This window comes from Megascapheus bottae, unplaced genomic scaffold (assembly GCF_031878675.1).
Source record: "Megascapheus bottae isolate mThoBot1 unplaced genomic scaffold, mThoBot2.hap1 HAP1_SCAFFOLD_37, whole genome shotgun sequence".
Lineage (NCBI taxonomy): Eukaryota > Metazoa > Chordata > Mammalia > Rodentia > Geomyidae > Megascapheus > Megascapheus bottae.
The window spans coordinates 6,582,019-6,726,197 of record NW_028327804.1 but is presented as its reverse complement, the minus strand read 5'-3'; positions in this window follow the sequence as shown (position 1 = coordinate 6,726,197).

Here is a 144,179-nt window from a genome sequence, read left to right as displayed (position 1 = left end):
AAAGGAGGCCATAATCAAGGTTTTTCAAAGAAAGATGGATGAATTCAAAGAATCCACAAATAAAAACGTGACCAAACTCCAGCAAATGTCCAAAGAAAATAAAGCTACTGAGCTAACCACTCAAAAGGAAATCAAGGAGATAAAGAAATCCATACATGATCTAAAACAATGGATGCAAGGCATCAAAAGTGAGCAATTAGAAGCAAGGGAGATGAAAAATAAAGTAGATAGCTTTGATAGCAGGTTAGACATTGCAGAGGAGAGAATTTCCGTGGCTGAAGATAATTTAGGTATTATAAAGAACAGAAAATGAGTCAATCCAAATCTAGGAAATATGAGAGAGCGCTTCAGGAGGTCCAAGATACAATTAGGAAGCCTCATTTAAGGCTAGTTGGTATTGAGGAGGGCGTGGAGAAAGAGGTCAATGGTATTGGAAATATACTTCAGGGAATCATCTCAGAGAATTTCCCAAATATCCAGAAGGGCAGGCCCATCCAGATACGAGAAGCTTTTAGAACCCCAAACAGACCTGACCAGAAAAGAACATCCCACCGCCACATTGTGATCCGAACTGGATCAATAGAAACGAAAGGAAAGATCCTAAAGGCAGCGAGGGAAAAGGGATCAGTAACCTACAAAGGCAAACCAATCAGAATAACCCCAGATTTCTCAGCAGAGACCATGCAAGCAGGAAGTGACAGGAAGCATATATGTCATGCCCTTATATCAAATAACTACCAACCAAGAATACTGTAGCCAGCTAAGCTCTCATTCATAACTGAGGGAAAAATAAAAACATTCCATTCCAGGGGAAAGCTGCAACAATATGTCGAAACAAAACCAACACTACAGAGAATTCTCAAAGATGCTTTATACATAGAAACCAAAATAAATGCAATATAGGGAAAGAAATGGCACATAAACAGCATACCATCTAAGGACCACAAGAACTGTCAAGACACAGGCCCTACTAAAAGCTTTTAAAAATGGTAGGAACTAATAAATATCTCTCAATCCTAACTCTCAATATCAATGGACTTAACTCTCCAAATAAACGGCATAGGCTGTCTAGTTGGATCAAAAAGCAAGAGCCATCGTTCTGCTGTCTTCAAGACACACATCTTACCCAAAAACAATCATCTTTTGAAAGTGAGAGGTTGGAATAAACTCTATCAAGCTAACTGCCCCCATAAACAGGCTGGAGTTGCCATCCTCATATCAGATACAATAGACTTCAAACTAAAATTAGTAAGAAAAGACAAAGAAGGTTACTACATACTACTAAAGGGATCTTTCCTCCCGGAAGACATAACGATCCTAAATATTTACACACCCAATCCCGGAGCTCCAAACTACATCAAGCAAACTTTACTTACACTGAAACCATACATAGATCGAAATACAGTGATTGTTGGTGAGTTTAACACACCACTCTCACCTATGGACAGATCAACAAGGCAAAAACTCAACAGAGAAACCTTAGAACTGAACAACTATATAGACCAACTAGATCTAACAGACATCTGCAGAATATTCCACCCAGTAACAACACAATATACGTTTTTCTCAGCAGCACATGGAACATTTTCCAAAATAGACCACATCTTAGGCCATAAAGCAAACCTGGACAGATTCAGAAACACTGAAATTATTCCATGCACACTCTCAGAACATAAAGGCATCAAATTGGAACTGAACACACATCTCCACCAACGAAAACCCTGTAACTCATGGAGACTGAACAACACATTGTTGAATCAAAAACAATGGGTAATCGAAGAGATCAGAACAGATATCCAACTGTTTATGAAATTTAACAATAAGGAGCACACAAATATCAACTCCTTAGGGACACAACAAAGGCAATACTCAGAGGAAAATTTATAGTGCTGAGTGCCTACAACAGCAAGTTGGAAAAATGGCAAACCAACTAGTTAATGTCTCACATTAACCTCATGGAAAAAGAGGAACAAACCAACCCTAAACCCATTAGGAGAAAGCAAATTATTAAAATCAAAGCAGAATTAAATGATTTGGGATAAAAAAATATACAAAGAATCAACGAAGCAAGGAGTTGGTTCTTTGAAAGAATTAACAAAATTGACAAGCCCTTAGCAAATCTTACCAAAAAAACAAGAGAGCATATCGAAATAAACAAAATCGCAGATGAAAATGGTAATATCACGACAGAAATTACCAAGATCCAGAATATCATGAGGGAATATTTCTCAAGCCTTTATGCCAACAAATTTGAGAATCTAGAAGAAATGGATGAATTCCTAGACAATATTAACATACACACACTGAACCAACAAGAGCTAACCCAACTCAACAGGCCTATTTCAAGCTCTGAAATAGAAATGGATATTAGACAACTTCCACTTAAAAACAGCCCAGGGCCAGATGGATTCACAGCTGAATTCTATAAGGTCTTCAAAGCAGAGCTCACACCAATACTCCTCAAGCTCTTCAATGAAATTGAAAATGAAGGTTCTTTACCAAACTCATTCTGTGAAGCCAGTATATCCCTCATCCCCAAAACAGACAGAGATTCATCAAAGAAAGAGGACTATAGACCCATTTCTTTGATGAAAATCGATGCAAAACTTCTCAACAAAATACTGGCCAACCGTCTACAACAACTCATCAAACAAATTATACACTATGATGAAACTGGATTCATCACAGGGAGGCAGAGCTGGTTCAACATACACAAATCAATTAATATAATTCTACACATCAAAAAGAGCAAGGACAAAAATCACATGATTGTCTCAATAGATGTCGAAAAGGCATTTGACAAGATCCAAAACCCCTTTATGTTAAAAGATGTGGAGAAACTAGGAATCCATGGAACATTTCTCAATGTAATAAAGGCTGTGTATGAGAAAACCACTGCTAGTATTATACTTAATGGTGAAAATCTAAAGCCATTCCCTCTAAAATCAGGAACGAGACAAGGATGCCCACTCTCTCCACTCCTTTTTAACATAGTACTACAATTCCTACGCAGTGCAATAAGGCAAGAAGCAAGCATAAAGGGGATCCAAGTAGGGAAAGAGGAAATAAAACTATCCCTCTTTGCAGATGACATGATTCCGTATTTAAAGAATCGTATAGACTCTACTCCCAAGTTCCTTGAGCTGATTCAAAGCTTTGGAAGGGTAGCAGGCCATAAAATCAACCCTCACAAATCAACTGCCTTCCTTTACACCAACAGTGAGAGGAACGAGGCAATAATCAGGAAAGAAAATCCTTTCACAATAGCCTCAAAGAAAATAAAGTACCTAGCAATTAGCTTAACTAAGAATGTAAAGGACCGTATAGATGAAAACTTTAAAACCCCATAAAAGGAAATTAAAGCAGAATTAAGGAAAGGGAAAAACCTCCCATGCTCCTGGATTGGAAGAATCAACATTGTGAAAATGACAATCTTGCCAAGGGCTATCTACAAATTCAATGCAATACCCATCAACATCCCAATGTCATTCTTTAAAGAAATAGAAGAGACAATTCAAAATTTCATATGGAATAATAAAAGACCCCGTATAGCAAAAACACTTCTTAGCAGAAAGAACAGCGCTGGAGGAATTTCAATTCCAAACTTTAGACTCTATTACAGACCTATAATTCTCAAAACAGCTTGGTACTGGCACAAGAACAGGCCCGAAGTCCAATGGAATAGAACTGCGGACCCAGATATTAAACCACAGACCTATGGCCACCTAATCTTTGACCAGGGAGCCAAAAAAATAGAATGGAAGAAAGATAGCCTCTTCAACAAGTTGTGCTGGCAGAACTGGTTAAACACCTGCAGAAAACTAAAGTTGGATCCTTCTTTGTCACCTTGCACTAGAATTAACTCCAAATGGATCAAAGACCTGGAGGTAAAACTGACACACTGAAAAGTTTACAGGAAGGAATAGGAGATACACTAGGCCTCCTTGGCACAGGTCGAAACTTTCTTTATAAGGACCAAGAATCACAACAAATCAGAGAAAGGCTGGATAAGTGGGACTGCATTAAACTGCAGAGCTTTTGTATGGCAACGGGTATAGCTAGTAAACTAATCAGGAAGCCTACAGAGTGGGAGAAGATCTTCACCAACCAAACAACGGAAAAGGCCTCATATGTAAAATATATCAACAACTCAAAAAATTGAATCACTCCAAAACTAACCTCCAAAGTAACACCCATCCCATTAAAAAATGGGCCAAAGACTTAAAGAGAGTCTTCTCTGAAGAAGAAACAAAAATGTCCTATAGACACATGAACAAATGCTCAACATCTCTGGTCATAAAAGAATTGGATATCAAAAGAACTCTAAGATTCCACCTCACTCCAGTTAGAATGGCCAGGATCAGGAAAACGAATGACAACAGATGCTGGAGGGGACATGGCCAGGAGGGATCACTACTACACTGTTGGTGGGAGTGCAAACTCGTTCAACCACTATGGAAAGCAGTGTGCAGTGCCTCAAAAGGCTAAACATAGAACTCCCCTATGACCCAGCAATTCCACTACTTGGCATTTACCCAACAATCCAGAAACAAGGGGATACTAAACCCACTAGCACAACAATGTTCATTGCAGCGCTATTCACCATAGCAAAGATATGGAACCAACCCAGATGTCCCTCAGTTGATGAGTGGATCAACAAGTTGTGGTATTTGTACACAATGGAATTCTATGCTGCTGTCACAAAGAATGACAACACCCCATTTGTTAGGATATGGAAAGACTTAGAACAAATCATATTAAGTGAAGTAAGCCAGACTCAAAGGAACTTAGGCTCAGTGGTTTCCCTCATTCGTCAAAATCAGTAGAAACCTTGGGCTCTACTAGCAGAGATTTGCAATAGAGCAAAAGGCCATATATAAGGCCATATAATGTGAAGCTAATTGAAAGGACCTCCAGGATATTGAAACAAAAGCCACATAATGAATGATTGTTGTCCTTAATGTAATATGTTGTCTCTCATCTCCTTTGCTGTCCCTTGGTTATCCCATATTGGTATAGTATCTCACTTTGTTATCTGATATATTGGATTTACTTGTATTTGGATATTTGAAATTTGATAGAGAAGGGGGGAAAACCAAGACAGGTGGGGGGTGTGGGGTTGGAGGGAAGTGGGTACCAAGACATGTGAAAGGGTATCAATGTATGTAAATTAATGCCGCTTCTACCTGGCAAATATCCTGTAACCCTTTCACTAATTACAATAAAAAAATGAAAAAAAAGAAAGTTGTACTGTGTGGGAAGGATGATGGGGTCAAATACATTTCTTCTTAGAAATTTACCTCATCTGGTTGCCCTGGATTTTCCTGGAATTCTTCTTAGAGAAAGGCCTGTTATACTGGATTTGTGGCTTGGCAAAGATCTAGCATGTACATCTTCGAGTAAGACATCCACAACTTCCATGCCTGAGACTCGAGTTTCCTGACCTTTGGCAACAGCACAGCAACATCTTTCTTCCTCCTGAGCCACAGGCCAAGTGAGCTGGCTTGAGCTGGTTGTTAGTTACAGTGGCTTGGTTACCAGGGTTCCATATTCTGTTCCGTTGTGAGGGAGGCAGGGTAACCTTTCAGGGCCCAATGACCAAAGATCCTTGCTCAAAGAAGACCTCCCCAAAGACATACTGGAGGCTGAATCTCTCCTCCAATCTCACAATATACATGTGGATGTAGTAAACAGCACACCTTATTTGTCCAATCGCAATATCTTCAACTAGGCCCAACTACCAGCCTGGTCTCAGGCTCAAGGAGCCTTTCTTAGGTAAGATCCAAACTTAAGGGTCAATATTGCCTTCATCGTTTACAAAACATTTGCTTCACAGTGCCTTCTCTGCCTGCATTTTCCCCCTTGGCGAATTTTTTTCTGTTTTTGCTTGTCTCGGGACTTGACCTCAGAGTGTGAACATTAATCTTGGGCTTTCATTAGGCCTTAGCTGTCCCACCGAGCCACAGCACCACTTGCAGAGTTTTCTATGTATGTGATAATGAGGAATCAAACCTGAGTCTTTTAGCGTGGTAGCCAAGGACTCTACCACTAGGTCAAACACACAGGGCATCTTGCACATATTTTTGACGTCAATGTACTAGGACATTATTAGATTTCTGTATCCTAATCAATTTTTTCCTGATGATTAGCTTTGCTGTCATGTGTAAAAAATGCAAGAGGGAAAAACACAGAAGAATTAGTGAAATTAAAAAAAAGGATTACACACATAGATAAGTGTTCATTGTTTGTAGGAGAAAGGATATTTTGATATGATGATGATGACTTTATAATTACTATGTCAGGGTTGAGTGTTTGGCATACTGGTAGAGTGTTTGCCTAGCATCCATGAAGATCTGGGTTTGATTGCTCAGTATCACATAGATAGAAAATCTAGATGTGGCACTGTGGCTCAAGTGGCAGAGGGCTAGACTTGAGAAAACCCGAGGACAGTGCTCAGGCCCTGAATTCAAGCCCCAAGACTGGCAGAAAGATAAAAGAAAATAAAAATGCTTTTTACGAGCTAATTCACTCACAGCATTTGCTTCTGAAATCTTCGTTTCTGCATCTTGTGAAATACCCCTTTCCCTCAACGTAGACAAGAAAAACAGATCCATCCCATGGTCCACTGTGAGGCCACTGGTTGGGCTAAGAGCTAGTCGTGCAGCAACACATACGTTTTATTCTAATACTTTCCAAACTTTGTACTCAAATATGCTACCTACTTACCAACTTAGGTCAGTTATCCTTATGCTATACCTTTTCTTCATAACTACAATATTCTTACACTCCTACGTTAATCCTCTTGTACCTCCCCGGACCTCTCTCATTCTTTTTTCTATCTCTGGACCTCTGCTGGTCTTTCAACCCTTATACTGCACGGATCTACACTTGATGGCTGTTGAGCAATATTGTATATGTAGGTGGTTAATTATTCTCTAGGCTCAGATGGACTTAAAGACAATAGAAATTGGATTGAGAGGCTTATTGTTTTGGGTATAAATCGTTTATCAGTGGTTGTATTAGACTGGTCTGTAAGTGCACAAAAAGAAAGAGTGATAATACCAATCAAAACTTGTGAACATCTAGTGTCTGCCAGCTACAGAGGTCTAGGTTGGTTATATCTGAAAAACTATAATCGTATTTAGTAGTAATCTTGCTCCCATTTTCAAATGGGCAGAACAAGAAACTCAAGAAAAATGTCAAATCAAGAAACAACATCCCCCACCCAATGTAAACAGACAATGGAACAGTCACTGGCAAACCTAGAGGAGAGTCTTCCAAGTGCTACACAAATGCAATTGATAAACATCATTAATGGAAAATGTGAAAATATAAAGAAAGACATAATAGAGGAAGCCAGAGCTGAACAAGAGGAAACCATAAACAAGATGACGAGTGAAAAAGAAGAAGCCATAAAGGAGGCCATAATAAAGATTTTTCAAAGAAAGATAGATGAATTCATTGAATCCACAAGTAAAAACGTAACCAAACTCCAGCAAATGTCCAAAGAAAATAAAGCTACTGAGCTAACCACTCAAAAGGAAATCAAGGAGATAAAGAAATCCATACATGATCTAAAACAAGAGATGCAAGGCATCAAAAGTGAGCAATTAGAAGCAAGGGAGATGAAAAATAAAGTATATAGTTTTGATAGCATGTTAGACAATGCAGAGGAGAGAATTTCCGGGGTTGAAGATAATTTAGGTATTATAGAGAAATAGGAAATATTAGAGAGCGCTTCAGGAGGTCCAAGATACAATTAGGAAGCCTAATTTAAGGCCAGTTGGTATTGAGGAGGGTGTGGAGAAAGAGGTCAATGGTATTGGAAATATACTTCAGGGAATCATCTCAGAGAATTTCCCAAATATCCAGAAGGGCAGGCCCATCCAGATATGAGAAGCTTTTAGAACCCCAAACAGACCTGAACAAAAAAGAACATCCCACCGCCACATTGTGATCCGAACTGGATCAATAGAAACGAAAGAAAAGATCCTAAAGCAGCCCGGGAAAAGGGATCAGAAACCTATAAAGGCAAACCAATCAGAATAACCCCAGATTTCTTAGCAGAGACCATGCAAGCACGAAGTGACTGGAAGCATATATGTCATGCCCTTAAATCAAATAACTACCAACCAAGAATTCTGTAGCCAGCTAAGCTCTCATTCATAACTGAGGCAACAGTAAAAACATTCCATTCCAGGGAAAAGCTGCAACAATATGTCGAAACAAAACCAACACTACAGAGAATTCTCAAAGATGCTCTATACATAGAAAACCAAAATAAATGCAATATAGGGAAAGAAATGGCACCTAAACAGCATACCATCTAAGGACCACAAGAACTGTCAAGACACAGGCCCTACTAAAAGCTTTTAAAAATGGTAGGAACTAATAAATATCTCTCAATCCTAACTCTCAATATCAATGGACTTAACTCTCCAATTAAACGGCATAGGCTGTCTAGTTGGATCAAAAAGCAAGGTCCATCTTTCTGCTGTCTTCAAGAGACACATCTTACCCCAAAACAATCATCTTTTGAAAGTGAGAGGTTGGAATAATCTCTATCAAGCTAACTGCCCCCATAAACAGGCTGGAGTTGCCATCCTCATATCAGATACAATAGACTTCAAACTAAAATTAGTAAGAAAATGCAAAGAAGGTGACTACATACTACTAAAGGGTCTTTCCCCCAGGAAGACATAACAATCCTAAATATTTACACACCCTTTTGAAGATTCTCAAAAGATTGAAGATTCTGCCAGTGTAAGTTAGATTCCGGCATTGATATTAAGTAATGCAATGAGTAGGGATTTATATTTGAAATATCACTGTTGACAAAATCTAACACACATTTGCTTAGTATTTGCTTTTGATTTCCCAAGAAGTTCAGTACAAGCTAACATGTGTGGCATGTATCGACTGGGAGAAATGATTCAGAATATGTGACTCACTTGAACACGAGTCAGTGAAAAGATACTGAAGCAGGATACCCATATTGTGATAATTTGTATCTTTTGCATATTTTGTATTTGTTATTAATTCCATTTGTAGTGTACATTTTTAGGTAAAAACTTTTAAAATGTTTCCAAACAATTTGTTATTTCAACAGCAAAAAAGACATTTATATGCCTGATAAAATTCACAGAATCCAAATTTTTCCATATTATTTTTTGTTTTTTGTTTTTGTTTTTGGTGGGTCATAGATCTTGAACTCAGCCTGGGCACTATCCCTGAGCTCTTCAGCTCCAGGCTACCACCTTACCCTGGAGCCAAGCCCCACTTCCCATTTTCTAAAGGTAAATTGGAGATAAGAGTCTCACGTCTTTTTGTGCCAGGATGGCTTTAAACCTTGATCCGCAGATCTCAGCCTCCTGAGTAGCTAGGATTATAGAAGTGAGCCACCACACCATCATGCTCAGCTTTCTGGTTTTTTTTAAACAAGCCCTTTGGCTGGAACTCGGTCTGAGCACTGTCCTTCAGCTTTCCTCAAGCCTAGTGATCTTCTACTTGAGCCACAGCTCTACTTCTGGTTTTTTCTGTGTATGTGGTACTGCGGAATTGAACCTTCGTCTTCATACAAGCACTCTACAACTATGCCAAACTCCCAGGCCCTCCACTTTAGTTTTTATGATAGATCTTTCCATGCATCTAGGATGGCTAGAAATCCTTCTTGAGTTTCCCAAGATCAGGGAGTATAGGTGTGTCCCATCCTGTGTGGCTACATAACCATTGTTTAGGGTACAGTTCTCTCTTCATTCTACCCATCTAGAGCAATTTTCATCTTCCATGTATAATCATTAAACATTCAGCTCCTGTTCCTCTCTACTCCATTCTCTGGAACCATCGTGCTTTTTGGCTCTAAGGGTTTGTTGATCCTTGGAAGCTCTGGAAGGGAAAACATACCCTACCTCTTCCTTTATGACTGCTGTATTTTGAGTTTACTGTAATCAAGATTCATCTGTAAAATATAGTAAAATGTTCTTCCTTTTCAATGCATTGTTTTGCATATTTCTATCTTTTGATTATTATTAAGAGTTGTGAATGGATTCTCCACATATTTGTTCTAGTCTCTGCTTTCTCTTCCATTAGGTACAAATCTAGAAATAGAAGTGTTGGACCATATTTCTATGTAATTCTATATTTAGTACTTTTTTAGCACTCTCCACGCAATTTTTGATTGTTTTATATTCCTTGCAGAACTATTCCAAAGTTCTACTTCTTCTCACTACCTTCCCAGTAATAGTTAGACTTTGAAAGTTGTTTTTTGTATGTGCGTGTGTGTGTGTGTGTGTGTGTGTGTTTGTGTGAGTGTATGTGGATCTTTTTGTTTAAAACTATATTTATATTAACATATTTAAAGTAATGATTTCATTGTAATTTTAATTTTTCTCATGACTGTTAATATTGAACTTCTTTCTACATTTTGAACTACTATTTCTATATATTCTTTTTAGAAAATCCTCTCCAATCTCCAATTTTTTCCCTTTTTTTGTGGGGTAGTGGGGAAAGTAATGGGGCTTGGACCTTGGGCCGTGAGCTCTTTAGTTTAAGGCTATTGTCCACCCTGAGTATTGCTCCTCAGTTCTTCTGCTCACAGCTCCCTACCCCTCTTCCCATTATATACAGAACAAAGGTCATCCTCAGTCTTTTTGAAAAAGTAAGACATACAGTAAATTTGTAGTATAAAACAGCAAGAAATAAATTTCTTGCCAGGTGCAGTGACTTCTACCTGTAATCCTAGCTACTCAGATATCAGGCTGATATCTAAAGATTTGGTTCAAAGCCAGCCTGGGCATTAGAAAGTCTATGAGACTCTCATCTACAGTTAACCACTAGAATATGGGAAATGGCACTGTGGCTTCATAGATAGGGTAATAGCCTTGAGTTGAGGAGTTCAGGAACAGTGCCCAGGCCCAGAGTTCAAGCCTTACAAATCCCCCAGCCATAAAAAAGAAAAAAAAGTTTCTTCCCCAAGTGATTATTATGCCAGACATAGAACATTAACATTCTGGGTGTACTTCACAGTATTATTACTTGATACCCTAAGATTTTGCAATATTCTCACAGTACCAGCATATGTCATCATATAATGTAGTTCCTTTTCAATGGAATAATTCCATTTATAACCTAAATCTACTCCCCCGACTTATTTTTTTCGATACCACAATTGCTCTACCATGATATGCCACAAGCCATTAAACATTTTATGGTGGGTAATTGGAAAGGAGTCTCATGGAATTTTGTGCCAGGCTGGCTTTGAACCATGGTCCTCAGATCTCAGTCTCCTGAGTAGCTAGGATGACAGGCGTGAGCCACCAACACCTGGCTTGCCTTTTTATTTTTTTGTGGGTCTTGGGACTTGAACTCTGTGCCTAGGCACCATCCCTAAGCTTTTCAGGTCAATATTTCATGTAAGACTAAACATTTAAGTAAAGGAATAAAATTCCAACAAAAAAGAATAAAATTCCAGACATGGTGTGTTTATAACTCAGTGTTAATTACTTGATGAAAATGTGCCATTCCAGAAGCTGGTGTCATTTGATGATGTAGCTGTGGATTTCAGCTGGGAGGAGTGGCAGCATCTGGACAATGCTCAGAGGACCCTGTACAGAGATGTAATGCTGGAGACCTACAGCAACCTGGTGTCCTTAGGTGAGCAAAAGTCAAATTCACTTGCAAGGCCAAGTGCCTTGTTATTTTGCAGATACGTGAATGTTTATCAAACTTTCAATACTATTTAAATGAAAGATTCCAGGCCCTGAGAAGTATCATTACTTTCTAAAGAAAACCTAAGGTAATTTTGTACTCATTTTTCAGGATACCTTCAGGATACTTTGACAACAGTTCTAAATTATGTTTCCTCTAATGGAGATGACATTCCAAACTTACACAGTAATTGTAAGTGGATAAACAATCCAGAATAGAATATATATCATTATTGGAAATAGGATCTACAAATCACTAAACAGTGAGTTTATAATGGAAACCTGGCACTAGGTGCAATGTTTCATGCCTGTAATCTTAAAATATTCAGGAGGAAGAAATCTAAGAATTCTAATTTGAAACCAGCAATGGCATAAAAATTGCCATGAAACTCTATAACTCCAAGTAACCCCTCAAAAATGTCAGTGGAGTGTCAAGAGTTTGACTTTGTGGTTGAGTGCTTGCCTAGCATGCATGAAGACCTATGCATGTAAGTGGAGCTGGGACTCAAACTGGTATTTTTCTAGCCTTGAGCAAGACAGCTAAGTTTATGCCATACAAAATGAATCCAGAGGTGGGGAAAAATCAACCATGGAGCCAGTGAGAAATGAGAAAAAAGATTTAATAGATAACTTGTGAGTAGGATGTCTGTGAACTTAAAGCAATGATGACACAGCATAAGCAATAATTCTCTACCATTTCTAATTTACAGGGCCCTGTGTTCCCAAACCTGTATTAATTGACAAGCTAGAGCACTGTGCAGAACTCTGGATAGGAAATTCCTCTGACAAGAATATCACAGGTGAGTGAATGCATCTTCATATTGATGTTGGAGCCTGAGCCCCATTGGTAAGTTCATGTTGTGATGTACTGAGCAATAATATTCTTAGTTACCCTAAATCCTGTGTGGAACCTATGGAATTCTTTGTGAATGAATCAAGAATCATTTTCTTTTCCCAATTCTATGCTTGGTCTCAGGGCCTGAGCATGGTCCTTGGGTTTTCTCAAGGCTAGCTCTCTACTTCTTGAGTCATAGCACCACTTCTGGCTTTTTCTTTGTATGTAGTACCAAGGAACTGAACCAGGTCTTTCTGCATGCTAGCCCAAACCCCCGGCACCAAGAATCATAGGGTGATATAATGAATTCTATGTGGCAGTAGAGTTAAAGTTAGATTTCTCTGTAGAATTCACTGTGAAACAAAATAAAATGAGAAAGCCATGAGCCCGTGGCTCATGCCTGTAATCCTAGCTACTTAGGAGGCTGAGATCTGAGGATCAAGGTTCAAAGACTGACCTATCACAAAAACACCTTAGAATCTTCTCTCCAATGAACTAATAGAAAATGAGAAGTGGGGTTGAGGCTAAAGACATAGGGCAGTAGCCTTGAGCTGAAGAGCTCAGGAAGAACAGCCAGGTCTAGAATTCAAGTCCCATGAGTGCAAAACAAGAAAGAAAGAAAGAAAGAGAGAGAGAAAGAAAGAAAGAAAGAAAGAAAGAAAGAAAGAAAGAAAGAAAGAAAGACAGAAAGAAGAAAGAGGGGAGAAAAAGGGAAGGAAGGAAAGGAAGAAAGAAAGAAAGAAAGAAAGAAAGAAAGAAAGAAAGAAATAATATGTTTCATTTCTTTAAAACTAAGAGTACAAATGATTGAGCAAACAAGGAATAAGTCAGGGCATTATTCTCTGATAAGGATAATATCTTTTTGCTGGTAGGAAGAGACTGGTATTCAGAACCAGACCTTTTCACCAGAAATTGAGCCTAGTGGTAGAGTGCTTGCCTAGCATGCACAAAGACACAGGATTGATTCCTTATTACCACATACATAGAAAAAGCCAGAAGTAATGACTTCATTGGTAGGGTTCTAGTCTGGAGAAAACCCAAGGACAGTAGTTAGGTCCTAAGTTCAAACCCAGGAATGGAAGGAAAAAAACAACAAGAAAGTTTCAATCAACATAAGAAAATTAACTAGACAATGAGCTGGAGATTTTGTGGTCTTCCATGGTTCTGCGGGACAGGAGTGTTAGAAAAGGAATTTTTGTAAGACTTCAAATGGAAAGAAACAAATTTGAAAATTCCCACAAATACCTAAACTGAGACTTTAGTGAGAAGTTGTAACTGAAGGGATATAGGTGTAAGTCCTTACTCTCAAGAATCGTTCTTGCTTGGATCAAAGGCAAACAGACATATAAACCAAACTTGTGGCCGCTGAATCTAGAAAAATTCGTGTTCCTCACTTAATGGTTAATAAGCAAACAGCATTGAAACTGGACAAGGTAATCCTATCTGCTACTCAGGACCTGAGACTCTTATCCGTAGTTAACTCTAGAAAACAGGAAGTGGGGCTGTAGCTCAAGGATAGGCGTTATAGTCTTCTGCTGAAGTGTTCAGGGACAGGGCCGAGGCCTATGAACTACAAAAAAGGAAAAGAAAAGAAAAGAAAGTTTTAAAAAGAGGCAAAACAGCACAATATTTAGATTATTTCTCAAAAATAAAAGAAAGGCAGCTATTCCTCAATGTATAAACAAAACAGCATTTGAAAAAAACAGCTGCAGGTATATTATAGTTAGTACTCAGCTTAAAACTGTAGCAATACATAGTTGGGTAATTTCAATAAATATTTCCTGTGATATAAAAAGAGAACTAAAACACAGAAAAACATTATTGGTCATTGTAAAATATCATTTTCTTAATATGTTAGGGAGAAAAGCATATATTTCTCATAAATCAATTTCCACTTTATATTTTAAAATATCTAACACTTAGGATGGGAAAGTAAAGTCATTACCTTTACAGTAAGGAATATTTGTATCTCATGTATGTTTGTGTCTTTTTTTCTATGACTCATTTTAGATGTCCAGGTAATGGAAAATGTGTTCAAGACCTGCCAGGAAAGTCCACATGAATGTCTTTGTGAAGTAGCAGTTGCAAGTTTCATCGAAGTGGAGGAAAACGTGAGATTAGCAACAACTTTAAATTTGAGCTCTACACATAATCCAGAGCTGATTAGTAATAATGGTAACAATTTAGGGGTGAGGACTGAGGAGTTCATTAATGTCAGAACATGCTTCTGTCTCCTAAGCCTGATGAGATGCATGCTCCATACAGATCTCGTATGTCTCCTGTTCTTAAAAAATCCATCGGATATTCAGAGCATTTTATTCATGATTGTGACAGTCCAAAAGATCTGCAGTATCATAATTCTGTTCTCCCTGCCCGAGAAATTCTTCAGGAAGGGAGGAAAACTGGTAAATGTACTGTGTGATGAAAAATATTGTACTTAACACCGACCATCACTACACATCCAAAAATGTACACAGGAGAGACTCCTCATACATGTAGTGATTGTGAGAAATCATTCAGTAATGAAATACACCTTACAATACCTCAGAGCAAATATCCTGAGATATGTGATGCGTACATCAAGTGTGAAAATTAATTTCTGAGAAGTCAGACCTGACGCTCCAACCTCGATCTCCAAGAGAAGACAAACCTTATGAATATGAGGAACGTAATAAAATTTGTGCCCAGAATTCAGCTCTCAGCACACATCAGAGATCTCACACAGAAGAGAAATCTTATGAATGGGATAAATGTGGGAAGACTTTTAGACTGAAATCATACCTCACTTTGCACCAGAGAAGACACACAGAAGAGAAACCTTATGAATGTAACAAATGTGAAAAGTCTTTCACCCAGAAGATACACCTTCGAGTTCATCAAATAACACACACAGGAGAGAAATCTTATAAGTGTAATGAATGTGGAAAGTCTTTCCAAGGGAAGGGAAAACTTCGTGTTCATCAGAGAATACACACAGGAGTGAAACCTTATGAATGTAACCAATGTGTAAAGTCTTTCAGACAGAAATCTTCCCTCAAATTGCATCAAAGAACACACACAGGAGAGAAACCTTATGTGTGCAACAAATGTGGAAAGACCTTCAAGTGGAAGTCATATCTTGATGGGCATAATAGAACACACACAGGAGAGAAAACTTATGCATGTAGTGAATGCGGAAAGTCTTTCAAATGGAAGGTAAAACTCCATGTTCATCAGAGAATATACTCAGAAGAAACACCTTATGAGTGTAACATATGTGGAAAGTCCTTCACACAGAAGCCAAACCTCAACATGCATAAGACAATTCAAACTGGAGAAAAACCTTATGAATGTAACCGATGTGGAATGTCTTTCAAATGGAAGTCTTCCCTCAAATTGCATCAGAGAACACACACAGGAGAGAAACTGTACGAGTGCATCAAATGTGGTAAGACCTTCAGATGGAAGTCACATTACAGGAGGCATAACAGAATTCACACATATTAGAAACCCTAGGAATATAACCAAAGTTGAAAGTCTTTCGTGCAGTATTCACCCTTCAGGAAGCGTAAGAGAGTTCACACATATGAGAAGCCTTAGCAATGTAATAAATAGGAAAGACTTTTTAGTCTGTGGAAGAAAACTCAGCTTCTGTCACAGAACCAACACAAGATAAAACCCTTAATGAATGTAGCAAATGTTCAGTCTTTTCCCCAGAAGGCACAAGTCAAGATTTATCACTAAACACCCACAGGATAGAATCCTATGAATAAAATGAAAGGGACAATTTTTTGAAGAACTCATAGTTGAGTTTGCATGATACCACACAGACACAGGATAAAAATCGTATGAATATAAGAATATGAAAAATCCATCATGAACGCATGACTAAGTATAAAATGCACATAGGAGAGAAAAACCTTATGAATATTACAAATGTGGAAAGTGTTTGACCTGGAAGGCATACTTCTGTGTTCATCACAAACCTGATTCCCATAGAAGAAAAGAAAACTAATGAATACAACAAATGTGCAATGACTTTTAAACAGAAGTCAGTCTTCAGTACATTTCAGAACATACACAATAGAGAAATTCTGAGTAATGAAAAACATTTAGCTATATATAGAATCTCTGTATATGGGAGCATTAGGGTAAGTCTTCTAAACAAAGTCAACCTTCAGCAAGCATTAAGAGCACTCACAGAAGAAATAATAGCATGTAGGAAAACCTTTGTCAGAAACCTCTAAAAGCTGACTGTGTGGCTTAGTGGTAGAGTGCTAACCTATCAAGGATGAAGGCCTGGGTTAGATTCCTCAATACTACGTGAAAAGAGCAAGCCAGAAGCAGCACTGTAGTTCAAATGGTAGAGTGCTAACCTTGAGCAAAAGTAGCTCAGGCCCTGAGATCAAGCCTAAGGATTGGAGAGAGAGAGAGAGAGAGAGAGAGAGAGAGAGAGAGAGAGAGAGAGAGAGAAAAGAGGGAGAAAGAAAGAGAAACAGGAACTTCTAAATTTTACAGAGATAGAGAAGGAGAGAGAGAAGGAGACAGAAACTAATTTCTAAACTTTACAGTCTTTCTATTTCCTTACAAATTCGTCTATGTCATTCTTTCTGACAGAAGCACAGAATTCCATTGTGTAAAAATATCATATTTGATCTACTCATCAACTGACGGACATCTGGGTTGGTTCCATACTTTGCTGTAGGAAATAGTGCTGTGATAAATGTTATTGTTCTAGTGAATTTAGTATGTCCGATTTGGACGATTGGCAAGTAGTGAAATTCCTGGATCACAGGGGAGCTCTATGTTCAGTCTTTTTGGGATACTGCCATAGTGCTTTCCATAGTGATTGAACGAGTTTGCAATCCCACCAGCAGTGTAGTAGTGATCCCTCCTGGCCACATCCCCTCCAGCATACGTTATTAGATTTCTGGATCTTGGCCATTCTAACTGGAGTGAGGAGGAAAAGGGAAAGAGGAACTGAAACTTTCTCTCCTTACAGATGACATGATTCTGTATTTAAAGAACCCTATAGACTCTACTCCGAAGCTGCTTGAGCTGATATAAAACTTTGGTAAGTTAACAGGGTATAAAATTAACCCTCAATGTCAACTGCCTTCCTATATGCCAACAAATGAGAGGAATGAGGCAAGATTCAGAATAGCAACACATTTTCCTATCAAAGAAAATAAAATACCTAGGAATTAACTTGGAATGTAAAGCACCTTTTTGATGGAATTATAAACCCTGGAGAAGGAAATTAACCAAAAATAAAAACAGGTGGGAATGGAGTTTGGGCTCAAGTGGTAAAGGGCTAGTCTTGAGTACAAATGCTTAGTGCCCAGGCCATGAGTTCAGGCTCCAGCAATGCCAACAACCTCACTTTAGTGAGATTTTAGCTTTATCCATGTAGGCACATCGCACTGGAATCTTTGCTGGTAGAGATAGTCTTCATAATTTTGTGATTGAAGTGCCCCATTAAGGGAAGTGTTAGCACATCCAAACTTGGATACCAGGAATGCTGAAATCTCAAAGCTAAGATTTCTGTTGGCTACAGAAATGCTGGTGTGTCTGTTATTCACTAAAAGTTCAGGTGCAAAGATTCTGAAGCTTGATGCCATGTGTGTATTCCATTTAGTAAAATTATTTTAATGCACTGTATAAGTTAAAACATTTGATAAGAGTCAGGGGTAGTGAAAACATTGTTCTTGAATTCAGGTGTCTGGCAGGGTAATGGGGGGTGTTGGTGGCTGGGACTATGAAGCTGGAGCTGCTATCAAACCATGGATCATGTTCCTCTTTGTCTGGGAGAAATGACTCCAAAGATGAAATTTGAATGGTGAGGAAAAAAAGATGATGTACTCAGGAAATTTCTCCTAAACAAATGCTCATGTGGAAGTGGGATGGGGGCTGGGCATATCTGAGGCAGAGCGTAAGGGGGCTTCTCATGGCGTTGAGAACGTTCCTTGCGACTTCAGGCATGCAGCAGGGTGTTTTAGATGGCCATTGTGAGATGGATGGAATAAGACTGGAGACAAGATGAATGCTGGGATCCTGCAATGCTCTTGCATGAGTGGCTGGTGGCTCACCTGAAAGAACTAATTATCTCTAAAAAAGAAATCAGGAATTTGCTTTGATTAGATAATACCTGATAGTAACTGTTTTGTGGTCACAAGCCCTTCACCGAGAGCTTCCTCTGGGATCCTCATAAGCTACAGGGTGGCTGGTGGTGGGATGTGTGTGGGGTGGAAGTGACAGAGGGATGGACGCATGGCAAGGTGGGTGAAGAGATGAGAGGAATGATGAGAGCCCAGTTCATTGGTTTCCAAGGTTAATGGTTGGGAGGTAGAGAAGCATGATGGAGGAAAGATGGACGCAGGGGAAGGTGGTGACAGAGTGAGGCCATCTGTAGTGCCAGCCTGGCCATCATCTGAAGCCCATAGGCAGCTTCCTGATCCCTCACTTTGTCCTGCTCCTTGTGGAGGGAATGTCACGTGTACCCAGAGCTAGGGGTGGGGCAATGTTAGGAGCACCTGGAGAACCATTGGCCTCTACCTGGGTGAGGGGTGGTTATGGCTCCCATGCTGGGTGGCCTGATAGCTATGGAACAGATCTCTCCTTAGCTACCACAGTCAGTGGCTGCTCTCCATCTAGGGTTAGGGCACCTGCTCAGCCATTAGGACACCCCATGCCAGGACAGAGGCCTACAATTCAGATGGCAGCACAGGGGTGAAGATGATCTCACCGTAGCCCTAGTTACATGGCTGTCCCTGCATGCAGGACAGGATGAGCTGGGGGAAGATGTTCTCTGTGTTTTTCCACAGCCTATCCCGGCCTCTTCTTGTGTCTGATTAGACCAAGAGAGTACCAGGTTCCCTCTCATAGTCCTGGTTCTTTTTCTTTTACAGTCATGAGGCTTGAACTCAGGTCCTGGGTACTCTCCCTGAGCTCTTTTGCTCAAGGTTGATGCTCTACCATTTGAACCATAGTGACATTTCCAGCTTTTCCTTTTCATGTGGATCTCTGATATCTCCAGTACTGTGCCTGCAGGGAGGCACTCACCCCACAGACAGAGCCACCTCTGCCGTGACTGTGACTGCCTACAACCCTCACACCCACCCCTTTCACACCCCACGACTCCAGTTTTAGCTCCTCTTGGACTGGGTGTCCAGACTACCCCTTCCTACACTCACAAAGGGTCTACAATTGCCTTCCCAGGGTCCTTTCTTCTGCCAGCCAGAGTACAGACTGTGCATATCTTGACGATCACAGAGCTCAAAGCCAAAGGCTGAGATGCAGAAGGGGGTGACCCAGTAGCTGCACAGGGCCCATGGATCATCCTGTGCATCCCCCAGCCTGTGACTTCCCCCATCCCCTTGGCAGGGAAGCTCCATGCCCACATCCTGATCCCTGGTCCCCTCCAATTCCATTCTCCCTTGGATTTTGCAGACTGTCTACCATCAGGATCTAAAATTCTATTCATCACTTTATGTCCTTATCAGTGATTTGCTACTTTGGCAGGATCTCCCCGTGCCTGGAGAGTGGGCATGTCATGTACTCTCTGTGGAGAAGTTGCCCCAGGAGAAGAAATATGCACTTCATGTGAGTGTTGGACAGGGCAGGAGGGCTCCCTAGGATCAGAAGCCACAGGAAGGGTCCAGATGGGGAAATGCTAGGGGCCCCAGGGGACAGTGGGAGGTAGGGCACAGTTGGTTCCTTCTGCAGGGTTGACACCACTTCACAAACCCAACAGAATGAGGTTCACATTACAGATGTCAGAGACAGAGCAGATTGCCAATGGGCGCAGGGGTCACTGTCACCCCCAGATGCAGGCTGCATGCTGGGATGCACGCAGAGATGGTTTCAAGATCAGATAATGAGGATGTTGCAGGGTATAACCATTCTTTTCAGATGGCTCTCTACCTCTCTTGAGCTTCACCTCTATCTTTGGCTTTTTCTTGGCAGTTAACTGGAAATGAGAGTTTCATGGACTTTCCTTTCTGGACTGGCTTCAAACAGAAGCTATGCACAGTTTTCAAACCATACCCTACTGAAGAAGGGAAGCTTGATCTGGTGCTTAACTGGGTTGCACTTTGGCTCCGTTTGCTATGCCTCACGGGAGGGGGCTCATCATTTGTAGACTATGATCTCATGACCTTCAAAACCAAATGCTACCTGAAAGTTCAGGGTCCCAGCCTATGTGTTGGGCCTGGGTGAATACATTCTCTGTTATGCTGGGTCATCAACCCATGTTTTAAGCTGGAAGTAGGCTGTGCCACATTTGATAAGAACATCTGCCAGAGATTGTCACCTCATGAAAGCAGATTCTAAATTTGTATTCCATTTCCTGTGGTGGAGAAATCCCCTCCAAGTTAGACAGGCTCACATCCACCTGCAGGTCACACTCCTAATGCACCCTTGAGTGTCCTCATGGTATTGGGATCTAAGTTTGTAGGGAATGCTGGTTTAGTCCATGAATTAGCTGGACAAGTGATGACAAACGTGTTGTGGACTAATATGAGAACAATTTAAGAAGCCCTGAAGGAGCGTCAACCTGACCCTCTGTGGTGCTATAAATCTGATAGGATGTTCCAGACTGAGAAACAATCACATGGCTTTGTGTTTGGCATCCAGACAAGTGAGTGCATGTCTTAGCTGTCAGCCAATACAGAGGAGGACATGAATAAGTGGGTGGAAAGCATCTGTCAGACCCCGGTCTGGGGGCAGGTGGAGAGAACATAGGAAGGTAGATACCATGGCTGTGGTGGGGCCAAAAAAAGGGTAAAAGAGGCAAAGGAACCAGGTACTGGTAGCTCAAGACTGTCATCCTAGCTACTCAGGAGTTTGAGATCTGAGGATCACAATTCAAAGCCAGCCCAGGACAGAAACTCCATGAGACTCTTATCTGCAGTATACTACTGAATGCAAGAAGCTCAAGCTCAGTGACAGCATCCAAGCCTAGCGTTCAAACCCAGGACTGGCAGAAAAACGTATCAAAGGACAAGAAGCTGGCCAAAAGTTAGAGGGACTCTATCTTGACAAACAATACAATGGTAAGTTGCACTCAGAAGACTTGCACAAAATCTGGAAATGCCTGAGACCTATCTATGTATGTTTCCTGTTTGTCTAAATACATATGTTTATGCATTTATATATTAGTATAGAGAGACGGATCAATACATATGACTATACATATATACATAGCCAGACACTTATGGGTGGGTGGTATACTGTGTGAGAGTTTGTGTTTGTGTTTTGTGGATGGCTATCTCTGTTTAAGAAAGGTAGAAAATATGTAAATATCTTTAAAAAAACTAGATAAAATATAGAGAGACATAAGCTCTTGAGGGAATCTGAAATGACAAGATTATTCACAGGCACGTTTATCCTTATGGATTCCTCAGCAAGTTTTAATTTTTTTCATTATTTTCTTTCTTTTTTGAACCAGTGCTAAGGATTTCTCTCAGGGACCAGGTGCTGCCAATTACTAATTTTCTCATGGCTGGTACAAGAGGAACTGAGCCACAGTTCCACTTTTGCCTTATTTATTCGTGCTTAACTGAAGATAAAGATTTCTATCAGTGACTTTCTTTCAGGGGCTGGATTCTAACGAGGATCCCCAGACCTCAGCCTTCTCTATAGCTACAATTAACAATATGAGAACCCAGCACTGGGTTCCAATGCACAGGGCAAGAAATTGAGTGAATCTCTCAACTCCAATTAGCTATAATAAGCTAGAAGTGAAAGACCAATACCTTTGAGGAAAAGATGCTGAGGGTTATCACACAGGCCTTATGAGTAGCCCTATACCCTGTACACATGTGTGCATGCACACATTGGCAGATACACACACACATGCACACACACAATATCTCAGGCAATATTGCATTTTGAATTAATATCCAAAGATTGGACAACAGGATAGCAAGTAATAAAATCTGTTTTTCTTGTCTACATTGAGGGAAAGGGATAATTCACAAGATGCAGAAGCAACGAATTCAGAGGCAAATGCTGTCAGTGAATAACTTGTAAAAAGCACATTTCTTTCCTTTTCTTTTCTTTTCTGTTTTTTTCTGCCATTCCTGGGGCTTGAACTCAGGGCCTGAGCACTGCTCTTGGCTTTTCCCAAGTCTAGCCCTCTGCCACTTGAGCCACATTGCCATATGGATTTTTATATCTGTGTGATATTAAGGACTCAAACCTAGATCTTCATGGATGCTAGGCAAGCACTCTACCACTGGGCCAAACTCTAAACCCCGATAAAGTATTTATAAATAGTCATCATCATCATATCAAAATATCCTTTCTCCTACAAAGAATGAACACTTATCTATGTCTGTAAGACTTTCTTTATGTCACCAATGCTTCTGTGATTTTCCCACTTGCATTTTTACAGATGACAGCACAGATATTCATCAGGAAGAAAAATAGATTAGGATACAGAAACCTAACAACCTCCTAGTAGATTGAAGTGAAAAATATGTGCAAGATGGCCTGGGTCTTTCATCTATTTGTAGAGTGCTTGGCTACCACACAAAAAGAGTCCGGTTTGATTCTGCAGTACCATATACATAGAAATCTCTGGAAGTGGTGCTTTGGCTTGGTGGGACAGCTATAGCCCAAAGAAAGCCTAAGAACAATGGTCAGGCTCTGAGGTCAAGTCCCAGGACTAGCAAAAAAAATGTGCAAGAGGCAAAATGCAAGCTGAGAAGGCACTGTGAAGCAAAATGTCTTGTGAAGGGTAAGGGGAATAGTGACAGTTAAATTTGGATCTTACCTAAGAAATGCTCCTTGAGCCTGAGACCAGGCTAGCACTTACGCCTAGTTAATGACTTGGGATTTGAACAAAAAGGTGTGCTACATCCATATGTGAGGTGGGAAGGGAGATTCAGCCTCCAGTATGTCTTTGGGGAGGTCTTCTGTGAGCAAGGAGCTTTGGTCATTGGGCCTTCAAAGGTGACCCTACCTCCCTCACAATGGAAAAGAATATGGAACCCTGGTAACCAAGCCACTGTATGTGACAACCAGCTCAAGCCAGCTCCCTTGGCCTGTGGCTCAGGAACCAGAAAGATGTTGCTGTGCTGTTGCCAAAGGTCAGGAGGCTCGCATCTCAGGCATGAGAGATATGGATGTCTCACTTGAAAAGTAGATGCTGGATCAGTGCCAAGCCAAAATTCCAGTATATCAGGCATTTCTCTAGGAAGAAAGCCAGGAAACTCCAGGGCAACTCAGATGAGGTATATTGAGAGGAAACCTATTTGAACCCATCATCCTGCCCACACACTACAACCTTCTTGTGTGCTTTCAAGTGACTATACTGAGATTAGAGTGTGTCATTTCTAATCTACTCTATTCCAATTCCTTAGTGTGAAGTGTGGTCCCATTCCTACGTTTGAAATATCCACTGTTTTGCCAACATAGTGTGATGGTAAGTCAGCTCAGACTCTGAATGAGCCTTGTAACCTATGGATCCTGGAGGAAGGCCTGTTGGAGATGCTGCTGACAAAGCTGATCCCTGCCTACCAGAAAGGTGATCTCTTTTATGTGGGAAACTTCCTGTACAATTTCAAATAGTGGAGGACAATGTAGTAGTTGCTGGAAATTCTCTTGAAAAAGTGAGTGTTCCCCCTCCAAACCCAGGTTTGCTCACCCCTCCTGGCCAAGTCTTGGAATACTTGGCTCCTCTCTGAGCCTGTTTGGTTCACTGTAGTGTTCACAGCGGAGCTAAGCATGATACAAGTGCACAAACTACTTTATTATGACTGGGACACCATGCCATTTCATTTCCCTCACAAGCTACTGGAGTCTCAACAGTGTGCTTACTGAGAAGTTGGATTTCAGGCATGAGTAAGTGGCTCCCAACTGCAGCCCTCACCTAGGTGACATCCTAGGAAATCCCATTTCCCAGTAAGAAATGAGGTGTCAGTACTAATGGCGGAGGCCTGTGAAATACTGGAGTCAGAGGAAAAGCTGGGGGCTGAATCACTTTTGAGCCATCAGGGAGGGATTGTGATAGCTTTGCCTGTTAGAAACCTGAAAGCATTTACATTTTGGTGTGTGGTCCAGTGCTGCCACTTGAACTTGAACCCAGGTCTAAATGCCATCCCTTTGGTGTTCAAAAATTAGCACTGTACCATTTGAGTCATAGGTCAAGTTCTGGCTTTTTGCTGCCTAATTGAAGACAAGTGCCTTTAGACTTTTACTGACTAGACTGGCTTTCCACTGTGATCTTCAGAGCTCAGCCTGCTGGGTGGCTAAGATTAGAGGAATGAGCATTTAGTTCTTTATTTGGAGCATTCACTTATTGATTTATTTAGAGCATTTACTTAGTTAATTTAAGGTGCGTTTACTTTGGACAGATGCATAGAGGCCTCTCTCAGAAGCTTCTGGAAGTGGGGTGTAAAAGTCATCCTGTTCTCGAGTGTCTCTTACCCCCCCTCCCAGCACATAAGTGCACATCTCTGCAGGAGAGCCACAGCATTAGAGTCCTGCAAGAATGGGGCTTTGGTAGAAGGCTCAGGATGGAGAGAGAAGGCTCTCACTTTCCTTGTACCGAATGTGCCCACAGCATCATGTGTTTCATCTATACGATATGAATGGACTTCTACCCCAGTGATTTCTACGAGTTCAAGAACTGCCACACCCTGACACAACTCAAGCTCTATATGAGGCTCCAAATGCCGGCTTTGGACCTGCTCTTCTAAACACATACTTTTTGACCAGCTGGAGGAATGTGCGACCAGTAAGACCAAGAAAAAGTAGAAGTCCTGGTTTGGGTGCCTCAGAGCCTGTGAGTAGGAAGCCCATGTGGTCTAGATATTGGTTGGCCCTTACTTCTACAGAGCTTGGCAAAATGCCCTTTATGGGTGGTGTCAGCCAGGTAATGTCTGTCCTCTGAAAGGACTCGGGAATAAGCACCCATTAGAAAGACCCTACACCTCCTCAGAGTTCAGTCCAAACTCCAGTTCTACAGGTTCCTCCATTAGATCCTCATGGAAGTTGAGTGACACTTCAACTTGCAGAGTCCACTCTGTCCACTCTGTACCTATTTCCATTCTTAGGTTTGGGTCATCGTGGAAGAGCTTATCCTGAACTCCGGATGAAAAACCCACCAATGGAGCTGGTGACTGATGGAGACTGAGAATCATCACTGCACTCCAGAAACCATGGGCCTTCTGTAGAAATTACCAAACAGGTTTAGAGTTCTGTGGATATACCTTTTGCTCTGAACCCCATGTGTGACACAGTTGAACCTGCAGATACTATGGAGGAAGAAAAAGAGCAGCCAGATTTCCTTCCGTTTCCTTTCACACTCCACCCAGAGTCAGTCCATCTGAGTCAGAGTAACACTCCACTTATTGTGCAAGCTGAAGGGGCACACGCTGGGCTCATGGAAAATGTCCCCATGGGAAGCAGCAAGTGTACTCTCAATACTGGATTCATTGGAGGAAAATGAATCCATCCTCACAGAATATCCAGACCCATCCATCTCACTAAAAGAGACTCAATCTCCATTCGACAAACCAGAATCCATCCCCCTCTTAACCCAGGAAGGACATTCTGTTTCTCATGAGGAAGGAGACCCTTCTGAGGACTCTGAAGTAGAATTACTGTTTGAAGGCAACTTGGAGGCCAGTCTGGATTTAGAGCTTCCCTGTCCCCTTCCTAAAAAGACATCTCTTTATCTTGCTCTCATGATTCTTGTGAAGTATTCATTGTATTTACTTTCCTAAACATAAGAAATTAATAACTAAAATTCCTTTTTTATTAGTTTTATAGCATTACTACAATTTTATGAGAAAAATTACCTAGAATGTTTATTTTAGAGTTCAAGTAATCCATTTTGATAAATATATCAACCTACATCATTTATTTGAACACATTTTAAACTATTTTTTTCAGGAATGAAAATACATATATATTTGTTGTAAATGAAATTTATGACTTGGGGGGAAGGGAAAGAGGAAAGGGGGGAGGGGGTAACAGTGTTTACAAGAAATGTACTCATTACATATGTAACAGCAATCTCTTTGTATATCACCTTGACAAGAAATTTTTTGAAAAGTACAATAAATTTAAATGTCTTCTTTGGTTAGAATTTTTTTGCCAGTACTGTGCTTAGACTCAGGACCTGAGCACGATCCTTGTTTTTGTTTTTGTTTATTCTTAAGGCACAAGTTCCATCACATGTGCCACAGCACCACTTTTATCTTTTTTTATCTATGTTGTGCTGAGGAATTGAACTTGGGTCTTCATTCATGCTCAGCAAGAACTCTTCCACTAGGCTTAACTTATGGCCCCAGTGGGAAGGAAGTTTTCCATAAAATATGTAGGAAATATGTACACTAAGGAAAAGCCATCAAAAATAGAAGAAAAATTGTATACTTAGATAACGACATGCCAGTATTATGGCAGATCTCTGTAATTCTAGCTTCAAGAGTGGCCTATTTGGACCGGGAGTTGGCTGGCTGAAGTAAAGTGCTATCCTTGAGCAAGCCCTAGGACAGTGCTCTGGCCATGAGTTGAAGCCATAGGACATGCAAAAAATAATAATTTAATGCCCGTGAATGGTGGCTCACCCTGGTAACCCTAGCTACCCTGGAGGATCGAGGTTCAAAGACGGACCAGGCATAAAAATCTGTGAGAATCCTATTTCCAAATAATCCAGAAAATTCAAAATGACAATGAGCCTCAAGTGGTAGAGCTCTTGCCTTGAGCTGAAGAGCTTAAGGTAAACATCCAGGCCCAGAATTCAAGCCCCATGAGTGAAAAAAAGAAAACGAAAAAGAAAGCCCTTATCTAAGGCTGGAGTGCACACTAGTGGTAGTTTGCTTGCCTAGTATGCACAAAGCCCTGTGTTCAATTACTCTGTACCACTTACACCAAAAAAAAGCTGGAAATCATCTCATAAGGTTGGGTTCTGAGGATCACAGTTCAAAGCCAGGCCAGACACTAAAGTCCATGAAAATGTTACTTCCACTTAAGCACCAGAAAACCAGAAGTGACACTGTGGCTCAAGGTGTTTAAGGTTGTAGCCTTGAGCTGAAGAGCCCAGGGACACTGCCCAGGTGCACAATTAAAGTCTTACAACCAAAAGAGAGAGAGAGAGAGAGAGAGAGAGAGAGAGAGAGAGAGAGAGAGAGAGAGAGAGAGAGACTGAGAGACAGAGACACAGAGAGACAGAGACACAGAGAGACAGAGAGAGAGACAAGAGAGAGACAGAGAGAGAGACAGACAGACAGGCAGGCAGACAGAGACAGACAGAGACAGAGACAGACATCAAACAGTCAGGCACTGCTGGCTGAAGCGTGTAATTCTACCTACTATGGAGGCTGAGATTGGAGGATCTTGGTTCAAAGCCCAAAGCCAGCCTGGACACATATGTTTGTGAGAGTTACATCACCAATTAACTACCAGAAACCAAAAATGGAGCTGTAGAGGAAGAGCGCTAGCCTTGAGCTGAAGAGCTCAGGGACAGTGTCCAGGCCCAAAGTCCAAGCACCATGACGAATCAATAATAAAAAAAGAAGATAGCTAATAGTAATGATGAATAATTTTGGGCTGGGAGTTTGGCCTAGTGGTAGAGTGCTTGCCTAGCATGCACGAAGACCTGGGTTCAATTCCTCAATACCACATACATAGAAAAATGCTGGAAGTGGTGCTGAGACTGAAGTGGTAGAGCCCTAGCCTTGAGAAAATATAAGAACAGTGCTCAGTCCCTGAGTTCAAGCCCAGGACTGGCCAAATCAAAAGTAGTAGAGCACTGGCATTGAACTGAAGATCTGAGGAATAGTCCAGGCACAGAGTTCAAGCACCGCAAACAACAACAACAAAATCTATGAAATGGCAGTGGTGGTTTTAAGCTAAGCAAAAATAGAGTAGAAACTGGTAAAATACATATTTGTGTGTAAGCAAAATAGCCAGACTTATGCATTAGAACAGGATAGCAACTTGAAAAAAATTTTGTTTTCCATCTCACTAGGTCCTGTCTCTTAATTTATTCAAGTAAGTAAAATGCTGGGTTTTATAATCATTGCTCTGAATATTAGAAAATCATAATATCTCTCATTAACCAACAAAGACCAGGAACTGGGGCTTCGTTCAAATGGCAGAGTATCAGGCAAGAGAAGAAAAAATTGAAGTGAGAACTTGAAGCTCTTGATCCAGAATCTACATAGTAACAGAGCAGCAGCCTGGTGATGGTACCTCACACCTATAATCTTAGCTACTCAGGAGGCTAAGATCTGAGAATCAAAGTTTAAAGCCAGCCAAAGTACCCACTTAACTGCCAGAAAAACCAGAAGTGGCGCTGTGGCTCACAGATTAAAGCACTAGCCTTGAGCTGAAGAGCTCAGGGACAGTGCCCAGGCCCAGAGTTCAAGCCCCACAATTGACAAAAATCAAACAAGCAAACAAAACTCACAAAGAAGCCTGCAGACCACAGTGGTTCTGCTGAGTCTCTTCTCTATGGGGATCAGGAAACATTTCACTTTTTCTGTCTCTTCGCATCTCAACATTCATACTAAAATAAGACTGTGTGGAAAGTTTCAATTTATAAAAATGTTTTTCATGAATCACCCTGAAATATTCATCGCTTATATCTCAATTGAAGATAGTTGATTTGGGGCTGCATTGGTAGAGTGCTAGCCTTGAGCAGAAAAGGTCAGGGATAGAGCTGAAGCACTCAGTTGAAGACCCAGTGCCAACACACAAAAGAAATTATGCACTTTATACATATTTTCTAATTTCTTAATGAATTTTTCAGTCTGTATAAATATAGGGTACAATCTTAGAGTTGTTTTGATTTGCATTTCTTTTATGACCAGAGATGTTGAGCATTTCTTCATGTGTCTATAGGCCATTTTTGTTTCTTCTTCAGAGAAGACTCTCTTTAAGTCTTTGGCCCATTTTTAATGGGATGCTTGTTACTTTGGAGGTTAGTTTTGGAGTGATTCAATTTTGTGAGTTGTTGATATGTTCTAGATAGGAGGCCTTTGTCCGTTGTTTGGTTGGTGAAGACCTTCTCCCACTCTGTAGGCTTCCTGATTAGTTTACTAGCTATGTCCTTTGCCATACAAAGGCTCTGCAGTTTACTGCAGTCCCACTTATCCAGCCTTTCTCTGATTTGTTGTGATTCTTGGTCCTTATTAAGCAAGTTTCGACCTGTGCCAAGGAGGCCTAGTGTATCTCCTATTCCTTCCTGTAGAGTTTTCAATGTGTCAGCTTTACCTCCAGGTCTTTGATCCATTTGGAGTTAATTCTAGTGCAAGGTGACAAAGAAGGATCCAGCTTTAGTTTTCTGCAGGTGCTTAACCAGTTCTTCCACCACAACTTGTTGAAGAGGCTGTCTTTCTTCCATTCTATTTTTTTGGCTCCCTTGTCAATGATTAGGTGGCCGTAGGTCTGTGGTTTAATATCTGGGTCCTCAGTTCTATTCCATTGGTCTTCAGGCCTGTTCTTGTGCCAGTACCAAGCTGTTTTGAGAATTATAGCTCTGTAATAGAGTCTAAAGTTTGGAATTGAAATTCCTCCAGCGCTGTTCTTTCTGCTAAGGAGTGTTTTTGCTATACGGGGTCTTTTATTATTCCATATGAAATTTTGGATTGCCTCAGCTAGAATGGCCAGGACCAGGATGATGAATGACAACAGATGCTGGAGGGGATGTGGCCAGGAGGGATCACTACTACACTGTTGGTGGGAGTGCAAACTTGTTCAACCACTGTGGAAAGCAGTGTGGCAGTGCCTCAAAAGGCTAAACATAGAACTCCCCTATGACCCAGCAATTCCACTACTTGGCATTTGCCCAAACACCTAGAAGGACATACTAAACCCACTAGCACAACCATAGCACTATTCACCATAGCAAAGATATGGAACCAACCTAGATGTCCCTCAGTTGATGAGTGGATCAACAAGTTGTGGTATTTGTACACAATGGAATTCTATGCTGCTGTCAGAAAGAATGACATCGCCCCATTTGTTAGGAAATGGAAAGACTTAGAACAAATCATATTAAGTGAAGTAAGCCAGACTCAAAGGAACTTAGGCTCAATGGTTTCCCTCATTCGTCATAATCAGTAGAAACCTTGGGCTCTACTAGCAGAGACTTGCAATATTGCAAAATCTTGATACATAAGGACATATAATGTGAAACTAATTGAAAGGACCTCCAGGATAGTGAAACAAAAGCCATAGAATGAATGATTGTTGTCCTTAATGTACTATGTTGTCTCTCATCTCCTTTGCTGTCCCTTGGTTATCTCATATTGGTATAGTATCTCAATTTGTTATCTGATATATTGAATTTATTTGTATTTGGAAATTTGAAATTTGATAGGGAATGGGGGAAAATCAAGACAGGTGGGGGGTGTGGGGGGGAGGGAAACGGGTACCAAGGCATGTGAAAGGCTATCAATGTATGTGAATTAATGCACCTTCTATCTGGCAAATATCATGTAACCCTTTTGCTAATTACAATAAAAAATGCAAAAAAAGGAAAGCAGAGAATGGTTCTGTCACTCTAGTGGTATAGCACAAGCCTTGAGAAAACCAAAGGAGAGTGCTCAGGTTCTGAGTTCAAATCCCAGGACTGGCACACAATAAAAAGGGATGAGTAAATGGAGTAAGTCTAGTGTAAATTTGTGATGTATAATTTTCTCTTAAAATTTCTAAAAGATTTTTATTATTGTCACTGAAAAAGTACCCAGATATTTTGATTGCCTAGAGCTGTATATCTATGTATATATAATGTACATATATGCATATGTAAATATTCACAAACATGTATACCACAATTTTGTCAATGAAAAATGTATGAAAAGTAAACTAAAATGAAAGTTTTGTTTTTAGGATTGAATGATTCATCTTATATAAATACATTTTAGTGTTTAAACAAAAAAATAAATAAATAAATAAATAAATATAGGGTACATTCCTTGTTACTTAAGTAAGATTGCTCTTTTTTTTTTCTTTTTGCCAGTCCTAGGGCTTGGACTCAGGGCCTAGACATTTTCATTGGACTCGCTTGCCCAAGGTGAGTGCTCTGCCTCTTGAGACACAGCGCCACTTCTAGCTTTTTTCTGAGTATGCGGTACCGGTGAATAGAACCTAGGTCTTCATGCATTCTAGGTGAGCACTCTACCATTAGGCTACATTCCCAGGCAGTGAGATTCCATTTACAGTCATTGTATGTTCACAGAGTTTGATCTCACACACTGTAGGGCCCTGGTTGGCTTTGACCTGGGATCCTAAGCCCTGAGACTCCTAAGCAGCTGAAATTAAGTTGTGAGCCAGCATGATGGCTTCCATTCTTTTTTCTACAAAAATATATGTAGTTATCTAAAATATATCTGTAGCTGAAAAAAATGAATCTCTCCCAAACAAATCTTCAAAGAAACAACCATCCTATTAAAAGGTGGGCTAAAGACTTAAAAGAGTATTCTCTGAAGAAAAAATTAAAATGGGCTTTAGACACATGAAGAAATGCTCCATATCTCTAGCAATAAGGGAAATGAAAATCAAAACAACTTTGAGATTCCACCTGACTCCAGTCAGAATGGCCATTATCAAAAAATCTAATAAAAGATATTGGTGGGTAAGTGACCAGGGGGGATCACACCTACACTGTTGGTGTGAGTGTAAACTCGTTCAACCACTGGGTCTTCAACTGAGTGCTTCAGCTCTATCGCTGACCTTTTCTGCTCAGGGCTACCATTCTACAAATGCAGCCCCAAATCAACTATCTTCAATTGAGATATAAGCGATGAATATTTCAGGGTGCTTCATGAAAAACATTTTTATAAATTGAAACTTTCAACACAGTCTTATTTTAGTATGAATGTTGAGATGGGAAGAGACAGAAAAAGTGAAATGTTTCCTGATCCCCATAGAGAAGAGACTCAGCAGAACCACTGTGGTCTGCAGGCTTCTTTGTGAGTTTTGTTTGCTTGTTTGATTTTTGTCAATTGTGGGGCTTGAACTCTGGGCCTGGGCACTGTCCCTGAGCTCTTCAGTTCAAGGCCAGTGTTTTAATCTGTGAGCCACAGTGCCAATTCTGGTTTTTCTGGCAGTTAAGTGGGTACTTTGGCTGGCTTTAAACTTTGATTCTCAGATCTTAGCCTCCTGAGTAGCTAAGATTATAGGTGTGAGGTACCATCACAAGGCTGCTGCTCTGTTACTATGCAGGTTCTGGATCAAGAACTTCAAGTTCTTACTTCAATTTTTTCTTCTCTTGCCTGATACTCTGCCATTTGAACGAAGCCCCAGTTCCTGGTCTTTGTTGGTTAATGAGAGATATTATGATTTTCTAATATTCAGAGCAATGATTATAAAACCCAGCATTTTACTTACTTGAATAAATTAAGAGACAGGACCTAGTGAGATGGAAAACAAGATTTTTTTTCAAGTTGCTATCCTGTTCTAATGCGTAAGTCTGGCTATTTTGCTTACACACAAATATGTATTTTACCAGTTTCTACTCTATTTTTGCTTAGCTTAAAACCACCACTGCCATTTCATAGATTTTGTTGTTGTTGTTTGCGGTGCTTGAACTCTGTGCCTGGGCTGTTCCTCAGATCTTCAGTTCAATGCCAGTGCTCTACTACTTTTGATTTGGCCAGTCCTGGGCTTGAACTCAGGGACTGAGCACTGTCCTTATATTTTCTCAAGGCTAGGGCTCTACCACTTCAGCCTCAGCACCACTTCCAGCATTTTTCTATGTATGTGGTATTGAGGAATTGAACCCAGGTCTTCGTGCATGCTAGGCAAGCACACTACCAATAGGCCAAACTCCCAGCCCAAAATTATTCATCATTACTATTAGCTATCTTCTGTTTTTTATTATTGATTCGTCATGTTGCTTGGACTTTGGGCCTGGACACTGTCCCTGAGCTCTTCAGCTCAAGGCTAGCGCTCTTCCTCTACAGCTCCATTTTTGGTTTCTGGTAGTTAATTTGTGATGTAAGTCTCACAAACATATGTGTCCAGGCTGGCTTTGGGCTTTGAACCAAGATCCTCCAAGCTCAGCCTCCATAGTAGCTAGAATTACACGCTTCAGCCAGCAGTGCCTGACTGTTTGATGTCTCTGTCTCTGTCTCTCTGTCTCTGTCTGTCTCTGCCTGTCTGTCTGTCTGTCTGTCTGTCTCTCTCTCTCTCTCTCTCTCTCTCTCTCTCTCTCTCTCTCTCTCTCTCTCTCTCTCTTTCTGTCTTTTGGTTGTAACACTTTAATTGTACACCTGGGCAGTGTCCCTGGGCTCCTCAGCTCAAGGCTACAACCTTAAACATCTTGAGCCACAGTGTCACTTCTGGTTATCTGGTGCTTAACAGTTTCATGGACTTTAGTGTCTGGCCTGGCTTTGAACTGTGATCCTCAGAACCCAACCTTCTGAGATCATTTCCAGCTTTTTTTTGGTGTAAGTGGTACAGAGTAATTGAACACAGGGCTTTGTGCATACTAGGCAAGCAAACTACCACTAGTGTGCACTCCAGCCTTAGATAAGGGCTTTCTTTTTCGTTTTCTTTTTTTCACTCATGGGGCTTAAACTCTGGGCCTGGATGTTTACCTTAAGCTCTTCAGCTCAAGGCAAGAGCTCTACCACTTGTGGCACATTGTCATTTTGAATTTTCTGGATTATTTGGAAATAAGATTCTCACAGATTTTTATGCCTGGGCCGTCTTTGAACCTCGATCCTCCAGGGTAGCTAGGATTACCAGGGTGAGCCACCAGTCACGGGCATTAAATTATTATTTTTTGCATGTCCTATGGCTTCAACTCATGGCCAGAGCACTGTCCTAGGGCTTGCTCAAGGATAGCACTTTACTTCAGCCAGCCAACTCCCGGTCCAAATAGGCCACTCTTGAAGCTAGAATTACAGAGATCTGCCATAATACTGGCATGTCGTTATCTAAGTATATAATTTTTCTTCTATTTTTGATGGTTTTTCCTTAGTGTACATATTTCCTACATATTTTATGGAAAACTTCCTTCCCACTGGGGCCATAAGTTAAGCCTAGTGGAAGAGTTCTTGCCGAGCATGAATGAAGACCCAAGTTCAATTCCTCAGCACAACAGAGATAAAAAAAGATAAAAGTGGTGCTGTGGCACATGTGATAGAACTTGCACCTTAAGAATAAACAAAAACAAAAACAAGGATCGTGCTCAGGTCCTGAGTCTAAGCCCAGTACTGGCAAAAAAATTCTGCCCAAAGTAGACATTTAAACTTATTGTACTTTTCAAAAAATTTGTTGTCAAGGTGATATACAAAGAGATTGCTGTTATATATGTAATGAGTACATTTCTTGTAAACACTATTTCCCCCTCCCCCCTTTTCTCTTTCCCTTCCCCCCAAGTCATAAATTTCATTTACAACAAATATATATTTATTTTCATTCCTGAAAAAAATAGTTTAAAATGTGTTCAAATAAATGATGTAGGTTGATATATTTATCAAAATGAATTACTTGAACTCTAAAATAAACATTCTAGGTAATTTTTCTCATAAAATTGTCATAATGCTATAAAATTAATAAAAAAGAAATTTTAGTTATTAATTTCTTATGTTTTACCTTCAACATTATTACACTAAGCATACTGTTTATGGTATTAATACAGACAGCATGAAATATGATTATGTAAAAAAATTAAATGATTAAAAATAGTAAGGTTGGGGCCAGTAGTTTGGCTTGGTGGCACACACCCTGAACTGGCAAAAAAGAAGTAGGGTTAGATAAAACAGATTTATTTCCAAATGTGTGGAAAATGGTATGATTTCTTGTTTGGCTAGTCCTGGGGCTTGAACTGAGGGACCAGGAACTGTCCTTGGCCACATTTGTTCAAGGGTGGCACTCTGACACCTGAGCCACAGTGCCCCATCTGCTTTTTCTGTGTATGCAGTGCCGAGGAATTGAATCAAGGTCTTCTTGTATACGAGGCGAGCACTCTACAACTAGGCCACATTCAAAGCCAAAGTAGATTTTTTATGCTATTGTGGAGTTTTAATTTTCTTAAATATTTGTACAAAGCACAGTGGATATATAAACAGACTTGAACTCACAGAACAGAGTCCCACATAATATTACAGTTACTCTGGCACTTCTCCCGATTGACAAAACACATTTCCAGGCATCTGCTCTGTCCTTAAGCTTTGGTAGCTGACTTGTCTTTCCATGGAGACCTGGCCTGGATTCCTGGTGATTCTATGCATTTCATAGTTCCCTGTATATCCAGTAAGGTTGTCTTCTATGGGACCAGACCTGTCTGGTTTTTGGCCCACCCAGGACCTATGTGTCTGAGGTCTCACATTATAAGTGGAAAATAAAACACAGTATAATAAGGACTGAAGAACTGCACACCATAATATTAACAATGAGAGTTTAATAGTTAGCAAAGTAAATACAATGAATACTTGACAGGAATCATGAGAGCAAGATAAAGAGATGTCTTTTTAGGAAGGGGACAGGGAAGCTCTAAATCCAGACTGGCCTCCAAGTTGCCTTCAAACAGTAATTCTACTTCAGAGTCCTCAGAAGGGTCTCCTTCCTCATGAGAAACAGAATGTCCTTCCTGAGTTAAGAGGGGGATGGATTCTGGTTTGTCGAATGGAGATTCAGTGTCTTTTAGTGAGATGGATGGGTCTGGATATTCTGTGAGGATGGATTCATTTTCCTCCAATGAATCCAGTATTGAGAGTACACTTGCTATTTCCCATGGGGATATTTTCCATGAGCCCAGCGTGTGCCCCTTCAGCTTGCACAATAAGTGGAGTGTTACTCTGACTCAGATGGACTGACTCTGGGTGGAGTGTGAAAGGAAACGGAAGGAAATCTGGCTGCTCTTTTTCTTCCTCCATAGTATCTGCAGGTTCAACTGTGTCACACATGGGGTTCAGAGCAAAAGGTATATCCACAGGATTCTAAACCTGTTTGGTAATTTCTACAGAAGGCCCATGCTTTCTGGAGTGCAGTGATGATTCTCAGTCTCCATCAGTCACCAGCTCCATTGGTGGGTTTTTCATCTGGAGTTCAGGATAAGCTCTTCCACGATGACCCAAACCTAAGAATGGAAATAGGTACAGAGTGGACAGAGTGGACTCTGCAAGTTGAAGTGTCACTCAACTTCCATGAGGATCTAATGGAGGAACCTGTAGAACTGGAGTTTGGACTGAACTCTGAGGAGGTGTAGGGTCTTTCTAATGAGTGCTTATTCCCGAGTCCTTTCAGAGGACAGACATTACCTGGCTGACACCACCCATAAAGGGCATTTTGCCAAGCTCTGTAGAAGTAAGGGCCAACCAATATCTAGACCACATGGGCTTCCTACTCACAGGCTCTGAGGCACCCACACCAGGACTTCTACTTTTTCTTGGTCTTACTTGTCGCACATTCCTCCAGCTGGTCAAAAATATGTGTTTAGAAGAGCAGGTCCAAAGCCGGCATGTGGAGCCTCATATAGAGCTTGAGTTGTGTCAGGGTGTGGCAGTTCTTGAACTCGTAGAAATCACTGGGGTAGAAGTCCATTCACATCGTATAGATGGAACACATGATGCTGTGGGCACATTCGGTACAAGGAAAGTGAGAGCCTTCTCTCTCCATCCTAAGCCTTCTACCAAAGCCCCTTTCTTGCAGGACTCTAATGCTGTGGCTGTCCTGCAGAGATGTGTACTTACGTGCTGGGAGGGGGGTAAGAGACACTCGAGAACAGGATGACTTTTACACCCCACTTCCAGAAGCTTCTGAGAGAGGCCTCTATGCATCTGTCCAAAGTAAACGCATCTTAAATTAACTAAGTAAATGCTCTAAATAAATCACTAAGTGAATGCTCTAAATAAAGAACTAAATGCTCATTCCTCTAATCTGAGCTCTGAAGATCACAGTGGAAAGCCAGTCTAGTCAGTAAAAGTCTAAAGGCACTTGTCTTCAATTAGGCAGCAAAAAGCCAGAACTTGACCTATGACTCAAATGGTACAGTGCTAATTTTTGAACACCAAAGGGATGGCATTTAGACCTGGGTTCAGGTTCAAGTGGCAGCACTGGACCACACACCAAAATGTAAATGCTTTCACGTTCTAACAGGCAAAGCTATCACAATCCCTCCCTGATGGCTCAAAAGTGATTCAGCCCCCAGCTTTTACTCTGACGCCAGTATTTCACAGGCCTCCGCCATTAGTACTGACACCTCATTTCTTACTGGGAAATGGGATTTCCTAGGATGTCACCTAGGTGAGGGCTGCAGTTGGGAGCCACTTACTCATGCCTGAAATCCAACTTCTCAGTAAGCACACTGTTGAGACTCCAGTAGTTTGTGAGGGAAATGAAATGCCATGATGTCCCAGTAATAATAAAGTAGTTGGTGCACTTGTATCATGCTTAGCTCCCCTGTGAACACCCCAGTGAAACAAACAGGCTCAGAGAGGAGCCAAGTATTCCAAGACTTGGCCAGGAGGGGTGAGCAAACCTGGGTTTGGAGGGGGAACACTCACTTTTTCAAGAGAATTTCCAGCAACTACTACATTGTCCTCCACTATTTGAAATTGTGCAGGAATTTTCCCACATAAAAGAGATCACCTTTCTGGTAGGCAGGGATCAGCTTTGTCAGCAGCATCTCCAACAGGCCTTCCTCCAGGATCCATAGGTTACAAGGCTCATTCAGAGTCTGAGCTGACTTACCATCACACTATGTTGGCAAAACAGTGGATATTTCAGACGTAGGAATGGGACCACACTTCACACTGAGGAATTGGAATAGAGTAGATTGGAAATGACACACTCTAATCTCAGTATAGTCACGTGAAAGCACACAAGTAGGTTGTAGTGTGTGGGCAGGATGATGGGTTCAAATAGGTTTCCTCTCAATATACCTCATCTGAGTTGCCCTGGAGTTTCCTGGCTTTCTTCCTAGAGAAATGCCTGATATACTGGAATTTTGGCTTGGCACTGATCCAGCATCTACTTCTTCAAGTGAGACATCCATATCTCTCATGCCTGAGATGCGAGCCTCCTGACCTTTGGCAACAGCACAGCAACATCTTTCTGGTTCCTGAGCCACAGGCCAAGGGAGCTGGCTTGAGCTGGTTGTCACATACTGTGGCTTGGTTACCAGGGTTCCATATTCTGTTCCATTGTGAGGGAGGGAGGGTCACCTTTCAAGGCCCAATGACCAAAGCTCCTTGCTCACAGAAGACCTCCCCAAAGACATACTGGAGGCTGAATCTCCCTTCCCACCTCACATATGGATGTAGTAAACAGCACACCTTTTTGTTCAAATCCCAAGTCACTAACTAGGCGTAAGTGCTAGCCTGGTCTCAGGCTCAAGGAGCATTTCTTAGGTAAGATCCAAACTTAACTATCAGTATTCCCCTTACCCTTCACAAGACATTTTGCTTCATAGTGCCTTCTCAGCTTGCATTTTGCCTCTTGCACATTTTTTTTGCTAGTCCTGGGACTTGACCTCAGAGCCTGACCATTGTTCTTAGGCTTTCTTTTGGCTATAGCTGTCCCACCAAGCCACAGCACCACTTCCAGCGTTTTCTATGTATATGGTACTGCAGAATCAATCCGGAGTCTTTTTGTGTGGTAGCCAAGCACTCTACAAATAGATGAAAAACCCAGGCCATCTTGCACATATTATTCACTTCAATCTACTAGGATGTTGTTAGGTTTCTGTATCCTAATCTATTTTTCTTCCTGATGAATATCTGTGCTGTCATCTGTAAAAATGCAAGTGGGAAAATCACAGAAGCATTGGTGACATAAAAAAAGTCTTACAGACATAGATAAGTGTTCATTCTCTGTAGGAGAAAGGATATTTTGATATGATGATGATGACTATTTATAAATACTTTATCGGGGTTTAGAGTTTGGCCCAGTGGTAGAGTGCTTGCCTAGCATCCATGAAGATCTAGGTTTGAGTCCTAAGTATCACACAGATATAAAAATCCATATGGCAATGTGGCTCAAGTGGCAGAGGGCTAGACTTGGGAAAAGCCAAGAGCAGTGCTCAGGCCCTGAGTTCAAGCCCCAGGAATGGCAGAAAAAACCAAAGAAAAGAAAAGAAAAGGAAAGAAATGTGCTTTTTACAAGTTATTCACTCAGAGCATTTGCCTCTGAATTCTTCGCTTCTGCATCTTGTGACTTATCCCTTTCCCTCAATGTAGACAAGAAAAACAGATTTTATTACTTGCTATTCTCTTGTCCAATCTTTGGATATTAATTCAAAATACAATATTGCCTGAGATATTGTGTGTGTGCATGTGTGTGTGTATCTGCCAATGTGTGCATGCACACATGTGTACAGGTTTTAGGGCTTACTCATAGGGCCTGTGTGATAACCCTCAGCATCTTTTCCTCAAAGGTATTGGTCTTTCACTTCTAGCTTATTATTGCTAATTGGAGTTGAGAGATTCACTCAATTTCTTGCCCTGTGCATTGGAACCCAGTGCTGGGTTCTCATATTGTTAATTGTAGCTATAGAGAAGGCTGAGGTCTGGGGATCCTCGTTAGAATCCAGCCCCTGAGAGAAAGTCACTGATAGAAATCTTTATCTTCAGTTAAGCACGAATAAATAAGGCAAAAGTGGAACTGTGGCTCAGTTCCTCTTGTACCAGCCATGAGAAAATTAGTAATTGGCAGCACCTGGTCTGCCGGGGCCAACCGGCAGCAAACCAGGGTTCGCAGATTGGGGTTCCTGAAATAGGGGACAAGGACTAGGAAGAAAAAGAAGAGAGACAGACACACCGGGTCCGGGATGTCCGCAGTCCAGGCAAAGACTGCCGAGACTGCCGCGTTTATTTTCCACTCCCCCTTCTTCCCTCCTCCTCTCCCAGGGAACCTCCAGGTGTTACATTCATATGGTAATTCTCAGGTCATTTACATAGAATAGGGCCAGAAAGCAATAAGACAATATAGCCATCATCTGATGCAAGTCAAGGTACAGTTTGATTCCACTCTGGCTCCCAACATGTCCCCCTTTTTTTATTTTAAAAGAAACACAAGTGCAATTTTTACTCTTTTCTATACCCCTAATTTATCCTGTCACATTTTCCAAAAATGACTTTGGTCCCTTGGTCCAACGGGGATTTGATGGGCGGAGATTCAACTTCCCTGACTTCTTCAAGCTGACTCAGGGGCGCCGTCTCCACGCTTGACCAGGGACCTTAAGAAGCCCAGCCTGTTTTATCAAGGGGTTGCAAGGACTAGACACCAGGAACAACAATCTACTCCAAACTAGAAATTATACTTGACATTCAACAACTGCACAAACCATCCTTGGCCACAACAGCGCAGCCTACCTAGCACCCATTTGCAAAGGCTTTTTCTTGATTGTCTGGGGAACTAAATTTCTGCAACCTTAACAATGCTTCAGTTGTCAGATCTAAACAGATTAATAGAGACACAAGCCTCAGATCCACAAACTTTTCCTGAATTTATGGCTGGTGTCAAAAATAAAAAATAAAAATTTTACTACCCGCTATCACAGAAGATTGACAAGTTCCTGCCCAGTTATGAAAGGCACGGGCATTAGTAAGGCATGCTTACAAACTATTCTATGACCTCCCGGCTCTGATTAATTTGAATGGCCAAGCACAAGTGACTCTAAGATTTGACACCATCTCTGCCATCCAAGCAGAGGCTTTCCTGTCCCAGTAGTGTCTCTACACACAGGGATAAACATCCCATTGGCATTTCACTTTGTTGATTGCTGGATTTGAACTCAGGGTCTGGGCGCTGTCTCTCAGCTCTCCAGCTCAAGGCTAGCACCCTGCCACTGTGAGTCCCGAGCTTGGTGCTTGAGTGCTTCCCCCCAGCTTTTCAGCTCAGAGCTAGCACTCTGCCACTTCGAGCTCCAAAGTAACTCTGTCCCAGCATCCTGCTGGCAGATTAGACACCACAGTCTCACAGGTACTTTGCTTTGCCCGGGCAGGCTCAAAACTGTGGCTTTCAGATCAATGAGTCCTATAAAAGGCCACTTTACTCCAATTAGAAGTAACAAGGTGGTCAATACAGAAATAGTCTCTAAGCATGAGCTTACCTAGAACCTGGTAAAAGCCAAAGTTACATCTGAATAAGGATTGCTGTCCTTCTCCATGGGCTAGCTGGAAGTTGCTATAAGGTAACTTACAAGAGCAAGCTGAAATAGCAATTAAGCAATTACTTTGGTAATCCTAATTTTCCTTTTTTCTCTTTCTTTAAACATTTAAGACAACTTCACTTTCAAATATTGTTTAGAAACCCATTTCCAATGTTCTTAATAACTTTTACTGATACTGGCTTAAACAATTAACACCTTAGCCTTTATTTGCAATTGAAAAACCTTTAAGGGCACAAAGAACTCCTTCTGCCTTCAGGCCCCCTAAGGCTCAAGGCACTCCTCTTGCCTTTTAGAGAAAAGGGCTCTTTTGCAGTTTAGATTACTGTCTAGAACTCCAACAACAGTTTAAACTCAAATAACAGTTTTTCCCTAATTCAAGAACTATAGACATCAGTGCACCAAAAGTCTAAGTCTGGACTTAGTTTCCTCTCCTTTTTTAAAATACACCCAATAGCATGGAGATAAACCTTTAAACATTCCTTTAAAATACTAATCACATTATCCACATTTTACCATCAGATTTCTAGTGTCAGTTTGCAAGAAAGGACAGGCAAAATTTCTGACGTTAATGAACAATTTTACATTTAAATTTCTAATACATGTTTCCAAACTTTAACTTAAAGTAATAAATCCCAAATTCCCTAACACCTCTGTGCTGAACAGGATACAATGTTTACAATGTAAACAGCTGTATGTATTGCAATACCAGATTTTTTAAAATGCAGATTTCAGGATCTTTAGAAAAATACTTTTTACCAGTTTTTCTTTAAAACAATGCAATAATACTTTTAAGACATAGGAAACATTCAAGCATAATAATTTTCTTGAAGTTTAGACTTAGATTTACCCAATTGCCTTTGTTTCAAATGAGTTCAACCATTGTTTTATACAGCATGCTGACAATTTAACCTTGAACATGTTCACTCACTCATTCACACACATTCATACTCAAAGATCATAAAGTGCGCAAAATTAATATTGGCCGTTCGTTTTCTGGAAGTTTGTGTCAAGAGAGTTTTGCCAATTTTACTCTTACAGGTGAGAACCAGGTTCAAAACAAAACTTTTTGCAAGGCAACTTAGTTGGAATTTATTTTTCCAGGGCTTGTTACAACTGCAGACATGGGGGAGCGGCCATGGTAGGCCCAGAAATGTTCAAATAAATAACAAGGATGTGTGCTTGAGTATGCACAAAAAAACCATAAGGATCCATACTTAGAAATGGAACCAATTTTAAAGACAAAACTGGACAAGAAAAAATATGTAACACGAACAAGACAGAGAAACGGAGACTTTTAAATAATCAGACATTGACATATAACAAGAAAATTGGACTCAATCAGATACACTTAACACAAAAAACATGAGCTCAAATGAATGTTTACACCAAACAGTTATTTTTAGATTTAGACATGTCTTGCTGGTGGGACTCTCAGGTATGCCTTGTTATCGACAAGAAACTCAGAAGGGTAGGGGGGGTCAAGGCGTCCCTTGACCACCCAGGCCTCTGTTTTAGGCCCACAGTGCACCTTTTCAAACAAACAAACAAAAATAAAATAAAATAAAATAAAATAAAATAAAATAAAATAAAATAAAATAAAACGCAGACATACAAGGGGGTCGGCCGACTTCTGCTTACCTCTGGAGGCCTTTGCTTTTCACCTGGGCATCTTTTACAAAAAAGGTTATTAAGAAGAGGGCTGGTAAAGACAAAATAATGTCACATATTAAATTGTGTAGAGTCAATAAAAATGTTAAAAGGTCCCTACATAATAGTAAAAGGAGGAGAAACACAGCTCATATGAATGTGTGGAACAAGTGGATCAGTAGCAGTCCCGATTGACATGCACAAATAACTCAGGTCCTTCCCACGTCGCAGGATGCACCACTGGAGGGTTGGGGGTGTAGGCCCAGTGAGTCGCTGCTTGGATGGCCACTGTCACTCTCCACGATCCGAACGCAGCGTTCAGGCAGCCAGCGGGCGTCATTTTCTCCTTGTGAAAAAACACATACATGCCCTCGACCCCAGGTTAGAACGGGATCGGGTCCATGCCAAGCACCAGTTAGGGGATCCTTCCATTTTACTAAGGCAAAAGGACGCTGCTCTCTTTTTTCCCAGAATCGCTGAGCAGCAGATAAATTATTTGAATCCAAATTCAAAAAATTTAAAACAAATAAAGCATGATTAAGTATATTCACAGGGGTAGTGGGATATGACTCTCCTTTCTGTATTTTAGCAATTTGATGTTTTAATAATCCATTAGCTCTCTCCACAATGCCTTGACCTTGAGGATTGTAAGGAATGCCTGTAATATGAGTGATATTATAGGAATGGCAGAAGGATTGAAATGCTCGGCTTGCATAGCCAGGGCCATTATCTGTTTTTATTTGCGAGGGAATCCCCATCTCAGCAAAGCATCGAATGCAGTGAGAGATACAATGTTTAGTGGCTTCCCCAGCAAGGGGGGTGGCCAAGATAAAATTAGAATAAGTATCTACAGTAACATGAACATATTTTAATCGGCCAAATGATGGAACATGTGTGACATCCATCTGCCAAATGTGATTAGAAAGCAGTCCTCGTGGATTTATGCCTAAATGGGGGGCTGGTGAAAAAGGGACACAGTTGGAGCAAGTCTTAACTATTTGACGTGCCGCTTCTCTAGATAATTTGAACTGTCGGCGCAAGGCTCGACTGTTTTGATGATGGATGGCATGTGACTGCTTAGCAAGTTCAACCTGAGTTAAGTAAACTCTGGTGGCGGAGTCAGTAACTGCATTGCCCTCACTTAAAGGGCCAGGAAGATTAATGTGAGCTCGAACAAAGCCAAAAAAACAGGGGTGGTTGCGAGAACAAAGCAAAGTTTGTATTTGGCGAAATTGGGTCTGAATATTGGAGTTAGTAGTTCCAATAAAGGGAACAGTTTCTATGACTTGAAGAGCACGAATTACATATTGACTGTCTGAGTATAAGTTAAAGGGCTCGTCTTGTAACAGGACGAGTGCTTGTAAAACAGCCTCTAATTCCACCTCTTGGGCGGAGGAAAAACCCGTAACCCAAGATTGAGTTTTCCCATTAATGGTCAAAGCAGCCTTTCCATTAGAGGATCCATCTGTAAATACCAAAGCAGCAGAAGATAAAGGCGAGGCCTATACTATGGAAGGAAATAGAAACGTATGACACACAGCAAATTGGAGAAGTTTGTTAGACGGGTAGTGATGCAAAATTTTCCCCGTATAATTGGCCCAAGCAATGGCCCAAGAATCACAATGGGCGAATACCCAATCTTGTTGTTGTAGATTATATGGGACACAGATAAAATGAGGTTCCTGACCTAAATATTTACGGGAATCCACTCGGCACATATGTATCAAATTAGCTACCAATTCGTAGTAGGGGGTCAGCAATTTGCCGGGTGTTGATGGTAGATAAAGCCATAAAAGTGGGCCATCCTGCCACAATACAGCAGTTGGGGAGTGAGAAGTAGTTAAAATATAAACTCCCCATGGTTTAGAATAATCACAATAGGTCACTTGTTGCTGGGAAATTGCCTTTTCTACAATTTGGATGGCCCTCCTGGCATCAGGATTTAATTCACGCAAGGATGTAGGGTTGGTATCTCCTTTTAAGAGATCAAAAAGGGGTTTTAACTCTCCTGTGGAGAGCTTTAGATAAGGCCGAAGCCAATTTATATCTCCTAAGAATTGCTGAAAATCATGAAGAGTTCTTAAGTGTGAAGTTTTTAATTGTATTTTTTGGCTTTTAAAATAGTGTGGGCCTAATATATGGCCTAGATATGTAAAAGGGGGGTGTTCCTGAACCTTTTCAGCTGCTATTATAAGGCCAAAGAGGCTCAGATCTTGCTTTAGTTGTCCAAAGGCTTGTCGTACGACGATAGGGTCAGAACAAGCCAACAAGATGTCATCCATATAATGAACAATATAAACAGAAGAAAATTTTTCATGAGTGGAAGAAATGGCTCTAGCTACAAAACTTTGACATAAAGTTGGGCTATTTGCCATGCCCTGTGGGAGCACAAGCCAGTGGTATCGCTTCATGGGTTCTTTAAAATTAACAGAGGGGACGCTGAAGGCAAAGCGCTTACAGTCTTGAGGCGCCAGGGGTATAGTATAGAAACAATCATTCAAATCTATAATAATCTTATAAGTATCCTTTGGGATTGCCATGGGTGAAGGCAAGCCAGGCTGTAGGGCCCCCATCAGTTCCATTGTCGCGTTAACCTTTCTCAAATCCTGTAACAGCCTCCATTTACCTGACTTTTTCTTTATAACAAAAATTGGAGAATTCCATGGAGAGTTAGAAGGGGCCACATGTCCCAGGTCCAGCTGTTCCTGTACCAGCTGCTGACCTGCAATGATCTTTTCTAGAGAAAGAGGCCACTGTTCAACCCATACCGGTTGTTCAGAGAGCCAATTTACGGGATCAGCATGAGGGGGAGGGCAAACGACAGCTCCCGTCAAGGGATACCCCAATCCTTGTCTCGTAGGGTGAGACTGGGGTTGGTGTGGCTCTAGCTCCCCCTGTGCTGCTCGGCCTAGTTCCCTAAAGGGGAGGAGGCCTTGATCAAGTAACTGCGTAGTGACCGCAGCACTAGGACTAAACATATACACTCCCATTTTTTCCATGATATCACGACCCCATAAATTAATTGGCAGATGATCCAAGACAAATGGCTGAAAATGACCAGAGTGCCCTTCCTCATCTCTCCAAACAAGGATCGCACTGCTCTGCTGTGGGTCAGTTGCTTGCCCAACCCCCTGTAGGGAAGTCATAGAGGTTGTCAGGGGCCATTGGGCTGGCCAATGTTTTTTAGATATCACAGACACATCTGCTCCAGTGTCTAATATTCCTTTAAAGGGCTTTTCTTGTATAAATATAGTCATCTCAGGCCTCTCTTGTTTTATGCTTTGTACCCAATAGATATCAGAAGATCTAAATCCTCTCTGTCCACATGGGGAATTAGCAGTCTCCCCGGGAGGTAAAGGCACAAGTATTAATTGTGCTAATTTTTGACCGGCTGGGATCGATACCATGTGTTTCGGGGCAGAGGCCATAACTTTGATTTCTCCAGTAAAATCCTGGTCAATTTTGCCAGGTGTAATCTGTATCCCTTTAAGGGCTGAGCTACTTCGCCCTAACAGCAATCCAGTCACTCCCGGGGGAAGGGGGCCGAAGACCCCCGTGGGGAGAGCTTGTGTCCCCATCTCTGGGGTCAATAATGAGCAGGTGGAGGAACAGAGGTCCAATCCTGCACTTCCTGGGGTGGCACGGAGGAGGCCAGAGACTGATCTTGGGGGATTGTTAGAAGATGCACTTGTGGCCGAGAAGAGGGAGGGACTGCCCCATGGTTTTGCGGGGCCAGGGGCTGGCCCCTTCTCCAGTTTCCCAAATACGGGCGGCCATTGCGATTTGTTGCTGACTTGCAATCTTTAGCCCAGTGCTTCCCTTTACCACAGCGTGGACATGTGCCAGGTGATTTTTCTCTCTTTTGCCTGGCCTGGCGTGGGCATTGCCTCATCCAATGTCCTAATTGTCCACAAGAAAAGCAACGCCCTGGGGGTCTAGCATCCCGAGAATGCCGCTGACCTCTATATTTTAGAGACTCACTAACAGTCTTTCCTTGAGGAGCGGCGGCTAAAGTAAGGCCTTGTACATGGGAGGGTCCAATATCAGCACACAGTGAAATAAAGTCCGTGATTCCTCCCTTATTCCTATGGGGTCTGATAGCCGCCTGACAGGCGGCATTGGCATTTTCATAGGCTATGTGTCTAACTATACTCTTCCTTGCATTCTCATCTTGAACTAGGCAGTCTGCAGTCTCCATTAATCGAGACAAAAATTCTAGATAAGGTTCATTCGGTCCCCGTTTAACTTCTACTAGATTTTTTGTACGATTGGAATTGCGTAACTTTTTCCAAGCCTCTCTCGCTGCAGCATTTATTTGTAAATAGGCCTCCTTTGCATAACCCAATTGATCTTCGGTGTTTTTATAGGTTCCCTCTCCTAACAACTGATCAACAGTGTAAGGCAGGTTCTTAGACCTATTTGTTTCAATTTTAGCCCGACACTGTGCAGTGAACTCTGTCTCCCATAATAAGTACTCTCCTGCACTAAGGCATGCTCTGGCAAGCCGCTTCCAGTCATTTGTGCATGCAATACCAGCACACGCGGCCTCCAATATTACTTGAGTAAAAGGGGCAGTTGGCCCATATTGGGAGCAGGCATTTTTTAAATCCTGTAATAGTTTAACAGGAACAGGTTGATGGTATACTTGTTCATCATGATCAACTAAACTAGGGAAGCATCGAGGCCCTGAAATACCTTCCCTCTCTCTAGCAGCCTGAGTCAGGTTTAATTGCGATGCACTGTGCCTGGTTGTAGTGCCTGTTAAAAGGGACTTGTTGCTAGGGCCTTTAGGCTTGCCTAAAGGTTGAGAAAGGGATTGAGGCCGTAAGGCTGCAGCTGGAGGCGGTGGGTGTGAGGGGTAAGGTTTAGAATCAGACACCATAGTGGCCTGAAGGTCATATTTCTTTCCTACTTCTGGGGGGGCTCTCTGCTCTGTCCCCATTTTCAATAGAAGATGTAGCATTTCTTCTAACTTCTTCTCTATCGTAGCCACCCGGCCCTCCAATGACTCATCATAACTTTTCTCCTTGGTATTCAAACCTGAATTCTGATACTCAATATCTACTGGTTGTTGTTCCCTTTGCAAGATCTCACTTAGACTCTCTTGGGCTGCGGCATATGGCTCAGCCTCAGGTTCTTCAGAAGGGTCCTTTAACTCATAAAGTTCCCTTAATTCAAGATTAAGTTCAGCATCTTCATGTAGAGGATCTATGTATTTACTTACTAAATTCCATACAGTAGTAGCCTCTACTGGGGTCTTTTCGGGGCCATATACATCATAATAATCTTGAATTCTTTTTCCTATCCGCTGCCAGGCTTTTTGGAATTCCTCCTCTATAGACCTCGGGCATGCCTCCTTGAGAAACTGTAGGAAGCTCTGAAGCACCCCTTCTTCCAGCCACGTTCCGTGGGCTTCAAATAGGCCTGTTAAGATCGGTAGAAATAACCCATGACTATTAGCTTGACCCATAATTTTTACTCCTGACTATACTCTCTTAATAGTCCTACGATGTGTTACTCACCACAGGGAGGGGTCCTTCACCTTCGTCCCAGATTTTCAGGGTCCCGGTTCGGGCGCCAGATGCCGGGGCCAACCGGCAGCAAACCAGGGTTCGCAGATTGGGGTTCCTGAAATAGGGGACAAGGACTAGGAAGAAAAAGAAGAGAGACAGACACACCGGGTCTGGGATGTCCGCAGTCCAGGCAAAGACTGCCGAGACTGCCGCGTTTATTTTCCACTCCCTCTTCTTCCCTCCTCCTCTCCCAGGGAACCTCCAGGTGTTACATTCATATGGTAATTCTCAGGTCATTTACATAGAATAGGGCCAGAAAGCAATAAGACAATATAGCCATCATCTGAAGCAAGTCAAGGTACAGTTTGATTCCACTCTGGCTCCCAACACTGGTCCCTGAGAGAAATCCTTAGCACTGGTTCAAAAAAAGAAAGAAAACAATGAAAAAAATTAAAACTTGCTGAGGAATCCATAAGGATAAACGTGCCTGTGATTAATCTTGTCATTTCAGATTCCCTCAAGAGCTTATGTCTCTCTATATTTTATCAAGTTTTTTTAAAGATATTTGCATATTTTCTATCTTTCTTAAACAGAGATAGCCATCCACAAAACACAAACACAAACTCTCACACAGTATACCACCCACCCATGAGTGTCTGGTTATATATATATATATATATGTATAGTCATATATATTGATCTGTCTCTCTATACTAATATATAAATGCATAAACATATGTATTTAGACAAACAGGAAACATACATAGATAGGACTCAGGCATTTCCAGATTTTGTGCAAGTCTTCTGAGTGCAAATTACCATTGTATTTTCTGTCAAGATAGAGTCCCTCTAGCTTTTGGCCAGCTTCTTGTCCTTTGATACTATTTTCTGCCGGTTCTGGGTTTTGAACGCTAGGCCTGGATGCTGTCACTGAGCTTGAGCTTCTTGCATTCAGTAGTTTATTGCAGATAAGAGTCTCATGGAGTTTCTGTCCTGGGCTGGCTTTGAATTGTGATCCTCAGATCTCAAACTCCTGAGTAGCTAGGATGACAGTCTTGAGCTACCAGTACCTGGTTCCTTTGCCTCTTTTACCCTTTTTTTGGCCCCACCACAGCCATGGTATCTACCTTCCTATGTTCTCTTCACCTGCCCCCAGACAGGGGTCTGACAGATGCTTTCCACCCACTTATTCATGTCCTCCTCTGTATTGGCTGACAGCTAAGACATGCACTCACTTGTCTGGATGCCAAACACAAAGCCATGTGATTGTTTCTCAGTCTGGAACATCCTATCAGATTTATAGCACCACAGAGGGTCAGGTTGATGCTCCTCCAGGGCTTCTTAAATTGTTCTCATATTAATCCACAACACGTTTGTCATCACTTGTCCAGCTAATTCATGGACTAAACCAGCATTCCCTACAAACTTAGATCCCAATACCATGAGGACACTCAAGGGTGCATTAGGAGTGTGACCTGCAGGTGGATGTGAGCCTGTCTAAGTTGGAGGGGATTTCTCCACCACAGGAAATGGAATACAAATTTAGAATCTGCTTTCATGAGGTGTCAATCTCTGGCAGATGTTCTTATCAAATGTGGCACTGCCTACTTCCAGCTTAAAACATGGGTTGATGACCCAGCATAACAGAGAATGTATTCACCCCGGCCCAACACATAGGCTGGGACCCTGAACTTTCAGGTAGCATTTGGCTTTGAAGGTCATGAGATCTTAGTCTACAAATGATGAGTCCCCTCCCATGAGCCATAGCAAACGGAGCCAAAGTGCAACCCAGTTAAGCACCAGATCAAGCTTCCCTTCTTCAGTAGGGTATGGTTTGAAAACTGTGCATAGCTTCTGTTTGAAGCCAGTCCAGAAAGGAAAGTCCATGAACTCTCATTTCCAGTTAACTGCCAAGAAAAAGCCAAAGATAGAGATGAAGCTCAAGAGAGGTAGAGAGCCATCTGAAAAGAATGGTTACACCCTGCAACATCCTCATTATCTGATCTTGAAACCATCTCTGCGTGCATCCCAGCATGCAGCCAGCATCTGGGGGTGACAGTGACCCCTGCGCCCATTGGCAATCTGCACTGTCTCTGACATCTGTAATGTGAACCTCATTCTGTTGGGTTTGTGAAGCGGTGTCAACCCTGCAGAAGGAACCAACTGTACCCTAAATCCCACTGTCCCCTGGGGCCCCTACTATTCCCCCATCTGCACCCCTCCTGTGGCTTCTGATCCTAGGGAGCCCTCCTGCCCTGTCCAACACTCACATGAAGTGCATATTTCTTCTCCTGGGGCAACTTCTCCACAGAGAGTACATGACATGCCCACTCTCCAGGCACGGGGAGATCCTGCCAAAGTAGCAAATCACTGATAAGGACATAAAGTGATGAATAGAATTTTAGATCCTGATGGTAGACAGTCTGCAAAATCCAAGGGAGAATGGAATTGGAGGGGACCAGGGATCAGGATGTGGGCATGGAGCTTCCCTGCCGAGGGGGTGGGGGAAGTCACAGGCTGGAGGATGCACAGGATGATCCATGGGCCCTATGCAGCTACTGGGTCACCCCCTTCTGCATCTCAGCCTTTGGCTTTGAGCTCTGTGATCGTCAAGATGTGCACAGTCTGTACTCTGGCTGGCAGAAGAAAGGACCCTGGGAAGACAATTGTAGACCCTTTGTGAGTGTAGGAAGGGGTAGGCTGGACACCCAGTCCAAGAGGAGCTAAAACTGGAGTCGAGGGGTGTGCAAGGGGTGGTTGTGAGGGTTGTGGGCAATCACAGTCACGGCAGAGGTGGCTCTGTCTGTGGGGTGAGTGCCTCCCTGCAGGCACAGCACTGGAGATATCAGAGATCCACATGAAAAGGAAAAGCTGGAAATGGCACTATGGTTCAAATGGTAGAGCATCAACCTTGAGCAAAAGAGCTCAGGGACAGTACCCAGGACCTGAGTTCAAGCCTCATGACTGTAAAAGAAAAAGAACCAGGACTATGAGAGGGAACCTGGTACTCTCTTGGTCTAATCAGACACAAGAAGAGGCCGGGATAGGCTGTGGAAAAACACAGAGAACATTTTCCCCCAGCTCATCCTGACCTGCATGCAGGGACAGCCATGTAACTAGGGCTAAAGTGAGATCATCTTCACCCCTGTGCTGCCATCTGAATTGTAGGCTTCTGTCCTGGCATGGGGTGTCCTGATGGCTGAGCAGGTGCCCTAACCCTAGATGGAGAGCAGCCACTGACTGTGGTAGCTAAGGAGAGATCTGTTCCATAGCTATCAGGCCACCCAGCATGGGAGCCATAACCACCCCTCACCCAGGTAGAGGCCAATGGTTCTCCAGGTGCTCCTAACATTGCCCCACCCCTAGCTCTGGGTACACGTGACATTCCCTCCACAAGGAGCAGGACAAAGTGAGGGATCAGGAAGCTGCCTATGGGCTTCAGATGATGGCCAGGCTGGCACTACAGATGGCCTCACTCTGTCACCACCTTCCCCTGCCTCCATCTTTCCTCCATCATGCCTCTATACCTCCCAACCGTTATCCTTGGAAACCAATGAACTGGGCTCTCATCATTCCTCTCATCTCTTCACCCACCTTGCCATGCGTCCATCCCTCTGTTACTTCCACCCCACACACATCCCAACACCAGCCACCCTGTAGCTTATGAGGATCCCAGAAGAAGCTCTCGGTGAAGGGCTTGTGACCACAAAACTGTTACTATCACCCGCTCCGGCCTGATCCACCACAGAATAAGAACAGCCAAGCAGGCACACACTGCAGCAGAGTTGCTCTGCTGCCACCCTGATTTCTTCATGGCCAGGACTTGGCTCTCCTCACCCTCTCAGCTCAGTAACCAGAACATTGTGCTTTCACATAGCCATGGCTTCCAGTCTCCATGGACACAATGATATCAAGGTGATGCCAACTTCCCCATCTCTATATACCTCTAACTATGGGATGGGAGCTGAGGTTCTCTTCTGTGACTCCATCCGCTAAGAGGCTCATGCAGATTTCTATCCTTTGCTCATCATGGTGACTCTTTGGTTAACAAGTCACTGCTGGGCTTCCAGTTCACCACATATAGAACCCATACTCCAACACTTTTCTTAGAAGGACTGATGACTTTTAAATATTCTCTAGTTTTAAATTTCTAGTTCCTTCTCTCTTTCATTTATATATTTCCCTTCCTCACATACTTCCCTTTTTTTACCTTCCTTCTTTCATTCCTGGCCTTGAACTCAAGACCTGGAGCTTTTTCTTAGCTTTTCTTTGCTCAAGGTAGCACTCTACCTCTTGAGCCACAGCTCTACTTCAATCTTTGTTCTTGCTCTAAACTGGGAGTATGAGTCTCATGCATTTTTCCCTTTGCTGGGTTGGTTTTAAACCACAATACTAAGATCAGGATCCTGAATATGCCTCGGATTACAGGTATTATCTAATCAAAACAAATTCCTGATTTCTTTTTAGACATAATTTGTTCTTTCAGGTGAGCCACCAGCCACTCATGCAAGAGCATTGCAGGATCCCAGCATTCATCTTGTCTCCAGTCTTATTCCATCCATCTTACAATGGCCATCTAAAACACCCTGCTGCATGCCTGAAGTCGCAAGGAACGTTCTCAACGCCATGAAAAGCCCCCTTAAGCTCTGCCTCAGATATGCCCAGCCCCCATCCCACTTCCACATGAGCATTTGTTTAGGAGAAATTTCCTGAGTACATCATCATCTTTTCCTCACCATTCAAATTTCATCTTTGGAGTCATTTCTCCCAGACAAAGAGGAACATGATCCATGGTTTGATAGCAGCTCCAGCTTCAGAGTCCCAGCCACCAACACCCCCCCCATTACCTGACAGACACCTGAATTCAAGAACAATGTTTTCACTAACCCTGACTCTTATCAAATGTTTTTAACTTATACAGTGCATTAAAATAATTTTACTAAATGGAATAAACACATGGCATCAAGCTTCAGAATCTTTGCACCTGAACTTTTAGTGAATAACAGACACACCAGCATTTCTGTAGCCAACAGAAATCTTAGCTTTGAGATTTCAGCATTCCTGGTATCCAAGTTTGGATGTGCTAACACTGCCCTTAATGGGGCACTTCAATCACACAATCCCACAACAATCAATGTCATTTGACATTCACTGGTAGGTGGTGCTAGGAAAAAGACTGATGTGCCAACTCCATGCTGGCTTGACCTATGCCATCTTCAAACCTGGAGCAAGTGGGGCTCCTCTCTCCATGACACCTTTTGTGTACTACCCCAGGAGGACCTTTACCTTGAGACAAAATTATGAAGACTATCTCTACCAGCAAAGATTCCAGTGAGATGTGCCTACATGGATAAAGCTAAAATCTCACTAAAGTGAGGTTGTTGGCAGTGCTGGAGCCTGAACTCAGGGCCTGGGCACTAAGCATTTGTACTCAAGACTAGCCCTTTACCACTTGAGCCCAAACTCCATTCCCACCTGTTTTTATTTTTGGTAGTAAGAATCTATCAGACTTTCCTGTTCTAGGTGACTTGGAACTTCCATACTCAGATCTCAGCCTCCTGACCAGCCTGGATTAAAAGTGTGGATCAGCCATGCCCCACACCTGAGGACTTCTGCCAGCACATTTGTTCCCAAAAATTGGAAGAGGAAGATGAGGGAGGGTTGGGCTCATCCTGCCCTGCATATGAAGGTGAGCATCAGCGCCTGAACTTCATTCCCTGTTGTAGGCTGCTGGAGGAAAAGGAAGCAAATAGGCACAGGCTGGCAGCAGATGCCTCAGAACAACTTGTGACTAAGACTCCCAGAGCAGACCTCAGAATCGATGACAGAGTTGGATCTAACCAGTAACAGAGGCAGTGGTGACACCTGAAACTGCGCGTTTGAGCCTTTGCTGCTAGTAAACAGGGCCACCTATGTCTCAATGAGAAAGGTGAGATTTTGGTGGAGAAGATGAGATTAAACATTATGCATCATGCAAGAAGACAGACTATAAGGGGTCTTTTATTATTCCAAGTGAAATTTTGGATTTCCTCTTCTGTTTCTTTAAAGAATGACATTGGGATATTGATGAATATTGCACTGAATTTGTAGATAGTCCTTATCAAGATTGCCATTTTTACAATATTTCTTCTTCCAAACCAGGAGCATAGGTTTTTGCATTTCCTCAGTTCTGCGTTAATTTCCTTCTCCAGGGTTTATAGTTCCATCAAAAAGGTGCTTTACATTCTAAGTTAATTCCTAGGTATTTTATTTTCTTTGATAGCAAAATGAGTTGCTATCCTGATTCTTGCCTCATTCCTCTCATTTGTTGGCATATAGGAAGGCAGTTGACATTGAGGGTTAATTTTATACCCTGCTACCTTACCAAAGTTTCATATCAGTGCCGGAGCCAACCGGCAGCAAACCAGGGTTCGCAGATTGGGGTTCCTGAAATAGGGGACAAGGACTAGGAAGAAAAAGAAGAGAGACAGACACACTAGGTCCGGGATGTCCGCAGTCCAGGCAAAGACTGCCAAGCCTCCTCGTTTATTTTCCACTCCCCCTACTTCCCTCCTCCTCTCCCCGGGAACCTCCAGGTGTTACATTCATATGGTAATTCTCAGGTCATTTACATAGAATAGGGCCAGAAAGCAATAAGACAATATAGCCATCGTCTGATGCAAGTCAAGGTACAGTTTGATTCCACTCTGGCTCCCAACATGTCCCCCGTTTTTTATTTTAAAAGAAACACAAGTGCAATTCTTACTCTTTTTTATACCCCTAATTAATCCTGTCACATTTTCCAAAAATGACTTTGGTCCCTTGGTCAAACGGGGATTTGATGGGCAGAGATTCAACTTCCCTGACTTCTTCAAGCTGACTCAGGGGCGCCGTCTCCACGCTTGACCAGGGACCTTAACAAGCCCAGCCTGTTTTATCAAGGGGTTGCAAGGATTAGACACCAGGAACAACAATCTACTCCAAACTAGAAATCATACTTGACATTCAACAACTGCACAGACCATCCTTGGCCACAACAGCACAGCCTACCTAGCACCCATTTGCAAAGGCTTTTTCTTGATTGTCTGGGGAACTAAATTTCTGCAACCTTAACAATGCTTCAGTTGTCAGATCTAAACAGATTAATAGAGACACAAGCCTCAGATCCACAAACTTTTCCTGAATTTGTGGCTGGTGTCAAAAATAAAAAAATTCGCTCAATTAGGACTTTAAACTACCCACTATCACAGAAGATTAACAAGTTCCTGCCCAGTTATGAAAGGCACGGGCATTAGTAAGGCATGCTTACAAACTATTCTATGACCTCCCGGCTCAGATTAATTTGAATGGCCAAGCACAAGTGACTCTAAGATCTGACACCATCTCTGCCATCCAAGCAGAGGCTTTCCTGTCCCAGTAGTGTCTCTACACACAGGGATAAACATCCCATTGGCATTTCACTTTGTTGGTTGCTGGATTTGAACTCGGGGCCTGGGTACTGTCTCTCAGCTGTCCAGCTCAAGGCTAGCACCCTGCCACTGTGAGTCCCGAGCTTGGTGCTTGAGTGCTTCCCCCCAGCTTTTCAGCTCAGAGCTAGCACTCTGCCACTTCAAGCTCCAAAGCAACTCTGTCCCAGCATCCTGCTGGCAGATTAGACACCACAGTCTCACAGGGACTTTGCTTTGCCCGGGCAGGCTCAAAACTGTGGCTATCAGATCAATGAGTCCTACAAAAGGCCACTTTACTCCAATTAGAAGCAACAAGGTGGTCAATTCAGAAATAGTCTCTAAGCATGATCTTACCTGGAACTTGGTGAGGGCCAAACTTACATCTGAATGAGGATCTGCTGTCCTTCTCCATGGGCCTTCTGGAGATTGCTATAAAGTAACTTACAAGAGTAAGCTGAAATAGCAATTAAGCAACCATTTTGGTAGTCCTAATTTTCCTTGTTTCTTTTTTTGAAACAAAGCTTTAGGACAACATTACTTTTAAATTTTGTTCAGAAATCATTTCTAATTTTCTTAAAAACTTTTACACTTTTTAACTTAAACTCTTAACACTTTGGTCTTTATTCGCATTTGAAAAACCTTTAAGGCTAAAGGAATTCCCTTTGCCTCCAGGCCCTCTAAGGCTCAAGGCACTCCTCTTGCCTTTTAGAAAAAAGGGCTCTTTTGCAGTTTAGATTACTGTCTAGAACTCCAACAACAGTTTAAACTCAAATAACAGTTTTTCCCTAATTCAAGAACTATAGACATCAGTGCACCAAAAGTCTAAGTCTGGACTTAGTTTCCTCTCCTTTTTTAAAATACACCCAAAAGCATGGAGATAAACCTTTAAACATTCCTTTAAAATACTAATCACATTATCCACATTTTACCATCAGATTTCTAGTGTCAGTTTGCAAGAAAGGACAGGCAAAATTTCTGACGTTAATGAACAATTTTACATTTAAATTTCTAATACATGTTTCCAAACTTTAACTTAAAGTAATAAATCCCAAATTCCCTAACACCTCTGTGCTGAACAGGATACAATGTTTACAATGTAAACAGCTGTATGTATTGCAATATCAGATTTTTTAAAATGCAGATTTCAGGATCTTTAGAAAAATACTTTTTACCAGTTTTTCTTTAAAACAATGCAATAATACTTTTAAGACATAGGAAACATTCAAGCATAATAATTTTCTTGAAGTTTAGACTTAGATTCACCCAATTACCTTTGTTTCAAATGAGTTCAACCATTGTTTTATACAGCATGCTGACAATTTAACCTTGAACATGTTCACTCACTCATTCACACACATTCATACTCAAAGATCATAAAGTGCGCAAAATTAATATTGGCCGTTCGTTTTCCGGAAGTTTGTGTCAAGAGAGTTTTGCCAATTTTACTCTTACAGGTGAGAACCAGGTTCAAAACAAAACTTTTTGCAAGGCAACTTAGCTGGAATTCATTTTTCCAGGGCTTGTCACAACTGCAGACATGGGGGAGCGGCCATGCTAGGCCCAGAAATGTTCAAATAAATAACAAGGATGTGTGCTTGAGTACGCACAGAAAAACCATAAGGATCCATACTTAGAAATGGTACCAATTTTAAAGACAAAACTGGACAAGAAAAAATATGTAACACGAACAAGACAGAGAAACGGAGACTTTTAAATAATCAGACATTGACATATAACAAGAAAATTGGACTCAATCAGATACACTTAACACAAAAAACATGAGCTCAAATGAATGTTTTCACCAAACAGTTATTTTTAGATTTAGACATGTCTTGCTGGTGGGACTCTCAGGTATGCCTTGATATTGACAAGAAACTCAGAAGGGGAAGGGGGGTCAAGGCGTCCCTTGACCACCCAGGCCTCTATTTTAGGCCCACAGTGCATCCCCTTTTTTTTTTAAATAAAATGAAATAAAATAAAATAAAATAAATAAAACAAAACACAGACATACAGGTCGGCCGACTTCTACTTACCTCTGGAGGCCTTTGCTTTTCACCTGGGCATCTTTTACAAAAAAGGTTATTAAGAAGAGGGATGGTAAAGACAAAATAATGTCACATATTAAATTGTGTAGAGTCAATGAATATGTTAAAAGGTCCCTACATAATAGTAAAAGGAGGAGAAACACAGCTCATATGAATGTGTGGAACAAGTGGATCAGTAGCAGTCCCGATTGACATGCACAAATAACTCAGGTCCTTCCCACGTCGCAGGATGCACCACTGGAGGGTTGGGGGTGTAGGCCCAGTGAGTCGCTGCTTGAATGGCCACTGTCACTCTCCACGATCCGAACGCAGCGTTCAGGCAGCCAGCGGGCGTCATTTTCTCCTTGTGAAAAAACACATACATGCCCTCGACCCCAGGTTAGAACAGGATTGGGTCCATGCCAAGCACCAGTTAGGGGATCCTTCCACTTTACTAAGGCAAAAGCACGCTGCTCTCTTTTTTCCCAGAATCGCTGAGCAGCAGATAAATTATTTGAATCCAAATTCAAAAAATTTAAAACAAATAAAGCATGATTAAGTATATTCACAGGGGTAGCGGGATACGACTCTCCTTTCTGTATTTTAGCAATTTGATGTTTTAATAATCCATTAGCTCTCTCCACGATGCCTTGACCTTGAGGATTGTAAGGAATGCCTGTAATATGAGTGATATTATAGGAACGGCAGAAGGATTGAAATGCTCGGCTTGCATAGCCAGGGCCATTATCTGTTTTTATTTGCGAGGAAATCCCCATCACAGCAAAGCATCGAATGCAGTGAGAAATACAATGTTTAGTGGCTTCCCCAGCAAGGGGGGTGGCCAAGATAAAATTAGAATAAGTATCTACAGTAACATGAACATATTTTAATCGGCCAAATGATGGAACATGCGTGACATCCATCTGCCAAATGTGATTAGAAAGCAGTCCTCGTGGATTTATGCCTAAATGGGGGGCTGGTGAAAAAGGGACACAGTTGGAGCAAGTCTTAACTATTTGTCGCGAGGCTTCTCTAGATAATTTGAACTGTCGGCGCAAGGCTCGACTGTTTTGATGATGGATGGCATGTGACTGCTTAGCAAGTTCAACCTGAGTTAAGTAAACTCTGGTGGCGGAGTCAGTAACTGCATTGCCCTCACTTAAAGGGCCAGGAAGATTAGTGTGAGCTCGAACAAAGCCAAAAAAACAGGGGTGGTTGCGAGAACAAAGCAAAGTTTGTATTTGGCGAAATTGGGTCTGAATATTGGAGTTATTAGTTTCAATAAAGGGAACAGTTTCTATGACTTGAAGAGCACGAATTACATATTGACTGTCTGAGTATAAGTTAAAGGGCTCGTCTTGTAACAGGACGAGTGCTTGTAAAACAGCCTCTAATTCCACCTCTTGGGCGGAGGAAAAACCTGTAACCCAAGATTGAGTTTTCCCATTAATGGTCAAAGCAGCCGTTCCATTTGTGGATCCATCTGTAAATACCAAAGCGGCAGAAGATAAAGGCGAGGCCTGTACTATGGAAGGAAATAGAAACGTATGACACGCAGCAAATTGGAGAAGTTTGTTAGACGGGTAGTGATGCAAAATTTTTCCCGTATAATTGGCCCAAGCAATGGCCCAAGGATCGCAATGGGCGAATAGCCAATCTTGTTGTTGTAAATTATATGGGACACAGATAAAATGAGGTTCCTGACCTAAATATTTACGGGAATCCACTCGGCACATGTGTATCAGATTAGCTACCAATTCGTAGTAGGGGGTCAGCACTTTGCCGGGTGTTGATGGTAGATAAAGCCATAAAAGTGGGCCATCCTGCCACAATACAGCAGTTGGGGAGTGAGAAGTAGCTAAAATGTAAACTCCCCAGGGTTTAGAATAGTCACAATAGGTCATTTGTTGCTGGGAAATTGCCTTTTCTACAATTTGGATGGCCCTCCTGGCGTCAGGATTTAATTCGCGCAAGGATGTAGGGTTGGTACCTCCTTTTAAGAGATCAAAGAGGGGTTTTAACTCTCCTGTGGAGAGCTTTAGATAAGGCCGAAGCCAATTTATATCTCCTAAGAATTGCTGAAAATCATGAAGAGTTCTTAAGTGTGAAGTTTTTAATTGTATTTTTTGGCTTTTAAAATAGTGTGGGCCTAATATAAGGCCTAGATATGTAAAAGGGGGGTGTTCCTGAACCTTTTCAGCTGCTATTATAAGGCCAAAGAGGCTCAGATCTTGCTTTAGTTGTCCAAAGGCTTGTTGTACGAAGATAGGGTCAGAACAAGCCAACAAGATGTCATCCATATAATGAACAATATAAACAGAAGAAAATTTTTCACGAGTGGAAGAAATGGCTCTAGCTACAAAACTTTGACATAAAGTTGGGCTATTTGCCATGCCCTGCGGAAGCACAAGCCAGTGATATCGCTTCATGGGTTCTTTAAAATTAACAGAGGGGACGCTGAAGGCAAAGCGCTTACAGTCTTGAGGCGCCAGGGGTATAGTATAGAAACAATCCTTCAAATCTATAATAATCTTATAAGTATCCTTTGGGATTGCCATGGGTGAAGGCAAGCCAGGCTGTAGGGCCCCCATCAGTTCCATTGTGGCATTTATTTTTCTCAAATCCTGTAACAGCCTCCATTTACCTGACTTTTTCTTTATAACAAAAATTGGAGAATTCCATGGAGAGTTAGAAGGGGCCACATGCCAAAAAGTCCAGCTGTTCCTGTACCAGCTGCTGTACTGCAATGATCTTTTCTAGAGAAAGAGGCCACTGTTCAACCCATACCGGTTGTTCAGAGAGCCAATTTATGGGATCAGCATGAGGGGGAGGGCAAACGACAGCTCCCGTCAAGGGATACACTAATCCTTGTCTCGTAGGGTGAGACTGGGGTTGGAGTGGCTCTAGCTCCCCCTGTGCTGCTCGGCCTAGTCCCCTAAAGGGGAGGAGGCCTTGATCAAGTAACTGCTTAGTGACCGCAGCACTAGGACTAAACATATACACTCCCATTTTTTCCATGATATCACGACCCCATAAATTAATTGGCAGATGATCCAAGACAAATGGCTGAAAATGACCAGAGTGCCCTTCCTCATCTCTCCAAACAAGGATCGCACTGCTCTGCTGTGGGTCAGTTGCTTGCCCAACCCCCTGTAGGGAAGTCATAGAGGTTGTCAGGGGCCATTGGGCTGGCCAATGTTTTTTAGATATCACAGACACATCTGCTCCAGTGTCTAATATTCCCTTAAAGGGCTTTTCTTGTATAAATATAGTCATCTCAGGCCTCTCTTGTTTTATGCTTTGTACCCAATAGATATCAGAAGATCTAAATCCTCTCTGTCCACATGGGGAATTAGCAGTCTCCCCGGGAGGTAAAGGCACAAGTATTAATTGTGCTAATTTTTGACCGGCTGGGATCGATACCACGTGTTTCGGGGCAGAGGCCATAACTTTGATTTCTCCAGTAAAATCCTGGTCAATTTTGCCAGGTGTAATCTGTATCCCTTTAAGGGCTGAGCTACTTCGCCCTAACAGCAATCCAGCCACTCCCGGGGGAAGGGGGCCGAAGACCCCCGTGGGGAGAGCTTGTGTCCCCATCTCTGGGGTCAATACTGAGCAGGTGGAGGAACAGAGGTCCAATCCTGCACTTCCTGGGGTGGCACGGAGGAGGCCGGAGACTGATCTTGGGGGGTTGTTAGAAGATGCACTTGTGGCCGAGAAGAGGGAGGGACTGCCCCATGGTTTTGCGGGGCCAGGGGCTGGCCCCTTCTCCAGTTTCCCGAAAACGGGCGGCCATTGCGATCTGTTCTTGACCTGCAATCTTTAGCCCAGTGCTTCCCTTTACCACAGCGTGGACATGTGCCAGGTGATTTTTCTCTCTTTTGCCTGGCCTGGCGTGGGCATTGCGTCATCCAATGTCCTAATTGTCCACAAGAAAAGCAACGCCCTGGGGTCTAGCAGCCCAAGAATGCCGCTGACCTCTATATTTTAGAGACTCAGTAACAGTCTTTCCTTGAGGAGCGGCGGCTAAAGTAAGGCCTTGTACATGGGAGGGTCCAATATCAGCACACAGTGAAATAAAGTCCGTGATTCCTCCCTTATTCCTATGGGGTCTGATAGCTGCCTGACAGGCGGCGTTGGCATTTTCATAGGCTATGTGTCTAACTATACTCTTCCTTGCATTCTCATCTTGTACTAGGTAGTCTGCAGTCTCCATTAATCGAGACAAAAATTCTAGATAAGGTTCATTGGGTCCCTGTTTAACTTCTACTAGATTTTTTGTACGATTGGAATTGCGTAACTTTTTCCAAGCCTCTCTCGCCGCAGCATTTATTTGTAAATAGGCCTCTTTTGCATAACCCAATTGATCTTCGGTGTTTTTATAGGTTCCCTCTCCTAACAACTGATCAACAGTGTAAGGCAGGTTCTTAGACCTATTTGTTTCAATTTTAGCCCGACACTGTGCAGTGAACTCTGTCTCCCATAATAAGTACTTTCCTGCACTAAGGCATGCTCTGGCAAGCCGCTTCCAGTCATTTGGGCATGCAATACCAGCACACGCGGCCTCCAATATTACTTGAGTAAAAGGGGCAGTTGGCCCATATTGGGAGCAGGCATTTTTCAAATCCTGTAATAGTTTAACAGGAACAGGTTGATGGTATACTTGTTCATCATGATCAACTAAACTAGGGAAGCATCGAGGCCCTGAAATACCTTCCCTCTCTCTAGCAGCCTGAGTCAGGTTTAATTGCGATGCACTGTGCCTGGTTGTAGTGCCTGTTAAAAGGGACTTGTTGCTAGGGCCTTTAGGCTTGCCTAAAGGTTGAGAAAGGGATTGAGGCTGCAAGGCTGCAGCCGGAGGCGGTGGGTGTGAGGGGTAAGGTTTAGAATCAGACACCATAGTGGCCTGAAGGTCATATTTCTTTCCTACTTCTGGGGGGGCTCTCTGCTCTGTCCCCATTTTCGATAGAAAATGTAGGATTTCTTCTAACTTCTTCTCCATCGTAGCCATTCGGCCCTTCATTGACTCATCATAACTTTCCTCCTTGATATTCAAACCTGAATTCTGATACTCAATATCTACTGGTTGTTGTTCCCTTTTCAAGATCTCACTTAGACTCTCTTGGGCTGCGGCATATGGCTCAGCCTCAGGTTTTTCAGAAGGGTCCTTTAACTCATAAAGTTCCCTTAATTCAAGATTAAGTTCAGCATTTTCATGTAGAGGATCTATGTATTCACTTACTAAACTCCATACAGTAGCAGCCTCTATTGGGGTCTTCTCGGGGCCATATACATCATAATAATCTAGAATTCTTTTTCCTATCCGCTGCCAGGCTTTTTGGAATTCCTCCTCTATAGACCTCGGGCATGCCTCCTCGACAAACTGTAGGAAGCTCTGAAGCACCCCTTTTTCCACCCGCGTTCCGTGGGCTTCAAATAGGCCTGTTAAGATCGGTAGAAATAACCCATGGCTATTAGCTTGACCCATAATTTTTACTCCTGACTATACTCTCTTAATAGTCCTACGATGTGTTACTCACCACAGGGAGGGGTCCTTCACCTTCGTCCCAGATTTTCAGGGTCCCTGTTCGGGCGCCAGATGCCGGAGCCAACCGGCAGCAAACCAGGGTTCGCAGATTGGGGTTCCTGAAATAGGGGACAAGGACTAGGAAGAAAAAGAAGAGAGACAGACACACCGGGTCCGGGATGTCCGCAGTCCAGGCAAAGACTGCCAAGCCTCCTCATTTATTTTCCACTCCCCCTACTTCCCTCCTCCTCTCCCCGGGAACCTCCAGGTGTTACATTCATATGGTAATTCTCAGATCATTTACATAGAATAGGGCCAGAAAGCAATAAGACAATATAGCCATCGTCTGATGCAAGTCAAGGTACAGTTTGATTCCACTCTGGCTCCCAACATATCAGCTCAAGCAGCTTCGGAGTAGAGTCTATAGGGTTCTTTAAATACAGAATCATGTCATCTGTAAGGAGAGAAAGTTTCAGTTCCTCTTTCCCTTTTCCTCCTCACTCCAGTTAGAATGGCCAAGATCCAGAAATCTAATAACGTATGCTGGAGGGGATGTGGCCAGGAGGGATCACTACTACACTGCAGGTGGGATTGCAAACTCGTTCAACCACTAGGGAAAGCACTATGGCAGTATCCCAAAAAGACTAAACATAGAGCTCCCCTGTGATCCAGCAATTTCAATACTTGCCAATCGTCCAGATAGGACATACTAAATTCACTAGAACAATAACATTTATCACAGCACTATTTACTATGGCAAAGGTATGGAACCAACCCAGATGCCCGTCAGTTGATGAGGAGATCAAATATGGTATTTTTACACAATGGAATTCTGTGCTTCTGTCAGAAAGAATGACATAGACGAATTTGTAAGGAAATAGAAAGACTGTAAACTTTAGAAATTAGTTTCTGTCTCCTTCTCTCTCTCCTTCTCTATCTCTGTAAAATTTAGAAGTTCCTGTTTCTCTTTCTTTCTCCCTCTTTTCTCTCTCTCTCTCTCTCTCTCTCTCTCTCTCTCTCTCTCTCTCTCTCTCTCTCTCTCTCTCTCTCTCTCTCTCTCCAATCCTTAGGCTTGAACTCAGGGCCTGAGCTACTTTTGCTCAAGGTTAGCACTCTACCATTTGAACCACAGTTCTGCTTCTGGCTTGCTCTTTTCACGTAGTATTGAGGAATCTAACCAAGGCCTTTATCCTTGATAGGTTAGCACTCTACCACTAAGCCACACAGTCAGCTTTTAGAGGTTTCTGACAAAGGTTTTCCTACATGCTATTATTTCTTCTGTGAGTGCTCTTAATGCTTTCTGAAGGTCGACTTTGTTTAGAAGACTTACCCTAATGCTCCCATATACAGAGATTCTATATATAGCTAAATGTTTTTCATTACTCAGAATTTCTCTATTGTGTACGTTCTGAAATGTACTGAAGCCTGACTTCTGATTAAAAGTCATTGCACATTTGTTCTATTCATTAGTTTTCTTTTCTTCTATGGGAATCAGGTTTGTGATGAATAGTATGCCTTACAGGTCCAACACTTTCCACATTTGTAATATTCATAAGGTTTTTCTCTCCTATGTGCATTTTATACTTAGTCATGCGTTCATGATGGATTTTTCATATTCTTATATTCATACGATTTCTATCCTGTGTCTGTGTGGTATCATGCAAACTCAACTATGAGTTCTTCAAAAAAATTTCCCTTTCATTTTATTCATAGGATTCTATCCTGTGGGTGTTTAGTGATAAATCTTGGCTTGTGCCTTCTGGGGAAAAGACTGAACATTTGCTACATTCATTAAGGGTTTTATCTTGTGTTGGTTCTGTGACAGAAGCTGAGTTTTCTTCCACAGACTAAAAAGTCTTTCCTATTTATTACATTGCTAAGGCTTCTCATATGTGTGAACTCTCTTACGCTTCCTGAAGGGTGAATACTGCACGAAAGACTTTCAACTTTGGTTATATTCCTAAGGTTTCTAATATGTGTGAATTCTGTTATGCCTCCTGTAATGTGACTTCCATCTGAGGGTCTTAGCATATTTGATGCACTCATACAGTTTCTCTCCTGTGTGTGTTCTCTGATGCAATTTGAGGGAAGACTTCCATTTGAAAGACATTCCACATCGGTTACATTCATAAGGTTTTTCTCCTGTTTGAATTGTCTTATGCATGTTGAGGTTTGGCTTCTGTGTGAAGGACTTTCCACATATGTTACACTCATAAGGTGTTTCTCCTGAGTATATTTTCTGATGAACATGGAGTTTTACCTTCCATTTGAAAGACTTTCCGCATTCACTACATGCATAAGTTTTCTCTCCTGTGTGTGTTCTATTATGCCCATCAAGATATGACTTCCACTTGAAGGTCTTTCCACATTTGTTGCACACATAATGTTTCTCTCCTGTGTGTGTTCTTTGATGCAATTTGAGGGAAGATTTCTGTCTGAAAGACTTTACACATTGGTTACATTCATAAGGTTTCACTCCTGTGTGTATTCTCTGATGAACACGAAGTCTTCCCTTCCCTTGGAAAGACTTTCCACATTCATTACACTTATAAGATTTCTCTCCTGTGTGTGTTATTTGATGAACTCGAAGGTGTATCTTCTGGGTGAAAGACTTTTCACATTTGTTACATTCATAAGGTTTCTCTTCTGTGTGTCTTCTCTGGTGCAAAGTGAGGTATGATTTCAGTCTAAAAGTCTTCCCACATTTATCCCATTCATAAGATTTCTCTTCTGTGTGAGATCTCTGATGTGTGCTGAGAGCTGAATTCTGGGCACAAATTTTATTACGTTCCTCATATTCATAAGGTTTGTCTTCTCTTGGAGATCGAGGTTGGAGCGTCAGGTCTGACTTCTCAGAAAATAATTTTCACACTTGATGTACGCATCACATATCTCAGGATATTTGCTCTGAGGTATTGTAAGGCGTATTTCATTACTGAAAGATTTCTCACATTCACTACATGTATGAGGAGTCTCTCCTGTGTACATTTTCGGATGTGTAGTGATGGTCGGTGTTAAGTACAATATTTTTCATCACACAGTACATTTAGCAGTTTTCCTCCCTCCCTGAAGAATTTCTTGGGCAGGGAGAACAGAATTATGATACTGCAGATCTTTTGGACTGTCACAATCAGGAATAAAATGCTCTGAATATCCGATGGATTTTTTAAGAACAGGAGACATACGAGATCTATATGCAGCATGCATCTCATCAGGCTTAGGAGACAGAAGCATGTTCTGACACTTAATGAACTCCTCACTCCTCACCCCTAAGTTGTTACCGTTATTACTAATCAGCTCTGGATTATGTGTAGAGCTCAAATTTAAAGTTGTTGCTAATCTCACGTTTTCCTCCACTTCGATACTACTTGCAGCTGCTACTTCACAAAAACATTCATGTGGACTTTCCTGGCAGGTCTTGAACACATTTTCCATTACCTGGACATCTAAAATGAGTCATAGAAAAAAGACACCCACATACATGAGATACAAATATTCCTTACTGTAAAGGTAATGACTTTACTTTCCCATCCTAAGTGTTAGATATTTTAAAATATAAAAGTGGAAATTGATTTGTGAGAAATATATGTTTTTCTCCCTAACCTATTACGAAAATGATATTTTACAATGACCAATAATGTTTTTCTGTGTTTTAGTTCTCTTTTTATATCACAGGAAATATTTATTGAAATTACCCAACTATGTATTGCTACAGTTTTAAGCTGAGTACTACCTATAGTATACCTGCAGCTGTTTTTTTCAAATACTTTTTTGTTTATATATTGAGGAATAGCTGCCTTTCTTTTATTTTTGAGAAATAATCTAAATATTGTGCTGTTTTGCATCTTTTTTATGTGTAGTTCATAGGCCTCGGCCCTGTCCCTGAACACTTCAGCAGAAGACTATAACCCCTATCCTTGAGCTACAGCCCCACTTCCTGTTTTCTAGAGTTAACTACAGATAAGAGTCTCAGGTCCTGAGTAGCAGATAGGATTACCTTACCCAGTTTCAATGCTGTTTGCTTATTAACCATTAAGTGAGGAAGACGAATTTTTTCTAGATCCAGCGGCCACAAGTTTGGTTTATATGTCTGTTTGCCTTTGATCCAAGCAAGAACGATTCTTGAGAGTAAGGACTTACACCGATATCCCTTCAGTTACAACTTGTCACTAAAGTCTCAATTTAGTATTTTTGGGAATTTTGAAATTTGTTTCTTTCCATTTGAAGTCTTATAAAAATTCCTTTTCTAACACTCCTGTCCCTCAGAACCATGGAAGACCAGAAAATCTCCAGCTCATTGTCTAGTTAATTTTCTTATGTTGATTGAAACTTTGTTGTTTTTTTTTTTCCTTCCATGCCTGGGTTTGAACTTAGGACCTTACCACTGTCCTTGGGTTTTCTCAAGACTAGAACCCTACCAATGAAGTCATTACTTCTGGCTTTTTCTATGTATGTGGTAATAAGGAATCAAACCTGTGTCTTTGTGCATGCTAGGCAAGCACTCTACCACTAGGCTCAATTTCTGGTGGAAAGGTCTGGGTCTGAATACCAGTCTCTTCCTACCAGCAAAAAGATATTATCCTTATCAGAGAATAATGCCCTGACTTATTCCTTGTCTGCTCAATCATTTATAGTCTTAGTTTTAAAGAAATGAAATATCATTCATTCATTCTTTCCTTCTTTCTTTCTTTCTTCCTTTCCTTCCTTCCCTCTTTCTTCCCTCTTTCTTCTTTCTTTCTTTCTTTCTTTCTTTCTTTCTTTCTTTCTTTCTTATTTTGCAGTCATGGGACTTGAATTCTAGACCTGGCTGTCGATCCTGAGCTCTTCAGCTCAAGGCTACTGAACTATGTCTTTAGCCTCAACCCCACTTCTCATTTTCTATTGGTTCATTGGAGAGAAGAGTATAAGGTGTTTTTGTGATAGGTCAGTCTTTGAACCTTGATCCTCAGATCTCAGCCTCCTAAGTAGCTAGGATTACAGGCATGAGCCACGGGCTCATGGCTTTCTCATTTTATTTTGTTTCACAGTGATGTCTACAGAGAAATCTAACTTTAACTCTACTGCCACATAGAATTCATCATATCACCCTATGATTCTTGGTGCCGGGGGTTTGGGCTAGCATGCACAAAGACCTGGTTCAGTTCCTTGGTACTACATACAAAGAAAAAGCCAGAAGTTGTGCTATGACTCAAGAAGTAGAGAGCTAGCCTTGACTTTTCCCCAGCTCTGGATTCATTTTGTATGGCATAAACTTAGCTGTCTTGCTCAAGGCTAGAAAAATACCAGTTTGAGTCCCAGCTCCACTTACATGCATAGGTCTTCATGCATGCTAGGCAAGCACTCAACCACAAAGTCAAACTCTTGACACTCCACTAACATTTTTGAGGGATTACTTGGAGTTATAGAGTTTCATGGCAATTTTTATGCCATTGCTGGCTTCAAATTAGAATTCTTAGATTTCTTCCTCCTGAATATTTTAAGATTTCAGGAATGAAACATTGCACCTAGTGCCAGGTTTCCATTATAAACTCACTGTTTAGTGATTTGTAGAACCTATTTCCAATAAGGATATACATTCTATTCTGGATTGTTTATCCACTAACAATTACTGTGTAAGTTTGGAATGTCGTCTCCATTAGAGGAAACATAATTTAGAACTGTTGTCAAAGTATCCTGAAGGTATCCTGAAGAATGAGTACAAAATTACCTTAGGTTTTCTTTAGAAAGTAATGATACTTCTCAGGGCCTGGAATCTTTCATTTAAATAGTATTGAAAGTTTGATAAACATTCATGTATCTGCAAAATAACAAGGCACTTGGCCTTGCAAGTGAATTTGACTTTTGCTCACCTAAGGACACCAGGTTGCTGTAGGTCTCCAGCATTACATCTCCGTACAGGGTCCTCTGAGCATTGTCCAGATGCTGCCATTCCTACCAGCTGAAATCCACAGCTACATCATCAAATGACACCAGCTACTGGAATGGCACATTTTCATCAAGTAATTAGCACTGAGTTATAAACACACCATGTCTGGAATTTTATTCTTTTTTTTGTTGGAATTTTATTCCTTTACTTAAATGTTTAGACTTACATGAAATATTGACCTTAAAAGCTTAGGGATGGTGCCTAGGCCCAGAGTTCAAGTCCCAAGACCCACAAAAAAATAAAAAGGCAAGCCAGGTGTTGGTGGCTCACGCCTGTCATCCTAGCTACTCAGGAGACTGAGATCTGAGGACCATGGTTCAAAGCCAGCCAGGCACAAAATTCCATGAGACTCCTTTCCAATTACCCACCATACAATGTTTAATGGCTTGTGGCATATCATGGTAGAGCAATTGTGGTATCGACAAAAATAAGTCGGGGGAGTAGATTTAGGTTATAAATGGAATTATTCCATTGAAAAGGAACTACATTATATAATGACATATGCTGGTACTGTGAGAATATTGCAAAATCTTAGGGTATCAAGTAATAATACTGTGAAGTACACCCAGAATGTTAATGTTCTATGTCTGGCATAATAATCACTTGGGGAAGAAACTTTTTTTTTGGCTGGGGGATTTGTAAGGCATGAACTCTGGGCCTGGGCACTGTTCCTGAGCTCTTCAACTCAAGGCTATCACCCTACCTATGAAGCCACAGTGCCATTTCCCATATTCTAGTGGTTAACTGTAGATGAGAGTCTCATAGACTTTCTAATGCCCAGGCTGGCTTTGAACCAAATCTTTAGATATCAGCCTGATATCTGAGTAGCTAGGATTACATGTAGAAGTCACTGCACCTGGCAAGAAATTTATTTCTTGCTGTTTTATACTACAAATTTACTGTATGTTTTACTTTTTCAAAAAGACTGAGGATGACCTTTGTTCTGTATATAATGGGAAGAGGGGTAGGGAGCTGTGAGCAAGGACTGAGGGGCAATACTCAGGGTAGGACAATAGCCTTAAACTAAAGAGCTCACGGCACAAGGTCCAAGCCCCATGACTTTCCCCACTACCCCACAAAAAAAGGGAAAAAAATTGGAGATTAGAGAGGATTTTCTAAAAAGAATATATAGAAATAGTAGTTCAAAATGTAGAAAGAAGTTCAATATTAACAGTCATGAGAAAAAGTAAAATTACAGTGAAATCATTACTTTAAATATGTTATTATAAATATAGTTTTAAACAAAAAGATCCACATACACACACAAACACACACACACACACACACACACACACGCATACAAAAAAACAACTTTCAACGTCTAACTATTACTGGGAAGGTAGTGAGAAGAAGTAGAACTTTGGAACAGTTCTGCAAGGAATATAAAACAATCAAAAATTGCGTGGAGAGTGCTAAAAAAGTACTAAATATAGAATTACATAGAAATATGGTCCAACACTTTTATTTCTAGATTTGAACCTAATGGAAGAGAAAGCAGAGACTAGAACAAATATGTGGAGAATCCATTCACACCTCTTAATAATAATCAAAAGATAGAAATATGCAAAACAATGCATTGAAATGGAAGAACATTTTACTATATTTTACAGATGAATCTTGATTACAGTAAACTAAAAATACAGCAGTCATAAAGGAAGAGCTAGGGTATGTTTTCTCTTCCAGAGCTTCCAAGGATCAACAAACCCTTAGAGCCAAAAAGCACGATGGTTCCAGAGAATGGAGTAGAGAGGAACAGGAGCTGAATGTTTAATGATTATACATGGAAGATGAAAATTGCTCTAGATGGGTAGAATGAAGAGAGAACTGTACCGTAAACAATGGTTATGTAGCCACACAGGATGGGACACACCTATACTCCCTTATCTTGGGAAACTAAAGAAGGATTTCTAGCCATCCTAGATGCATGCCCAGTCTCTCCACTCCTTTCTAACATAGTACTAAATTTCCTAGGCAGTGAAATAAGGCAAGAAGCAAGCATAAAGGGGATCCAAGTAGGGAAAGAGGAAATAAAACTATCCCTCTTGGCAGATGACATGATTCTGTATTTAAAGAATCCTATAGACTCTACTCCCAAGCTCCTTGAGCTGATTCAAAGCTTTGGAAGGGTCGCAGGCCATAAAATCAACCCTCACAAATCAACTGCCTTCCTTTACGCCAACAGTGAGAGGAACGAGGCAATAATCAGGAAAGAAACTCCTTTCACAATAGCCTCAAAGAAAATAAAGTACCTAGGAATTAGCTTAACTAAGAATGTAAAGGACCGGTTAGATGAAAACTTTAAAACCCTAAAAAAGGAAATTAAAGCAGAACTAAGGAAATGGAAAAAGCTCCCATGCTCCTGGATGGGAAGAATCAACATTGTGAAAATGACAATCTTGCCAAGGGCTATCTACAAATTCAATGCAATACCCATCAACATCCCAATGTCATTCTTTAAAGAAATAGAAGAGGCAATTCAAAATTTCATATGGAATAATAAAAGACCCCGCATAGCAAAAACACTTCTTGGCAGAAAGAACAGCGCTGGAGGAATTTCAATTCCAAACTTTAGACTCTATTACAGAGCTATAATTCTCAAAACAGCTTGGTACTGGCACAAGAACAGGCCTGAAGTCCAATGGAATAGAACTGCGGACCCAGATATTAAACCACAGACCTATGGCCACCTAATCTTTGACAAGGCAGCCAAAAAAATAGAATGGAAGAAAGATAGCCTCTTCAACAAGTTGTGCTGGCAGAACTGGTTAAGCACCTGCAGAAAACCAAAGTTGGATCCTTCTTTGTCACCTTGCAATAGAATTAACTCCAAATGGATCAAAGACCTGGAGGTAAAACTGACACACTGAAAAGTTTACAGGAAGGAATAGGAGATACACTAGGCCTCCTTGGCACAGGTCGAAACTTTCTTAATAAGGGCCAAGAATCACAACAAATCAGAGAAAGGCTGGATAAGTGGGACTGCATTAAACTGCAGAGCTTTTGTATGGCAACGGATATAGCTAGTAAACTAATCAGGAAGCCTACAGAGTGGGAGAAGATCTTCACCAACCAAACAACGGACAAAGGCCTCATATCTAAAATATATCAACAACTCAAAAAATTGAATCACTCCAAAACTAACCTCCAAAGTAACACCCATCCCGTTAAAAAATGGGCCAAAGACTTAAAGAGAGTCTTCTCTGAAGAAGAAACAAAAATGGCTTTTGACACATGAAAAAATGCTCAACATCTCTGGTCATAAAAGGATTGCCTATCAAAACAACTCTAAGATTCCACCTCACTCCAGTTAGAATGGCCAGGATCAGGAAAACGAATGACGACAGATGCTGGAAGGGATGTGGCCAGGAGGGATCACTACTATACTGTTGGTGGGAGTGCAAACTCGTTCAACCACTATGGAAACCAGTGGGGCAGTGCCTCAAAAGGCTAAACATAGAACTCCCCTATGACCCAGCAATTCCACTACTTGGCATTTACCCAACAATCCAGAAACAAGGGCATACTAAACCCACTAGCACAACAATGTTCATTGCAGCGTTATTCACCATAGCAAAGATATGGAACCAACTCAGATGTCCCTCAGTTGATGAGTGGATCAACAAGTTGTGGTATTTGTACACAATGGAATTCTATGCTGCTGTCAGAAAGAATGACATCGCCCCATTTGTTAGGATATGGAAAGACTTAGAACAAATTATATTAAGTGAAGTAAGCCAGACTCAAAGGAACTTAGACTCAGTGGTTTCCCTCATTCGTCATAATCAGTAGAAACCTTGGGCTCTACTAGAAGAGATTTGCAATAGAGCAAAAGGCCATATATAAGGCCATATAATGTGAAGCTAATTGAAAGGACCTCCAGGATATTGAAACAAAAGCCATATAATGAATGATTGTTGTCCTTAATGTAGTATGGTGTCTCTCATCTCCTTTGCTGTCCCTTGGTTATCCCATATTGGTATAGTATCTCACTTAGTTATCTGATATATTGAATTTATTTGTTTTGGATATTTGAAATTTGATAGGGAAGGGGGGAAAACCAACACGGGTGGGGAGTGTGGGGTTGGAGGGAAATGGGTACCAAGACATGTGAAAGGGTATCAATGTATGTGAATTAATGCACCTTCTACCTGGCAAATATCATGTAACCCTTTTACTAATTACAATAAAAAAATGAAAAAAAAGAAAGTTGTAGTGTGTGGGAAGGATGATGGGGTCAAATACATGTCTTCTTAGAAATTTACCTCATCTGGTTGCCCTGGATTTTCCTGGCCTTCTTCTTAGAGAAAGGCCTGTTATACTGGATTTGTGGCTTGGCAAATATCTAGCATGTACATCTTTGAGTAAGACATGCACAACTTCCATGCCTGAGACTCGAGTTTCCTGACCTTTGGCAACAGCACAGCAACATCTTTCTTCCTCCTGAGCCACAGGCCAAGTGAGCTGGCTTGAGCTGGTTGTTAGTTACAGTGGCTTGGTTACCAGGGTTCCATATTCTGTTCCATTGTGAGGGAGGCAGGGTCACCTTTCAGAGCCCAATGACCAAAGATCCTTGCTCACAGAAGACCTCACCAAAGACATACTGGAGGCTGAATCTCTTCTCCAATCTCACAATATACATGTGGATGTAGTAAACAGCACACCTTATTTGTCCAATCCCAATGTCTTCCACTAGGCCCAACTACCAGTCTCGTCTCAAGCTCAAGGAGCCTTTCTTAGGTAAGATCCAAACTTAAGGGTCCATATTGCCCTCATCCTTTACAAAACATTTGCGTCACAGTGCCTTCTCTGCCTGCATTTTGCCCCTTGTCGAATTTTTTTTTGTTTTTGCTAGTCTTGGGACTTGACCTCCGAGTATGAACATTGTTCTTGGGCTTTCTGTAGGCTTTAGCTGTCCCAAAAAGCCACATCACCACTTGCAGCGTTTTCTATGTCTGTGGTAATGAGGAATCAAACCTGAGCCTTTTTGCGTGGTAGCCAAGGACTCTACCACTAGGTCAAACACACAGGGCATCTTGCACATATTCTTGACGTCAATCTACTAGGATATTATTAGGTTTCTGTATCCTAATCAATTTTTTCCTGATGATTAGCTTTGCTGTCATGTGTAAAAATGCAAGAGGGAAAAACACAGAAGAATTAGTGAAATTTAAAAAAAAGCATTACACACATAGATAAGTGTTCATTCTTTGTAGGAGAAAGGATATTTTGATATGATGATTATGACTTTATAATTACTATGTCAGGGTTGAGAGTTTGGCATAGTGGTAGAGTGCTTGCCTAGCATCCATGAAGATCTGGGTTTGATTGCTCAGTATCACATAGATAGAAAATCTAGATGTGGCACTGTGGCTCAAGTGGCAGAGGGCTAGACTTGAGAAAACCCGAGGCCAGTGCTCAGGCCCTGAATTCAAGCCCCAAGACTGGCAGAAAGATAAAAGAAAATAAAAATGCTTTTTACGAGCTAATTCACTCACAGCATTTGCTTCTGAAATCTTCGCTTCTGCATCTTGTGAAATACCCCTTTCCCTCAACGTAGACAAGAAAAACAGATCCATCCCATGGTCCACTGTGAGGCCACTGGTTGGGCTAAGAGCTAGTCGTGCAGCAACACATAAGTTTTATTCTAATACTTTCCAAACTTTGTACTCAAATATGCTACCTACTTACCAACTTAGGTCAGTTATCCTTATGCTATACCTTTTCTTCATGACTACAATATTCTTACACTCCTACGTTAATCCTCTTGTACCTCCCCTGACCTCTCTCATTCTTTCTTTCTATCTCTGGACCTCTGCTCGTCTTTCAAACCTTATACTGCACGGATCTACACTTGATGGCTCTTGAGCAATATTGTATATGTAGGTGGTCAATTATTCTCTAGGCTCAGAGGGTCTTAAAACAATAGAGATTGGATTGAGAGGCTTATTGTTTTGGGTATAAATCGCTTAGCAGTGGTTGTATTAGACTGGTCTGTAAGTGCACAAAAAGAAAGAGTGATAATACCAATCAAAACTTCTGAACATCTAGTGTCTGCCAGCTACAGAGGTCTAGGTTGGTTATATCTGAAAAACTATAATCGTATTTAGTAGTAATCTTGCTCCCATTTTCAAATGGGCAGAACAAGAAACTCAAGAAAAATGTCAAATCAAAAAACAACATCCCCCAATGTAAACAGACAATGGAACAGTCACTGGCAAACCTAGAGGAGAGTCTTCCAAGTGCTACACAAATGCAATTGATAAACATCATTAATGAAAAATGTGAAAATATAAAGAAAGAGATAATGGAGGAAGCCATAGCTGAACAAGAGGAAAGCATAAACAAGGTGATAAGTGAAAAAGAAGAAGCCATAAAGGAGGCCATAATAAAGGTTTTTCAAAGAAAGATGGATGAATTTATAGAATCCACAAATAAACACGTGACCAAACTCCAGCAAATGTCCAAAGAACATAAAGCTACTGAGCTAACCACTTAAAAGGAAATCAAGGAGATAAAGAAATCCATACATGATCTAAAACAAGAGATGCAAGGCATAAAAAGTGAGCAATTAGACGCAAGGGAGATGAAAAATAAAGTAGATAGCTTTGATAGCAGGTTAGACAATGCAGAGGAGAGAATTTCCGGGGCTAAAGATAATTTAGGTATTATAAAGAACAGAAAATGAGTCAATCCAAATCTAGGAAAATTGAGAGAGCGCTTCAGGAGGTCCAAGACACAATTAGGAAGCCTAATTTAAGGCTAGTTGGTATTGAGGAGGGCGTGGAGAAAGAGATCAATGGTATTGGAAATATACTTCAGGGAATCATCTCAGAGAATTTCCCAAATATCCAGAAGAGCAGGCCCATCCAGATACGAGAAGCTTTTAGAACCCCAAACAGACCTGACCTGAAAAGAACATCCCACCGCCACATTGTGATCCGAACTGGATCAATAGAAACGAAAGGAAAGATCCTAAAGGCAGCCAGGGAAAAGGGATCAGTAACCTATAAAGGCAAACCAATCAGAATAACCCCAGATTTCTCAGCAGAGACCATGCAAGCACGAAGTGACTGGAATCATATATGTCATGCCCTTAAATCAAATAACTACCAACCAAGAATACTGTAGCCAGTTAAGCTCTCATTCATAACTGAGGGAACAATAAAAACATTCCATTCCAGGGAAAAGCTGCAACAATATGTGGAAACAAAACCAACACTACAGAGAATTCTCAAAGATGCTCTATACATAGAAAACCAAAATAAATGCAATATAGGGAAAGAAATGGCACCTAAACAGCATACCATCTAAGGACCACAAGAACTGTCAAGACACAGGCCGTACTAAAAGCTTTTAAAAATGGTAGGAACTAATAAATATCTCTCAATCCTAACTCTCAGTATCAATGGACTTAACTCTCCAATTAAACGGCATAGGCTGTCTAGTTGGATCAAAAAGCAAGAGCCATCGTTCTGCTGTCTTCAAGAGACACATCTTACCCAAAAACACAAGACACATCTTACCAACAGTGATATTTGAAATATCACTGTTGACAAAATCTAACACACATTTGCTTAGTGTTTGCTTTTGATTTCCCAAGAAGTTCAGTACAAGCTAACATGTGTGGCATATATCGACTGGGAGAAATGATTCAGAATATGTGACTCATTTCAACAGGAGTCAGTGAAAAGATACAGAAGCAGGATACCCATATTGTGATAATTTGTATCTTTTGCATATTTTGTGTTTGTTATTAATTCCATTTGTAGTGTACATTTCTAGGTAAAAACGTTTAAAATGTTTCCAAACAATTTGTTATTTCAACAGCAAAAAAAGACATTTATATGCCTGATTAAATTCACAGAATCCAAACTTTTCCATATTATTTTTTGTTTTTTGTTTTTTTTTGGTGGGTCATAGATCTTGAACTCAGCCTGGGCACTATCCCTGAGCTTTTCAGCTCCAGGCTACCACCTTACCCTGGAGCCAAGCCCCACTTCCCATTTTCTAAAGGTAAATTGGAGATAAGAGTCTCAGGTCTTTTTGTGCCAGGATGGCTTTAAACCTTGATCCTCAGATCTCAGCCTCCTGAGTAGCTAGGATTATAGAAGTGAGCCACCACCCCATCATGCTCAGCTTTCTGGTTTTTTTTTTAAACAAGCCCTTTGGCTGGAACTCGGTCTGAGCACTGTCCTTCAGCTTTCCTCAAGCCTAGTGATCTTCTACTTGAGCCACAGCACTACTTCTGGTTTTTTCTGTGTATGCGGTACTGCGGAATTGAACCTTCGTCTTTATACAAGCACTCCACAACTATGCCAAACTCCCAGCCCCTCCACATTAGTTTTTATGATAGATCTTTCCATGCATCTAGGATGGCTAGAAATCCTTCTTGAGTTTCCCAAGATCAGGGAGTATAGGTGTGTCCCATCCTGTGTGGCTACATAACCATTGTTTAGGGTACAGTTCTCTCTTCATTCTACCCATCTAGAGCAATTTTCATCTTCCATGTATAATCATTAAACATTCAGCTCCTGTTCCTCTCTACTCCATTCTCTGGAACCATCGTGCTTTTTGGCTCTAAGGGTTTGTTGATCCTTGGAAGCTCTGGAAGGGAAAACATACCCTAGCTCTTCCTTTATGACTGCTGTATTTTTAGTTTACTGTAATCAAGATTCAACTGTAAAATATAGTAAAATGTTCTTCCTTTTCAATGCATTGTTTTGCATATTACTATCTTTTGATTATTATTAAAAGTTGTGAATGGATTCTCCACATATTTGTTCTAGTCTCTGCTTTCTCTTCCGTTAGGTACAAATCTAGAAATAGAAGTGTTGGACCATATTTCTATGTAATTCTATATTTAGTACTTTTTAGCACTCTCCACGCAATTTTTGATTGTTTTATATTCCTTGCAGAACTATTCCAAAGTTCTACTTCTTCTCACTACCTTCCCAGTAATAGTTAGACTTAGAAAGTTGTTTTTTTGTATGCGTGTATGTGTGTGTGTGTGTTTGTGTGTGTGTATGTGGATCTTTTTGTTTAAAACTATATTTATATTAACATATTTAAAGTAATTATTTCATTGTAATTTTAATTTTTCTCATGACTGTTAATATTGAACTTCTTTCTACATTTTGAACTACTATTTCTATATATTATTTTTAGAAAATCCTCTCCAATCTCCAATTTTTTTCCCTTTTCTTGTGGGGTAGTGGGGAAAGTCATGGGGCTTGGACCTTGGGCCGTGAGCTCTTTAGTTTAAGGCTATTGTCCTACCCTGAGTGTTGCCCCTCAGTTCTTCTGCTCACAGCTCCCTACCCCTCTTCCCATTATATACAGAACAAAGGTCATCCTCAGTCTTTTTGAAAAAGTAAAACATACAGTAAATTTGTAGTAAAAAACAGCAAGAAATAAATTTCTTGCCAGGTGCAGTGACGTCTACCTGTAATCCTAGCTACTCAGATATCAGGCTGATATCTAAAGATTTGGTTCAAAGCCAGCCTGGGCATTAGAAAGTCTATGAGACTCTCATCTACAGTTAACCACTAGAATATGGGAAATGGCACTGTGGTTTCATCGTAGGGTGATAGCCTTGAGTTGAAGAGCTCAGGAACAGTGCCCACGCCCAGAGTTAAAACCATACAAATCCCCCAGCCAAAAAAAAGAAAAAAAAGTTTCTTCCCCAAGTGATTATTATGCCAGACATAGAATATTAACATTCTGGGTGTACTTCACAGTATTATTACTTGATACCCTAAGATTTTGCAATATTCTCACAGTACCAGCATATGTCATCATATAATGTAGTTCCTTTTCAATGGAATAATTCCATTTATAACCTAAATCTACTCCCCCGACTTATTTTTGTCGATACCACAATTGCTCTACCATGATATGCCACAAGCCATTAAACATTTTATGGTGGGTAATTGGAAAGGAGTCTCATGGAATTTTGTGCCAGGCTGGCTTTGAACCATGGTCCTCAGATCTCAGTCTCCTGAGTAGCTAGGATGACAGGCGTGAGCCACCAACACCTGGCTTGCCTTTTTATTTTTTTGTGGGTCTTTGGACTTGAAGTCTGGGCCTAGGCACCCTCCCTAAGCTTTTCAGGTCAATATTTCATGCAAGTCTAAACATTTAAGTAAAGGAATAAAATTCCAACAAAAAAAAGAATAAAATTCCAGACATGGTGTGTTTATAACTCAGTGCTAATTACTTCATGAAAATGTGCCATTCCAGGAGCTGGTGTCATTTGATGATGTAGCTGTGGATTTCAGCTGGGAGGAGTGGCAGCATCTGGACAATGCTCAGAGGACCCTGTAGAGAGATGTAATCCTGGAGACCTACAGCAACCTGGTGTCCTTAGGTGAGCAAAAGTCAAATTCACTTGCAAGGCCAATGCCTTGTTATTTTGCAGATACGTGAATGTTTATCAAACTTTCAATACTATTTAAATGAAAGATTCCAGGCCCTGAGAAGTATCATTACTTTCTAAAGAAAACCTAAGGTAATTTTGTACTCATTCTTCAGGATACCTTCAGGATACTTTGACAACAGTTCTAAATTATGCTTCCTCTAATGGAGACGACAATCCAAACTTACACAGTAATTGTAAGTGGATAAACAATCCGGAATAGAATATATATCATTATTGGAAATAGGATCTACAAATCACTAAACAGTGAGTTTATAATGGAAACCTGGCACTAGGTGCAATGTTTCATGCCTGTAATCTTACAATATTCAGGAGGAAGAAATCTAAGAATTCTAATTTGAAGCCAGCAATGGCATAAAAATTGCCATGAAACTCTATAACTCCAAGTAACCCCTCAAAAATGTTAGCGGAGTGTCAACAGTTTGACTTTGTGGTTGAGTGCTTGCCTAGCATGCATGAAGACCTATGCATGTAAGTGGAGCTGGGACTCAAACTGGTATTTTTCTAGCCTTGAGCAAGACAGCTAAGTTTATGCCATACAAAATGAATCCAGAGCTGGGGAAAAGTCAACCATGGAGCCAGTGAGAAATGAGAAATAAGATTTAATAGATAACTTGTGAGTAGGATGTCTGCGAACTTAAAGCAATGATGACACAGCATAAGCAATAATTCTCTACTGTTTCTAATTTACAGGTCCCTGTGTTCCCAAACCTGTATTAATTGACAAGCTAGAGCACTGTGCAGAACTCTGGATAGGAAATTCCTCTGACAAGAATATCACAGGTGAGTGAATGCATCTTCATATTGATGTTGGAGCCTGAGCCCCATTGGTAAGTTCATGTTGTGATGTACTGAGCAATAATATTCTTAGTTACCCTAAATCCTGTGTGGAACCTATGGAATTCTTTGTGAATGAATCAAGAATCATTTTCTTTTCCTAATCCTATGCTTGGTCTCAGGGCCTGAGCATGGTCCTTGGGTTTTCTCAAGGCTAGCTCTCTACTTCTTGAGTCATAGCACCACTTCTGGCTTTTTCTTTGTATGTAGTACCAAGGAACTGAACCAGGTTTGTGCATGCTACCACAAACCCCCGGCACCAAGAATCATAGGGTGATATAATGAATTGTATGTGGCAGTAGAGTTAAAGTTAGATTTCTCTGTAGAAATCACTTGGAAACAAAATAAAATGAGAAAGCCATGAGCCCGTGGCTCATGCCTGTAATCCTAGCTACTTCGGAGGCTGAGATTTGAGGATCAAGGTTCAAAGACTGACCTATCACAAAACACCTTAGACTCTTCTCTCCAATGAACCAATAGAAAATGAGAAGTGGGGTTGAGGCTAAAGACATAGGGCAGTAGCCTTGAGCTGAAGAGCTCAGGAAGAACAGCCAGGTCTAGAATTCAAGTCCCATGACTGCAAAACAAGAAAGAGAGAAAGAAAGAAAGAAAGAAAGAAAGAAAGAAAGAAAGAAAGAAAGAAAGAAAGAAAGAGGGAAGGAAGGAAGAAAGAAAGAAAGAAAGAAAGAAAGAAAGAAAGAAAGAAAGAAAGAAAGATATTTCATTTTTTTAAAACTAAGACTATAAATGATTGAGCAAACAAGGAATAAGTCAGGGCATTATTCTCTGATAAGGATAATATCTTTGTGCTGTTAGGAAGAGACTGGTATTCAGAACCAGACCTTTCCACCAGAAATTGAGCCTAGTGGTAGAGTGCTTGCCTAGCATGCACAAAGACACAGGTTTGATTCCTTATTACCACATACATAGAAAAAGCCACAAGTATTGACTTCATTGGTAGGGTTCTAGTCTTGAGAAAACTCAAGGACAGTGGTTAGGTCCTAAGTTCAAAGCCAGGCATGGAAGGAAAAAAAACAACAAAGTTTCAATCAACATAAGAAAATTAACTAGACAATGAGCTGGAGATTTTCTGGTCTTCCATGGTTCTGAGGGACAGGAGTGTTAGAAAATGAATTTTTATAAGACTTCAAATGGAAAGAAACAAATTTCAAAATTCCCACAAATACCTAAATTGAGACTTTAGTGAGAAGTTGTAACTGAAAGGATTTAGGTGTAAGTCCTTACTCTCAGGAATCGTTCTTGCTTGGATCAAAGGCAAACAGACATATAAACCAAACTTGTGGCCGCTGGATCTAGAAAAAATTCGTCTTCCTCACTTAATGGTTAATAAGCAAACAGCATTGAAACTGGGTAAGGTAATCCTATCTGCTACTCAGGACCTGAGACTCTTATCTGTAGTTAACTCTAGAAAACAGGAAGTGGGGCTGTAGATCAAGGATAAGGGTTATAGTCTTCTGCTGAATTGTTCAGGGACAGGGCCGAGGCCTATGAACTACAAAAAAAAAGAAAAGAAAAGAAAAGAAAGTTTTAAAAAGATGCAAAACAGCACAATATTTAGATTATTTCTCAAAAATAAAAGAAAGGCAGCTATTCCTCAATGTATAAACAAAACAGTATTTGAAAAAAAACAGCTGCAGGTATATTATAGGTAGTACTCAGCTTAAAACTGTAGCAATACATAGTTGGGTAATTTCAATAAATATTACCTGTGATATAAAAAGAGAACTAAAACACAGAAAAACATTATTGGTCATTGTAAAATATCATTTTCTTAATATGTTAGGGAGAAAAGCATATATTTCTCATAAATCAATTTCCACTTTTATATTTTAAAATATCTAACACTTAGGATGGGAAAGTAAAGTCATTACCTTTACAGTAAGGAATATTTGTATCTCATGTATGTTTGTGTCTTTTTTTCTATGACTTATTTTAGATGTCCAGGTAATGGAAAATGTGTTCAAGACCTGCCAGGAAAGTCCACATGAATGTCTTTGTGAAGTAACAGTGGCAAGTAGTATCGAAGTGGAGGAAAACGTGAGATTAGCAACAACTTTAAATTTGAACTCTACACATAATCCAGAGCTGATTAGTAATAACGGTAACAACTTAGGGGTGAGGACTGAGGAGTTCATTAATTGTCAGAACATGCTTCTGTCTCCTAAGCCTGATGAGATGCACGCTGCATATAGATCTCGTATGTCTCCTGTTCTTAAAAAATCCATCGGATATTCAGAGCATTTTAGTCATGATTGTGACAGTCCAAAAGATCTGCAGTATCATAATTCTGTTCTCCCTGCCCAAGAAATTCTTCAGGGAGGGAGGAAAAAGCTAAATGTACTGTGTGATGAAAAATATTGTACTTAACACCGACCATCACTACACATCCGAAAATGTACACAGGAGAGACTCCTCATACATGTAGTGAATGTGAGAAATCTTTCAGTAATGAAATACGCCTTACAATACCTCAGAGCAAATATCCTGAGATATGTGATGCGTACATCAAGTGTGAAAATTAATTTCTGAGAAGTCAGACCTGACGCTCCAACCTCAATCTCCAAGAGAAGACAAACCTTATGAATATGAGGAACGTAATAAAATTTCTGCCCAGAATTCAGCTCTCAGCACACATCAGAGATCTCACACAGAAGAGAAATCTTATGAATGGGATAAATGTGGGAAGACTTTTAGACTGAAATCATACCTCACTTTGCACCAGAGAAGACACACAGAAGAGAAACCTTATGAATGTAACAAATGTGAAAAGTCTTTCACCCAGAAAATACACCTTCGAGTTCATCAAATAACACACACAGGAGAGAAAACTTATAAGTGTAATGAATGTGAAAAGTCTTTCCAAGGGAAGGGAAGACTTCGTGTTCATCAGAGAATACACACAGGAGTGAAACCTTATGAACGTAACCAATGTGTAAAGTCTTTCAGACAGAAATCTTCCCTCAAATTGCATCAAAGAACACACACAGGAGAGAAACCTTATGTGTGCAACAAATGTGGAAAGACCTTCAAGTGGAAGTCATATCTTGATGGGCATAATAGAACACACACAGGAGAGAAAACTTATGCATGTAGTGAATGCGGAAAGTCTTTCAAATGGAAGGTAAAACTCCATGTTCATCAGAAAATATACTCAGGAGAAACACCTTATGAGTGTAACATATGTGGAAAGTCCTTCACACAGAAGCCAAACCTCAACATGCATAAGACAATTCAAACAGGAGAAAAACCTTATGAATGTAACCGATGTGGAATGTCTTTCAAATGGAAGTCTTCCCTCAAATTGCATCAGAGAACACACACAGGAGAGAAACTGTATGAGTGCATCAAATGTGGTAAGACAACAGAATTCACACATATTAGAAACCTTAGGAATATAACCAAAGTTGAAAGTCTTTCGTGCAGTATTCACCCTTCAGGAAGCGTAAGAGAGTTCACACATATGAGAAGCCTTAGCAATGTAATAAATAGGAAAGACTTTTTCGTCTGTGGAAGAAAACTCAGCTTGTGTCACAGAACCAACACAAGATAAAACCCTTAATGAATGTAGCAAATGTTCAGTCTTTTCCCCAGAAGGCACAAGTCAAGATTTATCACTAAACACCCACAGGATAGAATCCTATGAATAAAATGAAAGGGAAATTTTTTTGAAGAACTCATAGTTGAGTTTGCATGGTACCACACAGACACAGGATAAAAATCGTATGAATATAAGAATATGAAAAATCCATCATGAACGCATGACTAAGTATAAAATGCACATAGGAGAGAAAAACCGTATGAATATTACAAATGTGGAAATTGTTTGACCTGGAAGGCATACTTCTGTGTTCATCACAAACCTGATTCCCATAGAAGAAAAGAAAACTAATGAATAGAACAAATGTGCAATGACTTTTAATCAGAAGTCAGTCTTCAGTACAGTAATGAAAAACATTTAGCTATATATAGAATCTCTGTATATGGGAGCATTAGGGTAAGTCTTCTAAACAAAGTCAACCTTCAGAAAGCATTAAGAGCACTCACAGAAGAAATAATAGCATGTAGGAAAACCTTTGTCAGAAACCTCTAAAAGCTGACTGTGTGGCTTAGTGGTAGAGTGCTAACCTATCAAGGATGAAGGCCTGGGTTAGATTCCTCAATACTACGTGAAAAGAGCAAGCCAGAAGCAGCACTGTGGTTCAAATGGTAGAGTGCTAACCTTGAGCAAAAGTAGCTCAGGCCCTGAGTTCAAGCCTAAGCATTGGAGAGAGAAAGAGAGAGGGAGAGAGAGAGAGAGAGAGAGAGAGAGAGAGAGAGAGAGAGAGAGAGAGAGAGAGAGAGAGAGAGAGAGAGAGAGAGAGAAAGAGAGAAAAGTGAGAGAAAGAGAGAGAAACAGGAACAGCGATAGAGAAGGAGAGAGAGAAGGAGACAGAAACTAATTTCTAAACTTTACAGTCTTTCTATTTCCTTACAAATTCGTCTATGTCATTCTTTCTGACAGAAGCACAGAATTCCATTGTGTTAAAATACCATATTTGATCTACTCATCAACTGACGGGCATCTGGGTTGGTTCCATACCTTTGCTATAGTAAATAGTGCTGTGATAAATGTTATTGTTCTAGTGAATTTAGTATGTCCTATCTGGACGATTGGCAAGTAGTAAAATTGCTGGATCACAGGGGAGCTCTATGTTTAGTCTTTTTGGGATACTGCCATAGTGCTTTCCATAGTGGTTGAACGAGTTTGCAATCCCACCAGCAGTGTAGTAGTGATCCCTCCTGGCCACATCCCCTCCAGCATACGTTATTAGATTTCTGGATCTTGGCCATTCTAACTGGAGTGAGGAGGAAAAGGGAAAGAGGAACTGAAACTTTCTCTCCTTACAGATGACATGATTCTGTATTTAAAGAACCCTATAGACTCTACTCCAAAGCTGCTTGAGCTGATATAAACCTTTGGTAATGTAGCAGGGTATAAAATTAACCCTCAATGTCAACTGCCTTCCTATATGCCAACAAATGAGAGGAATGAGGCAAGAATCAGGATAGCAACTCATTTTGCTATCAAAGAAAATAAATACCTAGGAATTAACTTAGAATGTAAAGCACCTTTTTGATGGAGCTATAAACCCTGGAGAAGGAAATTAACGCAGAACTGAGGAAATGCAAAAACCTATGCTCCTGGTTTGGAAGAAGTAATATTGTAAAAATGGCAATCTTGATAAGGACTATCTACAAATTCAGTGCAATATTCATCAATATCCCAATGTCATTCTTTAAAGAAACAGAAGAGGAAATCCAAAATTTCACTTGGAATAATAAAAGACCCCTTATAGTCTGTCTTCTTGCATGATACATAATGTTTAATCTCACCTTCTCCACCAAAATCTCACCTTTCTCATTGAGACATAGGTGGCCCTGTTTACTAGCAGCAAAGGCTCAAACGCGCAGTTTCAGGTGTCACCACTGCCTCTGTTACTGGGTAGATCCAACTCTGTCATCGATTCTGTGGTCTGCTCTGGGTCACAAGTTGTTCTGTGGCATCTGCTGCCAGCCTGTGCCTATTTGCTTCCTTTTCCTCCAGCAGCCTACAACAGGGAATGAAGTTCAGGCGCTGATGCTCTCCTTCATATGCAGGGCAGGATGAGCCCAACCCTCCCTCATCTTCCTCTTCCAATTTTTGGGAACAAATGTGCTGGCAGAAGTCCTCAGGTGTGGGGCATGGCTGATCCACACTTTTAATCCAGGCTGGTCAGGAGGCTGAGATCTGAGTATGGAAGTTCCAAGTCACCTAGAACAGGAAAGTCTGATAGATTCTTACTACCAAAAATAAAAACAGGTGGGAATGGAGTTTGGGCTCAAGTGGTAAAGGGCTAGTCTTGAGTACAAATGCTTAGTGCCCAGGCCCTGAGTTCAGGCTCCAGCACTGCCAACAACCTCACTTTAGTGAGATTTTAGCTTTATCCATGTAGGCACATCTCACTGGAATCTTTGCTGGTAGAGATAGTCTTCATAATTTTGTCTCAAGGTAAAGGTCCTCCTGGGGTAGTACACAAAAGGTGTCATGGAGAGAGGAGCTCCACTTGCTCCAGGTTTGAAGATGGCATAGGTCAAGCCAGCATGGAGTTGGCACATCAGTCTTTTTCCTAGCACCACCTACCAGTGAATGTCAAATGACATTGATTGTTGTGGGATTGTGTGTTTGAAGTGCCCCATTAAGGGCAGTGTTAGCACATCCAAACTTGGATACCAGGAATGCTGAAATCTCAAAGCTAAGATTTCTGTTGGCTACAGAAATGCTGGTGTGTCTGTTATTCACTAAAAGTTCAGGTGCAAAGATTCTGAAGCTTGATGCCATGTGTTTATTCCATTTAGTAAAATTATTTTAATGCACTGTATAAGTTAAAACATTTGATAAGAGTCAGGGGTAGTGAAAACATTGTTCTTGAATTCAGGTGTCTGGCAGGGTAATGGGGGGGTGTTGGTGGCTGGGACTATGAAGCTGGAGCTGCTATCAAACCATGGATCATGTTCCTCTTTGTCTGGGAGAAATGACTCCAAAGATGAAATTTGAATGGTGAGGAAAAGATGATGATGTATTCAGGAAATTTCTCCTAAACAAATGCTCATGTGGAAGTGGGATGGGGGCTGCGCATATCTGAGGCAGAGCTTAAGGGGGCTTCTCATGGCGTTGAGAACGTTCCTTGCGACTTCAGGCATGCAGCAGGGTGTTTTAGATGGCCATTGTGAGATGGATGGAATAAGACTGGAGACAAGATTAATGCTGGGATCCTGCAATGCTCTTGCATGAGTGGCTGGTGGCTCACCTGAAAGAACTAATTATTTCTAAAAAAGAAATCAGGAATTTGTTTTGATTAGATAATACCTGTAATCCGAGGCATATTCAGGATCCTGATCTTAGTATTGTGGTTTAAAACCAAACCAGCAAAGGGAAAAATGCATGAGACTCTTACTCCCAGTTTAGAGCAAGAACAAGGATTGAAGTAGAGCTGTGGCTCAAGAGCTAGAGTGCTACCTTGAGCAAAGAAAAGCTAAGAAAAAGCTCCAGGTCTTGAGTTCAAGGCCAGGAATGAAAGAAGGAAGGTAAAAAAAGGGAAGTATGTGAGGAAGGGAAATATATAAATGAAAGAGAGAAGGAACTAGAAATTTAAAACTAGAGAATATTTAAAAGTCATCAGTCCTTCTAAGAAAAGTGTTGGAGTATGGGGTCTATATGTGGTGAACTGGAAGCCCAGCAGTGACTTGTTAACCAAAGAGTCACCATGATGAGCAAAGGATAGAAATCTGCATGAGCCTCTTAGCGGATGGAGTCACAGAAGAGAACCTCAGCTCCCATCCCATAGTTAGAAGTATATAGAGATGGGGAAGTTGGCATCACCTTGATGTCATTGTGTCCATGGAGACTGGAAGCCATGGCTCTGTGAAAGCACAATGTTCTGGTTACTGAGCTGAGAGGCTGAGGAGAGCCAAGTCCTGGCCATGAAGAAAACAGGGTGGCAGCAGAGCAACTCTGCTGCAGTGTGTGCCTGCTTGGCTGTTCTTATTCTGTGGTGGATCAGGCTGGAGTGGGTGATAGTAACTCTTTTGTGGTCACAAGCCCTTCACCAAGAGCTTCCTCTGGGATCCTCATAAGCTACAGGGTGGCTGGTGTTGGGATGTGTGTGGGGTGGAAGTGACAGAGGGATGGACGCATGGCAAGGTGGGTGAAGAGATGAGAGGAATGATGAGAGCCCAGTTCATTGGTTTCCAAGGTTAATGGGTTGGAGGTAGAGAGGCATGAGGGAGGAAAGATGGAGGCAGGGGAAGGTGGTGACAGAGTGAGGCCATCTGTAGTGCCAGCCTGGCCATCATCTGAAGCCCATAGGCAGCTTCCTGATCCCTCACTTTGTCCTGCTCCTTGTGGAGGGAATGTCACGTGTACCCAGAGCTAGGGGTGGGGCAATGTTAGTAGCACCTGGAGAACCATTGGCCTCTACCTGGGTGAGGGGTGGTTATGGCTCCCATGCTGGGTAGCCTGATAGCTATGGAACAGATCTCTCCTTAGCTACCACAGTCAGTGGCTGCTCTCCATCTAGGGTTAGGGCACCTGCTCAGCCATTAGGACACCCCATGCCGGGACAGAGGCCTACAATTCAGATGGCAGCACAGGGGTGAAGACGATCTCACCGTAGCCCTACTTACATGGCTGTCCCTGCATGCAGGTCAGGATGAGCTGGGGGAAGATGTTCTCTGTGTTTTTCCACAGCCTATCCCGGCCTCTTCTTGTGTCTGATTAGACCAAGAGAGTACCAGGTTCCCTCTCATAGTCCTGGTTCTTTTTCTTTTACAGTCATGAGGCTTGAACTCAGGTCTCAGGTACTGTCCCTGAGCTCTTTTGCTCAAGGTTGATGCTCTACCATTTGATCCATAGTGCCATTTCCAGCTTTTCCTTTTCATGTGGATCTCTGATATCTCCAGTGCTGTGCCTGCAGGGAGGCACTCACCCCACAGACAGAGCCACCTCTGCCGTGACTGTGACTGCCCACAACCCTCACACCCACTCCTTGCACACCCCTCGACTCCAGTTTTAGCTCCTCTTGGACTGGGTGTCCAGCCTACCCCTTCCTACACTCACAAAGGGTCTACAATTGTCTTCCCAGGGTCCTTTCTTCTGCCAGCCAGAGTACAGACTGTGCACATCTTGACGATCACAGAGCTCAAAGCCAAAGGCTGAGATGCAGAAGGGGGTGACCCAGTAGCTGCACAGGGCCCATGGATCATCTTGTGCATCCCCCAGCCTGTGACTTCCCCCACCCCATTGGCAGGGAAGCTCCATGCCCACATCCTGATCCCTGGTCCCCTCCAATTCCATTCTCCCTTGGATTTTGCAGACTGTCTACCATCAGGATCTAAAATTCTATTCATCACTTTATGTCCTTATCAGTGATTTGCTACTTTGGCAGGATCTCCCCGTGCCTGGAGAGTGGGCATGTCATGTACTCTCTGTGGAGAAGTTGCCCCAGGAGACGAAATATGCACTTCATGTGAGTGTTGGACAGGGCAGGAGGGCTCCCTAGGATCAGAAGCCACAGGAGGGGTGCAGATGGGGGAATGCTAGGGGCCCCAGGGGACAGTGGGAGTTAGGGCACAGTTGGTTCCTTCTGCAGGGTTGAAACCGCTTCACAAACCCAACAGAATGAGGTTCACATTACAGATATCAGAGTCAGTGCAGATTGCCAATGGGCGCAGGGGTCACTGTCACCCCCAAATGCTGGCTGCATGCTGGGATGCACGCAGAGATGGTTTCAAGATCAGATAATGAGGATGTTGCAGGGTGTAACCATTCTTTTCAGATGGCTCTCTACCTCTCTTGAGCTTCATCTCTGTCTTTGGCTTTTTCTTGGCAGTTAACTGGAAATGAGAGTTTCATGGACTTTCCTTTCTGGACTGGCTTCATACCCTACTGAAGAAGGGAAGCTTGATCTGGTGCTTAACTGGGTTGCACTTTGGCTCCGTTTGCTATGCCTCACGGGAGGGGGCTCATCATTTGTAGACTAAGATCTCATGACCTTCAAAGCCAAATGCTACCTGAAAATTCAGGGTCCCAGCCTATGTGTTGGGCCTGGGTGAATACATTCTCTGTTATGCTTGGTCATCAACCTATGGTTTAAGCTGGAAGTAGGCAGTGCCACATTTGATAAGAACATCTGCCAGAGATTGACACCTCATGAAAGCAGATTCTAAATTTGTATTCCATTTCCTGTGGTGGAGAAATCCCCTCCAAGTTAGACAGGCTCACATCCACCTGCAGGTCACACTCCTAATGCACCCTTGAGTGTCCTCATGGTATTGGGATCTAAGTTTGTAGGGAATGCTGGTTTAGTCCATGAATTAGCTGGACAAGTGATGACAAACGTGTTGTGGATTAATATGAGAACAATTTAAGAAGCCCTGGAGGAGCATAAACCTGACCCTCTGTGGTGCTATAAATCTGATAGGATGTTCCAGACTGAGAAACAATCACATGGCTTTGTGTTTGGCATCCAGACAAGTGAGTGCATGTCTTAGCTGTCAGCCAATACAGAGGAGGACATGAATAAGTGGGTGGAAAGCATCTGTCAGACCCCTGTCTGGGGGCAGGTGGAGAGAACATAGGAAGGTAGATACCATGGCTGTGGTGGGGCCAAAAAAAAGGGTAAAAGAGGCAAAGGAACCAGGTACTGGTAGCTCAAGACTGTCATCCTAGCTACTCAGGAGTTTGAGATCTGAGGATCACAATTCAAAGCCAGCCCAGGACAGAAACTTCATGAGATTCTTATCTGCAATAAACTACTGAATGCAAGAAGCTCAAGCTCAGTGACAGCATCCAGGCCTAGCGTTCAAAACCCAGGACCGGCAGAAAAAAGTATCAAAGGACAAGAAGCTGGCCAAAAGTTGGAGGGACTCTATCTTGACAAACAATACAATGGTAAGTTGCACTCAGAAGACTTGCACAAAATCTGGAAATGCCTGAGACCTATCTATGTATGTTTCCTGTTTGTCTAAATACAGATATTTATGCATTTATATATTAGTATAGAGAGACAGATCAATACGTATGAGTATACATATATACATAGCCAGACACTTATGGGTGGGTGGTATACTGTGTGAGAGTTTGTGTTTGTGTTTTGTGGATGGCTATCTCTGTTTAGGAAAGATAGAAAATATGTAAATATTTTTTAAAAAACTTGATAAAATATAGAGAGACATAAGCTCTTGAGGGAATCTGAAATGACAAGATTATTCACAGGCACGTTTATCCTTATGGATTCCTCAGCAAGTTTTAATTTTTTTCATTATTTTCTTTCTTTTTTTGAACCAGTGCTAAGGATTTCTCTCAGGGACCAGGTGCTGCCAATTACTAATTTTCTCATGGCTGGTACAAGAGGAACTGAGCCACAGTTCCACTTTTGACTTATTTATTCGTGCTTAACTGAAGATAAAGATTTCTATCCGTGACTTTCTCTCAGGGGCTGGATTCTAACGAGGATCCCCAGACCTCAGCCTTCTCTATAGCTACAATTAACAATATGAGAACCCAGCACTGGGTTCCAATGCACAGGGCAAGAAATTTAGTGAATCTCTCAACTCCAATTAGCTGTAATAAGCTAGAAGTGAAAGACCAATACCTTTGAGGAAAAGATGCTGAGGGTTATCACACAGGCCCTATGAGTAATCCCTAAACCCTGTACACATATGTGCATGCACACATTGCAGATACACACACACACATGCACACACACAATATCTCAGGCAATATTGTATTTTGAATTAATATCCAAAGATTGGACAACAGGACAGCAAGTAATAAAATCTGTTTTTCTTGTCTACATTGAGGGAAAGGGATAAGTCACAAGCTGCAGAAGCGAAGAATTCAGAGGCAAATGCTGTGAGTGAATAACTTGTAAAAAGCACATTTCTTTTCTTTTCTTTTCTTTTGTTTTTTCTGCCCTTCTTGGGGCTTGAACTCAGGGCCTTGCTAGGCAATGCCATGTGTAAGCACAATTACCCCATAACAGTGATACTACCCATCCCTCAAATTAATTTTAAGTTGATAAAGTATGTGTTTGTGTGTGTGTGTGTGTGTGTGTGTGTGTGTGTGTGTGTGTGTGTGTTTGGAATTTTATGCATCATGATTTGGGCCCCACACACCCGTTTGATTTAAGAAAGCCTACCTTTGTTTCAAATGAGCTCATACTAAGTGCAGATCCCTGTGTGATTCTTGGGGTGGTCAGGTGTGTGGTGTGTGGCTTTATGGGAAGGACAGAGTTCAGCAGGGGTGGAATGTTAGTATTCTAGGATGTTAGGATGCTGAAACAAACCAGTCAGGTCCATCCAGAGGTCTGAGGGAGCTGTACAGGAGAGTTTAAGTCAGGCTAACAGAGGCCAGGCAGCTCCCAAGGCTACAATCCAGGAACCTGAGTGCTGTGTGACCCAAAGGAGAATAGCTCAGTCTAGGATGCATATCTTTGAATTGGAACTTCACACACACTGTGCTTATAGAAGTAGTGTATCAGAGTGAGCGATGGGTGAAATCCTCAAGGAAGCCACTAAGCACCATATACCATTATAGCTGTATTTATCAGCCAGCAATGATTCTACTAGGAAATGAATTAAACCGTTGATTTAAAACGGTTCAAAGATCTTTTGTCTTACTAAGCTAATGTTATTTTACTGTAAGTCCTTTATGTATACTGGACATAAGTTATTTGTTTTTTTAGGTGCATGGACATATATTGTAAACATCTTTTTCATACCAATACTAGGACTTGACCTCACGGATGCATACTCTCACTTTGCCTTTTCTGTCCTGTTCATTTCTTTTTCCTTTTTCTTTTTTTCATGGTTCATTATTTATATTATTTTTTTTTCTTTTTTGTTTTTTATTGTAATTAGTAAAAGGATTCATGATATTTGCCAGATAGAAGGTGCATTAATTCACATACATTGATACCCTTTCACATGTCTTGGTATCCATTTCCCTCTCCCCCCACACCCCCCACCCGTCTTGGTTTTCCCCCCTTCCCTATCAAATTTCAAATATCCAAATACAAATAAATTCAATATATCAGATAACAAATTGAGATACTATACCAATATGGGATAACCAAGGGACAGCAAAGGAGATGAGAGACAACATAGTATATTAAGGACAACAATCATTCATTATGTGGCTTTTGTTTCAATATCCTGGAGGTCCTTTCAATTAGCTTCACATTATATGGGCTTATATATGGCCTTTTGCTCTATTGACAATCTCTGCTAGTAGAGCCCAAGGTTTCTACTGATTATGACGAATGAGGGAAACCATTGAGCCTAAGTTCCTTTGAGTCTGGCTTACTTCACTTAATATGACTTTTTCTAAATCTTTCCATTTCCTAACAAATGGGGCGATGTCATTCTTTCTGACAGCAGCATAGAAATCCATTGTGTACAAACACTACAACTTGTTGATCCACTCATAAACTGACGGACATCTGGGTTGGTTCCATATCTTTGCTATGGTGAATAGTGCTGCAATGAACATTGTTGTGCTAGTGGATTTAGAATGTCCTTGTTTCTGGATGGTTGGGTAAATGCCAAGTAGTGGAATTGCTGGGTCATAGGGGAGTTCTATGTTTAGCCTTTTGAGGCACTGCCACACTGCTTTCCATAGTGGTTGAACGAGTTTGCACTCCCACCAACAGTGTAGTAGTGATCCCTCCTGGCCACATCCCCTCCAGCATCTCTTGATATTAGTTTTCCTGATCCTGGCCATTCTAACTGGAGTGAGGTGGAATCTTAGAGTTGTTTTGATTTGCATTTCTTTTATGACCAGAGATGTGGAGCATTTCTTCATGTGTCTATAGGCCATTTTTGTTTCTTCTTCAGAGAAGACTCTCTTTAAGTCTTTGGCCCATTTTTTAATGGGATGGGTGTTACTTCGGAGGTTAGTTTTGGAGTGATTCAATTTTTTGAGTTGTTGATATATTTTAGATATGAGGCCTTTGTCCGTTGTTTGGTTGGTGAAGATCTTCTCCCACTCTGTAGGCTTCCTGATTAGTTTACTAGCTATGTCCTTTGCCATACAAAAGCTCTGCAGTTTAATGCAGTCCCATTTATCCAGCCTTTCTCTGATTTGTTGTGATTCTTGGTCCTTATTAAGAAAGTTTCGACCTGTGCCAAGGAGGCCAAGTGTATCTCCTATTCCTTCCTGTAAAGTTTTCAGTGTGTCAGCTTTTACCTCCAGGTCTTTGATCCATTTGGAGTTAATTCTAGTGCAAGGTGACAATCTTTTTCCTTTTTCTTAAGTTGGGCATTCTACCAATTGAGACAAACTTGTACTTACAGCTTTTTCCTGGTTTATTGGAGATAAGATTCTTATGGACTTTTCTACCTGGACTGGCTTTAAACCACAATCCTAGATTCAGAGTCCAGAAGGAAGGAGTGTGTGATGAAGAGCCAGTACATGGAATCATTTAAAGCTAAAGACAGGAGAAGGCATAAAGTGATCTGACATTATGATAATGCCTAAATTATTGACAATTTAAAATGAAGAAACAATACCTTTTACCTCATTTACCTGTGCCAGTACTGACACTTGAACTTATGGGCTGTGTCTTACTAGCTTTTTGCTCAAGGCTGGCACTCTACCACCTGACCCACAGCTCCACTCCCAACTTTTTGGTCGTTAACTGTAGATAAAAATTGTATAATTTTTTTGATGAGTTGTTGTAGATGGTTGGCCAGTATTTTGTTGAGAAGTTTTGCATCGATGTTCATCAAAGAAATAGGTCTATAGTTCTCTTTCTTTTATGAATCTCTGTCTGGTTTGGGGATGAGGGATATACTGGCTTCATAGAATGAGTTTGGTAAAGAACCTTCATTTTCAATTTCATTGAAGAGCTTGAAGAGTATTGGTGTGAGCTCTGCTTTGAAGAACTTATAGAATTCAGCTGTGAATCCATCTGGCCCTGAGCTTTTCTAAGGTGGAAGTTCTCTAATTTCCATTTCTATTTCAGAGCTTAAAATAGGCCTGTTGTGTTGGGTTAGTTCTTCTTGGTTCAGTGTGGGTATGTTAATATTGGCTAGGAATTCATCCATTTCTCTAGATTCTCAAATTTGTTGCCATAAAGGTTTGAGAAATATTCCCTCATGATACTCTGGATCTTGGTAATTTCTGTCATGATATTACCATTTTCATCTGCAATTTTTTTATTTCGATATGCTCTCTTCTTTTTTTGGTAAGATTTGCTACGGGCTTATCAATTTTGTTTATTCTTTCAGAGAACCACCTCCTTGTTTTGTTGATTCTTTCTATAGTTTTTTTGGATTCCAAATCATTTAATTCTGCTTTGATTTTAGTAATTTGCTTTCTTCTCCTGGGATTAGGGTTGGTTTGTTGCTCTTTTTCCAGGAGCTTAAGGTGAGACATTAACTTGTTGGTTTGCAATTTTTCCAACTTGTTGTTTTAGGCACTCAGGGCTATAAATTTTCCTCTGAGTACTGCCTTTGCTGTTTCCAAAAGGAGTTGGTATTTTGTGTGCTCCTTACTGTTAAATTTCATAAACTGTTGGATTTCTGTTCTGATCTCTTCGATGACCCCTTGGTGATTCAACAATGTATATTGTGTTGTTGCTGGGTGGAATATTCTGCAAATGTCTGTTAGATCTAGTTGGTCTATATAGTTGTTCAGTTCTAAGGTTTCTCTGTTGAGTTTTTGCTTTGTTGATCTGTTCATAGGGGAGAGTGGTGTGTTAAAGTCACCGATGATCACTGTATTTCAATGTATGTATGGTTTCAGTATAAGTAAAGTTTGCTTGATTAAGTTCGGAGCTCCGGGATTGGGTGTGTAAATATTTAGGATCATTATGTCTTCCTGGAGGAAAGATCCCTTTAGTAGAATGTAGTAACCTTCTTTGTGTTTTCTTATTAATTTTAGTTTGAAGTCTATTGTATCTGATATGAGGATGGCAACTCCAGCCTCTTTATGGGGGCCGTTAGCTTGATAGAGTTTATTCCAACCTCTCACTTTCAAAAGATGATTGTTTTTTTGGGTAAGATGTGTTTCTTGAAGACAGCAGAATGATGGCTCTTGCTTTTCGATCCAACTAGACAGCCTATGCCATTTATTTGGAGAGTTAAGTCCATTGATATTGAGAGTTAGGGTTGAGAGATATTTATTAGTTCCTACCATTTTTAAATGCTTTTATTAGAGAGTCTTCTCTGAAGAAGAAACAAAAGTGGCCTATAGACACATGAAGAAATGCTCAACATCTCTGGTCATAAAAGAAATGCAAATCAAAACAACTCTAAGATTACACCTCACTCCAGTTAGAATGGCCAGGATCAGGAAAACGAATAATAACAGATGCTGGAGGGGATGTGGCTAGGAGGGATCACTACTACACTGTTGGTGGGAGTGCAAACTCGTTCAACCACTATGGAAAGAAGTGTGGCAGTGCCTCAAAAGGATAAACATAGAACTCCCCTATGACCCAGCAATTCCACTACTTGGCATTTACCCAACCATCCAGAAACAAGGGCATACTAAATCCACTAGCACAACAATGTTCTTTGCAGCACTATTCAACATAGCAACCCAGATGTCCCTCAGATGATGAGTGGATCAACAAGTTGTAGTATTTGTACACAATGGAATTCTATGCTGCTGTCAGAAAGAATGACATCGCCCCATTTGTTAGGAAATGGAAAGACTTAGAAAAAAATCATATTAAGTGAAGTAAGCGAGACTCAAAGGAACTTAGGCTCAATGGTTTCCCTCATTCGTCATAATCAGTAGAAACCTTGGGCTCTACTAGCAGAGATCTGCAATAGAGCAAAATCTTGATACATAAGGACATATAGTATGAAGCTAATTGAAAGGACTTCCAGGATATTGAAACAAAAGCCATATAACGAATGATTGTTGTCCTTAATGTACTATGTTTTCTCTCATCTCCTTTGCTGTCCCTTGGTTATCTCATATTGTTATAGTATCTCAATTTGTTATCTGATATATTGAATTTATTTGTATTTGGTTATTTGAAATTATATAGGGAAGGGCGGAAAACCAAGACCGGTGGGGGATGTGGGGGGGAGGGTAATGGGTACCAAGACATGTGAAAGGGTATCAATGTATGTGAATTAATGCACGTTCTATCTGGCAAATATCATGTAGCCCTTTTACTAATGACAATAAAAAAATTGTGTAGATTTTGCTGCCCAGGCCAGCTTTCATCCATGACGTTTAGATCTCAGCCTCCTGAGTATCTAGAAATACAGAAACACTGGTGCCTAGTTTCAAGCATTTTTCAAGCCAGAGAAACAAACTCAAAATGGGGAGACATGTTATTGTTAACAATGGATGACAGAAGAATTATTCAAATCTGAATTTATTTTTCCCTTCAAAAGGAGGTATGTACATCCTTGAAATTGGGTACAAATATGGTTAAAGACAACAGAAGGACATAGTGTCTAACTGCCTTAATATAATCAATTTAACGCTCCTAAATTCGGTATCAGAGAGCCTTGAAAGTCATTCTGCAGGGTTTGCCATCATTTACACGGCAGGAGTTTAATAAGATGATAGGAACTTAAAGACAGTTGGTTGAACTTATAGATGCAGAAGTTGACATTTATGGTTGCCTAGTGCCAGCCTGGCGTTTTGCGCTTTTCATCCCATCATGAATCCTGTAGAGAAACCAATTAAAATTACTGTGTCTCTCTCATAAAAACATGTTAGCTATGCAGTTTTATACATTATAAACTTGGGGGTTCATTCATTACCTACAAAGTTGGCATGCTATTTCCCATTGCCCTGCTCCTTTCTTATCAATTACTTGATTAAAGATCTGTTTCTAAGGGAACAGATCCACAGATGGAATTATGTTCCAGTTTACTGGGAAGTACCCTGTGGTACGTTTTTGGAAGTGAAAGAAGAGAGCTGTCGGCAGAGGTAGAAGCTAAACTGTGTAACTCAGTCGCCTGATGGGATCTTATGGGATGCTCTGGAGCTTCAGTAATCCTGTCTTGAGCTAAGGAGTTTGTTGTGTCTGAGGGCTGTTTTTGGAAGGCTCGTGGGATTGGATAGGGTGGCTCTTTTCAGCCTAGGGTAGTTCCCAGAGGATCTCAAATTTGAGCTGTGTAGCAAACCAGAATATCCAACAATCCCAGCCTGGAATGGAAATCTCAGCAACACACAAAGATTCTATAAAAATCCATGTGATTTATCAGCATCACTGAAGAATTTCGAAAATGGCAAATTAGGCCAGGAGCATGTCCTAGTGGTAGAGTGTGCCTAGCATACATGAAAATAGATAGAAGCAGTGCTGTGGCTGAGTGGTAGAGCACTAGCCTTGAGAAAGCCCAAGGACAGTGCTCAGGCCCTGAGTTCAACCCTCCTGCCCCCAAAAAAGCAAATTGTACAGAATGAATTGCTTTCATTTTGCTGTATGCAAGTCTAGAGCATTTTCTGTCACCTGTGGTGTTCCTAAGCCTGCTTTCAAATGATACAGCTATCCACTGAGCACCGCAGGAAATGGCACACACCAGCCTGAGCAGTCAGTACAGCCTGGTGGATCACTTCATCTACTTTACTGTCCCAATAACTAGTGTCTTGCTTCTAAATGATTAATATTGTACACATTCTGTCCTTTTACAAAAACTACTTACTGACTCTAGCACATACATGGAAAAATGTTTTCTTTCAGAAAAGAAATGGGTCCAAAGACAGCCTGATTGAAGAAAAACCTCATCTATCTACAAGCAATCTGACTGGAAAGCACACAGCAAAAACAGTGAAAACTGTTCAAGCTGCCTGCCTCAAGATAGAGACTTGATCCTAATGAAGAGCCAGGAGTGGGCTGGGAAGGGTGTATCACTGATACTTGTCACACTGTGAATTAGCTAACTATTCAAGTATCTTGGACCTTTGTTTCCCGAGTACAAAGAGAACATATCCTCACTTCTTGTGCTGAACAGAACTGAAGGGTAGCCTAGTAAGCTCGATGTCATGTCTTCCTTTCAGAAACTGGACACCATCCACGCATCTGCCCACACGCACAACCAGACCAGATGCTTCTTCTCCTCAGCTTCCAGGAGTCCTGGCCTGCAGCTGGCTTTTTCTGTGCAATAGAATTCCAAGTGGGCAGAAAACCATCATTCCAGCTCCAAGTAGTTTAAAACTAGTGCTCCACAGGGCAGCATCACCCTCAGAGTGTTTTTATTTACATGAAGCTACTAAATATTGTATTGTGGATTAAGTCCCACTGGTTATTTACAAACGATGTAAAATCTGTTTTTCAGTGTTACTTTTTTATGTATTTTTATTGTAATTAATAGAAGGGTTACATGATATTTGCCAGATAGAATGTGCATTAATTCACATACATTGAAACCCTTTCATATGTTCAGTGTTACTTTTTAAATGTCCTTGTTTTCTGAGATGGGGGAGGGAAGTTACATGCCAATTGTTTTCCTTCCACTGTCTGGCTACCAAGCTTACCTGGCTCTTCACATGACCAGGGAAAATGGGGCATCCTTCTTGGCTCCAGGGTTTTCTCTTGGACTACTGCCTGTGCTCTAGTGTGCAGTTACACTCTTCTTTTTAGTCATCTGGGCTACAGTAAACAATTACCTCTAATTTCATTTCACTTTTGGCCACTTTGCAACCTCAGACCTACCTAGGACCTCTACCCCAGATGAAATTTATACCTGAGGCCTTATGGTTCATTTCTCCAGTTCTGGAGCCACTTCTATCACAAGAAAATTGTTGCGCCACAGCTACATTTGCAGCCAGTAAGCTTGTGGCAAGTTAAACATCCTTGTTTAACTGGTCCAAGCCAGACTAAATCCTACCTGCCCTTGTCTGTTTGCTACATGACTTAATTACCTGCTATAACACAGCCCAACCCCTAAGTGGTCTAGCCTTTTCTACCCATCTCTTCAGCCTTACCACCCCACAGCCCCTGTTAATAGCCATCTATCTTACAAAAGGGAAAAACAGCATAAGCCATAGAAGGGGTTTATATTTCTTGCCCCCACTATCCCAAAAGGTACCTCTTCAGGCCCGCTAGCTCATGCTTCAGACTCAAATCACATGACAGAATTCATCTCACAAAGAAAAGTTGGACATACTTCTTCACCAGCTATATATCCTCCCAGAGGAGCTATGTTTTAGGTATTGTTTCTAGTTCTTAGTACAGTGCTTTTCACTGAATTCTAGCTACTCAGGAGCCTAAGATTTGAAGGTTGTGGTTCGATGCCAGCCAGGGCAAAAAAGCCTTTGAGAATCTATAATCTCCAATTACCTAAAAACAGCTGGAAATTAAGCTGTGGCATAAGTGGCTGAGCAGTAGTCTTGGGCACTAAAACCTTAGGAACAGTGTATGAACTGTGAGTTCAAACCCTTGAAATGGTGCACAGAAAAATACCAAATATACATACAGCCACCCCAGTGAATGTAGTAAAGCACAGACGGGAGTTTAATCATGAGGTAGTAGTGTAATTTTTTGCAAGAAAACTTTGCTAGGAGCGATCTCAAGGCTATCAGACATGCTGATGGGACTTCAGAAATATTTGAATTTACTGGTAGTAAAGATTGAACCTTCCCTTAGAGTTTTCAGTAACAGAAGACTGTTTTATGGTGAATAAAAAACTAAAAACACAGGTGTCAAACATTAAAACATTTATACATAAATTTTCTTAAACATGTAGTCGAGGATGCTGGATAGGCATTTATGTGTTCCGTGCAACTTTTGAAGATCCAACACCTAAAATCCTTACCATGGATGCCCTTAAAGTAAAAAGCAACAACTTTTGAACATATGTGCCACATCTTTACTAGAGAGTGCATGTTTCTTTACCAAAAAATTTTAACACTATTACTGTATTCAGCTCTGAATACCAACACACCTTTACATTTAGCCAATGAGAACGAATCTAAGCAATCTAGAAAGCCCCTATTTTGTGTTATTTCTCTCCTACACCATTTTATTTGCAAACTTTGGGGCAGATGTACTAATGATGAACCAACATATTGAAAAATCGCCCCAGTTTGCAAAGCCAGTCCTTGGGCAGGGGCGCTATCCGGCCAGCGCCCAGGTGTGGAAGGCCTGAGGGAACACACTGGTCCAGACTGGCACAGCAAAATCCCTGCCACTGAAAGGAGGAAAGGCACACTCCCTTCCCAGAATGCCTTTCTATGGCCGGAAGGACCCATCGATGCAGGGCTGGGGGGAAGGCGTGTGCCAGTGGATCTTACCATGCCGCACTCTCACCTGCTGTGGTGCAGCCGGAGGCCACAGGCGTAGGGCGAGCTGAGGGTCGGCAGGTTCTGTGGAAGCCAGAAGCCCGTTTCTGGTTTGAAAAGGTTATGGTGACAGAAAAAAGTTTTCTCGGGTTCTGAGCAGCAGGTGCAGTAGAGGCATCACACTCAAAGACTCACCGTGCCACCCACCATCTCCATTCGAGGGACAGTAACGTCATTCATGAAAATATTTATGATAATGGTTAATCATGAGGACACAGAAAACAAAAACAGGGAACAAATCCCAAGAGCTGGCACGACTCCGGGGCCGCGCCTGGGTAACCCTGGCTACTCGGAGGCTGGGACTTAAGGATCAGGGTTCGAAGCCTGCCAGGGAGACATTTCTCTCCAATTAACCAACAGAAAGAGAAAGGCGAAAGTGGCGCTGAGGTCCCCGTGGTAGTGAGCTAGCCTTGAGTGACACAGATAGAGGAGAGAGCCCAGGCCGGGAGCATGAGCGGGGGCTCACACACGAGTAGGGCCTGCAGCTCAGCGGTTGCAGGCCCTGGGTCTTAACACTAGTACCCTTATAAACAAACAAGGTGTTTCCGGCTGCACTCCAGACCGAGGAAGAGAATGAGGAGCAGTATTATAATTAACATGCAAATTAGCCACATCATAACTGTACAGAAAGGTTGTGGTGCTTTGTTTTGTAAATAATACACTTGTTTCTTCTTCTTCTTCTTCTCGTTCTTGTTCTTTTGTTCTTATTCCTCCTCCTCCTCCTCCTCCTCCTCCTGCTCCTCCTCCTCTTCTTGTTCTTCTTGTTCTTGTTCTTTTTCTTGTTCTTGTTCTTCTTCTTGTTCTTGTTCTTGTTCTTGTTCTTCTTGTTCTTCTTCTTCTTCTTGTTCTTCTTCTTCTTCTTGTTCTTGTTCTTCTTCTTCTTCTTCTTCTTCTTCTTCTTCTTCTTCTTCTTCTTCTTCTTCTTCTTCTTCTTCTTCCTGTTCTTCTTCTTCTTTTTATTCTCCTCCTCCTTCTCCTTATTGTCAGTCCTGGGGCGTGTACCCAGGGTCTGAGTATTGTCCTTGAGCTTTCTCAAGGCTAGCACTCTACTGGAGCCTCGGCACCACTTCTGGCTTTTTTTATATGTATGTGTTTCTAAGGAATCGAACCCAGGGCTTGGTGCATGCTAGGCAAGAACTCTACCACTAGGTCACACTCCCAGACATAGCTACATATTATTTCTTTTTTAAAAATGTAATCAATATAAGACTATCAGTAACATCATTTTTTTTCCTGTCAATCCTGGGGCTTGAACTCTGGGCCTAGGCACTGTCCTTGAGTTGAAGAGCTCAAGGCTACCACCCTACATTTTTAAGCCACAGAGCCAGTTCCAGTTTTCTGAAGTCTCACATACTTTCCTGCCCAGGCTGACTTTGAATCACAATCCTCAGATCTCAGGCTCCTGAATAGCTCGGATTACAGTCTTGAGCCACCAGTGCTGGGTGGGGTTTACGTTGAAATTACTGCTAACTCTTATATATTTTTGTGCAAAATATACTCTGAGCACATTTAGTTCACACAAACATGTTTCAAATGCTCAGTCAGTAGCTGACAAGGCTAGCAATGGAAAGTCTGGAGATGAACTTGGAGTAAAGATGTGTTTGGGTGGTAATGAAACTTCTGGATACAAAACCAGGTGCAGTGGCTCATCCCTTGAATCCTAGACATTTGGAAGCTGAGATTTGAGTATCACAATTCAAAACCAACCCTTGGCATAAAAATCTACAAGATTTGATCTCTAATTAGCTAGCAAAATAGCCCTCCTAGATGTATTGCTCAAGTGGTAGAGCTCATGATATCAATTTAAGAAAGTAGAGCAATGGTCTAAGGCTCTGGTAATGGAAAAAAAGGAAAAATAACGAAAGGAGAATGATCAGGGAACAGCAGGCTTTGGTGATGGTACCTGGAACACAGCGATGAATGAAGTGGAAATTTATGAGACAGACAGAAGCAAGACATGCAAGGCTCATAACAGCAGACTCTCGTAGCTCTTGTAAGTCTTATGAGAGACTCACCCAAAGACTACTTCAGCACCTTTGTTTCTTTTTTTTCTTTTCCATGCATTTTTATTGCTATTATAAAGGTGTTAAAGTTATATAAGTCAGATAAAGAGTTGTGTTTTTTTTGTTTAGTTTTTCTTTTGTGTGTCATGATGCTTGAACTGGGCCTGGGCTTGTCCCTGAGCTCTTCAGCTCAAGGCTATCACCCAACCCTTGAGCCAAGCCCCACTTCTCATTTTCTAGAGCTTAATTGGAGATAAGAGTCTCAGGTTTTTTGTACCCTGGCTGGCTTTGAACCTTGATCCTCAGATCTCAGCATCCAGAATAGTTAGGATTACAGGTGTGATCCACCACACCCAGCTTGTACATTTCTTTCTGAGCAACATCACTCCTTCTCCCAGTCTTTCCCAGTTTCTCCCTCCCATGCCCACCCACAACTTGTACTGCTAATGTTCAACATAATGTGTATTGAGTATCACTGTGGCATTTGTTCACTATTTGTCCTTCCATTTCTGTGCCTCCACTTACACTTCAAAGTCAAATAAAGGAACAAACAGACTAAAAGAAAAAATGGCAACAAGGAAAAAATACCTCTTGCTTACATTTCCTGGAGTTGTTTGTGTTCTTCTTCAAAGAATATCCTTACTGTATGACTGAATAGAATCTTAGATATTTTATCATGTCCAAATGTATTTTTTTGAAAACAACCCAGCATATTTACTTGTAGGTTTATAGGCAGGTTCTAGCTACCAGAAATGAGTGTGTCTGGCTTACTTCCATTCCAGCTAGCACAAATAAGTGTGTCTGGCTTATTTCATTTAGCATAATTTTTTTTCCTGTCCTGGCCTTGAGCTCAGTGCCTGAGCAATGTCCTTGGACTTTCTCAAAGCTAGAACTCTACGACTCGAGCCACAGCACCACTTCTGGCTTTTTTCTATGTATGTGATACCGAGGAATTGAACGCATGCCTTCATGCATGCTAGGCAAGCACTCTACCATTAGTCCAAACGGCCGGCCCCATTTAATACAATTTTTTCTTAGTCTTTCCATTTTCTTAGAACAGTACAATAGAGATCCCCTATTACCCAGGAATTCCTCACCTGGGCATTTATCCAATAGAGCACAACCAGTTTCATTGCAGCATTATTTACCATTGCAAGATATGGAATCAATCTAGATGCTCCCTCAGTAGATGAACAGATCAAGAAAATGTGGTGTATATGTATATACAATGCAACTCTACTCATCCATCAGAAAGAATGATACTGCACTGTTGTTTTTTAAAAGACATCAAAAGAAAAAGAAAAAACATGTCTCATATCAACTATAAATTAAATATTGTATAAATTAATTATTTAGAGTTAATATATATTCAGCATAATTCCAACTTGTTTGGAAAAAATTACAGGGAAAGGTAGAAAATGTAGTATAGCCTAGTGATCATTAAGATGAATATGTTCACATATAATTTCAGAAGATTTGGATTGTCTTCGTTTGGTTAACAAAAGCTACATAAAATCCCCCGTGCACCATCAGAGGCAGAAACCTGCCAGAAAGGTAGCCTTGTCCAAGACAGCCATAGGCTAGTGGACTGCTCCAGAAATACAAACTAACAGCAATCCCAACAGGCTCGATGTCAGTACATATAATTACCACCAGGTGCCGGTAGAAGACAAGCACAAAAAAATTCAGCACTGCTTTAGAATCACATCACAAACCCACTTAAATTTGAATGAATTTAAAACTAAGTAACCATATTAACTATAACCATCTCATCTTTCAGGAATTTTTTAAACCTAGTTTCCATTACACATTTTCAGAAATATGACAGATTTTCTTATTAAAATCCTGGTGTGGTTATATAAAAAGACTTGTTTAAGAAGGTTACTTTGTTTTACCCCAGAAAAGTTTTGCATGTCAGTTCAGACAGGAATGATCATCTTACACTGGCAACTGCCTGTGTACTACAGATATATATGTCCTGAACCAACTAGGAAAGTAAGGCTGCAGTGACCTGGAGTCAGCCTGCCAGGAAATACACATAGGAATGTGGGCTGAAGTATCCATAAGTACTTCTGTTATGGGTTAGGCAGCTCATTCTGAATTAAATTTTTTTTAGTCAGGTATAACTTGATTGCTATCTTAGTCACACTCTGGAAAGAAATAGCTGCTTGATTAAAATATATGTCTTTTATTTTTATGACTAGGTATAGATATAGCATGTGGCTCATGTTGACATGATTCCACGAACATTTTTAGAAAATTCCGTTTCCACATAAGTAACTTTGCTTTTCCATGTGGCAGCCTTACACCCTTCCCTCCCGCCCCTCCCCTCACCTCTCCTTGCTTCCCTTCCCTTCCCATCCCCCTCCCCTGCCTTTCCTATTCCCTCCCCTCATACCGCTCCCTTTTCTTCTCCTTCCCTTCTCCTTCTCTACTTCTTCCTTATCCTTCCCTTCTCCTTCATTCTCCTATCTTCCTTCCTTCCTTCCTTTCTTCCTTCCTTCCTTCCTTCCTTCCTTCCTTCCTTCCTTCCTTCCTTCCTTCCTCCCTTCTTTTATTACTTCAAGCTGCCCTTACTTTCCTCCCTCCCTTTCCCCACTGTTTCTCCAAGACTAGGGTTTGAACTTTGTATTAAAGGCTTCCAGGAGCTCTACCACCTGAGCCCCACTTTGAAATCCAGCAGTCTTTCTTTGGGAAGCAGGCAGACAGACGGTAGTAGAAGGTCTGGTTAGGTAAATACTTTGGTGAGGAAAGGATAAGAGAAACAGCAATGATAGAACTTGATTTTCTAATAAGTGGCATTAGTTGTCTTCAATCTGTGGCAGAGAATTCCTGGCTGTTCCACTACACTTGGAGTTTCTCAAATGGATAAGCCACTCTTCAAGAGGCAGAACGACATAGCACTGAGAAATGATGGAAGGACAAAATGATGGGAGGACAGAAATGTCCAGTATAGGATGCTTGCATCCTCGAAAAAAGAATTTTATTTCAGAAAATTCTCCTCTGTAATGGTAACTGTAGCAGAATCCCTGTCATAGGCCATGAAATAAATGCTTGGCCATTTCCTGTGTTCACTGGTTCTCCTCATGAGAAGCCACAATGGGTTCATCAGCTGCCATAGGAAACCTAAGCCTTGACACAGCCCAGGGTTTCTCTTTAGAGCTAACAAGGGCAGAGAACTTGGAAACATGCATTTGAAAAATTTCAAAGATTGCAAGTCTCTCATAAATGTATCCTGAGTAAAAGGAAAAGTAAGTTCAGGGGATGGAGGCCTCTCGATACTTTAGCAACTGATACATCATTGAAAGAATTTCACATTTCCTTTTACTTGGGAGGACTTGTCTTTATTTTCTTTAGCCATTGTTGAGCTAACATGCATCTTCATGAGAGGGCAGGTTGGAAAACTCAGTATTAATTTACCCCAATCATCCTAATATGTATCTTTTGTTGTTGTTGTTTTGGTTTCGTTAGATGACAGAGGCAATATTAAGATCTTAAATGAGACCTTGATACCTCCGTTCATTTTGTTTCTGAGATGTGGTCGAGTCCCAAATTTGGGATATACACCGTTGTGCCCAGAACATCCAGCTCCTAAAGGAACTGCCTGGGTATGTGATTTTCTATGGTGGTGCAGCCAGCTCCACCTGAATGAGCCCATCTCTGATGGGAGTGGTGGAATGAAGAGACTGTGAGCAAGAGAGTGAGTCCTTGGTGGATGGCAACGTGGCCCTTCCCCCATTAGGAAAGGCTGAGACCAGTTGATTTGTGTATATTACAGTGTGAGAGACTCGGGGAATAGTAAAAATGCACTGGACTGGACTAGCTGGAGCTGCGGCTGTCTGGCAGTGGTGCTCGTAGGAGAAAGGACTTTGGTGGGTACATGGGCATCTCACCTGTGGCAAAAGTACATGTTTGCCTACATCAGAAGTGAGAGTAAAAAGAAATTGTGATAGGATCTCCCAATGCACCTCAGGCTGGCATTGAACTTGTGATCAGCCTGCCTCAACTTTCTTAGTACTGGGATTGCAGGCATGTACCACTAGGCTTGCAAAGAATTGAGATCATTTTAAAGGAGACTTTGTGTGGAACAGGGTTGCCTACAATGGACTGGGACGGCGGGCGGGGGGAGGGACTGTGGAAGGGACAATAAACAGTAGGCCCATGTGAAGATTTAAGAGAGCCTCCTGCACATTGTTCAAATCCCAACTGTGCTAATCACCTGGTGACCATGAGAGGGATTAGAGTGAGAATGGTAGGAGAATGTGAGCTCACACTACTACTTGAATGTAGAAAGTTCCACAAAGGAAGCTGGTTAAATTGTGTGAGTGTGTGTGTGTGTGTGTGTGTGTGTGTGTGTGTGTATGTGTGTTGTTTATTGAGGCTTGAGCTCAGGGACTTCTGCTCTCATTTGGCTTTTTTTACTGAAGTCTGGTGCTCTGTCACTTGAGCCACACCTCCACTTCTGGATTAAATGAGTGGAAATAAATTGAGCTAGAACTAACTGAGCTAGATTCCACTTTGATTAACTTCTAGTGTTAAATTGAGGTAAGAGTCTCATAGACTTTTCTGCACAGACTGTCTTTGAATTGTAATTCTCCAAAGTCACATGAATCAGTATCTAGGATTACAGGTATGACCCACCACTACCTGACAGAAGTAAGAATATTCTTACAACTTTCAGAAATTGTTATTATAGGGCCAGGAGCATGGCCTACTGGTAGAGTGCTTGCCTAGCATGCACAAATCCCTGGGATCGACTACTTGGTACCACATAAACAGAAAAGGCCAGGAGTGGCATTGTGCATCAACTGGCAGAGCACTAGCCTTGAAAAAGCTCAATGACAATGCTTAGGCCCTGAATTCAAGCCCCAAGACTGGCAAAAAATGTTATTATAAAGATGATGTCCAGAGGGGAATAGTTTCAACTGGTAAAGAGTACATTTCCTTTTGGAAAATGTCACCCCTTCCTTTGTTCTCTCCCAGTGTTTCCTTCCAGCTCCCACCCACCCATTGTACAGTTCATTTCAACCTAGTCTAGTGTGTACCACTGATGCCTTTGTCCACTTTCTCTCCATCCATTTCTGTGCTAACCCACACACTTTCTATTTTTTCTTTTTTCTTTTTTAATTATTGGGATAATGTATAGAGGAGTTATAGTTACATTCGTCAGGTAGTAGTGCATTGCCTCTCACACATTGACACCCCTTCTCATGTTTTGGTCCCCATTCCCCTCCCATCCTCTCCTTCCAATCATCGTGTTTCCCCCTTTCCATTTCCTATTTCAAATAAATCAATAAACATTTATACAATATACCAGATCACAAGGTAAGATACTGTAACAATCTGAGATTAACGAAAGGGCAACAAAAGAGAAGAGAAATAACATAGTACATTAAGAACAACGATCACCCAAGATAAAGCTCTTGTTTCCATATCGGAGAGATCCATTCACTTAGTCTCATCCTATAAGACCTTCTGTATCTAGGTTTTGAGCTACTGCAATCCTCTGCTAGGAGAATCCTAGGTGTGTACTAATTATTACAAATGAGGGAAACAATGGAGCCTATGTTCCTTTGGATCTGGCTTACTTCACTTAATATTATTTTTTCCAGGTCTTTCCATTTTGTTATGAGTAGGGCGATATTATTCTTTTTGATGGCAATATAGAATTCCATTATGTATAAATACCACATCTTCTTGATTCAATCATGTACTGAGAGGCATCTGGGTTGATTCCATGTATTAGCTATGGTGAATAATGTTGCAATGAACATCATTGTGCTACTATTCCTTCTATTCTTAGAACTTAAAGGTACAAGAGCCATGACAATTTCTCATATTTTTATCCAGTGATAAGAAAGGAATCCAGGAAGCTGATCTGAAGTGTTAGAGAATAGAATAAAACTACATTCTGCTCACATCCTGTGTGGACCAAATGAACCACTCAGTAACCTGTCCATTGGAATATGTGGGAATGCCCATAACGGTGGATAGATTCTAAGCATGATTGCATTACCCTTCAGCAGTGTTCTCAGGCCATTTCCCACTCCATTTGAGTCTTAAACCTTTTCTCCTATAGAAGACCTCCTGGTTCCTTTTAGCTTTGTAGTTTTGTGATTCCATTTTATGGCTCAGCCAAGTTTAATATGCACAGAGAATTCATATTTGTAAATTTTATTTACACTCAATTTCCAGAGGGGAGAAAACTACTCAAACCTCCATGTTCCATTAGCCTTTGTTCTGTGTATTGCACTAAGTCTGGCATTAAGGTTTGCTTGTTTCTCCAGTAGTTTTCCTTTTTGCTAAACTTTCTATAGAAAAGCTTAGTGAGGTGTAGCACAGTGAGCACATGTATTTTCTGTCTCCCCCATATAAATTCTGCTGATTCAGTCAACATGTGGTCTTTATAGTTTCTGGATGGAAAATCACAGGCAAATGAATTCCAGAAAGTAAAAAGAATATCCAGTTTAATGTAATCAAATATTATGGAACCCTCAGACATTTTGGAATTCACGAAACAATTTTGCATTAGGTCATGTGCATCAAAAAGTAGTCCCAGTTTGTTTGTTGAATATTAAGTTGCTTCCTAATGCAGCTGCTGTCTAAGGTTACATAACTGTCTCTAAATTCATTCCTGTGTGTCTCTGTATGTCCCAGAAAGAGTCGACATGACAAAATCATGTCTTTAACTCGTTGAGCTGTTTTAAAGGATACCAAAAGGTGTGCACTGTAGTTCACCTGAAATGAGAGCATGATTAGAGTGGCATAAAGCTGACAGAAGGAGTGGGAAGCAGACATTTTAATCTGCTTGCTGCTTTGCTAGACTTCCTAAAAGCTCAAGTATTATAATAGAAATGGTTTGCTATAGATCTTTACTTGTTTGGGTGTATATTAGTTTTAAATTCGGTAAAACATTCGATCTTTTTTCCCATAAAAGGTTTTCAGTTTAATACTGTACACAAACTACCCATTCATACGCAGAGCACCTGTCATGTTAAACTAGGGCAACAGTAGCAAAAAATGTAACACCCCAATGCTCATAACCAGAGATACACTTGTTATTTTAATTACTTTTCATTTAAATAATCACAAAGTTAACCTCACTCTCTCTAGCCTAATGGTTTAGTTCTCACCAGAGATCATCTTCAAACTCACCATGGCAACCAAAGCCTCAGAAATCTCAGTATCCAACACTCAATACCCCATTGGAACACAATGTGTTGGGAAGTCAAATATAATAAAATGTCTTTTCAGAAATCTGTGTCTATTAGGTCCATTTTTCTTAGGCTCCTAGAAATTGCTCCATGTAACAGTGATTAATGAGGAACAGTTAGATAGCGTGAAGTAGCTGTTTCTGAGAGAAGTTTGTTTTCAGCCTTACTGGACTCTTAAGTGCTCAGATCTAGCTAAGTGATATGGAGGGGCAGTACTTTCTGTGAATTAGAAGGTAGCAAGAACATGATAATTTATTCTAGACTTCTGATGGTGTTATTTGTGGCCTCATAGCATATTTTCCATGGATTAGTGTAGCCAAGGAGTCACATGTGATTTAATGGAGCAAGAGCCCCATCTATGTGGTCATTGTGATTGGTTCACACAGGACAAATTGGCCCCAACCTGGTCCCGGGAGAACTCTTGTGTGGGACTTGCCTCTACTTGGGTCAAGAAAACTTCTGTCTGTGTGTTCTGACAGTGGGAGGAGAGCAGAGCAATGTGCCTGCAATAGATCAGGAGGCAGGACAGAGACAGGACAGGGGACAAGTGCTGGATTTGCTTTATGTCGGACCTAGATCTGACTTCAACTCTGCTATGCATCTCCTGTTTTTATTTATTTCATTTGTATGACTTTTATTTGTCCCAAAACATATAGCCTTCAAAAAATATTAGAAAAGGTGTTGCTATAAAATGTATCTACTATGTACTTCTACCTGACATGCACTATGCATTTCTTTTAAAATGGATTTTATAGCAATCCAAGTCATCTGTCTGTCTGTCTGTCTGTCTGTCTGTCTCTCTATCTACCTATCTATCTATCTGTATATATGAAGATTTTTATGAGTAGCTACCTGTTCTAAAACATAGTGACTTAATGACATTCGCTGGGAAGTGAATGAAACTAGAGCAAATTATGTTGAGTGAGGTAAGTCAAGACCAAAGGAACAAAAGGCACATGGTATCTTTAATATGTGCATATTAGATCCACACAGTACAAGAGCAATGACTCAATATTTGGGTACCCAATGTTATGGACATGGTATTGGACATATAAACATAACCACATAGACATAAAAATCTATCATGGGCTATATGCTCTATAGACATAATGTTTTATTTTATTTTTGTTTTTGTTTTTTGGAGTTTTTTTGCCAGTCCTGGGACTTGAAATCAGGGCCTGAGCACTGCCCTTGGGCTTTCTCAAGGCTAGATCTCTAGCGCTTGAGTCACATCACCAGTTCCTGCTTTGTTCTATGTGTATGGTACCGAGGAATTGAACCCAGGTCTTGTGCATGCAAGGCAAGCACTCTACCAGTAGGCAAAACTCCCGCCCTAGATATAATGTTTTATTACATAGATTAGTATGTATTTATGACATACAAACCCTCAGCTCAATTTTAATTATTAGAGATTCCCTACTTAAATACTCATTTGTTAAACATGACATTTGAAATATGATGTAAAAATCAAAGTTAATAAAGAAAGAAAGAAAAAAATTCATAGTGTCTTGACAAAGCAACAAGAATTTAATTTGTTGGTCTTTGTATTGTCTGGGTAATTCTGATCTGAAATTAGGATGAGCTAATTTTTAATGGCCCCCCTTGTGGGTCTGGAGTGTGTTGTTGGGTTTCTCAGAGCTTACCAGTCTAGAGCAGCCTCATTCAGAGGCCTGGAGTTTTCTCGTCTTAATGGCAAGATACACAGAAGTGACTGGCCATACATTAGCATCAGGCTAGCCCTGGCTCGGTCACATGAACCTTGTAAGTGAGCCTGAGAGTGAGTGATGGAGGGCTGCAAGTTCTCTGAAGGTTCACACTTGTTCCTGGCACATCAGTCCTTCTGCACTATTCTGTTTGTTTCAGTTGGAAGGAATGGGAATCTTTTTTTTGTGGGTGTTTGTTTGTTTCCATTTTGTTTTCATTTTGATAGAAGGCCTGGGCCTTGGACCTGTGATCCTCTTTTCTCCGTATCCGGGGTGCTAGTATTACAGCCAGTAATCTTGTTCTGAATGGGAGGAGCAGAAACCCAAAGTGAACAGATGCAGGAAGGCATGGGATAACACATCTATTAATAGACAAACTTCATTGAAGGTCATTCAGTTACAAAGAAGCAGAGACTGGATTACAGAGTTATTCTTTTGACTGAAAATTCACTCTTCTTCAGTATTTTTCTTGAGACTTTCCAATAGATCTGTGTGGTCCACGTGTCATAATCAAATTAGCTTCCAAATTCCTATCCTTACATTATTTTTGAATGACTTGGGAGTTATTCTGAGTGTCTTTTGTTATAATAAAGATCTTCACTGTCCACAAATGGGGCATGCTTGGCTAACACTACATAAGCAAGTTGACTCTTATTTAGATCCACAACAAAACCGAGGTTCCCAATTCCATCTGTATCATAGCTATAAGGAGAAATACCAGGTGTTATTTTAGAAAGGCAGATAAAGTAACATGGAGTACCTAGTTAACTTGTCACCAATGTAGGAAAGAAAGAAATGACACTTTTGAGCACATGCCAATTGGAAGCTGGAAGCTGGGGGTAGGTGGAATCTGTAGATGAGGAAGAATGTTGTCTACAAGCAGTGGAAAGAAATATGGCGTTGGGCCTCACTCCCGGGAAACTAAGGAAGGCAGCCATGGAGTGGCTTCCACTGAGAACCTTGACAGCCCATGGGCAAGACTCTAGGCTCATTCTAGAGGAAGCCTTCTCCAAGTCATTGCAAAGAAGCAGAGCAAGTGTAACAGATAGAAAGCCCACAGAGCCTGGAACTGCATTGCAAGTCTTAATGGAACCTCAGTCAAAATCATTTTGTCACTATTAAAACATTTTAGCTCAAACCTCTCTGTCATACTTGGCTCAACAGTACTAAGACTGTTATGTACATTCTCCTAGATTGATCCTTCAGTTATTTGTGGGTGGTGGTAACATAGGCAACCGTAGGACCAAAATACAAACATGCATAGATTTTGGGGAAGACAGGAAAGTCAAGAGCGTACAGAAAGTTATAGTGGAAGCCCAGTGACAGTGGCTCATGAATATAATCTTAACTATTTGGTAGACTGAGATTTGAGGATGAGGATTTAAAGCTAGTCTTGATAGGAAAGTCCCTGCGACTTTTATTTCCAGTTAATCACAGAAAAAGTAATAAGTGGACCTGTGACCCCAGTGGGAGAGCGCTAGTCTTGAGCAGAATAAAGCTCAGAGACCACTCCAAGATTCAGAGTTCTAGCCCCGGGACCAAAAAAAAAGTTACATTGGGTACCGAGAAAGCAGCTTCCAGAAATTTTCCTTTTACTTAAGTAATATCTTCTCTCAGAAGGCAAATAGAACTGAGCACTTCAGGACATGTCAAAGATCATTTATTTAAGGTGAGATGTCTAAAAACTTACCTTTCGGATGTAAGCATGAGAAAGAGTTGTTCAAATGTTTAAATGAGACAAGGAGGAGGTTGTTAAGGAAAGCACACTGTGAGTTTCAAGCTGCCTATGGTCTAAAAGGTGATAGTGTGTGTGTGTGTGTGTGTGTATTTCTGCATGTGTGAATGTGTTCAAGTTGAAAACTGATCCCATGGTCTTGTACATGTGAAACATGTACTTTGCAATTGAATTTTACCCTTAGCTCCTATATTGTATTAAAATGCGTCACTATCGCCCATTTTCATGTCCTTTCACCATATGGGTAAAGATGTTGCCTTGAGCACCTTCAGAGGTGCTGATGTTGGAGTGTGGGGTGTGGAAGCATGACGATGGGAAGGGCTTCAGTATATTCCTCACCCTTCAGAATCAGTCTAGGCTTGCTCTCCTGGGGGATTTAAATGATTTAGTCTAACAGATTGTGCATTCTTACAAGGAGTATTGTAGAATCATTTTATTCCCCTCTTTACTGCTGGTTTCCATATGCATTCTGGTAGAGGAGAACCTGTACAGAGAAGTTGGGTCTTTCATTGAGGCTTTAGTTGAGCCTTTAGTATAGGGTGGTAGTACTGACATTCCTAGGCTACATGTCATCAAACACCAATTATTTGTGCTATCAGAAAGGTATATGTTTAAAGTACCAGAGTAAAAACACACAAATCACTTATCAATACAGACGATTGGAATTATAGATGCCATTTTATATAATATTAAAGAAAAAAACCTCAAGGAAATTAGAGGACACCAGATTGGTAACCATTAGATAAGTAAAAACTAATTTCTGAAAACTCCCTTCCCCGGCTCAGGTAAGGGCAACCCCATTTAATCACAGATATGAGCTGCAGGAATGCCTTTTTTTACTACCAGCTACTGGAACCAGTTTCACTTACAGTTTTGTCCAGTGCACTAAATAAATTAGAGGGAATAGTGTAATGGTTGGAATTTTACTATGATGTGTCAAGTGTTTAGAGATAACCAAAGAATCACTAAGTCTACAAATACATTTTTTTGCAGTGATTGCCCAAAGCCTCCTAAATTTGTAGTTATAGAGAAGAAAAAAACAATCATTAAACGATATTACATTTTTTATTTTCAAGTTCTATCTAAAGAGTTTTTAAAGACCGGTTATTTGGAAAGGTTTCCTACCTTTGGTGGTTGTGTTAGCAATTTTTCAGTTACTGTAACAACCATTGGAGACAATCAACTTATAAAGATAAAGGTTATTTTCGCTCAAATTTTGGAGATGTGAGTACATGATTGGTTGGTGTCATTGTTTGGGGGCATCACAGCAGCAGCATGAGGCAGAACCATTCACCTCATGGTGAAAACAGGAATAAGAAGAGACTGGAGTGTCAAAGTCTCCTTGAGGAACTTACAGCCAAGGATGAGAAGGCTTTTCAGGAGTTTTTTCTTTCTTAGGTTACACAGGCAGGCCAGGGGTCAAGATTTTAACTCATGGGACTTTGGGGAACACTTATCCAAATAAGAGCAATGGCTTAGACAAGTTTCCAAAACCAAAATGTACACTAGATGCCTTCTGGAGTCTTGTTAATGAATTAGTGTTAATCTTTACAAATTGCTCGATGATAGGATTTACTTTTTCTGTCCCCAAAAGGAAAGCTGGCTGTGGCTGTTTCCCTTTAGTACTTGAATCCCTGAATTTCTCTGATTGGCCCCAGGCCAACTTCACTTAAATATCTTATTTTTTGAAATACGGTTTTTATTTTGATTAGCAGATGGTCAGAACAATTTTGAAAGACAGTAGAGCACATTCCCAACTGATGATTCATGAATCTCTCCTTCCTCTTCACATCTGTATTGGGCTTGGTAGAGGCCTTGGAAGTGCCAACAGCCTAATCGTCAGAATCCACGACTAAGACCTGATTTGGCAAACGAATATTTGTAAATGTAAATAGGTTCAGAATCTCAGAATGTGATTATTCTGAATTATGCCAGAGAACCTTAAAGAAAATAAGCATCCACATTAGACACATGTAGGAGAGGAATACCTGGAGAGGGGAGGTGCCGGAGCCAGCCGGCAGCAAACCAGGGTTCGCGGATTGGGATTCCTGAAATAGGGGCAAGGACTAGGAAAAAATAGAAGAGAGACAAACAGATGGAGTTCGGGAGGACTACAGCCCAAGTCAGCAGTCCAAGAAGTCTGTGAGCTCCAGACTGCTGCCTAAGACTGTCCCGTTTATTTTAAGTTCCGACCTTAAATACTCTTCTTAATACTAGGGAACTGCCAGAGGCTACATTCATACAAAATAGTAAACAAGTCACATATAGGATAAATGAGAAAGGATTAACATTGCTTAAAGTCATCCTGATAAGAACTGATTGACTTTGCTTAAAGTCATCCTGATCAGAGTTACTTCCTTGTGTATACAGTTGTGTAGGTCCAAGGTCAGGTCCAAGGTCATTGACCCCACAGTCGGTCCCCAACATCTCCCCCGTCTTTCTTTTAAAAGATGCGGACTTGCTTGTCTTGGGTTGGGTGGATCGCTGACTCTGCCTTACCCGTCATGGGGAACTTCTTCAGATCAAGCTGAAGGCCCTGTCTTAGGTTGGTCAGAGAGCGTCCCCTCTTATCCCATCCTTGACTGCGATTCCTCTCGGGGGGAATTCATCCATCTAGGGTTTAGATCTGCGGAGTTGTTCGATTGGTGACTGTTGCAGATGTGACCATTGGACGGGTACTGGCCATAGGTGTTGATTTGTTCCCAGCCATAGCTTCAGTTGTCACTTTACTTGGAGTAGAAACAACAGCAGTTGGCTTGATATTGGCTGTTGGTGGATCTGAAGTGCTGGCAATTCCTCGTTCTTCAGAAGCTGCAGTCGTTTTCAACGTGATCAGTCTCTGGTGTTCTGGGACCTTACTAGTAGGTTCTTGAGGCTCTTTTTTCGGCTCTAAGTGCCTCCCTTGATGCTCTCGGAGTTCTCTCTCCAATCTACTGATTCGACCTTCTTAATGGGACTTAAGAGCTGTCATACAATCATCAAGTACATTTTTTTGGAGTTTTTTTTTGCTAATGTTCCATTCTCCCCCTTCTTTAAAACAATGCAATAATTCAAACCTAAATGATTTTCTTGATTAAACCTTGAACATGTTCACTCACTCATTCACACACATTCATACTCAAAGATTTTAAAGTGCACAAAATTAATATTGGCCATTCATTTTCCGGAAGTTTGTGTCAAGAGAGCTTTGCCAATTTTACTCTTGCAGGTGAGAACCAGGTTCAAAACAAAACTTTAGAAAAAACATAAGGATCCATATTTAAAACTGGTACCAATTTCAAAGACAAAACTGGACAAGAAAAAATATGTAACATGAACAAGACAAAGAAACAGAGACTTTTACACTTAACACAAAAACATGAATTCAGGTCTTTTCCCGATTACTGGATGCATTACTGGAGGGTTGGGGGTGAAGGTCCAGTGGGTCGCTGCTTGGATGACCACTGTCACTCCCCACAATCCGAACATAGCGTTCGGGCAGCCAGCGGGCATCATTTTCTTCCTGTGAGAAAACACATATATGCCCTCTACCCCAGGTTAGAACAGGATCTGCTCCGTGCCAAGCACCAGTTAGGGGATCCTTCCATTTTACTAAGGCAAAAGCACGCTGCTCTCTTTTTTCCCAGAATCGCTGAGCAGCAGATAAATTATTTGAATCCAGATTCAAAAAATTTAAAACAAATAAAGCATGATTAAGTATATTCACAGGGGTAGCTGGATACGACTCTCCTTTCTGTATTTTAGCAATTTGATGTTTTAATAATCCATTAGCTCTCTCCACGATGCCTTGACCTTGAGGATTGTAAGGAATGCCTGTAATATGAGTGATATTATAAGAATGGCAGAAGGATTGAAATGCTTGGCCTGCATAGCCAGGGCCATTATCTGTTTTTATTTGTGAGGGAATCCCCATCACAGCAAAACATCGAATGCAGTGAGAAATACAATGTTTAGTAGCTTCCCCAGCAAGGGGGGTGGCTAGGATAAAATTAGAATAAGTATCTACAGTAACATGAACATATTTTAATCGGCCAAATGATGGAACATGTGTGACATCCATCTGCCAAATGTGATTAGAAAGCAGTCCTCGTGGATTTATACCTAAATGAGGAGCTGGTGAGAAGGGCACACAGTTGGAGCAAGTTTTAACTATTTGACGTGCCGCTTCTCTAGATAATTTAAACTGTCGGAGCAAGGCTCGGCTGTTTTGATGATGGATGGCATGTGACTGCTTAGCAAGTTCAAATTGAGTTAAATAAACTCTGGTGGCAGAATCAGTAACTGCATTACCCTCACTTAAAGGGCCAGGAACATTAGTGTGAGCTCGAATGAAGCCAAAAAAACAGGGGTGGTTGCGAGAACAAAGCAAAGTTTGTACTTGGCGAAATTGGGTCTGGATATTGGAGTTAGTAGTTCCAATAAAGGGAACAGTTTCTATGACTTGAAGAGCACGAATTACATATTGGCTGTCTGAGTATAGGTTAAAGGGCTCGTCTTGTAACAGGACGAGTGCTTGTAAAACAGCCTCTAACTCTACCTCTTGGGCGGAGAAAAAACCCGTAACCCAAGATTGAGTTTTCCCATTAATGGTCAAAGCAGCCGTTCCATTAGAGGATCCGTCTGTAAATACTAAAGCGGCAGAAGATAAAGGCGAGGCCCGTACTATGGAAGGAAATAGGAACGTATGACACCCAGCAAATTGGAGGAGTTTGTTAGATGGGTAGTGATGCAAAATTTTTCCCGTATAATTGGCCCAAGCAATGGCCCAAGAATCGCAATGGGCGAATAGCCAATCTTGTTGTTGTGAATTATATGGGACACAGATAAAATGAGGTTCCTGACCTAAATATTTACGGGAATCCACTCGGCACATATGTATCAGATTAGCTACCAATTCGTAGTATGGGGTCAGCACTTTGCCGGGTGTTGATGGTAGATAAAGCCATAAAAGTGGGCCACCCTGCCACAATACAGCAGTTGGGGAGTGAGAAGTAGCTAAAATGTAAACTCCCCATGGTTTAGAGTAGTCACAATAGTTCACTTGTTGCTGGGAAATTGCCTTTTCTACGATTTGGATGGCCCTCTCGGCGTCGGGATTTAAATTGCGCAAGGATGTAGGGTTGGTATCTCCTTTTAAGAGATCAAAGAGGGGTTTTAACTCTCCAGTGGACAGCTTTAAATAAGGCCGAAGCCAATTTATATCTCCTAAAAATTGCTGAAAAATCATGAAGAGTTCTTAAGTGTGAAGTTTTTAATTGTATTTTTTGGCTTTTAAAATAGTGTGGGCCTAATATATGGCCTAAATACGTAAAAGGGGGATGTTCCTGAACCTTTTCAGCTGCTATTATAAGGCCAAAGCGGCTCAGATCTTGCTTTAGTTGTCCAAAGGCTTGTCGTACGACGGTAGGGTCAGAACAAGCCAACAAGATGTCGTCCATATAATGAACAATATAAACAGAAGAGAATTTTTCACGGGTGGAAGAAATGGCTCTAGCTACAAAACTTTGACATAAAGTTGGGCTATTTGCCATGCCCTGTGGGAGCACAAGCCAATGATATCGCTTCATGGGTTCTTTAAAATTAACAGAGGGGACGCTGAAGGCAAAGCGCTTACAGTCTTGAGGCGCCAGGGGTATAGTATAGAAACAATCCTTCAAATCTATAATAATCTTATAAGTATCGTTTGGGATTGCCATGGGGGAAGGCAAGCCGGGCTGTAAGGCTCCCATCAGTTCCATAGTTGCATTTATCTTTCTCAGATCCTGTAACAGCCTCCATTTACCTGATTTTTTCTTTATAACAAAAATTGGAGAATTCCATGGAGAGTTAGAAGGGGCCACATGTCCCAAGTCAATCTGTTCCTGTACCAGCTGCTGAACTGCAATGATCTTTTCTAGAGAAAGAGGCCACTGTTCGACCCATACCGGTTCTTCCGAGAGCCAATTTATGGGATCAGCATGAGGGGCAGGACAAACAACAGCCCCGGTTAAAGAATACCCTAATCCTTGTCTCGGGGGGTGAGACTGGGGTTGGAGTGGCTCTAGCTCCCCCTGTGCTGCTCGGCCTAGTCCCCTAAAGGGGAGGAGGCCTTGATCAAGTAACTGCTTAGTGACCGCAGCACTAGGACTAAACATATACACTCCCATTTTTTCCATGATATCACGACCCCATAAATTAATTGGCAGATGATCCAAGACAAATGGCTGAAAATAACCATAGTGCCCTTCCTCATCTCTCCAAACAAGGATCGCACTGCTTTGCTGTGGGTCAGTTGCTTGCCCAACCCCCTGTAGGGAAGTCATAGAGGTTGTCAGGGGCCATTGGGCTGGCCAATGCTTTTTAGATATTACAGACACATCCGCTCCTGTGTCTAATATTCCTTTAAAGGGCTTTTCTTGTATAAATATAGTCATCTCAGGCCTCTCTTGTTTTATGCTTTGTACCCAATAGATATCAGAGGATCCAAATCCTCTCTGTCCGCATGGGGCAGAAGAATTAGCAGTCTCCCCATGAGATAAAGGCACAAGTATTAGTTGTGCTAATTTTTGACCGGCTGGGATTGATTCTACGTGTTTCGGGGCAGAGGCCATAACTTTGATTTCTCCAGTGAAATCCTGGTCAATTTTGCCAGGTGTAATCTGTATCCCTTTAAGGGCTGAGCTACTTCGCCCTAACAGCAATCCAGCCACTCCCGGGGGAAGGGGGCCGAAGACCCCCGTGGGGAGAGCTTGTGTCCCCATCTCTGGGGTCAATACTGAGCAGGTGGAGGAACAGAGGTCCAATCCTGCGCTGCCTGGGGTGGCACGGAGGAGGCCGGAGACTGATTTTGGGGGGTTGTTAGAAGATTTACTTGTGGCCGAGAAGAGGGAGGGACTGCCCCATGGTTTTGCGGGGCCAGAGGCTGGCCCCTTCTCCAGTTTCCCGAAAACGGGCGACCATTGCGATCTGTTCTTGACCTGCAATCTTTAGCCCAGTGCTTCCCTTTACCACAGCGTGGACATGTGCCAGGTAATTTTTCTCTCTTTAACCTGGCTTGGCGTGGGCATTGTGTCATCCAATGTCCTATTTGTCCACAAGAGAAGCAACGCCCTGGGGGTCTAGCAGCCCGGGCCTCTGGCCTCTATATTTTAGAAATTCAGTAGCAGTCTTTCCTTGAGGAGCTGCGGCTAAAGTAAGGCCTTGTACATGGGAGGGTCCAATATCAGCACATAGTGAAATAAAGTCCGTGATTCCTCCCTTATTCCTATGGGGTCTGATAGCCGCCTTACAGGCGGCGTTGGCATTTTCATAGGCTATGTGTCTAACTATAATCTTCCTTGCGTTCTCATCTTGTACTAGGCGGTCTCCATTAATCGAGACAAAAATTCTAGATAAGGTTCATTCGGTCCCTGTTTAACTTCTACTAAATTTTTTGTACGATTGGAATTACGTAACCTTTTCCAAGCCTCTTTCGCCGCAGCATTTATTTGTAAATAGGCTTCCTTTGCATAACCCAATTGATCTTCGGTGTTCTTATAGATTCCCTCTCCTAACAACTGATCAAAAGTGTAAGGCAGGTTCTTAGACCTATTTGTTTCAATTTTAGCCCGACACTGTGCAGTGAACTCTGTCTCCCATAATAAGTACTCTCCCGCACTAAGGCATGCTCTGGGAAGCCGCTTCCAGTCATTTGGGCATACAATACCAGCACACGCGGCCTCTAATATTACTTGAGTAAAAGGGGCAGTTGGCCCATATTGGGAGCAGGCACTCTTTAAATCCTGCAATAGTTTAACAGTAACAGGTTGATGGTATACTTGTTCATCCTGATCAACTAAACTAGGGAAGCATCGAGGCTCTGAAATATCTTCCCTCTCTCTAGAAGCCTGAGCCAGGTTTAATTGCGATGCACTGTGCCTGGTTGTAGTGCCTGTTAAAAGGGACTTATTCCTAGGGACTTTAGGCTTGAAAGGTTGGAAAAGGGATTGAGGCCGTAAGGCTGCAGCCGAGGCGGTGGGTGTGAGGGATAGGATTTAGAATCAGAAACCATAGTGGCCTGAGGGTCATATCTCCTTCCTACTTCTGGAGGGGCTCTCTGCTCTATCCCCGTTTTAGATAGTAGATGTAGCATTTCTTCTAACCTCTTTTCTATTGTAGCTATCCGGTCCTCCATCGGCTCATCATAACTTTCCTCCCTCATATTAAAATTTGAATTCTGATACTCAATATCTACTGGTTGTTGTTCCATTTTCAAGATCTCACTTAGACTCTCTTGGGCTGCGGCATATGGCTCAGCCTCAGGTTTTTCAGAAGGGTCCTTTAATTCATAAAGTTCCCTTAATTCAAGTTCAGCATTCTCATGTTGAGGATCTATGCCTTCACTTACTAAATTCCATACATCAATAACCACTTCTGGGGTCTTTTCGGGGCCATATACATTATAATAATCTTGAAATCTTTTTCCTATCCGCTGCCAGGTTTTTTGGAATTCCTCCTCTATAGACCTCGGGCATGCCTCCTCGAGAAACTGTAGGAAGCTCTGAAGCATCCCTTCTTCCACCCACGTTCCGTGGGCTTCAAGTAGGCCTGTTAAGATCGGTAAATATGACGTATAGCTATTAACTTGAGCCATAATTTTTACTCTGGATAATACAGCCTCCCGCTCTCTCACTCTCTTAATAGTCCTACGATGTGTTACTCACCACAGCGGGGTCCTCCACCATTGTCCCAGATTTTCAGGGTCCCTGTTCGGGCGCCAGTTGCCGCGGCCAGCCGACAGCAAACCAGGGTTCGCGGATTGGGATTCCTGAAATAGGGGCAAGGACTAGGAAAAAATAGAAGAGAGACAAACAGATGGAGTTCGGGAGGACTACAGCCCAAGTCAGCAGTCCAAGAAGTCTGTGAGCTCCAGACTGCTGCCTAAGACTGTCCCGTTTATTTTAAGTTCCGACCTTAAATACTCTTCTTAATACTAGGGAACTGCCAGAGGCTACATTCATACAAAATAGTAAACAAGTCACATATAGGATAAATGAGAAAGGATTAACATTGCTTAAAGTCATCCTGATAAGAACTGATTGACTTTGCTTAAAGTCATCCTGATCAGAGTTACTTCCTTGTGTATACAGTTGTGTAGGTCCAAGGTCAGGTCCAAGGTCATTGACCCCACAGTCGGTCCCCAACAGGGAGGTAGTGGTCTTTCTACTGATGTCCTTCTTTGGTTCTTGGATCTATTTCAAGGTATCACCCAGTGCTTGGAGGTCATCGACCATAGTCTCCATTATGGAGTTTCCCAGGATTTCTGTTTGTCACGGCATTGATAATCTAGAGGTACATTGCACAGTGACCCGGGTTTCCTCTACCACTTTATTCATAATTAGATTGGAATTGAATTAAGGAGACAAATACATATTGATCTATATAATATTTTGTCTATAGAGTATGTATCCTATCATAGATTTTTGTATGTAGTAGTTATACTTTTATCTCAAAGACCATGTCAATGACCTTGGGTTCCTGAATATTGAGTCATTGCTCTTGTACTGTTTGGATCCCATATCTAAATATCAAGGAGACCATTCACCTTTTGTTCCTTTGGTCTTGACTTACCTCGTTTAACATGGTTTGATTTGCCCTAGTTTTATCCAATTCTCAGGGAATGCCTTTATTTTATCTTTTCTGTTGCCTATGTCGAATTCCATTGTGTGTGTGTGTGTGTGTGTGTGTGTGTTTGTGTGTGTGTGTGTGTATCTGACATTTTTTGTATGCATTCATCTGTAAATCTGTAGTGGGGCATCTAAGTTGTTTCCATTTATTGGCTGAATGATATAATTTAAGACTTAGCTTTGATTAGTGATTTATTTATTAGTGGTCTATTTCTGGGATTTTCCCCTTAGGTTTTTGCATTATAGGTTTGTGAAATCTTTGAAACTAAAACTGTCTCGATAGGGAAAATGCTGTGTAATTCTTTTGATAGATCCTGTGTCAGTTGTTTCTGGACCACTGGAGACAGGTGTGCAGTAAGTTTATTACAAGCACCTGCACAGGATAAAAAATTCTTTCACAAAGAAATACTGGAATAATGAAATCTTGAAAAAGGCAAATGAATACTACTTACAACAGTGACATTCTGAGTCATGTGCTGGTGGCTAACACATGTAAGTCCTAGTGACTTAGGAGGATGAGATCTGAGGATCAAGGTTATAAGCCATCCTGAGAGCTTCTTCTCTACAGTTAATCAGCAGCAGCATGAGGCATAACCATTCACCTCATGGTGAAAAGAGGAATAAGAAGAGATTGGAGTGTCTAAGTCTCCTTGAGGAACATACAACCAAGGATGAGAAGGCTTTTCAGGAGTTTCTTCTTTGTTAGGTTACACAGGCAGGCACTCAGGACCCAGAGAGAAGGCCTAATCATAGAATGTGCTTGGATGAAATTCACTTGATTATATTCCGTTTTCCTTTGCCCTCATACTTGCACACACCCCAGATGACCTGTCATCAGCCCTTTCGGGATATGCTCATTGTTCAAATGAGTTTCAGGGTGGTATTTTTCTCATGCACATATAGCGCTTTGGCTTTGAACCATGATCCACATATTTCTACCAAGTGTTTGGTTACACGTACTAACTTGTCCAGTGTATTGCGATTTGTTTTCTGTCATTTAGACACAACTGATTAATACGCCTTATAATGTTCTTCTAATTACTGAACTTTTTAAAATTCTGAATATGAGATTTAATAGAGGATGCCACATTTATCACTTGAAAAATTCTTAAGGGAAAACCTGAGATGTCTGATATTGTCACTATAGGTGTTCTATAATTGTATAGAGTAGTCTAAATTTCCTTTCTGCATTTCCTTGGTCTATGTTTTACCCCTATCGGATGTTCTATCAATAACTTTTTCCGAACTGTCAGATTTAATAAACTTTTCCATTTGTAGTGTTTATTTCACCAGAGTGTGCAAAAATTGTGGTGTGTGAAAAAACAAATGAGAAAATTGAGTGTTCCTGATAGAGTACAATCACAAATGCACCAACCTATAAACTTCAGAAAATAAGTCATCTGAGGATATGAATTTTTCCCGTCCCCTAAATTCTGGAAACTACTCCATAAATCAGCATGATAATGTCAGAAAATAACAATGGGTATGATAACCTGGAATTCCTAACTAAAATAAGATCCCAGATACCATATAGTACTAGAATATTACACCATGACACTGCATGTTCGCTTGTAAAAATGTATTGTATGAGAAAACTCTATCAAGGTCCCCCTTCCCCGGCAAGCAGTGGCTGTTTAGATGATTTCGAGTTAGGGCCAGCTCCCACAGTGTCTGTCCTATGTGGTTGAAGTCCAGTCTTGACCCATCAGGTCCAGGCTTAAGAGATTGTCATGGTGGCTGACAAGTCTTTTGAGAGTCGTTATCGGCAGCACATCATTTTCCTCAGCCTGGAGAAGAAAGGAGCCAACCGGGATCTCTGGTTACCCAGGCCAGAAAGCTCTTCAGGGGACTGGGTATCAGGCATCCAAATCACATTTTCTCTATGGTGGTGGCCTTTAGGCGACAGGCCCCCCCTGCCTCTACCTGGGAAGGCTGCAACACTCTCTTGGAGTTGGGCATCTGCAAAGATTTTCTGCACCTTGCTCTCTTCAGTGGTGGAAGGGCCTGGCAGGTGTGAAGTGGCCTCAGCAGCAGGAGTCTCGGGGAGTGCTGGCATCTGGCCCTGACACTCCTTGCCTTCCCCCACAAGCAGCACCAGGAGTTCCTGCAGCTTCTTCTTCTTCTGCACCTTCTCCTGGGTCAGCTGGTTGACACACTCACCTTTCTCCTTACACGGCTGGTCCAGGAATTCCATGTGTTCTTTGCACAACACTATGGGGTCGTCCAGGGCGCTGATGGGTTTGGACAGCTGGGCGCACCGGCACTGGAGGTCCCGCACTGGACTCTAGTGCTCCACCTGGTCACGCATGGCCTGCAGGAAGCAGGTTTTCATCTTCTTCTCAGACATCCGGGTGTCCTGCATACTGTCCTCTGATTGACCATGGTTCCTGCTCTCTGGGATCAGGGCCAGCTGCTCCAGCTTGGTCTGGCACTGGGCTGCCAGGTTGTCCAGGAACTGGCAGCGGGCCTGCTGATCCTGCTGCTCCTGGCTGAATTTTACTTGGTCATATCCGCACCTGATTGGGCTTTAAGGTAAAGGGCCTGCGTGACTTGTGGATTGTCCACAGCCTCTGGGATGGACAAGGCCGGCATTGGTAGCGCTTCTCCAGATCCTCGTTTTTCTTGGGTCTGGGGGCCCTCTTGACCCTGGCTGCTCCGACTGTGCCCTAAGGCAGGCAAAGCTGAGGTTCAGCGAGGTCTCTGGCTGCACCCTCACGTGGATTACAGAGCCCAGTGTTGTTGGTGTTGTGTTTGGGCTTGCCTCCCCTTTTCATTTTTCCTGTTGCTCTTGAATTCTTCACGTCCATGAGCACAGTTCTGCTGCTGGTGTTTCTGCAGTCGTTTCTTTCTTAGTCTTGTTCTTTCTGACTTTCCAGCTCTGGGACGGGAAAGCTGGACAGGCCATATCCCTAGGCTCTTTGAAGTCTTCTGTACATTCTCACTCACGAAAAAGTATTCCTTTCTCCTCGGTATATTGCCAAATCACCTGGATTGTCTGGCTCACAACTCAGCCACCTCTACCTCCATTCGATGCTGGTAGTGGTGTAACCCTACAGAGACCACACCAGTGTTGCTAGGCAGCGTGGAATGTGGGCGTGGCCCCTAGTCTCAGATCCCATTGGTCAGCGAGAAATAGGAAGGAATATGGGGTGTGGTCAGAATTTGGGGATCCAGACAGAGTGGGTGGAGTCTGCTCCTAAGGTCCCAGCCCCACCTAACTCTTTGCTTTCTAGTATGGGGCCAATGTGGGACTTGCTGCAGTTGGACAGGTGCAGTTTCGTTTCCCTTTATTTTTATTAAGTAATATCTGTTTGCAGACCCGAGGCCTTGAACTTGGGCCCTGAGCGTAATCCTTGGGCTGTCTCCAGTCCATATCTCTACCACTTAAAACACAGAAAGCTTTCCAGCGTGTTTTGTTTACGTGGTACTGAGGAATCCTGCATGCCAGGCAGCCAATCTACTCCCAGGCCACTCTCCTGGCTCCCCGATGCACAGTTTTACAATCACCTCTCTTGGCTTCCCCCACACAATTGTAGCCTCCAGAGATTCCCCCAGGCCTTCAGTTGTCATCTTGGAAGTGACACCAAGAAGCACAACATCTTCCCACCTCCAATGTCTTCCTGTGGTCAGTCCATGAAGAAGAAGCTCTCCCTTTGTAACCATATTTGCTGATGCTTGCATTCTGACCAGGGGTCCCTGAGGTTCACGATGTTCTTGATATGGCCTCCCTTCCAGTCCCTAGGGACTGAGTTGAGGGACATCACAGGGCAGGGCTCCTCTCCGTGGGTTTTGGCTGTCCTGCTCACCTCCACCGTGTCTAGGGCAGCACGTGTTTCACACACTCTGTGTGGTGATCTCAGAGGATTGTGAAACACAATCGCTGGTGAAAGAGGATTGTGTAAAAGAAGGTCACCCTGCGACTGGCCACCTAGGAGCGTGTGAAGTCCTCTCTAGCCAGTGCCCTCTCCAGGGCCTGTTCATCTTCTCAGTGGAATTCTGAGGACCTCACATTTTTTCCTCCATACCATCTATCACAAGACTCCTGGTCATTTCTTAGAAATGTTCCTTGATTCCCTGTATCTTGAATCTAGGCCTTGTAAAGTCTTTAGCAATCTGAAGATCCTCTAATCAGTCACCAATTTCATTGGCCCGAGGTGGTGCAATCATGATGCCATGTTCATGCTATCCTTTCCAATCCCATGCTTCTCGTGTTTCACTTTAATCCCATCTCACTTCTCCAGATTCTCAGTAGAATTGCACTTGCCATTCAAAGCCTATTCAAATTCTTGAAGAAGCTTTGCCAGATCACTCTGCTCAACACAATATTCCCACACCAGTGAAGCTTCCTACACGCAGATTCTTATCCAAACACTTTACTGTCCATTTAAAAATTGAAGTCTGTAAGGTCAGGCAAAAGGAATCTCCACTCCGTTCAGGAGAAGAGCATTTATTGTGTGAGGAAAGAACAGACTTCTGCCACCCAAGATGGAGTCCGGCAGGAAGAAAGCTTAGAACGGGAAGTGAGAGATTATATATGGGGCAGGGAATAGTCACAGTGGAAGTGGATATGACCTCAGATAATGGGGAAGCACCTCCGTGGGTACCTTACACTGCCCCCAGGCATGACAGTTGCCAGGGTTACAGGTGCTGGGCAGGGATTTCCAGGGTGCAGGGGAAGAGATCCAAGGGAAGAAGTCATTTTTTCCAGGCAGATTTAACATTCCTGCCTTCTGATAGTTGTAAAGGGGGGCCTACTCTTTCTGGTACTTCCTGCTGACAAGGGGCATCCTCAATTAGGGTAGAACGCAGGGATGCTGTCCGTCCAGAAGGAGCAGTAAACGTTCCATGGTAGTGAACATGCATATGTGTCCTTGGATGAAATTCAAAAGAAATCTTAAGAGGCAGGGTGCCATCTTCTTCAGGGATGAGAGATACCTTGGCGTCATAGAAGGGGCAAGAGCAGGAGCTTTTTTTTCACTCTTGACAGAAGAAACCACTGTGGCTGTCCTTTAAGCTAAACTGCAGTGGGAGCAGTCAGCAGGACCTGATCAGGGCCTGTCCACTTAGGATGTAAACAGACAGATTAAGGGTCTTAAGAAAGACTCGATCTTCAGGCAATATTGGGGGAGAAGTAAAAGAGCTTTAAGGCGCTGAGGGAGTCTTGGATATGGGACAGTGGGTTAACATTAGAAGAGAATGTAAAAAAGGAAAGTTATGTAATCTACATGGGTAGTTACAGAAAAAGTAAGGCCATCTACACGCACCACTGAGATCTGGGAAGACAAAGACAGGCTGGAATACTCAGGTAACAATGATTAACTGGCTCCCATATCCAAAAGAAAGGATACAAGTAGCTTGCCTGCAATCGGGAGACATACCCTGGGCTCCTCCATTGTGATGCTTGTGGGATCCAGCGGCCCTGGGCAGCATTGCACTTCCGTTGCCAAGCTGAGCATCTCGGATAAGTTGAACTCCTCACCGTCTGTGGTGGGTATGGGAGGGACTTGCCCACCTTGTAGAGATGAGGAGGGATATTCGATTCCCCAGTGTCCCCGCTACCTACACTTTGGCAGGGTCCAGAAGGTGGTTTTAGAATAGGACAAGCTCTTGCCCTGGGGCCTTCCTTGCCACACTTATAGCATGGTCTGGGTGGTGTGCGTTGTGTGCTTCTTTGAGGAGCCCGACGGGCAGCCCCCAGGAGCTGGCAATTTTTCCTATTACGGGCAGCCTTATCAGATTTTATCTGTTCCTCCTGGTTGTTAAAAACCTTAAAGGCCATGCTCAGCAGATCTCCTTGAGGGGTTTGAAAGCCATCGTCCGCCTTTTTCAATTTTTTTTTAATATCAGGAGCTGATTGGGAAATGAAATGTGTATTACGGACCACTATACCTTCTTTTGACTCCTGGTCCAGTTTAGTATAACGCTGGAGTGTCACTATAAAGCGATCAAGAAATTCGGCTGGGTTTTCAGTGGATTTCTGGGTAACCTCCTTTACTTTATCATAGTTGACTGGATGGTGGGCTGCCTTCAGGAGGCCATCTACCAGGCAGGTTACCATCCTATTTCTGATAACCTTCCAGGGGCATTATTTTCATAATGCCATTTGGGCTCTTCCCTGGGCACAGCCATTGCCCCTACTGGGAAAGTATTGTCTAGGCAGTGATTTTCATCAGAATGTGCCTGGGCAGCAACCCAAACACTTTCCTTTTCTTCAGAGTTAAGAGTAGAGGACAGGACTTTATATAAGTCATGCCAGGTGAGGTCATAAGTCTGAATAAGGTATTTAAATTCTTTGATATAATTATTGGGGTCTTGGGAGTATGATCCTATTTGCTTCTCAATCTGGGAAGGATCTGTCATTGAAATGGGGGCATGCACACTAATGACCCCTTCTGCCCCTGCCAACACCCACAGAGGATATAAGGAGGCTGATGTAGGCTGTGAGCTACTAGTATAAGATCGAGTATGAGTAGCAGAAGGTGAGTCAAAAGGAGATGAAGGGGGAGGAGAAGGAAGGAAAGGTTCAGCTTGGGGAGGAGAAGCAGAATCTTCAATGATGGGTAGGGTATCAGGCACTTTAGTTTTAGGAAGAGACTCCAGGCTCTTAGGTGATTTGGCAGGGACAGGACGCCTCTTTGCCAGTAGGATAGGGGAAATTGAACAGGATTGGTAGAGAGAAAGGCAAGCATGGAGAGCAAAGAATGCCTGAACATATAGAACCTCTGGCCATTTACCATGGCGTCGGCAGAAACTGTCTAAATTCCTGAGAATATTCTAATCCAAAGTCCCATTTGGGGGCCACTGAGACCAATTGTCTAACGTATACTTTGGCCAGACACAATTGCAATAAAAGATGAGCAGTTTGGCTTTATGGATTCTCTGAGTAGAAGAACATCTAAAGAGTGTAAAAGATATCCCAAGGGGTTCTCCTGACTTGGGTGAGACTGATGAGACCCCATTGTAATAAGAAACACTAAGAGGAAGTGAAGTCTGTGAGTGTGGGGGGTGGTCAGTGAGGAGGTAGGGGAAGATTTAGTGAGGACATAGTTGGGGGGGCCCAGTCACTGAGGACACCAGGGGACGGGTGGAGTCAGTGGAGACTGGGGGTGGACTCAGTGACAATGTCATTGGGTAGAGTCAATAAGGATGTTGAGTGGGAAAGTAGAATGGGGGAGAGGGGGATCCAATCTCACCAGAACAGATTGGGGTGTGTTGGGTCTTAAAGTAGACACAGGGAGCAAGCCCTAGGCAGGGGTGGTTAAAGGAGACAGAAAAGAGGCCTGCAGGCAGGAGTCACTCACCAGGTGCAGACAGGAAACATTGTAGCGAATGCACATCCAGCAATGGGAAAGGCAGAGGTCCAGGAGTGGAGTTTCCTTTCTCTTGTCTGAAGTGGGGGGGGGGGGAAGAAGGTGGATTGACCCTTGAGAAAAGGAGGGGATCCAGCCACTCTTGAACCTCTCCCCCATCTGAGTCACGGCACAAAATGTAAGGTGAGCAGAAAGGAAACTCCACGCAGTTCAAGAGAAGAGGGTTTATTGCACGAGGAAAGAGCAGACTCCTGCCACCCAAGATGGAGTCCAGGCAAGCAAGAGAGCTTAGGGTGGGAAGTGAGAGATTATATAGGGGGAGGCAAATAGACAGAAGAAGTGGATATGACCTCAGAGGATGGGGAAATAACTCAGTGCGGACCTCCCACTGCACCAAGGCATGCCAGCTGCCAGGTTACAGGTGCTGGGCAGGGATTTCCAGCGTGCAGGGGGAGAGAGGCAAGGGAAGTAGTCATTTCTTCCAGGAAGCCTTAACAAAGTCCATCCTGGGCCCGGTGCTAGGGAATGTTATTCCCAACACCTGCACTATTCAATCTGAGAACCTTGCTTAGAAAGTGGCTGGCAAGACAGGAATGAGCTATGGCATCCACACTTCAAAGTTGAGGTCTCGCTTTCCAACAATATGCCCTTTGAAGCCTGCTGAACTCCCCAGGAACCCATGCTGAATACTAGGTGGCAATTGGAGAGCCCAAGGCCAAAGACATCCTGGTATGTCACACGTGCTACCTTGCTCTACAGGACTTCTACCAAATACTAGTTCAAAGACAAAGTATGGGAGGGGCACCAGCGCTGGTTGCATAACTTTGCTAAGGAAAATAGTACTGCAGTGCACATCACTGTGCTAGTGGCTTTATTATGTCCTTGTTTCTGGACAATTGGGCAAATGCCAAGTAGTGGGATTGCTGGGTCATAGGGAAGCTCTATGTTTAGTCTTTTTTTTTCTTCCCAGTCCTGTGCTTAGACTCAGGACCTGAGAACAGTCCTTGGGTTCTTTATTTTTCTGAAGGCTAGGGCTCCACCCATTGGGCCTCAGCACCATTTCTGGCCTTTTTCTATGTATGTGGTACCAAGGAATCACACCCGGGGCTTCCTGCATGATACCAAGAACTCTACCACTAGGCCAAAGTCCCAACCCCAAAGTATCCACTATTGAGAAACCACCATACTGCTTTCCACAGTGGTTGAAAGAGTTTACACTCCCACCAACTGTGTAGTATTGATCCCTCCTGGCCACATACCTGCCAGCATCTGTTGTTATTAGATTTCTGGATCATGGCCATTCTTACTGAAGTGAGGTGGAATCTCAGAGCTGTTTTGATTTGCATTTCTTTTAGGGCCTGAGATGGTGAGCATTTCTTCATATGCCTAGAGGCCATTCTTATTTCTTCTTCAGTGAAGTCTCCGTTCAAGTCTGTGGCACATTTTTGTATGGGATGGTTGTTTCTTTGAAGATTCGTTTTGAAGAGATTCCATTTCTTTCAGCTGTAGATATATTTTAGATAGGAGACCTTTGTTGTATGGCTAGTGAAGGTCTTCTCCCACTCTGTGGGCTTTCTATTTAACTTGCTAGCTATGTCCTTTGTCATACTAAAACTCTGCAGTTTACTACAGTCCATTTGTCCAAACTTGCTGTAATTTGCTGTGTTTCTGGTTCACCAAGGAGACCTAATGTATCTCCTCTTCTTTCTTGTAAACTTTTCAGAGTATCTGCCTTTCCCTCAAGGTCTTTGATCCATTTGGAGTTAATCCTGGTACATGGTGACATAGAAGGATCCAACTTTAGTTTTCTGCAGGTGTTTAACCTGTTCTGCCAGTATCATATGTTGAAGAGACTGTTGTACTTCCATTCTGATTTTTGATTCCCATATCAAAGACTAGGTGGCTTTAGGTCATTAAGACAACTTTTGTGGTGTGTGTGTGTGTTTGTGTGTGTGTGTGTGTCTGTGTGTCTGTGTGTCTGTGTGTCTGTGTGTGTGTGGGTTCATGTGCGCATGCCTGCCCATTCAGCCTCTCTCTACACACTTCAAGTTTTAACCATCAGGTTTCAGTTTCTTGGGTTTTCTGTAACTTACTTTACTTATGGGATGAAGCTGTTTTGATACTTTATCAACTGTTAGTGTTTTGAGCAGAGCATGAAGAACCCTGAATATCTCCCTACCCCATTTCTCTCCCTCATCAGTCTGTTTCTTTGGGACCTTTGCATGGGTAATGAGTTGATACATTTCTACAAGTGGAATGTGGCCCAGCCTACAAGTATTTAAGGATATATTAATTTAGTTAATATGTTCTCAGTTTCAGTGGTTTCAGTAAAACTGCTATTCCTGTCAGTACTCTAGTGGCTTAAGGCATTTGAGGTGTAGAGGATAGTGCTTTGTGGCCAGAGGAATAGGAACATTCACTCTGTCCAAAATTACCAGCAAAAATCTGGCTGGACTCATGGTTCAATTGGCAGGAACCAGGCAAGCAAGCAAGTTGAGCAAGCTAGAGGTCATGAGTTCAAACCCCAGTACTGCCCAAAAGAAAAATAAAGTTACTGCTTAAGAAACAGCATGTGTAAGACCAAGTAAGAAGGCATCCTGTATGAATGTATAACTTTCATTGTTTTGGTTTTATTTTTTCAATATAGGGGTCTTATTATACAGGCTAAGGTTACCCTGAACTCTTGACCATCTTACCTTACTCTTTATGCTGGGATTACAGGCATCTACAACAACTGTGCCACTTGGAAGTTAACTTTAGATATATGCTTTTTCATTTTTGAACATGACAGGAGAATGATATGATTGATTCAGCACCTCAGTGGAAAGCTGTATTCAGGAGACAAAAGGAAAAGAATCAAGGGGACCCTAACAACGGGTGATCCAGACACAGATCATGCTTGTATGTGCCAGCTTTCATACCTTCAAACACTAGCTTGAAGTAGCACATGGGTGCTTGGGCCTTCCAAGGAATAAATTCAGCCCCATTGCTTATTTGTCAAATGTACTGTCTTATGTTTGTGGCATCCATGAACTATAGTTGCAGCCTCTGGAGCTCTGCCAAAACAGAATGTCAGATAAATAAGGCTGTCAAAACCACATATTTTGTGTATTATTTTTAAAAAGTTGTAGACATCCAGCTGGATAAATAGAAAAAGGCTCGTTTGTTCTGAAGCCTGGTTGTTGATAAAGTTCCTCTCAATTCCAGTCTTCAGAGTTCCCTCAAGTCTTGTTCCAGACTGAGCCAGATGTAAATGTCTGTGGGGCACTTCACATCAAGGGTAAAAGGCCTACCTCATGGCCCAGTGCTCACTTCCTGGTTTTGGAGATCCAACCTGCCTGTCTCCTGGCTGGGATGTTTGGCTGTGGTTTGTGGTGTAAAATAAGGCTACCTTGAACCTGTGGATTGGCCCCTCCACCCTCTCTGACTGCACGTGTCTGCTGTGACATTCTCCCTGGCGCATCTGTGTCTTCCCTCTGGAAAAGGGAGGGCTGGGTGAAGGCGGCCAGCTGGCCCTATCCTTTCTCGGTGTCGTCTTAGTTGGGGCGTGTTCTCTTTGCCCTTACAGCTGGTCAGGAGGTGAAGAGTACTAAAAACCCCGAAATTTCTGGCACCCAACGTGGTGCACGAGAGGAAAGCTCATCAGAAGCGGAATTGTCTGAGAGCCGAGCCAAGCAGAAGACGAGGTACCGGTCTCCCTGAAAAGATGGGGCAATTTCACACCAAGAATGAGGAGCTGGAGCTCCTAGCATCTAGATATAAAAGCAGAAGTTTGGAGAATGAGAACCCGGCACTCACAGCATCTAGATTTAAAAGCATAGGTTTGGAGATTTCAGACGCCCAGGCTGAGAATGTCTGGGAGGCCTTAACACGGGGTTAATGGCGGCCATTCTTTTCAATTGGGCCGCATGGGACCGAGTGGAGCTCCTGGTGAGAAGGGGGAAGATTAACTTGGGAGAGGACCCTGACCTCGGGGTCTCTCTGACATTGTCTGCCCTTAAGGCCTGCTTTTATCCTGGCTCAGTTACATCTGGAGCTAAGGAAACTTTAATTAAGGACAGCTCAGGGTCTTGGAGAGTTGGCCCTCCTTCTGCTCAGGAAAGAAAGGTTTAGAGCCTAACCCTAGGGAGGGATTTTTGGTCCCCTTTGATCCTGGGATCGGGCTCCAGAGTCCTACACCAAGTGCTCCTGCCCCAGAATTTGCGGCAGGCAATTGGGAGGCAGAACGGCCTCCGCCACTTTACTATCTTTCCTCCCATGCTTCACCATGTGTTAAGCCAGAAGAGGAGGTCAAGTTGCCATCTTGCTCCTCCCCTGCACCAGAAGAGGAGGTTAAGCCGCCATAGAGCGGCGGCTCCTCCCCCAAACCGAAAGCATGGGTCAAGCCACCATTTTACTCCTCCCCACCAAGCTTGGTAAATGCTAACCATGGGGGCAATAGACCGGCCCTAAAAGAGCTTAAGAACACAGTCTCCAAAGACGGGCCTAATTCGCCCTGGGCCAAAACCATGCTTCAAGACCTGGCTCATCAGTGTACCACCCAGGATTGGAAAAATTTAAGGCTGAGCTTCCTGGCCCCCTGTATCTCAACTGGTGTGCCTTTTTCAATTATGAGTGCCATGCCCAGGCTGAAAGGAACCAGGCTGTTAATCCCCCAGTCCCAGTGACTTAGGGGATGTTAATGTGATTAAAAGTTTATCTCCTTCAATTGGACGTATCTTAGAAAAAGAAGGAAACTAAGTCCAGATTTAGAAAAACTTATTTGAGTTTAAACTGTTGGAGTTTTAGACAGTAATTTAAACTGCAAAAAAAAAGCAAGGGTGGGATGCTAGGATGCTAGGATGCTAGGATGCTGAAACAAACCAGTCAGGTCCATCCAGAGGTCTGAGGGAGCTGGGCAGGAGAGTTTTAAGTCAGGCTAACAGAGGCCAGGAAGCTCCCAAGGCTACAATCCAGGAACCTGAGTGCTGTGGGACCCAAAGGAGGATAGCTCAGTCTAGGATGCATATCTTTGAATTAGAACTTCACACACACTGTGCTTGCAGAAGTAGTGTATCACAGTGAGCAATGGCTGAAATCCTCAAAGAAGCCACTAAACACCATATACCATTATAGCTGTATTTATCAGCCAGTAATGATTCTACCAGGAAATCAATTAAACCATTGATTTAAAATTGTTCAAAGATCTTTTGTCTTTTTAAGCTAATATTATTTTACTGTAAGTCCTCTATGTATTCTGGACATAACTTCTTTGTTTTTTCAGATGCATGGACATATATTGTAAATATCTTTTTCATGCCAATAGTAGGACTTGAACTCAGGGATGCATACTCTCACTTAGCCTTTTCTGTTCTGTTCTTTTCTTTTTCTTTTTTCTTAAGTTGGGCATTCTACCAGTTGAGACACACTTGTACTTACAGGTTTTTCCTGGTTTATTGAAGATAAGATTCTCATGGACTTTTCTACCTGAAGTGGCTTTAAACCACAATCCTCAGATCTCAAACTTCTTGAGTAGCGAGGATGACACAATTGTGAGCTACCACCTGCACCCAACTAAAGAATGCATTCTGCTGTTTCCAGTCCTGGGCTTGAACTAAGGGCCTGAGTGCTGTCCATAAGCTTCTGTTGCTCAAAAGTAGCACTCTACACTTGAACCACAGCACCACTTCCAGCTTTTTTCTATGTATGTGGTGCTGAGGAATTGAACCCAGGGATTCTTGCACATTTACCACTCTACCACTAAGCCACAATCCTAGCCCTCTTTTTTCAATGGTGATTTTGAACTGAGACCCTCATAGGTACTAAGCAGGTGCTCTACTACCTGGACAATGCCCCAAGCCCTCTTTTGTTTTTGTCATTTTCATATAATGTCTTGTGAATTTGATCTATGATGAGAATTATTCATTTCTGTGAATCTGGATTTTCAGAGATGTGCCATGACATCTAGTCCTTCTGTATTTTTTTATTTTAAAGGATATTTTCCTTTCTCAAGATTACAAAGATAGTCTCCTATCTTTTTTTAGCACCTTCTAGATTTTTTCTTATATTCATATGTAGAATCATTTCCTGTATATATATAATCTAGAAAGTGAGAGGTACATTTTAGGTATTTATTTGGTTGTATCAGACTGTCTGTTGCAAAGACCATCTTCATTGAAATACGGTAGAGCCTTCATTGAAAATCAGTTGGCAACTTGTGTGTGAGCCCATTTTGCTTATTTATCTCTTTGTCCATCTCTAAGCCACAATGTTGTCTTGGGTACTGTAATTTGTAGTAACACTTGAATCAGGCCAGCCAAATTCTCCAACTTCATTCTTTTTCATGATAGGTTTGAGCCATTATTAACTAGGCTATGCTGAGGAGGCATTGGAACTCAAACAATAGCGCTGAAAGTTTCAATGAGTGGGCTCGGGCTCCCTCTTGTGGTAGTAATATCTTACTTTTTAAAAATTATGAACTGTTGATACCTTGTCAAGCTATCAATGAAACATACGTGGTTTTTCTTCAAAAATTTACTTGATGATCATTAAAAATTAACCAATCCACCACAGACTTATGGCCACCTAATCTTTGATAAGGGAGCCAGAAAAATAGAATGGAAGAAAGACAGCCTCTTCAACAAGTGGTGCTGGCAGAAGTGGTTAAGCACCTGCAGAAAACTAAAGCTGGATCCTTCTTTGTCACCTTGCAGTAGAATTAACTCCAAATGGATCAAAGACCTGGAGGTAAAAGCTGACACACTGAAAACTTTACAGGAAGGAATAGGAGATACAGTAGGTCTCTTTGTCACAGGTTCAAACTTTCTCAATAAGGACCAAGGATCACCACAAAGCAGAGAAAGGCTGGTACGTGTGACTGCATTAAACTGTAGAGCTTCTGTAAGGCTGAGGACATATCTAGTCCATTAATTAGGAAGCCTACAGAATGGGAGAAGATCTTCACTAACTATACAATGGACAAAGATCTTATATGTAAAATATATCAACAGCTCAAAAAACTTGAATCACTCCAAAATTAATCTCCAAAGTAACAAGCATCCTTTTAAAAGATGGGCCAAAGACCTAAAGAGAGTCTTCTCTGAAGAAGAAATAAAAATGGCCTATAGATACATAAAGAAATACTCGACATTTCCGATCATAAAAGAAATGCAAATCAAAACATCTCTAAGATTCCATTTCACTCCAGTTAGAATGTCCAGGATAAAGAAAACTAATAACAGATGCTGGAAGGGATGTTGCCAAGGGCATCACTACTACATAGTTGGTAGGAGTGCAAACTCGTTCATCCACTGTGGAAAGCAGTATGGCAGGTTCTCAAAAGACTAAACATGGAGCTCCCCTATGACCCAGCAATTCCACTACTTAGCATTTACGCAACCATCCAGAAAGAAGGGCATACTAAATCCACTAGCACAATGATGTTCATTGCAGCCCTACTTATCATAGCAAAGATATGGAAACAACCCAGATATCCCTCAGTTGATGAGTGGATCAAAAAGATGTGGTATTTATGCAGAATCAAATTCTAGGCTGCTGTCAGAAAGAACGACATCGCCCCTTTTGTAAGAAAATGGAAAGACTAGGGAGAAGGAAGATGGCGCCGAGACAATAGGGACGCTGCCTAGCTTTCTCTGACAAAAAGAGAGAACCAGGGAGTCCCACGAGCCAACTATCTAAAGAAATCCACAACAACAAACTCAAAAAGCAATGGAGAAGGACTCAAACCGGAAAAGAAATCCAGATAAAGCTCACATCCAACTTTCTCAAAGAATTCGGAACGTGAGGACACCTCCCCCACCTCTCGCGCAAAGCCGCGGAAAGCCGCACTGGGCCAAGCCGCTAACAGCGGCTTGAGCGGGCACCGGCTCCAAGCAGGGAAAGCGGGGGCGGGCACTGGCTCTAACCCACGAAAAGCGGCGGCAGTGGAGGGCACCAGGCTGGGAGCCCAACGGCTGCAGAAACAAGCACAGAACCAGGCCAGCGAACGGCGGAAGCAGCTGAACCCAGACACGGAACCAGAACAGCAAGCAGCGGAACCCAGACGCAGAACACAGGCGGCGGCGGATACCCGAGGGGAGTGAAAGACTCCCCACCACCGTGGAGCTCCCGCAGAGGGACGCAGAGGCGTGAGTAATACAGCGCATCCCCAAACACATCGGGAAAGCGGAGCGGGGGCCAAGCAATAGAACTTAACTCAGACCCCAACACCCTGCCCCAAAAAGACTGGCGGGAGCAGGGGGGCAAGGAATTTAGAATCCTGTCCCTCTCCTCAACAGCCCCCTCCCTCAGGCCATTGACTGGAGATTGACAGGCGGGCTACCCATAATACCCAGCACCCCACCTAGGGAGGCGGGGCTGCCCCAACTCCCACCGGCCCAACGGGCTCAACCCCCAGCCCTCTGACTGGAGACTGACAAGCGGGCGGACCCTAAGACTCAGCACCCCACCAGGGGAGGCGGAGCTGCCCCAGCTTCCACCCGCCCACCAGGCTCCTCAACCAGGCCACTGGATCTGGAGAGTGGAGCGCTTTGGGACCCTGCCTTACAACAGTGGGTAGGGGGTGCGGGTAAATAGGAGCCAGCATCTTCACCCCCTCAATTCTCGAGCGGGCATCCTCCAGCTGGGAATCCTGAGCAAGACACCACTGAGGGCCCCCCCCACAGTCACAGACTCTGACAAAGCAGTGGAAACACAGCAGGGATCTGAAGGGCCAACCAGCAGCCAGGCTCCCCATCTGAGAACCAAAAAGGCACAGCTCTGCCCTTGGAGCCCACATCCCCAGCTGGGCCCCGCCCCTGGAAACAGAGGGGCCTCCTGCTGGTCCTGCTGAGAGCTCCTGAAACTCTCAATCCCCACACCCTTGGCTTGGGGCCGCCCCTGGAAGCAGCACAGGAAAATGTCCGACAACCACGCTCAGACGGAAGCTCGCAGATCCATCCCATGGTCCACTGTGAGGCCACTGGTTGGGCTAAGAGCTCGTCGTGTAGCAACACATAAGTTTTATTGTAATACTTTCCAAACTTTGTACTCAAATACTCTACCTACTTACCCCCTGACCTCTCTCATTCTATTTCTCTATCTCTGGACCTCTGCTCCTCTTTCAATCCTTATACTGCATGGATCTACACTTGATGGCTGTTGAGCAACATTGTATATCTAGGTGTTTAATCATTCTCTATGCTCAGAGGGACTTAAAGACAATAGAGACTGGATTGAGAGGCTTATTGTTTTGGATATAAATCGCTTATCAGTGAATAATTAGACAAGTCTGTAACTGCACAAAAAGAAAGAGTGATAACACCAATCAAAACTTGTGAACATCTAGAGTCTGCCAAGCTACAGAGGTATAGGTTGGACATATCTGAAAAACTATAATCGTGTTTAGTATTAATCTTGCTCCCATTTTCAAATGGGCAGAACAAGAAACTCAAGAAAAATGTCAAATCAAGAAACAACATCTCCCACCTCCCCCACCCAATGTAAACAGCCAATGGAACAGTCACTGGCAAACCTAGAGGAGAGTCTTCCATGTGCTACACAAATGCAATTGATAAACATCATTAATGAAAAATGTGAAAATATAAAGAAAGAGATAAGGGAGGAAGCCATAGCTGAACAAGATGAAACCATAAACAAGGTGATAAGTGAAAAAGAAGAAGCCATAAAGGAGGCCATAATAAAGGCTGTTCAAAGAAAGATGGACGAATTCATAGAATCCACAAATAAACAGGTGACCGAATTCCAGCAAATATTCAAAGGAAATAAAGCTACTGAGCTAACCACTCAAATGGAAATCACATGTTAGGCTATAAAACAAACCTGGACAGATTCAGAAACACAGAAATTATTCCATGCACACTCTCAGACCACAAAGGCATGAAACTGGAACTAAACACACATCTCCACCAACGAAAACCCTGTAACTCATGGAGACTGTACAACACATTGTTGAATCACCAATGGGTCATCGAAGAGATCAGAACAGAAATCCAACAGTTTATGAAATTTAACACTAAGGAGCACACAAACTACCAACTCCTTTGGGACACAGCAAAGGCAGTACTCAAAGGAAAATTTATAGCGCTGAGTGCCTACAACAACAAGTTGGAAAAATTGCAAACCAACAAGTTAATGTCTCACCTTAAGCTCCTGGAAAAAGATCAAAAAACCAACCCTAATCCCAGTAGAAGAAAGCAAATAATTAAAATCAAAGCAGAATTAAATGATTTGGAATCCAAAATAACTATAGAAAGAATCAACAAAACAAGGAGTTGGTTCTTTGAAAGAATTAACAAAATTGACAAGCCCTTAGCAAATCTTACCAAAAAAAGAAGAGAGCATATCGAAATAAACAAAATCGCAGATGAAAATGGTAATATCACGACAGAAATTACCAAGATTCAGAAATCATGAGGGAATACTTCTCAAACCTTTATGCCAACAAATTTGAGAATCTAGATGACATGGATGAATTCCTAGCCAATATTAAAATACCCACACTGAACCAAGAAGAACTAAGCCAACTCAACAGGCCTATTTCAAGCTCTGAAATAGAAATGGCAATTAGAGAACTTCCACATAAGATAAGCCCAGGGCCAGATGGATTCACAGCTGAATTCTATAAGGTCTTCAAAGCAGAGCTCACACCAATACTCCTCAAGCTCTTCAACGAAATTGAAAATGAAGTTTCCTTACCAAACTCATTCTATGAAGCCAGTATAAACCTCATCCCCAAACCAGACAGAGATTCATCAAAGAAAGAGAACTATAGACCTATATCTTTGATGAACATCGATGCAAAACTTCTCAACAAAATACTGGCAAACCGTCTACAACAACTCATCAAAAAAATTATACACTATGATCAAACTGGATTCATCACAGGGAGGCAAAGCTGGTTCAACATACGCAAATCATTTAATATAATTCAACACATCAACAGGAGCAAGGACAAAAATCACATGATTGTCTCAATAGACGCGGAAAAGGCATTTGACAAGATCCAACACCCCTTTATGTTAAAAGCTCTGGAGAAACTAGGAATCCATGGAACATTCCTCAATGTAATAAAGGCTGTGTATGAGAAACCTACTGCTAGTATTACACTTAATGGTGAAAATCTAAAGCCATTCGCTCTAAAATCAGGAATGAGACAAGGATGCCCACTCTCTCCACTACTCTTTAACATAGTACTAGAATTCCTAGCCAGTGCAATAAGGCAAGAAGCAAGCATAAAGGAGATCCAAGTAGGGAAAGAGGAAGTAAAACTATCCCTCTTTGCAGGTGACATGATTCTGTATTTAAAGAATCCTATAGACTCTACTCCCAAGCTCCTTGAGCTGATTCAAAGCTTTGGAAGAGTAGCAGGCTATAAAATCAACCCTCAAAAACCAACTGCCTTCCTTTATGCCAACAGTGAGTGGAACGAGGCAATAATCAGGAAAGAAACTCCTTTCACAATAGGCTCAAAGAAAATAAAGTACCTAGGAATTAGCTTAACTAAGAATGTAAAGGACCTTTTTGATGAAAACTTTAAAACCCTAAAAAAGGAAATTAAAGGAGAACTAAGGAAATGGAAAAACCTCCCATGCTCCTGGATTGGAAGAATGAACATTGTGAAAATGACAATCTTGCCAAGAACTATCTACAAATTCAATGCAATACCCATCAACATCCCAATGTCATTCTTTAAAGAAATAGAAGAGGCAATCCAAAATTTCATATGGAATAATAAAAGACCCCGTATAGCAAAAACACTTCTTAGCAGAAAGAACAGCGTTGGAGGAATTTCAATTCCAAACTTTAGACTCTATTACAGAGCTATCATTCTCAAAACAGCTTGATACTGGCACAGGAACAGGCCTGAAGACCAATGGAATAGAACTGAGGACCCAGATATTAATCCACAGACCTATGGCCACCTAATCTTTGACAAGGGAGCCAAAAAAATAGAATGGAAGAAAGACAGCCTCTTCAACAAGTTGTGCTGGCAGAACTGGTTAAGCACCTGCAGAAAACTGAAGCTGGATCCTTCTTTGTCACCTTGCACTAGAATTAACTCCAAATGGATCAAAGACCTGGAGGTAAAAGCTGACACACTGAAAAGTTTACAGGAAGGAATAGGAGATACACTAGGCCTCCTTGGCACAGGTCGAAACTTTCTTAATAAAGACCAAGAATCACAACAAATCAGAGAAAGGCTGGATAAGTGGGACTGCATTAAACTGCAGAGGTTTTGTATGGCAAAGGACATAGCTAGTAAACTAATCAGGAAGCCTACAGAGTGGGAGAAGATCTTCACCAACCAAACAACGGACAAAGGCCTCATATCTAAAATATATCAACAACTCAAAAAATTGAATCACTCCAAAACTAACCTCCGAAGTAACACCCATCCCATTAAAAAATGGGCCAAAGACTTAAAGAGAGTCTTCTCTGAAGAAGAAACAAAAATGGCCTATAGACACATGAAGAAATGCTCAACATCTCTGGTCATAAAAGAAATGCATCAAAAGAACTCTAACATTCCACCTCACTCCAGCTAGAATGGCCAGGATCAGGAAAACGAATGACAACAGATGGTGGAGGGGATGTGGCCAGGAGGAATCACTACTACACTGTTGGTGGGAGCGCAAACTCATTCAACCACTATGGAAAGCAGTGTGACAGCGCCTCAAAAGGCTAAACATAGAACTCCCCTATGACCCAGCAATTCCATTACTTGGCATTTACCCAACCACCCAGAAACAAGGACATACTAAACCCACTAGCACAACAA